Below are 144179 nucleotides of genomic sequence, written 5' to 3'. Positions count from 1 at the left end.
GTCGGGACTAAGAATAGGAAGTGAGAATAATTTCCCATAGGCCATCAAAAGACTACGGTAGAGGGTAACACATTTGGACTGCTCTCCCTTGACTTGAATTTGAAGTGGAGAACTCAAGAGAAGTTTTGTGTCTGATTGTTGACCTACTCGGCCATTCCCATGGTAATAAGTCCATAAAATGCAAGGATCAGATATTTCAGTTAAATACCCTTGGAGAAATTTGCCCCTGTGCAGAGGCAATCTGGAGGAGATGTAGTGTATGTGTGCACACATGTACACACTGGGTCCTCCCTCTCAGCGCACATCACAGAGAAGGAGCTACCACATTTGACTTTCTAGCAGCTCATGCTTTAATCCTGGGAGATCCCTGATTCAATCCATGGTATGTCCGCCAAGAAAGCAACCATCACATCAGGAGAAAGCTTAGCCACCATGACAGGCCTTCTGAAGACCTCACAAAAACCTAATCATTGTGGAAAGCATACATCTCTGGTGAACCTTCTACCCTTATTCATCAGGACCATCCCTACCAGAGATAAATGCCATGGGAGAAAAAAAAGATACAGGTGAAGTGGTGAATGGAAAGATTCATCTAGCTCTGTTCCTGGGATACAATTCATTAACCATTTACAGAGAAAAAAGACTCTAGCGTTTGTAGCTAAGAAGGCTAATGGCATATTGGGCTGCATTAGGAGGAGCATTGCCAGCAGATCTAGGGAAGGGATTATTCCCCTTTATTTGGCACTAGTGAGGCCACATCTGGAGTAGTGTGTCCAATTCTGGGTGCCTCATTACAGAAAGGAGGTGGATGCATTGGAGAGAGTCCAGTGGAGGGCAACAAAAATGACTAAGGGGCTGGAGTACATGATTTATGAGGAGAGGCTGAAGAATTTGTGCTTATTTAGTCTGCAGAAGAGAAGAATGACGGGGGATTTGATAGCAGCCTTCAACTATATGCAGGGTCGGGTGTGAGTGTGGTGAGAGAATTCCAAAAAGGGATGGAGAGAGGCTGTTCTCAGTGGGGACAGATGACAGAACCAGGAGCAATGGTCTCAAGTTGCAGTGGGGGAGGTCTAAGTTGGATATTAGGAAAAACTTTCCCGAGGAGGGTGGGGAAGCACTGGGATGGGTTCCCTAGGGAGGTGGTGGAATCTCCATCCCTGGAGGTTTTAAAGTCCTAGCTTTACAAAGCCCTGGCTGGGTTGATTGAGTTGGGGTTGGTCCTGCTTTTAGCAGGGAGTTGGACTCAATGACCTCCTGAGGTCTCTTCCAACCCTAGGATTCTAGTGGTCCATATTTTTAAATCCCCATGACCTTTAACTCTGAGAAACAATAAGAGGAAAAACATGAACCCAGACAATTTCATTACTACTGCACAGGGGAAAGAAATGGGTTCCTTTAACATACGAGAAAAAGATTGTTACCTTCTCCAAGAAATGCCCATTTTCCTTTCAGTTCTCTAGCTGTTATGAATTATATGCAGCAGACCAGTTATTGTTGCTCTTGTGCTTTTTTGAGTGCTTCATCTGTTATTGTTGCTCAAGCAATTGCATGAAATACCATTTTGATTTCATCTTTGCAGAATCTGGTTTTAATGCCATGGGCCTCCACTATTAAAACATCCCTGAGGTAGTGATGATGCATTTTCCACCCATCTCTCAAAATACTCCATACTTGCCAATCTTTAAGAAATGGAGACAAAAGTGAGGTAAAATGAGTTACCAGTGGCCACACAGTAAGTGAGTTAATAAAAAAAACAATCAAGTGTATGGACATAGTCTAATCACCAGACCACATCATCATATAAGTCCATTATACCCATAAAATAGGAAATATAAATCCCTATGGACCACACTGTGGATTGGCAGACAGATCGGTAGTGTAGCAAGATGGAGATCAGAAAATTCTGGTTTGGGCCCCATCTTTACATGTACCACGAGGAAGGCAAATGGAAATACTATCACAACTCTAGTGTCTACCCCACCCCTCTGAAAAAAAACCACGTTTCTTTTGTTCAGCTGTCGGCAAATAGCCCAACAACAATAAACCAAAGAATCTAACAAATACCCGAGCTCTTTTTAATATGGAAAAGTCACCCCCAGCGTCTCAAATAAAGTTTGAGATGAAGAAATCCCATGCATCTTGAAATTTATGACCATAATAATAAAAGCGCTGTTTACTTATACGCAGTTGAAAGTTCCCTTTGCTTCAAATCTGGCTCATTTCGCAGCAGGCGAGAGACCAACGCTGAAGTTTGGTTCAGAGAAAAATTGGGAAGAAACTCATAGATCTGAGTCAGCATTGCATGGCATGGCATGGGGGGGGGGGGGTGTGAAATACTCTACTGCGTTGAGGGCTAAAATGAATAATGAAAAAGTGGAGAACACAACTTACACACAGAGGAAACATGTCCCAATAGGCAGGGCATCAGTCTTATACTTGAAAGACGGAGGTAAGATCCTTTGCTCTGCTACCGACTTTCACTATGACCTTGGACAAATCATTCAGTCTGTATATCGTAAGTGAAAAATGGGAAGGAAAGGAAAGGAATGGGAAGGAAAAGCATTTCCTTTTATCTTCACAGCAACCTAGTAAGGTAAATACATTAAAGGTGGAGAAGCTACAGTAAGGGAGCCATATGAGGTCTGTAGCTATCTGAAAGACCAAATCGTTGCCAGATGAAAACTAGCATATTGCTAGTGGAGCTACTATAGCAGCTTAGGACCCTGCCAAAAATTTATGTTCTGAAAAGAACATAACTCAAGGCTGGGCAGGATGCGGCCCTGGGGCCAGATCCAGCCCACCTAACACTTTGATCTGGCCCACAGACTGCACCTGACCACTTTCTATTTATAGCCTGCAACCTGTGCCACCAAATTTCCTGCTTGGGTGGCAGGATCCTACTTTAATAGCTCACAGCCCCAGCAGAGAGAGGAGCCACGAGCCTTTTAAACCGTTGCTACAACAAGGGCTCCCAGCCATCAGCCCTGCCCTGCCGCCTTGCTTGGGAGACGCCTGGAGTTGCAGCGGCTGTTTAAAGGGCTCCCAGTCTGGTGCGACCTCACTGTGAGCCCTTTAAATAGCTGTAGCAACCCTGGGCAGCTGCCAGGCAACGCAGTAGCAGCTGGGCCAGGATCTGTGATCCCTTTCCTGTGTTTTTACTTCAAAAAGTCTCCAGCCCCAGATAGCTCTGGAGGAAGGCTAGTTCTCAGTCCCGCCCCTTCCGCCTGAAGCCCCACCCCTTATGGGGGTGGAGCCAGCCCATGACCATGTATCAAAATTCATTAAGTGTGAAAATTATTGCCCCCACCCCGCCACGGAGAGGGGGGGGATAGCTCAGTGAGCATTGGCCTGCTAAACCCAAGGTTGTGAATTCAATTCTTGAGGGGGAATAGTAATAGATATGTCGCCATGTTAGTCTGGTCTAGCTGAAACAAAAAACAGGACTATGTAGCACTTTAAAGACTAACAAGATGGCCTATTAGGTGATGAGCTTTCGAGGGCCAGTCCCACTTCCTTAGATCAAATTGTGGAAGAAAATTGGCACAACCATATATACCAAAGGATACAATAAAAAAAAAACACATATGAAAGGGACAAATCAAATTTCAGAACAGATGGAGGGGAGGTAAATGTTTCTGAGCTAATGATATTAGAGGTGATAATTGGGGAAGCTATCTTTGTAATGGGTAAGGTAATTAGCATCCTTGTTAAGACCTAGGTGTAAAGCGTCAAATTTAAGCACGAATGACAGTTCAGAGGATTCTCTTTCAAGTCTGGTGTTAAAAGGTCTTTGAAGCAGGATGCAGGTAATCAAGTTGTTGAGACAATGCCCAGGGGTGAAATTCACCCTGGGCAGAGGTCACCCATTCCAGTCCCACTGAAGGGGTCTATTGTGGAGGGGGAACTCTGCCTTAAGTGGTTGACATGCTTGTGCTGGCTGACTCTATGCAAGGAGGTGAATTTCACTCTATGCTGATTTCTCTAGAAGGGCAACTTTGTGTTTGTTCCCAAAAACGTTTCCGGTAGACCAAACTGCAATGAATGAACACAGATGACAGTTGTCTTGGCATAGGCCTCTTCCCAAATCTTGTCCCTTTTGGGGTGAATCTAGCTCCCCATGCAAATTGCACAAGAAGGGGCAGGCGCTAAACCCACACAAAGGGCAGACACCCCGCTGGAGTGTGAAGACAAGCCTAAGGGTGGCTTTGCGCCCAGCCCCACACTGGGGCTTTACCAAGGGGAATGGGAGGGCAGTGTGTATGGTTAGCAGCCACCTGCATAGATCCTTCAGTCCTCCCCACCCTGTGGAAAGGACAAAGGTTTCAGGAGCCAACAGGTGAGAGCAGCTACCCTGCAGCAGCTCCCCCTCACCCCAAAAAAGGACCCTTTTTGCAGGATCCTTGCAGTTCAGCTCCAGAGGGCAGGCACTGGCACATGGCCTTACATCATATTTATTTCGTTGGATGCTTCCTACGGTAGGAAGTGGAGTTCAGGTTCCCCTGGAAAGGTTCCACCCCATGTCTGGAGCTTCTCTTTAGCCCCATGCACCTCTTCCAGAACCAACTAGTGTGTGAGAGTATCTGCCTCAAAGACCAGAGTTTTTTCTTCCAAGAACAATGTATCTGGCTCCCTCCTGTGGAGGCCAAAGTTGCTCATCCCCCAACTGCCTCCGAATTACACAAGAGGACTAAAAGCCAGGCTGTGCCACAGCTGCGGTCTACTGTAATGGAAACTATGGGAGTGTTCTGCGTTTAATGCTCGCCAACAAAATCCTCCCTGAACGAAGAAGTTAGTAACAATGCCACAAAAGTTGTTACAAAGGAAGCATAGCAGTATGATGCACCAGAAACCTGCTACTCTGATCATTCTCAGCAGCATTGCTTAATACAGTAACTCCTAGGGTTTTAATTTTGCCCCTTTCCAGCATCCAAGTCCATATTATTGAGCATGGGTCAAATCCCAAAGTCTTTTCTCTCTTCCTACTGCTCACTCAGGCCAAATTCTTTTGGAAACAAACAGTTTTGCCTGGATAAGGCCTTCAGAATAGAGCCCTTTGTATATTTGATATGGATTAGGTCTAGTTAATTGGTTTTCCATTTTATTTTGTTAAATTTCCATTGCGAATATGCAATAACCCAGGGTGAAATTGGACAGTACAAGTGAAATGAACCCTGTAAACTCTGGAAAAGGGGAAAAAAACGGCTTTCAGTGGAACATCAGCAGCATAAAGCCCTTGGAGAGGCAGTATGCACAAAAAGGACATTTCACCCTTTAAACCGTTCCTTAATCCAGGAATAGTCCCATGGTGCTGCTTTACAGTGTAAAGCACTACTCAAAAGAAGTCCAGTGGGACAATGATGTGTGCAGAATGCCCTCCTCCCAGCCCTCAAAGAAAATATAGGAAAAATAGGTGAATGCAGCAGAGGCTTTTTTAAATAACTGGGAATTTGGTAACACATCTGATTTTTAACAGCGACCCTGTGACTTCTTCACAGACACTTAGCTGAGCCCTTGTCATTTACCTTCAAAAACATTGCCCATTCTCCCCAAATGGAACATATGGGAAAGCATCAGCATTGGACAAGCACTGATCCAAGAGGGACTTACTGGGGGTCTTTCAAAAGCAGCTAACTTATTGAAAGTCAATGGGAGTTCGGCACCTAACCAGCTCACACTCTTCTATCTGCAAACGTCCATCTCTCCCCACTCACTCCCCCACCCCATGCACGGACAGATACACACCCGCACCTACCTCTTTTGGTCATTAAAAAAGTTTCTGTAACTCATGGATTTGATGCTCACAGTTCTATGGGCCCGATCGTCCTCTCACTGAGCCAGATATTCAGCAGAGCTATGTCTACACTACGTCTTTTGTTGGAAGAGGCAATGCCAATGAAGCGCTGATTAGCATGTTCTCGTGCTTCATTTGCATAATCTATTCCGATCCATTTTTGCACAAAACCATGCAGTATGGATATGTTCGTTTTGCACAAAACCCCCTTTTTGAGCAAGATCCTTATGCATCTCTGGGGTTTTTGCGCAAAACTGACGTGCCCACACTGCATGTTTTTGCGCAAAACCAGATTGGAATAGATTATGCAAGTGAAGCATAAGAAAATGCTAATCAGCGCTTCATTTGCATTGCCTCTTCTGACAAAACACATAGTGTAGACATAATGTAAGTATAAGTCATTAGAGTGGAGTTACTCCTGATTTACACTAGTGCATGAGAGGAGTCAGGCTCTCCACATTCCATGTCTGCATACACAGATAGCTACAGGGTGGGTCTGATCTGTAGTAAGATAAGGTACAGAACCCAACATCTTTATTATTAAATGTTTGCTTACCTTTTGAAGAGGTGCATGGCGCTGTACAAGACACACAATACAGTCTTTGCCTGGAAGACTGGGTAGTAAGAAAGCCGGTCAAAATTTTCTACTCCAAACATTTGGGATAAAAAGAGCTTTTTTAGGGGAAACAAAAAATTGCCCTACTAAAAAGACCAAAAGCTACTAGGAACCTCCCCCCAAACCTAAAAAGCACCAAGTTTGGTACAGAGTTTCCTCCTCCTCCCCCCCTCTGAAAATTGGGAAAATATTCTCTCCCATTTTTCTGTTTTTTTCTCTCTCTTCCCCCCAGCCCAGAAAATCTCATTTGTTCACCACTTCTGGAAGTCTTGGATTTTAGCAGAGTTACCAGGGAGCAAGGTTCTAATCCAGAGGCTGATGAAATAAATAGAAATGATTTCTTTGACATGCCTCCACGAATGAGATCTGAAAGAGGCCCAGAATGCAGGCCAGAAGCAAGAAAGTCAAGGCTTTTTATTAAAAGTACATTTACTTAAACTGTTATATCTTCATTGTTGATTCCCTTCTTGTGGGCATGGTGGATGACCACATCTGTTCTGGAACACGTCCAAGTTAGAACATTAAAAGAAAAGTCAGCCTCAAGGAGGTTGCATGTCGTGTGGATTACCCTGCTCCAAACGCCTTATGGAGCTTAGCGAGTGTGGCGGATTAGAACATTGATTTCCACTTTCCAGCATGGCTGAAGTACATGGTGAAGCTACCTAGAGAGTAACGACAGAGAACAGAGCAGACTTTGTGCCAGGAGCAATTCAAAGCGCCCCAGGGAGGTAGAACAGGCTTTTTCAGATCGGGTTGGCATGGGCATCAACAAAGAACAGCGACAAACCCAGCTTAGCTCCAGCTGTGTGTAGGTTGCATAGTACAGAGGGGTCCTCTAATGGACACTGCCTGTCCTCTGCCTGCCAAAACAAACTCAGGCGTCTCTGATATGCTGGGTCAGACCCAAGAGTCTTTGAGGTGGATGGCTGAGTGCTGCGTTAGCTCCCTGTGTGAGCACCATTGTCAGACGTGTGCTCCTTTGGCCTCCGTGAGGGAGGCTGGCAAAACCTTGCTCCTTTACGGGTAGGGAAGGGGAGGAAGCCAGGCCTCTTCACTGACGAGCAATTAAGTGGGGGCAGGGCTCATACAGGGGGTTACACTGTATCTGAATTTGAATCTAAGCAGGCTCCACTGCATGAAATGATTTCCTGGAGCGCAGAGATGGCGAGGGTGGGGGAGAGGGGAGAAGATGCCTGATGGACAGTGCCAAAAGTTGGGACATCAGCTGAGGGGTGTCTGTCCAGGGAAGCTGAGCACTTGAGTGGGTTTAGTGACTCCAAAAAGAAAGCCCCAGGGACTTGGGCCGTATGCCTGGTTCTGCCACTATGGGGCTTCAGGTGCCTTATTTCACTTCTATGCCTCAGTCTCTCCTCCTGTAAAATGGAGGGGAAAAGCTTTTCTACTACAGGATGAGCCTCTGTAGTCTGGCACTCTCTGGTCCAGCACCATCTGTGATCTGGCATGATGTTAGTAGTCGGATGTCCACGTATCATGGGTGTGGCCAAGTTTCCCATGGTCCCATAACATTTGCTTACAGTCACCAGTCCTGGCTCTTAGTGTCTTCTGTGCCGTTATTTAGCTCTAATTTACCCCTAAAAGAGCCCAGTAAGCAGTGGAGGGGGGGGGGGGGGGGTAATGCTGCTAGACAATAATGACTTTCCGTGGTTTGGCAAATTCTCTGGCTTAGCACCAGTCAGGTCCTGAGGGTGCCAGACTAGAAAGGTTCAACCTGTAGGGTCATTGTGAGGCTAAATGAATCTGCTACAGGTATGACAGCAAGATTTAAAGAACTCTACTCATCATTTTAAAAATGCTTTGAGATCCTGTAAGGCATGGGTTCCCAAACTGGGGGGCATGCTCCCCTGTGGGGACATGAAGAAATTCCTGGGGGGTACAAGGTGACCAAGCCCCCCCCCCCCCCCCGCCTAAGTTTTGCTGCTATTTTTGTTTTTCAGCCCCGTCTGTTCCTTCTTTTTTTTTTTTGCTCAACAAGTTTTGCTGTTATTTGTGTGTGTGTGGGGGGGGGGGGGGGTGTGTGTGTGTAAGGGTTTCTCAAAAATCAAAAAGGGGGTGTGATGTAGAAAAATTTGGGAACCACTGCTCTAAGGAAATGTGCCAGAGAATGCCAACGTGTTATTCATTAGTCACCCGTTATTATTGTCCCATTACAACTCTCCCCCCCAACCTGTGACATGAAAAACCCATGAGATTAGGCTCCCACTGTGTGTCTTACTCAACAGTGGATTACTTCACCTTTTCTCTTTTGGCATCTCTTCAGGCAGGATTTGCATTGTACATCTCCCTGTTAGAATGCAACAGTGACAGCCTGTTCCCCCCAGCAGCAGCCTGTGCTGGCTCAGGACTGGAGGCTAATTCAAGTGACCTTTCCAGCTCAGATGCATGGGGTGGGGAAGGGATGTTAGCCACGTCTAACAGTGATGCAACAACGCAGTGCTTGGCCAGACGCGGGACAAATGAGTAATTCCCCAGTTCACCTAGGGAGCTATTTGCAGCCCGAGATTTCTGCTTTTCCTTTCAGTTGAAAAGATCTTTGGGAAGGGAGAGTTGAGCCTTTTAGGGAAAGACCCACCTGACTTACCTCTTACTGTTCTGCCCCCTTAATAGGGAAGCTAGGAGAAGACTGAACTTTGCCTGCCTGCAAAGCTGTGCAACTTCAGTACATAATGCACCAATGGCTTTCACTGAAGTTGTGTCTGCAAGTGAATTGGTCCAGGGTTTTGTACACATGCCAGCTAGCAATCATGCCCTCAAGGAACACTACTGGTCTGAGCCTCAGCTGGTTTAAATGGACTTCAGCGATGCAGAGGATCTGACCCTCTATATGTCCTAATTACCTGCTATAGGCAGGGGGAAGGAGAGTGGAGAACGCCTCCACTGCCGAACAGTATGCTAAGGTGCTGTCAAGCAGCCCTGTCCCAATTTAAACAGTCACAGAATCATAGAATACTAGAACTGGAAGGGACCTCGAGAGGTCATCAAGTCCCGTCCCCTGCATGACCAAGCAACCTTCTTGATCGTCCTTGAAAGGTGCCTGCTCTTAAATATCTCTAGTGATGAAGATTCCACAGTTCCCTAGGCAATTTATTCCAGTGCTTAACCACCCTGATAGTTAGGAAGTTTAGAATGGATGTTAGGAAAAACTACCTATCAGGACAGTTAAGCACTGGAATAAACTAACAGTAAGAGAACCAGCTGACCAAAAGGCCATGCTTTATGCCGTCCTCTGGTTGTGGGGCTGCAAGATAACAGCCCCCATGGGACGTTTTCCACACACTGGAGCCTGCCTGACATGTTCCAGCCATGCTGCCCTGTCCCAGGACCAGGGACACCTGGCCAGTTGGGTAAACTGACTTTCAGCTACCACAGTAGCTGCCGAGCGTACAAAATGGAGGCCAGGTGCTGAGGAATGGTATTGCATGTCATAGCACGGAGTCTAACCCCAAGACACAAATGCAGCTCCTGCAAGACTGTTGCCATGCGGGGCCAGATTCTTTCCACAATAATGCTGGTATACACCAATGTAACTACTGCAGTCAGGGCATTTACTCCAGGTTCATGCTGGTGTGGGAGCACAGTCAGGCTAAGACACAATAGAGAGCGCTCTTAAAGCTTTTATATAACATTTCTATGCTCTCCTTCTAGACTTTTTGGCTCCGGGAACATGCCTCCTAAAAAACCTTTGGACAAAAGGCCAGATTCTCCTTTTATTTAAACCACTGTGATTCAATTAACTCCATATCCCAGCATAACTAAGGATATGTCTACACTGCCACCCTAGTTCGAACTAGGGTGGCTAATGTAGGCATTCAAGCTTGCAAATGAAGCCTGGGATTTAAATATCCCAGGCTTCATTTGCATGTTTCCGGGCGGGCGCCATTTTTAAATGCCCGTAGTTCAAACTACCTGTTCGCGGCTACACGCAGCACAGACTAGGTAGTTCGAATTAAAGCTCCTAATTCGAACTAATGTTATTCCTCCTGCAAAGAGGTTTAATAGTAGTTTGAATTAGGAGCTTTAATTCAAACTACCTAGTCCGTGCCGCGTGTAGCCGCGGGCAGGTAGTTCGAACTACGGGCATTTAAAAATGGCGCCCGCCCGGGAACATGCAAATGAAGCCCGGGATATTTAAATCCTGAGCTTCATTTGCAAGTTCGAATGCCTACATTAGCCACCCTAGTTCAAACTAGGGTTGCAGTGTAGACATACCCTAAGAGACTGGCCCTGAGCTGCTCCTAATGTAACAGCTTCCATTCTTATTTGAGAAGTGTCTTTCAGCTTTAACAAATGGAGCTCATTCTTTGAATGCACCTCATAGTAGCGATCACTGGATGGCAGCAAAACACTAAGCTGGGATAGATCCTCCGAGGTGTAAATAGGTGCAGCTCTATTGACACCATGGGAGTCAAAATTGGCCCTTGAAATCAGTAGAAATGTGTAGATGGAGCCCAGTGTGGGCTCCATATTGATCATGGTCATTTGGTGTAGTGCTAAGCAGAAGTTGGGTGGAAAAGGACCTGGGGATTACAGTGGATGAGAAGCTGGAGATGAGTCAATAGGTTGCCCTTGTAGCCAAGGAGGCTAACAGCATACTGGAGAGCATTGCCAACAGACCTAGGGAAATGATTATTTCCCTTTATTCTCCACTGGTGAGGCCACATTTGGAGTATTGCATCCAATTCTGGGGGCCCCATTAGAGAAAGGATGAGGACACATTAGAGAGGGTCCAGCGGAGGGCAAGCAAAATGATTAGGGGGCTGGAGCACATGATTTAGGAGAGGCTGAGGGATTTGGGCTTATTTAGTCTGCAGAGCGAGGGGGGATTTGATAGCAGCCTTCAACTCCCTGAAGGGAGGTTCCAAAGAGGATGGAGAGAGGCTGTTCTCAGCAGTGACAGATGGCAGAACGAGGCGCAATGGTCTCAAGTTGCAATGGAGGAGGTCTAGATTGGATATTAAGAAAAACTATTTCCTTAGGAGGGTGGTGAATCTTGACAAAGCCCTGGCTGGGATGGTTTAGTTGGGATGGGTCCTGCTTTTAGCAGGGGGTTGGACTCGATGACCTCTTGAGGTCTCTTCCAACCCGAGGAATCTATGGTACCCCCATTAATGTTTCTAATTCATAACAAACACCTAAGCGGAGTACAGAGGGCCTAGTTTTTTTCCTGCCTTACATGATGCAAAACACCAGCATTTTATATATTATGTAAGCGGGGGAATGGTCCCGCTATTGTGGGGAACTTTCCTGGCTTCTATACCACCCTGGTGAAATGGACCAGCGAAAGGATCTGAGTCCCCGCTCCCACTTCCTTTACCCCACAGCCTCCCTGTTCCTGAGGGCTCCCCCTCCACTCTTTTGAGTAGCAGAGTCCTCGAAACCCCAACAAGGCTGGGCCCAGGTTTCCTGGGGCTTAATCCCCAACCTTGTAGTCACTAGGGGCAGGAGTTAGGGTGTCCCCACTCCAAGGTGCTCTCTTCACACTGCAGGCTTTCTTGGCCCAGTGATCTTTTCATAAGGTTCTAAGCAAAATACAATTTATTAAACATCAACTGATTAAAGAGAAAAGAATAAGAAAAAATGCAGAATGTAAGGACAGTTCACAGTATCTTCCTTTTAGGCCCCTTAGAGGCCCTGGATGTGCTGCAGGGGGGCTGCAGGCTGGACACGCTTGCTCTGGCAGTGACCACACAGCCTCAAGCTCTAAGTGGCCAGACCCCTCTCCCAGTCTGGCCTGCTGGGCCTCTTGGCTGGTGATATCTCCCTGCCCAGAGCCTCTCCCTGCACTTTGCTGGTCCCAGCTGCTCACCGCACCCAGCTGTAGGTTGTGCTGCCTAGTCAGTCTCCAGCTCCTTGCGTTGCTTCTCTGTCCCTTTTGGCTTCTCTGAGCACTGCCAGTCTGTTGCTCAACACAGGGTCTGTGCTCCTTGAGCTGTGTGTGCCTGGCTCTGTTGCTGCAAACTGCCTCTCCACACAGCTTGCACTCCTTGGGCTGTCTCTCAGCTCTCTCCTTGCTCAGAGAGACCCAGAACAAAACCCAGCTCACAGGGAGGACGGGGCCTGGCCTCTTGCTTTCCTCACTGGCCTGTCCAACCTGTCAATCAGGCTGAGCTGGAGAGTTGGCTGCTTTCCATTGTCTCTGGGGTCTGTCAGTCTCAGGGCCCTGATTTCTCATGGACCCTTCCCCTTTTGATACTGGGAGCTGGCAACCCAAAAACTCCCACAGAGTTTTAGTAAGGTGCTAACAGTCCCCTTACATTTAGCAATGGTTTGCTCTTGCTGTGCACCTCTGAGACCACACAAGCTTGCAGGGCAAGAAAGAAAGCAGCTAGCAGTCTTTTACATGCACTTGCATAGATGTATGTGACCAGGCAGGGTGCATTACCATACAAAGCCAAAAAACAAAAACAAAAAAACAACAAAAAATAAAAAACCCACAAAGCACCACCACACACAACGAAGGATGAGGTCGAAAAGGTTATCAATGGGTAAAGGCTTTGTCTCTGGAGTGAGATCTAAATTTTTAATACCTGCCTCTCAACAGACAATACTCTCCAAAAAAGAGCGGGTATTGTCTTATTGGAAGTGTTTTTATTGATCTATTCTACTCCTCTGTCAAGAGAGCAGGTAGAGCAAGTGTGACAGCAGGGCAAGCTTCTCCAACACATCACCCCACAATTCTCCCCATCTCTGACCCCCCGGGGGGTGTTTCAGTTGAGTCTCTGCACTCCCTTCTGAGGACCATCACCAGTGGCTACAATGAAGGGGGCTCTGTTGCAGTGGCCAGGAACTGGCTGAGGCCTTCCAAAGTCATTTCACAGAGGCCTTCCAGCAGCTGCCATGGTAACCACTTTTAGAATGCTGCCTGCTGGTCTGCGCTGCATGAGCACCACAATGGGAGATGCTCTGAACCGTATTAATGATCGGCTAAGCTGTCTGGTCCCCTGGCTTGTTTTGAAACAGTATCTAGTCCGTTATCTGTATTGGATAACTGTAAACGGCAACTCTCAGTCTCAAAAAACATTGGATACATTTAAACAGTAATAAAGCATGGATGAGATGACCATGGATTAGAGCAGGGCTACTCAACTTTGGAAGCCCCAAAGGCCACAATGATACTCACAGCACATGCTGAGGGCCGCAACTTAAGTGTGGTTGCATATACATGCAACTATATATGCAAATAGCTTCTTTCACACTGACAGGCGTGAATACAAAAATTAAGGCAAGACTATACAACACGCAGGCCCCATTTAAGTCCGTTCTGCTGATATTAATAAAATGCAATATTTACCCGATTTCTACCCATATTACAGCACTTTTAATGAGCAACGACAGTCCAGGAATTTAACTACTAAAATGCATGTCAACAGAAGACCATTATATTGACTACTTTTTTGTTTTGGCTTCACAACAGTCCAGGAATTTTACTACTAAAACATCAACACAAACTGCACCACGGGCTACAAACAAACAGGCTGCGTGTTGAGTAGCCCTGGATTAGAGGTTAAACGACATGATCTTAATGGTCTCTGTGGTCCTTAAAACTGTGACTAAAGAGATTATTGAATTTAACACAAAAATGAAAGGCGGCTGTACTGCATGTGGGTTACTCTGCTAGTGAATGGTATCCAACCGGTTTCAGCCCAATTGTTCTAGGCCCTGTACAAATATATAGTAAACTAGAAGACATACCTAGCATTGCTCAGGTCCTTAACTTAATTTTGGGGTTTTTTTTAGAAAAGAAAATGAAAATGTCCATGCGTCATTTGAAGCATTGCTCTGGGGTGACGTGGGGGATGAGAGGTTCAGTGTGCAGGCTGCCCTGGCGAGAGAAGACAACCCCAGCCCTCTCGCCACAGCAACTTGGGGGTAGGTGAGAAACTCCTCTCTATGGCTGCTGCAGCTCCAGCAGGCACAGCCAAGGGAGGGGGAATTTCCTTTACTGGGGCAGGTCCAGATTTGTCTGCCCCCTGCACTCCTCGGCCAGAGTGAGGAACACAGTAAACTGTGCACTTTCCCTTCGCTCCCTGAGGAAGGGGAACAGCCAGCAATGTTCCCATATGAATGGAGGGGAGGGCGGCTTCAGCTCCCCTGCTCTCCCTGAAAGGCACCAGGGGGTGAGAGACTCAGGGCTGGGGCAGTCCCGGATCGGGGGAGCACACCCCCAGCCAGCCCCTGTCTGGTGATTCTGTCTCTTTTCTGTATGATTTTATCAGAAGCAAGCCCATTCCAGGCACGCCCCATTGTCCTGGCACAACCACACTCTTACCTTGCTTGAAATTATGAGAAGAGAAAGCTGTATACTGAGTTTAGTGGTCCTAGCTCTTACCCTTTAGGAGGAGCTCTTGAAGAAACGGACAGACAAACTCTCCCAAATATACAGTAGATGATAGTGCTTACCTGAGACATATTCACTGTAGGCCCTGCACCTTATGCAGTCATATACACCCGTGCAGTGTGGTTGTGGTTCTGACCTAGTAGTTTCACACCTTCTTTGTTTCACTAGTGTAAGCAATGGCATCAGGAGCAGGGCAATGGTGATTCCAGACCATGGAGTGTAAGAGTCCTTGTCTGCACTAGACAGCTGTGCCACTAGCTGTACCAGCTTAGTTAAAGCAGTGGAAACCCATTAGTGTGGATGCAAATAGAATATTTTATACTAGTATAGATATTCCCATATTGGAAGGGAAATAAGCCATCTGCAAAGCATGGTAACTGCCTCCAAACCAGTGGGCTGTGTCTACACTGGCCCCTTTTCCGAAAGGGGCATGCTAATTTTAAACTTCGTAATAGGGAAATCCGTGGGGGATTTAAATATCCCCCGCGGGATTTAAATAAAGATGTCCGCCGCTTTTTTCCGGCTTGTAGAAAAGCTGGAAAAGAGCGTCTAGACTGGCCCGATCCTCCGGAATAAAACCTTCAGGTAGGAATAAGAGATCCTCCGGAAAAGGGCTTTATTCCGGAGGATCGGGCCAGTCTAGACGCTCTTTTCCGGCTTTTCTACAAGCCGGAAAAAAGCGGCGGACATCTTTATTTAAATCCCGCGGGGGATATTTAAATCCCCCGCGGATTTCCCTATTACGAAGTTTAAAATTAGCATGCCCCTTTCGGAAAAGGGGCCAGTGTAGACACAGCCGTGGTTGGATTGGTATAACAGTATTGGCCAAACAAGTTACTCAAGTAAACAACATTTATACAGAAACAAAAACTGTGTTTATACCAGGCCTAGAAGAATTATGTCCTGTTGTAACTTACTTGGCTCTCAAACTATTTTTCTATTTATTAAACTCACGGTCTGCTGATTTTGACAAGTTTAGTGTTTTGAGTTTATGTTAAATCAAACTATTTTGCCATATGGCATCAAGGAAGTAGCAAGACCAAGCAGGGGAGGACACAAAGGATGTTCTACACCTGCATACGAAACAATCATAAGAGTTTAAGTGCACATCCAAGTTGAACAGAAGAGACGATCTCTTGTTTATTTCCTTCCTTTGCCCACAGCTGCCGAGCCAAACATGAGTAATAAAATAATCTGCTCAAGTGTCCATTCTGTTACCTCTTTTCAAATGTGGGTTTACAGCTGTTTGGTTCACCTGCACAGCCGTGCTAAATGCTAACAGGTAGAAACAACCCTTCAAATTACGTGCCTGCACGCCCCTGGCTTTTCGTCACGGTCGAGAAATGCCAACAGACATGTTTATTGCAGTTTTTAACCTTCTCTGACGTGCAGTGGTTTTGAGGCTGTGTGTACTGTATAAGCAGAAAGGGCCCCGCTCCAAAGTTTACTGGAATCAGTGAGAGTCCACTGACTCCAATAGGCTTTGGATTAGATCCTAAACACATAGCTGTGCTAAAGTGCCAGAGCAAACCGGAACACTAAGAAATGTAGATGCTTTTTTAAGTGCCTATGACTTCCACCAGCAATAGCAGCAGGTAAATACAGCTTGTGCAGTTCGTGCTATTTTAAGTGTCAAAGGCTCTGCCACAAATTGTGCAATTTCAAGAGGAAACTATTTGACAGTCAGAGATATATTCTCAGGTGTATAAGTTTTAAGCCAGGGGTGGGGAACCTGTTCTGGTTTGGGGGCTGCTGATCCACAGAAAAAGATCAGTCAGGGGCCACATATAAGGGAGAAGCAAAACCAAAAAACCTTCACTGATGTGGCCCCCTCAGGGGGGCGGGGAGAGAGGAGGGAGCTGGAGCACCAGGACAGGGTCCCCAATGCTGTGGGGGGGAAGGAGAAAATCCTGGGCTTTGTGGGGCTGGATCCAGGCAGACCAGGGGCCGCATCCGGGCCCCAGGCCTTAAGTTTCCCACCCCCTGCTTTAAGCCTTGCATAACACTGAGAGTATGTCTACACTGTAGAGTTTTTCCGGAAAAAACTTCACTTACATCCACACTGCAATCGCGTTCTTTCGAAAAAAAGGGAGTTTTCTGACATTGATAAACCTCTTTCTACGAGGAAGAAGCCTTCTTAGGAAAAAGGCGTGTGTGGATGGGGACAAGGGAGTTCTTTCGAAAGAAGAGGAAAGAGGAAAAAGCACAGGTGCCCTAGTGGCCACTTTGTCCATAGTAATCACAGCTTAAATGCGAGATAGCGGCCATTCAGTGAGGACGCTGTCTTTCAAAAAAGCAGATCGCTTTTTGGGAGAAGATTTTTTGGAAGATCTCTCCTGGAAAAAGCTTCTTCTGAAAGAAGCCTGCAGTCCAGACAGCCTGAGTTATATGCGATCACCAACTTTCTAGCTAGCATTGGCTGCTGACCAGTGGTACAAAAGAGAAAAACGAATTAATGAGGTCTCCAGTGAGGATACATGCTGCTATACCAGGATACCAGGGACTGGGGGTTACCATATTTGAACTCTCAAAAAAGAGGACACTCTTGAGAGCAGTGTAGCTGTATCAGTATCTGCCAACTCACTGGCTGTGTCCAGACTGGCAAGATTTTCCGGAAAATCATCAGTGCTTTTCCGGAAAAACTATGCTGCTCCCGTTTGGGCAAAAGTCTTTTTCCGAAAGTACTGTTTTCCGCAAAAAAGCCCCGATTGTGAAAATGGTGATCAGGGCTTTTTTGCGGAAAACCGCAACTAGATTGGCCACGGACACTTTTCCGCAAAAAGTGCTTTTTCGGAAAAGCGTCCTGCCAATCTAGACGTGCTTTTCCGAAAATGCTTTTAACGGAAAACTTTTCCGTTAAAAGCATTTTCGGAAATTCATGCCAGTGTAGACGTAGCCACTGTGTATTAATGTGTTATATAGAGTATAGTATAGTATAGTATAGTATAGTATAGTATAGTATAGTATAGTATAGTATAGTATAGTATAGTATAGTATATAGGATAACATTAATATAATGTGAGTTGGTAGATACTGATACAGCTACACTCATCTCAGGAGTGTCCTCTTTTTTGAAAGTTCAAATACAGTAACCCTAAGGGAGCTGCTTGAATCGAGTCACTGAGAAATTATTAGGAATATAACCAGTGGGGCCGACAGCCTCGCTAAGCCCCTGAGTAAGAGGGGGTGCCACACTTCAAGAAGGGGCGGGGTTCCAGCCAGAAGGGGCGGGGCATGAGCTAAGCAGCCCCAGCACACCACACCTCCCCCAGATATCCCTCAGTGTTGCCCGTATATAGCATACTATGCAGAGCTCCATCAGCGATTTAAAGGGTCCGGGGCTCCAGCCGCTTCCAGGCCTTGTATTGTTGGGCCCCGCCACAGTTGCCCTTTTGCCCCACCCCGTCAGTGAGCCTGAGTATAAAAGGTGATTTAAGTTGAATTTACTCTGTGCAGAGGTTTGGGTAAAGGCCAACACACCATATAAGAGTCACTCAAAAAGGTACCGCATATCTGCAGACCTGATGCCCACGGGTGATTTTTCACCATGTAGAGGTACCCACTCAGTCCTAAATGCTCATGCAGCATCAGATCCTCAGTGGGTATAATTCCATTACCTTGAGGGAGTTTTCCTCATATGGATTCAGTTTAGTATGAAGCTTGTCTAGTCATTTAGACTTCTGTAAAAGGGGTGTTTCAAGAGGTTACTTTTCTGTTCTCACTGAATGAAACTTTTATTAGTCCTTCTCTAGATATTTCAATAGCAAGGTAATTTGGGGATGACTACTGTATTTGCAGTGTAATTTCCAGCATGGCTGGGTCTCAGAAAAAACTCTTAACTCCAAAGCACAGGGCACTGCGATTTGAGGAGAGTGGGAGGAAGAAGAATGTTATGAACTAGAAAAAATTCTCTGGCTCATACCCTTAAAAGGAGACCCACCGACTAGAAGGTGACAAGATAGTCCTGCTAGCATGTTTACACCTACAAGCGGCCAGAGCAAAAGGCCTGTTTTGAAAACTTGTTTCAAAATCTCAAGTTTGTCAGTAAAGTTTCCACAATTTCCTGATGACACATTCAAAGGAAATATAATTAAATCAGCCTCTTTTTGTGGTACTTCACTACTTCTGCTTCCAGTCCCATACCAAAACATTCCTTAAGTTCTGAAGAAATAATCCAGTTTGGTTTTCTTGCTGGCTGAGACAATCTGCATATCACTAGCAAGTGTATATAATGATTTCAACCACATTCATAGAACCCCACTGGGAGCTCATTTTCAGCTGATTATTCACTACAAACCCCAAATCTTTTTCAGAGTCACCGAATTCCAGGTTAGAGTCTCCCAGACTGTTAAGTATGGCCTACCTGCTTTGTTCACATTTAGCCATATCAAAACTCATGGTTTGCTTGTGGCAAGATGACTCTAAATCAGTGATCTGCCCTCTTCATTGTTTACTACTCAATTTTGGGGTCATCATTTTGGGTCATCTGCAGACTCTTCATGATGACCCAAATCCTCAAATCCTGACAATTCTTATGTGTGAAGAGGTCCAAAATCAGAACCAACATTTGCAAATGGATCCTATTCCCATGACGAGTCAGCCTTCAGGACATTTCACTCAGTTCAAATCATGGAGCTCTAACTGTAATACATATAAAACAAGCATGCTTTTTGCCAATTGCAAGTGCCAGTTTTTTCCTTAACCTCCAACCCGACCGTACATGATGAATTCACACCCAATTCCCATTGGTTAGTGTTCACACCACATTAGACTCCGAGACTGCAGTACAGGCGTCTGCTGTGGTGCATCTAAATTAATGTTAAGGGACCCACATTATATTGCAGCAGTTATGGGACTTTTGATTTGAGTGCAGAATCAGCCCCATTAACTGTATCTTTATAACATTCCACTTGCCAGGGTTATTGTACAAGTGTGCAATCAGATTGAGCAGGGCTTCTGGGTGTGGATAATAATAAATCAAGTCTATTTCGTACATAGTGCTCTTCACCAGTAGATCTCACAGTCTTTTAAAGTAATCCTTGGCAGGCCTCAGAGGGTACGTCTAGACTACAGGCTTTTGTCAACAGAGGCTTTGTTGACAGATACTATTGACAAAGCTTTTGTCAACAAAGAGCATCTAGACTATATCCAGTTCTGTCAACAAAGCAAGCCGCTTTGACGACATGACAGTATAGACGCAAAGGACAGTGTAGATGCAATAACGCCTTCTGTCGACAGAACTCTGTCAACAAAAGGCGTTATTCCTCGTAGAATGAGGTTTACAAAACTGCTGAGTTCTGTTGACATTATGTCGACAGAACTCGGCAGTAGTGCAGATGCAGGTATAGTTTTGTCGACAAAAGTCCACTTTTGTCGACAAAACCCTATAGTCTAGACACACCCAGGAGGTGTGAACTATCATCCTCCCCATTTACAAAGGAGGAACGGAGACACAAAAGTGACTTGCCCAAGATCACACAGGATGTCCAGAACAAGGAAACAAACGCACCGCTCCCAAAGCCTAGGGCAGTGAGCCATCCTGCATGGAGCAAAGGCAGAGCAATGGTGGGTCTGGAGAGCCACAGTTACTCTGATCCTTTCTAATCTTTCCCTGCGCCATAGTAGTACCATATTAGGGATGCGTTAGCCATTGGGTCCCATATCCCTCAGCATCCATGGAACAGTGACACAGTTACTGCCTAGGATTGGATACAGATGCCTTCTCCTTGCTGCTCTTGTACTTCTCTGCAGATGTACTCAGACTGGATAGCAGAGTAAAGGTTTGGCTCCTAGGTCCTGATTCAGCTGTGTGCTTTTAAGCGTAGGCTTAACTTTATGGAACCTATTTATCTAGAACCTGGACACCTTAAACTCCATTCATCTGAAGAAGTGGGTTGTGCCCACTAAAGCTCATGATACCATCTGCATGTTTTGTTAGTCTGTAAGGTGCTGCAGGACTATTTGTTGTTTTTTAAGTTTTATGGACTTGGTGCTTCTCAGTGGAGCTATTCATGTATTTGATAAGCGCATTCCAACATGTTCTGCTGGATCTGGGCCAAAGTGCATAAAAATAAAAACAATAATCCGCCTCTCCGCTGCGGTTGGAGATCTTTAGGGAAACTGCAGGTTGAGGTATTTTGTACTGTCCCTTTCCCATGTGAAACCCAAAAGCGCGGCAGGGAGTGGAGACCGCCACTGTGAAAGTGAGTTGCTTCAAACCTCAAAAGTCACTCGGCTCAGAGTGACGGTCCAAGTGGCTTTTTGTCTTACCAGAACTTATTCACTTGTCTCTAAAAATGATGACACAAATTCTGCTCACAGAGCCCAAAATGGCTTTCTCAGAAGTAAAAGGGAGGGGTACTACTGATTTAAATATGGACAGGAAATGTCCCTTGACTACTAAGATTTTTAACTCGCTCATCCGGTTTAGAAGAAATACTTCTCAAAAACCCTGGAAACAGCAAATCCCTCCTGCACATCCTTTCTTTTATTTTCAGCAGTCAAAAGGACTTTTTTCTCAGCTTTGTTGAATTGCTGTGAGTAAAACTTCCTCCTTGTGAGTGTTTGGATGATGTAAGTACAGAATTATTTGCCTAGCAATAGCTATGTGGTATTAGTCAGTGGTGCAAGAGCTGCCGGAAGGAAACAAAATTACTCAGAGATCTTACAATTTTACAGTCTTATTTTACAATCATATTTCTCCCAATACCTAGACAATGAAGCAGTAATTCAGCTCTCTTTCCATCATCATTTCTATAACTGTAAAAACAACAAGCTCCTCAGTCAAAAGAATGGCACCTTAGAGACTAACAAATATATCATGAGCTTTTGTAGGTAAAACTATCTGATGAAGTGGGTTTGACCCATGAAAGGTCACGATATAATAAAATATATTTGCTCTAAGGTGCCACAGGACTGCTCATTGTCTTTTAAAGTTGCAGACTAACATGGCTATCCCCCGAGATTTTTTATAACTGTGTTACTCAACATAAAAGATCCTTTACCGATAACTTACATTTTTTTCTAGGGACAGTTGTAGGCTAGGGTAATTAGTCAAGAATTTTAGAGGACTTAGAACCCCACTTCTTAGTCTCAGATGTGATTTAGACACTGAAGAGCTTAAGGCTCAAATGAGAAGTTTATAAGAGTAAAATTTTCTTAATTACTCAAGTGACTTGGAAGACTCTAAATTACTGCCGAAAATGAACCCAGCTCCTAAGTCTCTTTTGAAAACTTTCTCCTTAATCATTACTGCTGTAATGTTCTAAAGAGCTTTGGTTAGTTATCCAAATCCCATTGCATTTCCATAGGAGCTGGAACCCAGCTTCCTGCACACACCTTAAAAAATTCTAGTTTGAAAGTTGTAGGCAGGTGACAAGGAGACAAAATAGCTTATTCTATTCCTGACCCTTGTTATGCCTCTCACTTCATTCTCTCAGTTTTGTAACATGTACCCTTGCAATAGCAATATTTGCCCAGTGAAAGCAACTACTCACCACAGACAGACACATCCCCTCCTGGCTGGGTGTGGCACAGCAGCATCTTCTCTTTTGGGACCCCCTGCCAAGAATCACTTCTCTCTCTCAACAGTCTGCTTCTTTCCACAACTCAGCTTTCTGTCCAGCTCACTTTTAGTCCTTCTCAGTGTGCAGCGGCAGTCAAAAAAGCAAACAGAATGTTAGGAATAATATAAAAAGGGGTAGAGAATAAGACAGAAAAAATCTTATTGCCTCTATATAACACCATGGTGCGCCCACATCTTGAATACTGTGTATAGATATGGTCACCTCATCTCAAAAAAGATATGTTGGCATTGGAAAAGGTTCAGAAAGGGGCAACAAAAACGATTAGGGGTTTGGAACGGGTCCCATATGAAGAGAAATTAAAAAGACTTGGACTTTTCATCTGAGAGAAGAAGAGACTAAGGGGAAATATGATAGAGGTCTATAAAACCATGACTGATGTGGAAAAAGTGAATAAGAAAAAGTTATTTGCTTATTCCCACAATATAAGAACTAGGGGTCACCAAATGAAATTAATAGGCAGCAGGTATAAAGCAAACAAAAGTAAGTTTTTCTTCACTCAGTGCACAGTCAACCTGTGGAACTCCTTGCCAGAGGATGTGGTGAAGGCTAGGACTTTAACAAGGTTCAAAAAAGAGCTAGATAGATTCACAGAGGTTAGGTCCATCAATGGCTGTTAGCCAGGATGGGTAGGAAAGGTGTCCCTAGCCTCTGTTTCTCTGGAGGTGGGTGACAGTGGAGGGATCACGTGAGGATTACCTGTTGTGTTCCTTCTCTCTGGGTACTCTGGTATTGGCCACTGCTGGAAGACAGGATATTGGGCTGGATGACCCAGTCTGGCCATTCTTATGTTCTTCTTTCAGGGCCACACGCCAATATTCTGACACAGCATGCTAGAGCTTCAGCCCACATTGTTGGCTTTGGGGGCCCTTCAGCCATTGACACTGGCGTCTTCACACCATCATCCTAGGTGGGCCAATGAGGGAACCCAGGCCCACCTTCTACTTTAGATGCCAGGCTAATAAATGTGTTAGTGTCTAAGGCCTCAATGTTGTTTACAGTTAGGTCTTTGGGTAGGCCGTAGCCAAGCCTGCCTTCCTTCACAGGACTAATGCAAACGGCCTAATCCCTCTTGCCACCAAATACGGAGTGAGCTGGGCTTTTCCTCCAGGCTAGGGCCTGATAACACACAAAGGTGCCACAGGGTTGGGCCCACAGGCTCTCATTAACTTGGCCGGTGTAGGCGCTGCATGTCCCATCACCCTCCCCCTTCGTTAAGTGCTCTCAGACCTCGGTTGATTGGTCTCAGACGGGCATTTATTGCACCATTGCCTCAGAGCGCTCAGCTCGAGCATATCCATAGTGAAATAAGGACACTAATACTGGCCTAGCCCTTTTCATCTGTGATTCTCAAATAAAGAGAGGCACCAAATAAAGAAAGGAGATGGGGTGCGTCTAGACTGGCAAGATTTTGCGCAAAAAAAACTTGCCAGCTGTCTACACTGGCCGCTTGAATTTGCACAAGAGCACTGACTTTGTAATGTACAAAAGCAGTGCTTCTTGCGTAAATACTTTGACGCTCCCGCTCAGGGATAAGCCCTCTTGTGCAAGAATACTTGTGCAAGAGGGCCAGTGTAGACAGGCACCTTCATTTTTTGCGCAAGAAAGCCCGATGGCTACAATGGCCATCGGAACTTTCTTGCGCAAAAACGCGTCTATACTGGGCACGGATGCTTTTGCGCAAAAGCATCCGTGCCAATCTAGATGCTCTTTTGCGGAAATACTTTTAACGGAAAAACTTTTCCGTTAAAAGTATTTCCGCAAAATCATGCCAGTCTAGATGCAGCCAATGTGTTTTTAAAAGTAGTAACAGGAACAGAGAACAGAGGAGCTGAGATGTTGTTACAAGGAAAAATACCGCAGCCACTGAGTTACACCAGCTGAGATTCGGCAATAGGCTCTACAGAGCTTACAGAAGAGCTGTAAACTTCCATTCCGTGTCAGAGAGCCTGCCAGGTTTGGGGATTCAGCCCTGTCCTGTCAAAGCCCTGAGCCCCGGCATGTGTGCCTCACAGGGTTGAAACCCTAAGATCCCCCCTCCCACTTGGCAGAAGGTGCCACCCCATCACCACGCTGCAAGAGATTGTGAACTCCCCCCCACACACACATACACATACACATACACACTCTGGTAGGTGGAGGTGGCTTGCAAGCCACAATTTGGCCACCGTGTTATATGTCATGACGGGAACTCTTTTTTGGCTCTTTATAAATAAAAGAAAAACATTCACCCTCTTGGTCTTTCTACAGAAGACTGTAGAGCTTTCTTAACTCAGAAGAGAAGAACGTTTTCTCTCTGGACACACACAGGCACAGACAGACGCACAGGCACAGACAGACACACACACGTATGAGTGTAGCCCAGTGGTCACCAACCAGTAGATCAGGATCTACCGGTAGATCTTAGAGCCCCGACAGGTGACCCTGACTGGTTTGGCCAGGAAGCTCTCAAGTGCTGGCACTTCAGTTGCCCCTCCCCCCTACTCTCATGCTGCTCCTGCATTCTGCCTTGGAGCGGCCCCTCTGGGAGCTGCCTGCTTGCTGTGCAGCGTGTGAGAGGGAGAAGGGGGGGGGGACACGCTGATGTCAGGGTGCCCCTCCTCCTCCCACTCCTGTACCCTGTCTCCACACAGAGAGAAGGGGACGGAGGGAGCTTGGCAGTGCAAATCTCTGTCACTCTCACACACTGTGGCTTCGTCTAGACTGGCCACAAATTCCGGAAAAGGGATGCAAATCAGGTAAGTCAGCATAGGGAAATCCGTGGGGGATTTAAATATCCCCCGCGGATTTAAATAAACATGTCCGCCGCTTTTTTTCCGGCTTGGGGAAAAGCCGGAAAAAAAGCGTCTAGACTGGCGTGATCCTCCGGAATAAAGCCCTTTTCCGGAGGATCTCTTATTCCCGACCCAACACACACCTGGGGGGTTGTTGTTACTTCTTTTACTGCCTGCAAAGTGGGAAACTTTTGGGTTTTGACTGGTCTGTGCACTTCATAAGTTTCATTTCTCATTTACGCTTACATGTCATTCTTTGAGTAGGGAGTTCTGAAATGCCGAAGCTGTCGTGTCTGGAGTCATTATCCCCGTCGTGATTGCTGCTCCCGGAAGTGGCTGGCAGGTCCCTGCAGCCCCTGAGAGAGGCAGAGCAGGGGGTCTCCACGTGCTGTCCTGGCCTGCACACAACTCTCCTGCAGCTCCCATTGCTCAGCAATGGGGAACCGTGGCCAGTAGAAGCTGTGGGCTCAGTGCTGTAGATGAGGGGCAGCTCATGGCACCATGGAGCCATTGCTGTATATGCCGGCGATTTTCAGGAGTGGTGCAGGGCCAAGGCAGGAGTGAGCCACCTTAAACCCACTGCTCCACCACCTGGAAGCCATCTCAGTTAAACGGTGCCTAGTCAGAGCCTGCTTCCTGAACCCGTCCCAGCCCCGAACCTCCTCCTGCACCCAACCGCTTGCCCAGACGTGAGTCCCCCTGCACCCAAGCTCCTTCCCAGAGCTTGCACCCTGACACCCCTCCTCGACCCCAATCCTCCACCCCCAGGCAAGCCCGGAGCCCCTCTCACACCCCTTGGCCCCAGACCAGAGCCTGCACCCCAACCCCGTATCCAGCCTGGTGAAAGCGAGTAAGGATGGGGAAGGAATAGGTATGGAGTGAGCAGGGTGAGGCTTCAGAGACGGGGTGGGAAGGAAATGGGGCAAGGGGATTTGGGTCTGAGATAGATCTTACATTGCACTTAAATGGAAAAAGTGAACTTGTGCTTAAAAAGGTTGGAAACCCCTGGTGTAGCCATAGGGGGCTGACTCTCCTTTATACTAAGGTTATGTCTAGATTGCTGAGAAAAGTCGGAAAAAGATTGCGAACCGCAATTTTTCCACTTTTTTTTCTGAAAGAGGTTCTTTCAGAGGCTCTGAAACTCCCTTTCAGAACATCCCTTATTCTTCTCACTGAGAGGAATACAAGGATGCCAAAAAAATGCATCCACTTTTTCGGACAGTGTTCCTTGGACACATCCAGTATCCCAGAAAAGCTCTGCGGTCCAGACATAGCCTAAGTCCTCTTTAGTCGAAATTGGCAATGTTTCCTCTCCATTGTGACCTCAATATTTCCTTGTTGTTGTTTGTTATATTGCATATCCAGCCCAAAGAAGACGGCATCCCTGCAAGATGTGAACTTTGAAACACAAAGGAGTGTTGTGATCATAGGACAAAACATATGACTGAGACCTCTTGACTTCAGATTTTACCCAGACGGCAGTGTGAGTCAGCATATTAAAACAAACCGTAAAGATGTAAGATAAACCAGACGTTTGGTTATATGTCCTCATAAAACCTGTTTCCTCAAGCTTTTGAATTAAGAAACAAATACAAAGTCAGTGCATGCTTTTAAAAATGCTGTTCCCACGGGTCAGTTTGATTGCAGCTAAAGATGGGACCCTAGATCCAAACAGCCCAAGACTTGAAAATTGTTATCCAGTTCTGCATGCCTCCACCTGCCCATATTGGTATAATGGTCCCCAAATGTGTGTGCAAATGTGTGTGCATGCATATACATGTTACCTAGACCAATCTAGACTTCTTAAAAAATAAGCTTAAGAACAAAGTGCATTAGAAAGGGAACAGTTTGATTGGGTAGAGCTGAGAGCTGTCATTTGCAACTCCTGGGTTCTTAACTTGGCTCTGCCACTGACTGACAACATGACCTTAGGCATGTCATCAAACTTCTCAGGGGTCTGTTCCGCTGGGGTCTGTTCTGGGACCAGTTCTGTTCAATATCTTCATCAACTATTTAGATATTGGCATAGACAGCATGCTTATTAAGTTTGCAGATGATACCAAGCTGGGAGGGGCTGCAACTTCTTTGGAAGATAGGGTCATAATTCAAAATGATCTGGACAAATTGGAGGAATGGTCTGAGGTAAACAGGATGAAGTTTAATAAAGACAAATGTAAAGTGCTCCACTTAGGAAGGAACAATCAGTTTCACACATACAGAATGGGAAGTGACTGTCTAGAAAAGAGTACTGCAGAAAGGAATCTAGGGGTCATAGTGGACCACAAGCTAAATATGAGCCAACAGTGTGACACTGTTTCAAAAAAAGCAAACATGATTCTGGGATGCAGTAACAGGAGCGTTGTGAGCAAGACACAAGAAGTCGTTCTTCCACTCTACTTTGTGCTGATTAGGCCTCAATTGGAGTATTGTGTCCAGTGCTGGGCAGCACATTTCAAAGAAAGATGTGGAGAAATTGGAGAAGGTCCAGAGAAGAGCAACAAGAATAATTAAAGGTCTAGAGAACATGACCTGTGAAGGAAGACTGAAAGAACTGGGCTTGTTTAGTTTGGAAAGGAGAAGACAGAGAAGGGACATGATAGCAGTTTTCAGGTATCTAAAAGTGTGTCACAGGAGGAGGGAGAAAAATTGTTCTCCTTGGCTTCTGAGGATAGCACAAGAAGCAATGGGCTTAAACTGCAGCAAGGGAGGTTTAGGTTGGACATTAGGAAAAACTTCCTAACTATCAGGGTGGTTAACACTGGAATAAGTTGCCTAGGGGGGTTGTGGAATCTCCATCTCTGGAGATATTTAAGAGCAGATGACATAGACATCTCTCAGGGATAGTCTAGATCAGGGGTGTCCAAACTTTTTTCAAAGAGGGCCAGATTTGATAAAGTGAACATGCGTGAGGGCCAACCATTTTGCCTGACATTCTTTGAACCATTAAAATTAAATGCAAATTAACTATTTTATGCAAAGTTTATTGCAAACGGCATACTTTTCATTTCGGCACATGGATGACAAATCTAAACAGGTGTTAAATCACTCTGCCTTTCATATCTGAAGGCCAGATGAAAAAAAAAATCCAGGAAGCTGAAATATATGTCAGGAACATTGTAAAGTACATTACATATTATTAGTAATAAAGGTTGTCTGTCAACTTTTAAGTTCAAAAAATATGAACAGGAACATAACACCCAGTATACATGTTGTGTCCAAATATATTTATAACTGATTTAGACCAACTGACATTAACTGAGATTTTACAATGTATTCATCTCAATACATATGGATTCATTGGGGGCCATAAAAGATAGATATTGCCAAATTACCTGGGGGGCCGTATTAAACCGGAACACGGGCCGCAATTGGCCCGCGGGCCGGACTTTGGACATGCCTGGTCTAGATGGTACTAGGTCCTGCCATGAGGGCAGGGGACTGGACTCAATGACCTCTCGAGGTCCCTTCCAGTTCTAGTGTTCTATGATTCTATGATTCTCATTTTGGCAACATATGGAAAAGCTATTAGTACATTTAATAGGGAAGATACCATCAGGTTTCTGAAGAGGTCTTCACTGCACAGATTACATGAGTTCTTACTCAAGGGTTGCTCCTAATCTGAATCTAGGCTTCACATATGCCATGCAGGCAAACCACTCAAGTATTTCCATAACTTTATGCAAATATGCTCAGATCCATTTGTCCTAATGGGACTATTCAATGTACTTAACATTAAGTAGGTGCTTCCATGCTTCTCTAGTTTAGGGCCATAATGTGGTTTTATATACATTATTCTGATGGGTTAATAAATTGTATCATCCCCTTGAGTTCTAATGCAGTAATATCATTTCCTGTTGAGATCTAAAAAGAGGGTTGGAAAAAACCCTCAGAGGATCTCATTCTGTATACTGTGCAACTTTTCCATAAGGACTATATGTCTAATTCTAATGTTATGGATTCTTTGGCCGTTCAAGAGCATAAATAATATTCTGCAATCAGCAAGGCAAATTTTTGCGTTTATTCATCCTCTTAAATAACTTTTGCTCTTATTTTCAGCTATGTTGCACTTGCGTGCACTAATATTGTGTAGATTGTCCCATGTCTGTTTTTCCAGTAAGTTTCATTGCTACTGGACAACCAGCTGAATATACTGCAGAATAAAAAGACATGCTTGGATTAGCGTTTGTCTTGGTGGTTTCCTTAATGCCCTGACTGTTGACTTCTTCTTGCCACCAAGGGCTGTTTGTTGGTCCAAGGGTGTTTGCGATGGAATATAATATTCTCAGGTGATTTTTCCATTCTAAGCCAGAACAAAGAGGGCAAGGAATTGAGAACCTCACTTCAGAGATGGTGGATATCTGATTTCTCCCTGCTACAGTTTGCCGACTAGTTTCTGCCTAAATATAAACACGGGCAAGGGGTTATTTCCCAATACAAGCCATGGGAAAGCCTTTGTTTAAATGTCACATCGCATAGTTATTAATTACATATATTAGACACAGATAGGATTTGACATGGTATATTATGGTCCCCTTTCTTTTAGGATTAGGACTGTCCCTTTAATGGCACTAGTGGCTTTTGCCAGAGCAGGGGATTAGACAAAACTAATCACTGAGAACATATACAAGTTAGCTTATATAAGGCTCCAACAATGGAGAGAGGGCCCCAGCAAGTTTTGAGAGTAAACTGAGAATATTTCATGGCCAGGATTGGAACAATGAGGCTGCACACAATGACATATGGCCCCTCCCAATTGCTATGAGCAGCTATCTCCAACAGCCAGAGATAGGACACTGAGCGGCAAGAGAGAATTCTGTTCCAGCGGCCTGGCTGATGGGTCTCACCGACAGGCTCAGGGTCTAACTTGTGACCACATTTGGGGTCCAGAAGGAATTTCCCCTGTCACAGAGGAGTGGGGAATCTCCAGGCCCTGTACCCCCCATCCGCAGCCAGATGTCAAATATGATGCTCAGCCGTTAAGCAGAACAGAAGGGTTATTCGTACACAGGGACACAGCGGAGCACAGACTTGTCCATACAGGAACCAGAAGCAGCCACTACAATTCATCTTGGGAAGAGGGGGGGCCCAGAGCCAGGGCCCCTCCCTGCATCCTAAGCCAGCCGCGACTCCCTCATATACTCAGCAACGAGACCCAGCCTGCAGGCAGCCCCACTTCCTGCTCTGTCCCCTTCCTGGGCCAAAGGTGTTATCTGGTTGCACCCTCCATCTAGGCTGAAGTTACAAGGCAGCCTGAACTATTGTGTCCATGCTGGGTTGGGGCAGCCTGGGGCAGCCTCCCGCTCAGTGCCCAGGGAAACTGAGGCACACACAGCATTACATCAAAACAGCACAGGACAGTGGAATTCATACAATATGACAAGTGAACAGAGCGAATGCAATCCCCACTTCGTCACCTCCAATCCCCAGGTCCGATTGGCAGAGATCTTGGAGGAGGTGGGGTCGCTTTCCTCTGCGATGTGGGGCATGGATCACTTGCTGGTTTGAATGACAGTAAATGGTGGATTGTCTGTAACCCAGAGTCTTCAGATAAAGATTTGAGGACTTCAGTAGCTCAGCTACAGGCCTATTGCAGGGATATGTGGGTGGGTGGGTGGGTGGGTGAGCTTTGGTGGCCTGTGATGTGCAGGAGGTCAGACTAGATGATCATGATGGATCCTTCTGGCCTTAAAGTCTGAATACTGAAGGTTTAGGATGGAAATCGAAATCACCTTCTCTGGGTAGGAATGTTCTATCGGGGTCTTGATTTAACCCAGATTGACATGGTTCCAGTAAACATCTCCAGCTGATGACTCCTTCCGTGAGGTTCTACCATCAGTAATACAAGCATACCCCATGACAGAGGTTGGGATTTTTAAAGGGGGCCAAAGTGAATTAGGTACCTGAATCCTATGAGAAATCAGTGGGAGCTAGGCTCCAAACCTGATTAGACTCCTTTGAAAATACCAGCCATAAACTGTACCAGGCTAGCGCCTATGTTTCCCTGAGCTCCCTGCCCTGTCTCTGGTCAACACAATTACTCCTGGCCTCTTTGAAATGTTCCTTCCTTTAAGGCAAATTAGGTGCAGTTGAATATAAATTCACTCCCAGGTAGGAACGCTGCTCTGAGCTACCTCTGAATCCTGCCTGGGAAATAGCTGCAGATTCCAAAACCTCAGCCCGTTGTCTGGATTGGTCTTGACTCCTCCTGGGAACTCTATTGGAGCTTGCAGGCAGAGTGAGCAGTGTCTGGGGGTCCCTCCAGAGGATACCAACAGCCCACCACATAGCTATTAAGAGCAAAAGCAAGGCTGAACATTCAATCAACCCCAGGCATAATTATCGTGAGAGCCAGATATCAACATCTTGGAGGTAGTATTGAAAATCTCAGCTTTCAGCCATGCACTGCAATATGCCTAGAACTCCGGACAGAGCATCTGTGAATTTTAAGAAATATAGAGACATGAGTGAATCAGGCACATGTTTCTCATACATTTGATCAAACATATTATGCAATGTGATGTAATGAAATGCAATGTAATTAATTACATTACATTACAATTAATGTAAATGAGGTGAACTTCAAGACCATGGGAATTATGGCCCCCATGTCAAAAAAGATATATTGGCACTGGAAAAGGTTTAGAAAAGGGCAACAGAAATGATTAGGGGTTTGGAACAAGTGCCATATGAGGAGAGATTAAAAAGACTGGGAATTTCAGCTTAGAAAAGAGGAAATTAAGAGGGGATATGATAGAAATCTATAAAATCATAACAGGTATGGAGAAAATGAATAAGGAAAAGTTATTTACTCATTCCCATAACATAAGAACTAGGGGTCATCAAAGGGAATTAATAGGTAGCAAGTTTAAAACAAAGAAGACGAAGTATTTCTTAACACAATGCACAGTCAACCTGTGGAACTCCTTGCAAGAGGATGTTGTGAAGAGCAAAACTTTAACAGAGTTCAAAAAATTACTAGATAAATTCATGGTCCATCAATACTTATTAGCCGGGATGGATAGGAATGGTGTCCGTAGCCTCTATTTGTCTGGAAATGGATGAATTGAGAGGGATCAGTTGATGATTCCCTGTTCTATTCACTCCCTCTGTGGCATCTGGCATTGGCCAGTGTAAGGAGACGCGATACTGGCCTAGGAGGACTGCAGGCTTCTTTCGGAAGAAGTTTTTCTGGAAGAGATCTTCCGAAAAAATCTTCCGAAAGAGAGCATCTACACAGCAAAAGTGCATCGAAAAAGTGATCTGATTTTTTGAAAGATAGCATCTGCGCTGAATGGATGCTATCTCGCATTTAAGCAGTGATTACTATGGACGGAGTGGCCACCAGGGCACCTGTGCTTTTTCTTCTTTCCTCTTCTTTCGAAAGAACTCCCTCTTCCCCATCCACACACGCCTTTTTCCAAAGGCTTCTTTCTTGTGGAAAGAGGTTTACCAATGTCAGAAACCCCCCTCTGTTCTTTCGATTTTTTCTCAAAATAACGCGATTGCAGTATGGACGTAAGTGAAGGATTTTTATTGGAAAAACTACTGTTTTTTAAAAAAAACCAAAAACTTTGCAGTGTAGATATACCCCCAATGTGGCCCTTCTTATGGCCTGCTTAAATATAAAGTGTGCATTTCTGAAGTGAGTGAATGAAAAGTGCCAAGATACCATGGTGATGGGCCTCATACGAGAGGATAGAATACAAAATAGGAATTGTGGGTGCTCATAGCTTGTCAGGTATTAAACCAAGAAGTTACACACTCTTGATCACCAACTCTCAGGCTATGTCTAGACTGCAAGCCTCTTTCGAAAGAGCCTCATTCGAAAAAGAGAGCGTCTAGACTGCACGTTGAACTTTCGAAAAAGCGGCTTGCTTTTTCGAAAGAAAGCATCCAGTGAGTCTGGATGCTCTCTTTCGAAGAAGCCCTATTTACATTCAAGAACGCCTTCTTTCGAAAGAGGAACTTTAGAAAGAAGGCGTTCTTCCTCGTAAATTGAGGTTTACCGCCATCGAAAGAAAAGCCGCGTTCTTTCGATTTAATTTCGAAAGAACGCGGCTTGAGTCTGGACGCAGGTGAAGTTTTTTCGAAAAAAGGCTACTTTTTTCGAAAAAACCCCTGAGTCTGGACACAGCCTCTGGGACGATGAGGGGCACCAGATTAAGTATATGTAGCGAGAACAGCTTTTACTTACCTGTTTTATCACATGCAGTTTAAAAAAAAAGACTGAGAAAAACATCGAATAAGTTTGCTGCATTGCTAAGCAATGAGTAAAAGAAATGTTATACTGATTACATAGGGTAATAAAAGTTATTTATTTAATGGGGCGTATATAGTTACCCGTTGCACTTCATTAATACACAGTCTGGTGTTGAAATAGAAGTTTTGCTGACATGCCCATTCTGAGAACTTTTGAAAAATAGGGTGTCTTTACCTCAGCATAGATGTTTTAAATTAGATTTGTGTTTTGTTCTGGTAGCGACAGAAATCCCTCAGAAGGGTTTAGTTCTCTATGACACTTGTCTAAATGTATCACAAAATATTTTTTTTCCTGGAAATTTTATAAGAATTCTTTCTTGTGAAGTGTTTGGGGTTTTTTACATTACTTGATGACATCTGTTGACCTGGAAATACTGCAAAATCAACACATGTGCAGTGTGCTGGCACTTCTGTGCCCAGAACTGGCTAAAAGCAGGATGTTCAGAGTAGCATAAAAAGTTACCAAAAAAAAAAAAAAACCCGTTCCCTAAAGTTTTATGAATGTCAAAAAGAGGTTTGGCTTTGGATTCAGGTCCCAACAAAGGTTCCAAGACTGACGTGCTGTTCCCACATTTTTATGATTTTAAAAATATATATTTTATGTTAATTTTCCTAGGAATCAGATCGGAGCTCAAAAATATTCAGCAGATGTATTTTAAGAAGAGAGCTGTCAGCTTGAAAGTGCTCAGCTAAACTTACTAGAGAAACTGCTACACCCCAAAAATGCAGCAATTAGATAGGTTTACTTATGTATTTCATAATCCTTTTCTCACACATGCACACACAATTCCAATACCTGGCTGCTAGCAAAGTCAAAGTGCAAAGGTGTTCGAGACCTGAGCACAATCAGAGCTAGACATTAAAACAATCTTAGCTCCCCATTTGGCACCAAAACCAGTGGTCAGTTTTGCAAGTGTTCAGCATGGTAGGCACTGATCTCTTCTGAAATCCTGGTCCTGTCTAAATGGGAGCCACTGTGTGGTGAAAACTTGAAAAAAAATCTCACCTCCTGAGCTTTGAGAATCTAGTTCCTGGCAGGTGCAGAGGCCTGAAAAACTTCCCTGAGCTCTTTTCAAATCCCCTCTTCTCCCTCCAGATTAAGAGGGGTAAGATTTGAAGAGTGCCTCTGAGCTCAAAGTTATCCAGTAAATGGCAAAGCATGGAGACGAATTTGAGGAATAGCTGATATGTGCAGCAATGGAGGGTCATGCTTACCCATCGCTTGTCCAATCGGGAGTGTCATCTTGCTCATTCCTTCAGAGAGAAGCAAGCGGTCCCCGCCTTGTCACCCTGAGCACGGACCAGGCAATCTGATGAAAGACGTGAAAAAGTGTCAAGGAGCAAATGTACAGCTTGCAAAAGCCCTGTTGACTTCAGACTTAAGCAGGCCTGCTGACAGCGATTCCAAAAAATCAATGGGCGCAATCCGCCTGACATTTGGGCTGCGTAGTGCCCAGGCTGCCTGGTGCACCCGTGCCTGCGCGGATGGGCACGTTCTTCAAGCTCGGGCAGAACTTCCACATGCCTGCCAGGTAGCGTTGCCAACTGTCTAACCATGCAAACCCAAAGAGTCTTGCCCCACTCTGCCCTTTCCCCAAAGCCATGCCCCTGCTCATTCCACACCCCCCACTCCTCTATCACTCATGCCCCACACTCACTTTCATCAGGCTTGGGTAAGGGGGTTAGGATGCAGGAAATGGTGCAGAATGTGGGCTCTGGGAGAGAGTTTGGGTGTGGGGGAGGTGAGGGGTTGTCCTCTGTGATGGAGTTTGGGCACAGGGGGAGGTGTGGGGTACGGGCTCTGGGAGGGAGTTTGGGTATGGAAGAAGATGTGGTTGCGGAGCTAGGGCAGGGGACTAGGGTGCAGGAAGGGTGAGAGGGGCAGTGTTTACCTCAGGCAGTTCCCAAAAGCGACCTGCAAACCCCCGGGCAGTGGCTTCTAGGCGGAGGCTCCAGGGGATCTCCATGGACGGCTGCCCACAGGCACCACCCCCTCAGCTCCCATTGGCAGCAGTTCCCGGCCAATGGAAACTGCAGAGTAGTCACTCAGGGCAGAGGTACTACATGAAGAACCTTCTCCAGGGGCTGCAGTGAAGTGCAGGCTGGTTCCAGGAGTGATGCGAGGAGAAGGCAGGCACAAAGTCTGCCTTAGCCCCACTGCACTAGCAGCGAGGGTCCCTGGGCCCTTCAAAATCACCTGGGACTCTGGCCCAATGCCCGCTTTGTCTCCCGTCACCGTCCTGGACTGACAGACTGTAGGACGAGGTTATTATTAGTATCGGCATTAACTCTTCACTGACAATGTGTTAGCCCCACGCAAAGACAGAGGAACACACTGTCCTTGTCCAGGAACCCAGGTGATTTAAAATAAGTATCAATTATTAGCATTAATTGATATTTCAGCAGAACACAGTGGCCTTACTCCATTCCACATAGTGTTGTAAGAAACATTAGAAGACACGGTGCCTTTCTTGAAGAAACGCAAGGACACAGATATTATACAAGTTGCCGGCAAAGGACTAGCAGCCGTTTTCCATTACATTAGCACAATGCCAGAGATCTTGGGGGAAGTGAGCTGAGTGGAACAAGAATCTCGCAGGGTCTGCCATTGAGCGGTTGCTTAATATTAGCAAGTCTCTTTGTTTACATGCCTCTGCACAGCCTGTCAATAGGGTCGTAGGAGCCTTCACTTATATTTTTAATGTGCTAAGAGCCTCAGGGGAAAGACACTCTGCAGAACCGATGCTTTTAGAAAGTCAACACTTGACATCAGTTGCTAAACTAGAAGATGTCATGCTACAAGGAAATGCTGTCATCAGCCAGAACCACAGTATGATAACTGTTGGTCAGCACAGACTTCTTAATGATAAATGTGTACGCAATATGTTGTAAGGACATAAGAATGGGTCACAGCAAAGTTCCATGCAACCCAATATCCTGACTTCCAACAGTGGCCAATGCCAGGTACCCCAGAAGGAATAAACAGAACAGATCATCTGTGGCCTGCACTGTGCAGGGGGTCAGACTAGATGATCATAATGGTCCCTTCTGATCTTAAAATCTATGAGTCTATAAGTGATTCATCCTCTGTTGCCTACTCCCAGCTTCTGACAAACAAAGGACAGGGACACCATTCCTACCCATCCTGGCTAATAGCCATTGATGGACCTAACCTCCATGAATCTATCTAGCTCTTTTTTGAACCCTGTTAAAGTTCTAGCCTTCACTGAATCCTCTGGCAAGGAGTTCCACAAGTTAACTGTTCACTGAGTGAAGAAAAACTTCATTTTGTTTGTTTTAAACCTGCTGCCTATTAATTTCATTTGATGACCCCAAGTTCTTATATTATCCACATAAGTAAATAACTTTTCCTTATTCACTTTTTCCATATTAGTCATGATTTTATAGATCTCTATCATATCCTCCCTTAGTCTCCTCTTTTCTAAGCTGAAAAGTCCAAGTCTTTTTAATTTCTCTTCATATGGGACCCATTCCAAACCCCTGATCAGTTTTGTTGCCCTAATCTTTGGTTGCCATAATCTTGGCCTTCACAACATCCTCTGGCAAGGAGTTCCACAGGTTGATTGTGTGGCATGTGTGAAGAAATTCTGCCTTTTGTTTGTTTTAAAACTGCTGCCTATTAATTTCATTTGATGAACCTTAGCTTTGGTGTCATGAGGAGTAAATAATGAATGCATCTTTATTTACTTTCTCCACACCACTCATGGCTTTATAGACTTCTCTTGTGACCCTCTTTGGTCAACTCTTTTCCAAACTGAAATGTCTCAATCTTATTGATCTTGCTTCATGCAGAAACTGTTCCATACCCTAATCATTTTTGTTGCCGTTTTCTGAATCTTTTCCAATTCCAGTATGTCTTTTTTGAGAAGGAGGGACTGCAGCTGCATGCAGTTTTCAAGATGTGGGCGTACCATGGGTTTACAGTGGAGGCATTATGACATTTTCTCTCTCATTATCTAGCTCTTTCTTAAGGACTTCCAACATTCCGTTAGCTTTTTTGACTATCACTGCACACTAAGGGTGTGTCTAGACTGGCAAGATTTTGTGCAAAAGTACCCGCTTTTGCGCAAAAACTTGCCAGCTGTCTACACTGGCCATTTGAATTTGCGCAAGAGCACTGACTTTTTAATGTACAAAATCAGTGCTTCTTGCGCAAATACTTTCACGCTCCTGCTCGGGAAAAAGCCCTCTTGCGCAAGAATACTTGCGCAAGAGGGCCAGTGTAGACAGGGAAGAACTGTTTTGCGCAAAAAAGCCCCAATGGCAAAAATGGTGATCGGGGCTTTCTTGTCTAGACTGGCCACGGATGCTTTTGCACAAAAGCACATTTTGTGCAAAAGCATCTGTGCCAATCTAGATGCACTTTTGCGGAAATACTTTTAACAGAAAAACTTTTGCGTTAAAAGTATTTCCGCAAAATCATGCCAGTCTAGACGCAGCTTAAGTAGATGTTTTCAGAGAACTATTCTCTATGACAAGATCACTCTTGTGGCTAGGGATAGACTATCATTTTTTTTCAGAAGAAGATATGCAAATCATGCTCACATTTGCATATCTTCTTCCAATTCTTTTTGAGGAAGAGTTTTTTTTTTATATTTGGCCCCCGTAGACGGGGCCAAATGTCAGAAAAAACACCTCCTTTGCAAGACCCTGTAAACTTGGATTTCCAAGGAATAAGGGGTCTTGCGAAAGAGAGGGTTTTTCTGACATTTGGCCCCGTCAACATGGGGCCAAATATCGTAAAAACTTCTTCTGCAAAAAGAATCGGAAGAAGATATGCAAATGTGAGCACGATTTGCATATCTTCTTCTGAAAAAAATCTAGCAGTGTAGCTGTAGCCTGAGTGTTAACATCTAATTTAGGCCTTCAGATTTTATATGTTTAAATTATGTATATGTACAGTGTGGGTCTTCTGTTACACACATCACCTTTTTCTCCTGACTCTTAGGAATTTTTTGCCAAGATCTATGCTTTAAAAAAAAAAAAAGTTATGAGGTTTAAAAGAAACTACAACAGGAAAATGGGAATCAACCTTTCAAAATGTATTCAATTAATAAATCTACTGTGTTTCATAAAACAGGCTATCTTTCAATTGCCTTTCATCACTGGGTACGTTCGGAAGTTTAGTTTTTGCTTCATTTTCTTTCCTAGAATTCTACCTTTTGCAGGTAATAATTTTAAAGGCGCTTGTACTATTTTAAGTGCCTGAGACTGTTTGCATTGGCAGACCACAAATGTACTATTTCAACAGGATGGTCAAAAGCATCTCCCGTACAAATGTAATTTTAACGCCGCTTTGCTTTGCTGCCAATGAAAATGCACGTAGTGTCCAACAGTCAGAAGGAAGCCAGGACGATGGTAAATAACTTTCATCTGGATGACACAAATTAAAAAGCTGGCTTGGTTCCAGCGCTAAAAGGAAAATGAATGCCAGCCTGCGCAGTTTAGGGCGAGCTAACATTTACAGAACGAGGATGGACAGGCTGTGAAAAGGGCTTCTGGGCACCTGTCGTCTCTCCTGGGACACAGTTATGCAAAGTGAACACAAGTGTTGGTTTCTAATACTGCAACTTCCCTTTTTCGGATGGGGTAAGGTCATGTCAGAAAGTATTCCGCAATGAGGCGGCAGGCCGTTGCACCCACGAGCAGGAAAAAAAAAAGCACATAGCCGCAGCAATATTTGTGGACACCTTTGATTTGAGTTAAAATGGATTGAAGCACTAACAAAATATAATGGGGAAACTATTTGAGTCAGTCCCTGCGTTACTAAAATAAAGCAATGGTTTTGGGGTCCGATTTTCCGAGCCAGTGTGCAGCACAGAGGTGGCACAAAGCACCTTGCAGGACGTGGAGGTCTATGGGCCATTCGTCATCTACCAGGGTTCACTTCACTCCCATAATCCATGAGCACATGAGCACAGAGAGGAGGAGAGGGTAGGGCAGAGGCATTCCAGGGGCGGGCAAGAACAAGGAGGGGTTTGGCTCTGCTGTGCCTAATCCATTATTGGTGTTAATTAGGGCTGCCTCTCGGCTGACCTCAAGCCAGGGCTGGCCTCAATCTAGCGACCAGAGCAAGCTCCCAGTGGCTATGGTTGCCATATACTTTCACAAAAAATCTCAAACATGGCGGGGAAAAAAATTGGTTGAGTAAAAAAAAAAAAAGAAAAAGTCACTGTGACTTTAAATCTCCAGATGCGGCAGGAGAAGAATGTCCTCGCCAGTCTTCCATCTGAGAAAAACAGAATGTCTGGTTTTTTACATATCCGGTATTTTCTGGGTTTTTTTTTTACCAGACAGAGGCCACAAATACCGGACTGTACGGGCAAAAACCGGACACCTGGCAATCCTACCAGTTGCCTCCTATCTTGAGCTGATCAGTTAGAGCAGGGAACCTTTGCATTTATCGAGTGTCTTTCTAGGGATTTCCAGTCCCGGGGGCAGACAGACTCATTTTACTGCCAGTGAAACTGAAGCCCAAAGAGGGGAAGTGATTCACTCAAATTCACACAATGAGTCAGTGACCAGACTGAGGAGAGATCTCCCCATTCCCAGTGCCACTAAATCTTACTGGTTTAGATGGCTCCAGTGATATATCCATAAACTCCATGAGTCTAACTGCTAGGAAATGGGTCACAGTTTCACTTATGCTGAAAGCCATTAGCCAAACTATATAGAAATTCTGTTGTGTTAGGATATGTGCCAACTGATTAAAAGCCCCCCAAACCTTCTGCTGCATTCCATGCAAGTCATTCTACTGTCCTGACCTGACAACATGGGTCTTTGCCCATGAAAGTTTATGCCCAAATAAATCTGTTTGTCTTTAAAGTGCCACAGGGACTCCTCGTGGTTTGTGGCGATGCAGACTAACTTGGTAAACCTCTGATATTTCTGTTCAGGTGTCCGAGGGTGCATCTACATTGCAGTGTTTTTCCGGAAAAACAATACTTGCACCCACACTGCCATTGAGTTCTTTCAACAGAAAGTCGAAAGAACTGAGGGGGTTTTCTGATGGCTTTAAACCTCATTCAACAAGGAAGAAGCCTTTTTCCAAAAAAGCTTTTCATGTGCATGCGCTGCCCAACCACCGCCACTGGCGTGCAGCCCGGGGCCGCGCCTGGCCGGGAAGGGCACTGCAGGGGTTAACTGCGGAGGGAAGGGCACTGCGGAAGCTGGGCGCATGGCGCCTGATGGCAGCTATGCGAGATAGCGTCCAATCCATGTGGACGCTCTCTTTCGAAAAAGAACATTGCTTTTTCATTGCACTTTTGAAATAAGCTTTTCTGGAAGATCTCTTCAGAAAAAGCTTCTTCCGAAAGAAGCCTGCAGTCTAGACTGATTATATCAATTTTACTTCCCCAAAGACTGATCTCAGTTATCTCTGTGTAAACGGAAAGTATTTCGTGGGCAGAGGACTTACTCCTGATTTAAACCCATCTGACTGAGAAGAAAACCTAGCCTACAATGAACAAGGTGATGTTAGCATTGTAGGTAAGCAAAACTCCTATCCATGTCCTTATTTCAGTGACATGGCCTCATCCCAGAGCAGCTGAGCAACTAACAAACACGGAGGAATGTATCATCACAATCCCACTCACAGCTCAGGAAGGATTATTTTCCCCACTTGTAAAATGGGGAACCAGGGCCCCAAAGCCCAGATCCTCAAAGGCATTTCGGTGTCTGATTCCAAATGAGAGTTAGGCTTCTATGGAACTTTGAGGATCTCAATCAGGGGGAACTTTTTTCGGGTTGGGGGCTGCAGACTGCACAGGAAAGTATCAGGAGTGGGGCACATGCAAGTGAGAAGCAAAAAAGCAAAGCAAAACAAAACAAAACACCTCCCCATACCCGCAGTGATATGGCCCTAGACTGAAAAGGAGAAAGACGTGCCCCACAGTCCCCTCACACACCACAGCCTAAGGGGGCCCAGGCTAGAAGATTTTGTGTGTTTCAGCCCCGTGTAAGGATGGCGGGGGGCCTGGAGCACCAGCGCAGGCTCCCCAGTGCTGGAGGGGAGCCCCAAACTTCAGGGGCCAGGCAAGCCAGGGGCCACATCTGGCTCCTAGGCCTTAGGTTCCCACTCCTGATCTAAGTCCTTAGTGGCATGTGCACCCTCCATTTGGGAGGTTAGCTCTCTCTCTCTCACACACACACACACACACACACACACACACACACACACACACACGCCTGCCACACACACACACACACACACACACACACACACGCCTGCCACACACACACACACACACACACACACACACACACACGCCTGCCAGCACCTGGAACAGTCAAGAGAAGCCCTGAGCCTTGATTTCAAGTTGCACAAAGGAGGTCTGAGCCCTGACATGGCTTGGCTCCAGGGTGGAGGCAGAAAGCATTAGCCTTCCCCCGCCTCCATTACCCACTGCCCATGTCTGGGTCACTGTTTCAGGCTGTACCAAGGTCTCATAGGGAGTCTGTGGCAGAGAGAGGAATGGAGTTTAGATCTCCTAACCCAGCACCATAACAGCAATACCACCAGTGTCTCCTCTAAGATGGGCACTTATGCAGCCGCTCAGGAAAGATTCCAAGGTCGCCCAGCAGATTAGCAGAGAGCCGACAGCTAGACTTTTGTTTCTACTAGTGGTGCACATCTTCCCGTGCTTGGTGCACATAAAATTATTTCACACATGGATGGAAAAAATCCACCCATGTATAAAAAAGATTAGAGGGAACATTGACTATCACCCTTTATATAACATGCAGATGTAATGTGTTATATAATGTTACAATGAATGCTGTGGTAGGAAAGCTAGTATTATTGTTGCTCAAACACTCCAAAGCCAAGTTGTTGTCAGGTGAAAAGATAGATTACTTGAGAATGCCACATTGAGCTACATGGCCTTTGAATTTGTAAGGATTTAGTTTCTTTTATAGTTTGCTCCTAGGCTGCTGTTTACAGAATAAGACATCTTGGTGAATTCTGCTATCTCACTGTTTGTCCAGTGACACAAAAGGTGAGGCTTTCTGGAAACAAGAATTTTGAAGAAAATGAAAATATACTGCTTTTTCTCTGTGGAGGTTATAGCTTGATGCATATGCTAACCATTCTAGAGATAATTCCTCTTACTATATATTGATTTGCAGTATTTTTTTAAACTTAAGAGCAAATTAATTTAAAAATAAAACATGACTTACAATCAGTAAAGTTGTTCTTCAACACTGTAGTGCCAAGAATGATTCCTCCCTCAATAATCCAAATTTTCAAAGCGGGCTGTGAATTTTGCATACATACTTGTGCATGCATTTATTTACAAATGCAAATATCTAATTCAGTGTAAATATTCCCAAAAGCACAATTGTCATTTAAGAGGATAAGGGTCTGTTTACATAATGACAATTCAGGAAAATTAATCCAAATTCACTCATGGTGTGATTTTTAAGTGGATTAGTTTGACTTCATTAAACCCTGTGTGAATGCTCTTATTCAGAATTAAAGTGACCTTAGTTTGGATTAACTTAATTACTTAAGGCCATCTAATTTCTCAATAAGAGCACCTACACAGAGATTGAATGCAATGTAACTAACCCACTTTAAAATATAAATCCAGAGCATCCCTGTTTAGACAAGCCTTTAGCCCTGCTGACTTTCAGTGGTACATTAGGTGCATTAGAAAATATTTTGGCATCTAAGGGTATGTCTACACTGCAGAGCTATTTGAGGGAAATCACAAGTATCTTGAAATAGCTATTCTGTGTCTATTGAAGCAGACTGTTACTTTGAAATAGATTTCGAAATAAAGGGCGGCTTATTTCAGGTAACCCTCGTTCCATGAGGCTTAAGGGGAATTTCGGAATAGCGAGTTATTTTAAAATCACGAAATAATCTATTTTGAAATACACACGAAATAAACTATGTAATTTGTAGACACACCCTAAGTGACTGAAGTAGTTTTGAAATTTTACCAACAATCATTTGCATATGCAGAGTCTGTTATTTATAGCTGCAGCATACCAGTGTATGCAGAAATAGGCATTCAAATACAAACGAAATTGTAAAATGTGCATAGTCATAGAAGCCATGTTCAGACTCCTTGGAAAATTTGCTTTATCACAATAGAGCCTCACATAATATAAAGTAGCACCCACTTATAAAGTAGAACCAAATCCTGCTTCTCTCTGTTATTGAATTTGATGGCAGTTTAGCCCAAATAAGGATTGCAGGAATTGATCGATGGTGAAGCAGGACTAGTGACTCTTCATTTGCACTACAATGCACAATTAGCTGCAACATTTAGCTCCAGTTACAGTGAAGCACTGCTTGGCATGCAAATGTATTGTGAAAATAAAACCAGAAACATTAGATGCTTTTGAATTTAGGTACCATGATAGTGAGAACAGATTCTTTACATTTAGATTAGTCTTTGCATTTACGTAACTTCATTAATCTCAGTGGAGTGACTTGTGATTTGCTGAAGTAAGAGAAGATGGACCATGTTCGAGTGTACAGCCCACGTATGGATGTTATGTTAGCTTGTAACGAGACAGGTCTAATGAACATAAGGCTGAAGTAGACACTCACCCATAGATTTTTTTTTTTTTTTTACCAAGAAGGTCCTCCTGCATTCCTACAGAGGTCACTTTTAAAGAAGTAATAACCAGTAAAGGTGGGTTCTGATTTCAAGACTGGACTATAATATCTACCATTCTCTAAGCATCAATCTGCATAGCTAGAAAAAATGTAATGACTTTGTGAGTCAGAGAGCTTGATAATCGTTTCATAACTGTTTTGTTAGGTCTCTTGCCCAGATCTGGTTCTGATTTCTAAGAAATAAACAAAAGAATGTTCCATCCAAGGCTGCTTTTTAATGTGCAGTAGTAGGGATTCCAGGAATGATACGTTCATATTCCTCATGCCTGAATTAGTAACTACCGCTCTGGCTGCACTGAGCATAAAAAAGTGACAGAGGCTCAGGATGCGGCAGTGAGGGGCAATCTAGACGAGTGATTGTTGTAACCAAGGGTTAGAGCAGTTTTGCTCACTGCATTTGCGTACCTAGAATTTTCGGAGTGTGCCAACGGAACTGTAGAAGCAGTTTGATTGGCTGCAGAGGGAGCACATGGCCCTCACAGTCAGTATTGTGTTCAATCAATGCGCATCTCACTTCACGTGCCCTTGTTTTAGGGCATGTCACTGTGGGCAAAAAGCAGCAGAATCTGGCAACCCTGTGTGTGGGCAACGGTAAATGTCTCACAGGCCACATATACAACCTCAATGGGTCACATGCAGTTTGCCTACTACTGGTATAAGATATTTTCCACAGCAAACCTCAAAATAGGGTTTAAGTTAAACGTATGCAGACTTTGGTACTATCTTGAGACTTTGGTACTGCCTCTGTGCATTGGAGTGCTTTTTACCATCACCCCTACACTTAGCAGGGGAAATAATATTAATTAGAACAGTCAGAAATATGGAATTTTCCTTTTGTTGGAAATCTCAGCATGTCAAAATCACTCTTCAATCTGCACCAGAACAAACATTCAATTTTTTTCACCAAGTTGAAAAATTTCAAAATGTTTTGAGCTGGATTTTTGTTTTTACTTTTCCAGTCAAAACAAAATGATACAACATTTCAAAACCAAATTTTTTGTGTCTCTTTTCCCTATGGCAATATGGACAAAAATTAGAAATGGACATTTTCTGATGGAAAATTTCAGTCTTGACAGAACCACATTTTCATAGGGCAAAGCAAATTTTGACCAGCTTTACAAGTAACATTCCCTTGTATTTTCTAATTTATCAGAATGAGACCAAACTTGCCTCTCCAGTACAGGTCATGTGGAGGGATAAGGAAGTGCTAGAATCAAAGCTCAAATGCTTGTACATGTGTGGCTGGCAGGTGCCTTTTAGATCACCTATTACCATGCCAGTGATCTAAATGGCTGCATAGAGCACATGAATAATAAAATTTAGAGTGGGCGTATTTGTGGGCCATATTTTGGTCTCAATAAAATCAAAGTAACTGTGAATAAAGTTAACTCTTCTGCCTTGCAGTTGGAGCTCCGGAGTAGGACTCAGGAAAAATGGGTTCTAGCTCCTGACTTTGCCACTGGCCTGCTCAATGACCTCGAGAAAAGTCATTGCCTCTCCCCGTGCCTCAGTTTCCCCATCTGTGAAATGGGGATGTACTTTGTAAAGTAGCTTAGGATCAACTGATGAGAAGTTCTATATGATAGTTAGATATTATTCTTAATAGATTTACTGGGTCCGTTTCTAATTCACAATAAGGCAGTGTAAAAGGAATTCAGTTGTATTCTCACCCATTTTACATAGTTTAAATGAAAATAAGGCCCATTCTGGATTAAACTGGTATACCTGAGAGTTTGGCCCCTGCATAGCTGATCCACCAGGGAAAAGTGGATGTAGAGTTTTATTATCCACTATTACATTCATTTTGCAAACATGCAACGAAGTAGAAAACCAGGTCAACAGCACTCAATTTATTGGACCAAATCTAGAAATGGAGGCTGTTTTCTTCCATTCAATTAAGTCTCGTCCTGTACCCAGCAGTGCCCAATGCGTGATGCTTCAGAGAGAGGCTAAAGGCAAAATGGCCGTAGTTAATTATGGAATGTAGGACTTTGAAGGGTGGAAAATTCTTTCCTGTATCCTATGGCTAAGAAGCCAATCATTTACCAGATAACACCTTTCTGTAACCTCCAGATATGGGGTTGGGGGAGGGTAGAGCACACAATGGAACTGTTGTATTTTCTGTCATCTGTGACTTAGGTGTGGTAGGAGTCAGAAGCAGGAAGTTGTAGTCACAGGAAACCAAAGGGCCAAATTCTCATGTCACCTACCCAGGGGATAAAACCAGAATGACTCTCCCAAAGTTATTAGTGGGCTTGATTCTTCACTGTTTTGTATCTTTGGAAGACACTTACATGTATGCAAAGTAGAGTGACCAGATAGCAAGTGTGAAAAATTGTGAGGGGGTGGGGGGGGGGGGGGGGAGCAAGATGCACCCATAGAAGACAAAGCCATGAATATTGGGACCATCCCTGTTAAATCAGGACATTTGGTCCCCCTCCTGCCAAGAGAGTACATTCTTGGTTGAAGAACTTGAAGGCTGTGTCTACACTGGCAAGTTATTCCAGAAAATCAGCCGCTTTTCCAGAAAAACTTGCCAGCTGTCTACACTGGCCGCTTGAATTTCTGGAAAAGCACTGATGATCTAATGTAAAATCATCAGTGCTTTTCCGGAAAAACTATGCTGCTCCCGTTCGGGCAAAAGTCTTTTTCCGGAAAACTGTTCTGGAAAAGGGCCAGTGTAGACAGCTGAGATTTGTTTTCCGCAAGAAAGCCCCGATCGCAAAAATGACGATCGGGGCGTTTTTGCAGAAAAGCGCGTCTAGATTGGCCACGGTCGCTTTTCCGCAAAAAGTGCTTGTCCGGAAAAGCATCCTGCCAATCTAGACGCGCTTTTCCGAAAATGCTTTTAACGGAAAAGTTTTCCGTTAAAAGCATTTCCAGAAAATCATGCCAGTGTAGACGTAGCCGAAGTGTTTTCCCGAATCAGGGCCCTCATGTGGAAAGTCAAGCTCCCTTTGACTTTAGTGATAGCAGGACTGGACCTATAGGAAGTATCCAGTAAAAAGTTTATACGAACTGGACGTGAGAAACAATCAGAACCCATGGCAGAAGGGTCATCCAGATACGATTATCTCTGCTTCCCCTCTTGGCAAATAAATAATTGAAGACAAAGGGGTTATGCCAAACTTTTCCCAGTGAGATAAAGCCACAAATTAAAATTAAGGACCATGTTGTGACCCAGTTTGCAGGGCATGAGACAGTTGGAGGTGTGCTGCGGAGAAAAACAGAGTTCAAAATGGCCACCCTTAAAGGGGCAGGTGACTTTTTTTTTTCTTTTGCTCAACAAAAAATCCCTGGTGTTCCTCATAAAAACAAGGGTTGTTTGGTGTTCCTTAGTCTTAAAAAGTTTAAGAAACACCTGGACTAAAGGGATGTAAGTAAACGCCTCCTGTTCCCCTCCCCCCAATTACTAACCACACAAGGATTTAAAGTGTGGACATTGCATTCCACAAGTGGGATGGAATGCACTGGCTAGCATGGCTGCATGTGGGGCAGAGGGAGGAGACTACAGTCTAGGTCAAGTCCAGCAGTAGAGTGCCTCCTAGGTGAAGCCTGGGAAGGCCAGGATGTAGGCCGTGACTCTGAGTCACTCTTGCTTCCTTCTGTGCTCTGAGGCCAGCACACATACTTGCGGCTGCTGTGCAAAGCCACAGCTCAGCCTTCATGTGAGAAAATAACTTTAAAGAAGGAGGAAGGAACGTCTTCTCAAAGTGATTGACGACCACAAGGCCTGTTCCTCCGTGGCTTTGTCTTACCCTTTACTTGGTGTGGGGATGAAACATTGTATACGTTGCAGGGGGGGCAAAGGACCCAAGATTGCAGGCAGTGGGAAACCAGGCCGCAATGAAGACACATTCTTGGGAGAAGTTAGTGTTTCTTTAATTCCCCCTTCACTTGTGTCTCCTCTTGCAACATGGGCTTTATCAGTTTTATTCCTCTTATGCAGTGATGAGTAGGAAGGAAGAGATAAGCAAAATACAGTAGAAATACATCACAGAATTGAGCAACAAGCTACAATAACAGAATCATAGATTCATAGGGCTAGGGTGGGAAGAGACCTCAGGAGTTCATCAAGTCCAACCCTCTGCCCAAAGCAGAACCAACCCAACTAAATACATTAATGCAGGGGGCTGGGCTTGATGGTCCTTTCCAGTTCTAGTACAGCCAGTCCCCAAGTCATGAACGGGTTACGGACCAAACACTTGGCCGTAACTCGAAATGTTCGTAAGTCAGACCCCTTGAGTTACATTGCAACCACGCTATTCGTAAGCGCAGGTCGCGTTTGTAACTCGAGAACTGCCTTTATGACCGCTTAATGGGAGGTTTGGTCGTAAATGCGAACAGTTCGTAAATCGACCGTTCGTAACTCGGGGACTGGCTGTATTCTATGAACGTATGATTCCTTTAAAATAAAAGGGGGAAGGGAGGAATAGAGGAAGGGATCTAGGGCAGAGTTTTCATCATCATCTACTTATATTATGAATATGCTGCTCTACAAGACAAAGTGTGACATGGCCCCGCCCCCAAAGCGTCTGTGATCTAAGGCCCTTCCTTAGGCTATAAATGGACATGAGTGGGAAGTGAGGGGAGTCGGTACGACACAGTAGGGATTCTGCACCTGGTGGGATTCGATCTTAAAACAAGTGAGACCCCACAGGGTAATTATGGCAAACGTAAGGAGGCCAGCCGAAGGGAAAGACGGCTTTGTGGAAGAAGAGGGTTTTAAGGAGGTTTTTAAGGGACCAAGTCAAAGTCTTTTGAAGGCATTAGTAATACTTCCACTGACTTTCCTGGGCTACAGAGTAGCTGTAGAGAAGGAAGGTGAGGTGGTGGGATGACAAGCAGCAGCAATATGTTGGGGGGAAGGTTAGAAAGTAGCTGAAAATAGAGAAAAGGAGCAAACATGGAGGAGAGGAGTAGTAATGTAAAAGCTTAATGGCTTTGTTTATATCTCAAAAAGAATTGCACATGGCCTGTGTGTGAGCTGGGAGACGAGGAGACGGCAGCGGGAAGATGGGCATTATTATTTCATCTAAATCTCTTTGCCCATCACCACCGGCATGGGGGGAATGTTTTGCGATGGCAACTGGGTCTCAAATGTCACATCGGAGCCCCTCACTGAAAATGTGCCAGTTAACTTACTATTGGCTGAGGGCTAGAACCTCTCTGCCCCCACCCCATGCTTTAGGATATTGGCTTATGAATATAAATATGCAAAAGGAGGAGGAAGAAAACTTGTTCATCTTGGCCTCTGAGGATAGAACAAGAAGCAATGGGCTTAAACTGCAGCAAGGGAGGTTTAGGTTGGACATTAGGAAAAAGTTCCTCACTGTCAGGGTGGTTAAATACTGGAATAAATTGCCCAGGGAGGTTGTGGAATCTCCATCTGTGGAGATAGTTAAGAGTAGGTTAGATAAATGTCTATCAGGGATGGTCTAGACCAGGGGTCTCCAAACTTTTCAGCCCGAGGGCCGCATTAACTATCAAACAGCAGTTCGGGGGCCGACTACACACTTGAGGTCCAAATAAAAAACAATCAAAACATGGATGTTGTTTTTAATTATTTATTTAATATTATTTTATTCAGTTATTATTTAATAACACATTCATACACTACACATGAACACCTGTATTAGTGTGAATGGTGAAATTGTTTCCTGGATGCCAAAATAGCAGACATTTCTGGCTTTAGATTTGTTGTCCCTAACATCAACAGTGACCTGAGATTATCATCGGACAAGTTTGTTCTCAAATTGTTCTTCACGTATTTCATTCTTGAAAATGTTTGTTCACACAGGTATGTTGTTCCAAAGATTGAAAGGTACCTTGATGCAAAAGTTTTGACATTAGGAAAGTCTTCCTTGGGCAAAAACTGGTAAAACCCCACCAGTCCTATTTTGAACTTGTCCCTAAGGAGGTCATTTGCTTGCAACTCAATGACTTCCAGCTGCAGTTCATCTGGGCAACTGGCCACATCTGCTTCAAATGGGTTTTGAAACAATCTCACTTCTTCTGCCTTTGAATCCAAAAAGGTCTCCACGGGCCGGATGAGAGGGCCTCGCGGGCCGCATCCGGCCCCCGGGCCGTAGTTTGGAGACCCCTGGTCTAGACAATACTTGGTCCTGCCATGAGGGCAGGGGACTGGACTCAATGACCTCTCGAGGTACCTTCCAGTCCTAGTATTCTATGATAACTCACAGATGCATTAGACAACATATCTCATGCAGCCTATTAATTTTAATGTTATCTGCTGGACCTGTATATATATTTTTTAAATGGAGATTGCCTATTTCCCAGAACTGGAAGGACTTTGAAAGGTCATTGAGTCTAGTCCCCTGCCTTCACAGCAGGACCAAGTACCATTCCCAACAAATGCTTGCCCCAAATGGCCTCCAAATCCCTAAATGGCTTCTGCAAGGATTGAACTCATAACCCTGGGTTTAGCAGGCCAACGCTCAAACCACTCAGCTATCCCTTTCCCCCCAAGATATTCCTCTTATCTTGGTACAGGATCATTCTTGTACATGAAGTTAGAAATATGAAGTATGAGACTGTTTATAGATTTAAATGTGCTAATGAGAGTCATTACTGATTGTGACGTAGTGGGGGTACCTGGCTGGTTTCTATGCTGCTGGCTCTGGGGTAACCCCCACTGGCTGCCGTGGGTATCACGACCCAGCAAAACAGGATGAGTCACTATGCAAACCAGAATGGCCAGACACCCCCCATGGAGAGGAACAAAGGAAGGTGGAATGCTGCCCTGGCTGGGGGGCAGGGCTGGACGAGGGTTGGTTAGTTCCTGTCTGGAAAGCAGGGGAGAAGGAGCTGGGGAGGGGGGCTGGGACTCCCCTATCTCAAGGGGAGCACTGAGGCCTCTTAGCCCCAGTTCCTGTAACCAGATTACATCTGTGCTATGCTGTATCCTGGAGGAGCAATAAACCACCCTCAATTCCACTGGCTGGTGGAGTCTGTTTGTGCCATTTCGGGGTACAGGAGACGGGGGACCCCCAACGTGCTGTCACACTGATGCACCTCCTCTCTTCTCCCACTCCTCCTCACCAGAGGCCTTAACGACTGGGTGATCAACTTCACAACTCCTAAACAGCCTTATTTGTCCTAAAGCTTCAGAGGGGTAGCTGAGTTAGTCTGTAAGGCTACGTCTACACTGGCCCCTTTTCCGAAAGGGGCATGCTAATTTTCAACTTCAAAGTAGGAATAAGAGATCCTCCGGAATAGGGCTTTATTCCGGAGGATCGGGTCAGTCTAGATGCTCTTTTCTGGCTTTTCTACAAGCCGGAAAAAAGTGGCGGACATCTTTATTTAAATCCCGCGGGGAATATTTAAATCCCCCGCGGATTTCCCTATTACGAAGTTGAAAATTAGCATGCCCCTTTCGGAAAAGGGGCCAGTGTAGACGCAGCCTAACAGGAAAAAAACTTAAAAAACAGCAAAAAGTCTAGTAGCACTTTAAAGACTAACAAAACATGTGGATGGGATCATGAGCTTTTGAGGGCACAACCCACTTCTTCAGACGACTGGAGTGTTGGAAGTCTAGATCCAAGAATAAAACGTGGGAGAAAGGCCAATTCTCACTAACAGACAACCCCCTAACCTGAAACAAATTCTTTCCGGTAACCACTCAACACAGTTACATCATAAGCATCCAGGAACCCACCCCGGCAATCAACCCTGGTGCCACACAACTACACAAGTGTTTTCATCACTGGACCCGAACACATCAGCCACCAAATCAGAGGCTCATTTAACTGCATATCGACTAATGTGATCTATGCCTTCAAATGCCAGCAACGCCCCACTGCCATATATATCGGCCAAACTGGACAGTCCCTACGGGAGATAATTAATAGACACAAATCAGATATCTGAAAAGGCAACACACAGAAACCTGTTGGCGAACATTTCAATCTTCCTGGACACTCATTAATGGATCTCCAAGTCACTGTTTTGTTTCAGACCAATTCCACAAGCCAAATACACAGAGAAGGATTGGAGCTTAACTTCATTCACAAGTTTAATTCTTATGCTAATGGTTTGAATCGTGATATCGGATGGCTCACACATTATCAACCAAGCAACCAATGAAGGAACAAGCCATACGTCTGAATTGTTCAGATGAAGTGGGGTTTCTTTGAGTGGAGGCAAACAAGTACAACCGTATTCATACCAGCTGAGGCTATGGCCCAGTACATTTATTACTTTAACTGTATTGTTTTAAACAAAAAATGTTCTCAGACTTCTATGCATATCTATAATGAAAACAAACAAATGCTTGGTTCATCGATAGCATTCTTCAGCCACAGATCTAAAAATGTTTGAAAGGAGGTTGGTCTCATTAAGTCCATTTTACAGAGAGAAAATCAAGGCCCAGAGGGTGGAAGTGGCTTGTACCAGGCACCCAGCAGGCCAGGGGCAGTACATTCCAGATCTCCTGCATGCCAACTCAACGGTCTGTCCAGTAAGGAACATGGTCTTTATTTACAGAGATACAGATTAAATATTTATATTTCTCACTTGCATAAGCCCTCTCAAATATCTTACCTCAACCAGACACCTTACAAACATGAATTAAACCATGCCACCACTCTGTGAGGCTTGCAGCTGTTAAAACAGGCACTACGTATGTGCACACGCCCTTCGCAATGAGGCCTCCTGAGGTCCCTGTGTTGATCACTCTTGCACGGTGTGGAGCAACAACAGCTGGGTACACCTCTTGCTTTATGTGGAGATAGTTCTCTTGCAGAAAGCAAACATTCTGGGTCCCCAGGCTAGAGGGCCCCTAAGTACTTACCTCCAAAGAGCATTCCTGTCTCAGGGTGTTGCATTATGACTTTGTCCCAATGCGGTTTCGTTCCTTACAGGCCTATTGCAAGAGGCTGGACCTTAATGGAGATGGGAGGGAACCATCCGCTCTGGCAGTGGTTCTTAAAGTGTGGTCCACGGACCACTAGTGGTCCATGGTCATCTTGCGGGTGGGCTGGGGGCTTGGAGCTCACACCCCCTGCAGCGGGGGTCTGTGCTGGTACTCCAGCCCCCTCCTCCCCCCGCTTCCCTCCCATGAGGTTGGAGTGCCAGCACTTTCTGGCTTCCCACTGCAGGAGAGGGGCAGGGAGCCTTACAGGTCGGATCTGGCTTGCAGAGGAAGGAGGCATCTCTGTGTGCTACTGCTCTCCTCCCCCCCAGCTGGGGGAATGGCAGTGCAGGAAACCACTCACCTGGAGGCTTTCTCTGCTGCTCCCATTGGCTGGAATCACAGCCAATGGGAGCAGCAGAAGATGGTGCCTGAGAGTGGCAGGAGGCACAGAGCCAGAGAAGTGCTCCCCCTTCCCCTTACATGCCCAGACCCTGCATCCCCCATCCCCTTTACACACTGCCTCCCACTGAGACCACTCATGCTCCTGCACCCACCTAGATCCACCCACCCCGCTCATGCACCCAAACTCCCAGTCAGATCCCCCATCCCCTGCCTGCTCCTGCTCCCGCTCCCAACCTCCCAGCCAGACGCACCCCCCAGCCTGCTCACGGTCAGACCCTCCCTCTCCAGGGGCATAGCGAGGGGAGCACAAGGGGGAGGGGCAGCTGCCCCCTGGGTGCAATGCTAGGGCAAATGCAGGGAGAAAGGCACGAGGTCTGGGACCACCTGGCCCCACTGCAGCAGCTGCGGCCACGTCAGACCCGCCCACACAGTTCTTCCTGTGCTCACCCTAGCATGGCACTTGGAGGCAACTGCCCCCCCGCCTCCTCCCTCTCTACACCCCTCTCCCTCTCAGCCCACTCCTGCACCCAACTTCCCAGTCAGACCCCTCACCCTAGCTTGCTCCTGCACCCTTCCTCCCAGCAAGGCTCTGCACCCGTATTGTCATCAGGGTGGTTGGCTGGTGGTCCACGGAAAGGTCTGCATTGAGCAGGGTGGGCCACGGGCCAAAACGTTTGAAAACCACTGCACGAGCAAAATACCGTCTGAAATTAGACAGGTCACATCAGCAGACACACATTGAATTGGAGGTTATCGTTGGCATCAACAATAGCATAAGAATACAATTGCAACTTGCCCGAATGCCTGGGTTCTATTCTTTGAATATAGGAGGGGCATAGACCTAGTCACCAGTGCTGGGGACTAGAAATCAGGATTCCTAGGATCTGTTTCATGTTCTGCTGCTGTGAGGCCCTTCCCTCAATGAAATACCTCAGTATTGGCCACTAGGAAATGGACACACTTCCCAGGGCTGAGGGGAGGCTTAATTAATGGTTTTTTAACCTCTATGAAAGAGGAACAAAGATATGGTGTAAAAATATTACACTTCAACTCTGCGAGGCCTCAATTCTGGGCCAAAGTTTTGGGTTCATGCAGCACTCACTTGAAGCCAGTGGATTTCTTTGTAAGCCACAGTGTTTGCAGTACCACAGGGTTTCCCAAACTTTTTCAGCTGCAGAGCTGCTACAGGGCCCTGGAAATGTGGCACACCCTTCAAATATAATAATTTTTAATTCTACAGGAATCCAAATAAATAGACAAAGGTTTGGAATTCCATTTTGTTTCTTGTCTATTTCTTATATATTTGTTTCCCTAAGAAAACTAACAGAAAATTTGTAACAAAATAATCGGGTCATGTACTTGTCATTCATATTTTCTCCCTGGATCCATCCGGTTGAGCCCAGGGCGCCATAGAGCACACTTGGGAAACCCTGCACTAACAGATCCCAAAGCAGGATCGGGGCCCAGAAGGGACATCTGACCCGTATGATCTCCTGGGAGGAAGCATTTTACATTTGTGACACTTTGTACAACAATGCTGTCACTGTGCCAAAGCTTGGGCTAGATTCTCTACAGCCTGCAAATTATGTTGTCACTTACACCCAGCGCAAAGTGAACGCAAGTATGGGTAAGTAATGGTGTCCCCAGCCTCTGTTTGTCAGAGGGTGGAGATGGATGGCAGGAGAGAGATCGCTTGATCATTACCTGTTCGATTCACTCCCTCTGGGGCATCTGGCATTGGCCACTGTCAGCAGACGGGATACTGGGCTGAATGGACCTTTGGTCTGACACAGTATGGCCGTTCTTATGTTCTTATGTCATGTTCTTATGTTCAAGGCGATTGCAAAATGGTACCATTTCAAGGTGGGAGAATTTTACACCCACCATGAAAAAGTATTAACTTAGTGAAATGACACTGTAAGGTGCCAGGCAACAGAGAATCAGGTCTTAGTCTTGGAATCAGTTTTTGTTAAATTACTATCCTCCATTGACAGACTCAGGCCAGGTCGACACTGGAGGAGAAAATTGATGTAAGATACGCAATTCCAACTTCAATGGTTGTGTAGCTGGAGTCGACATACCTTCTGAGATAGCCCCACAGTGGGAGGCCGACGGGAGAAATGCTCCCATCAACTTTCCTTATTTCTTGCGACTGCAAGGAGTACCATGGTCGACGGGAACACCATTAGCATTCGATTAAGTGGGTCTTTACTAGACCTGCTAAACTGAGCACCAGACAATCGACCTCTGCAGCATACATCTCCGCAGCAGCGAAGACAAGCCCTTACATCTTGCAATCAGCTTTGGCCGGGTCTTCCTAATCTTTGTGAATCTAGACTCTGTTAATGAAAGCTTAGCACATTGAGACTCACAGTCTTGATTGACAGACAGACAGACAAACCACTAACTCTCACTGCGTCTGTAGATTAAATAAATGTTACCAAACTGAAAAAACACAAAGATTAATATCTAAGATGCTTTAAGACAGACACTTACATATATATTTAAATACCTAATTAGGCTTGTTCTTCACGCGAAAGGTTTACTGGTGTAACTACTTTGGTTAGGAGATTAAATTTTTACCAATATAGTTATAGCAGGGAAAATAGCAAGTGTGGATACAGTTATCGACTACATATATATGAGAGAGTTTGTCTGTCTGTGAGCGAGCAAGCGAGTCTGTCTGTTCATCCATCTGTTTGTTCACAAACTTCTCCTAAATGGCAAGAGGTAGACCCACCAGATTTGGTATGCCACTTCCTCTTACCATAACCTAAAGCAAGGCAAGTGTTTGCTTGTGGGGAGGGGGGGAGGACAGGGAGGGAGAGCTGAAGCTCCCCAATGCATATGGGGATGCATAAAACCATATAGAAAAGAGACAACCATCAGGCAGGTGAAAAAGGCTGGCTGGGGGCATAACCCCATCCGGGACTGCCCCAGCCCTGATCCTTCCACCCCCCAGGCACCATATAGGGAGGATGGGAGGAGCTGCAACTCCCCCGCTGCCACATTTGTATGGGAACATTGCTGGCTGTTCCCCTTTGTCAGGGAGTGAGGGGAAAGTGCCCAGTTTGCTCCATCCCTTAATCCCAAAGCAGGGGGCAAACAAATATAGACCTGCCCAACCGGGGGACATGCACCCTTCCCCCAGCTGTGCCTGCTGCAGCAGTGAGAGAGGGCTGGGGTAGTCCCCTCTCCCTAGGGCAGCCTGCATACTGAGCCCCTCATCCTCAGCCCCACCCCAGAGCAATGATTGACATGAAGAAAAAAATGATATGAGTGAAGGACTCGAGCAATGCGGAGTGAGTCTTCTAGTGCTGTGTGGAGATGACTTGTAGGAAATGGACATGTCTTGAAGCTAACCTGGGGAGTTTGCACTGCTGTAGCTGCACTGGTATAGTTAAAGCAGTACAACTTTCTAGTGTAGACACATTCTCAGTGGCAGGGACTTAACTTTGGTTTTTCCCTTGTAGAAGTTTGACTTTGGGGCTCATTGTCTCTTTCCTGAATTCCATCTTCACTTCCCAATATTCCAAACCCTCTGTAGTTATGAATCTACCTCATCAGCCCAAACCGAACAGCACTCATGCAGGGGAAGGGACATGGGTTTATAAAATGGAAATGGTTCACAGATGGGGGCATTGCTTTCCCCTTTAGGGGACATCTAGACTACAGGCTTTTGTCGACAGAGGCTTTGTTGACTGATACTGTTGACAAAGCTTCTGTCGACAAAGAGCGTCTAGACTACATCCAGTTCTGTCGACAAAGCAATCCGCTTTGTCGATATGAGAGCATAGACGCAAAGGACAGTGTAGATGCAATAAAAAAAGGAGTTATTCCTCGCAGAATGAGTTTACTCCCGTTGACAAAACTGCCAAGTGCTGTTGACAGAACTCGGCAGTAGGGTAGATGCAGATATAGTTTTGTCGACAAAAGTGGCCTTTTGTCGACAAAACCCTGTAGTCTAGACACACCCTTATTTATTGCTCAGCACCCTCCCCTTCCTCACAAGTGAAATGTTAATCCGCACAGACTGAAACCGACATAGATGAAAAGGTGATTCAGTCAGGACCTGAAATCATGGTGGTGCTGAAATCCTCCAGAAATCGGTGGTGTATCTTTAACTCTCCATGGAAGTACAAGGTGGTCAACATTTCACAGCCTCTTACTTCTCCCTGTATTTACACATGCAGGCATGACAAAAGGAAAGTCCCCTGCCTTACAAGCAGCCCTGTCTATTTTCCATGAAATCAAACAAAAACAGTTTTAGAAAACTCCAATCCTTTTGGTGATGGGCAATCCGTTCTGCGAAATCATTTGAAAAAAAGCAGTCCCTACATATCACAATTCAACACCCGTGAACTGGCAGCGACTTCCGCATGCAGTGGTATTGTTGTAACTTGAAAATTGTGCAACACCTTCGGCAAACACTTCCTCATGTAAGAACAAGAATAAAGCAGAAGGACTCATTTGCTCTCTTTCACTGAAGAAGGCAGGGTAAGACATAGTGGGGGGAAATTAGAGGCCAGTGTTTCAGAAAGCAAGGAGATAGATTTCCAGTCTCATCTGAAATGATTAAAGTACTTCTTATTTCTACATTTTTGCTCCTTTCTCGGCACCAAGGTAAGTTTTTTGCCCCTTTTATCAAGTCAATGCCAAGTACAGTGGCAGATACATTTCTATAGCTTTTGTGAGCTTGTAATTATTAACAGGTAGGGCTGATAGGGAATACCCATGACTGTATTTGTTGTATTCATGTGAAATTAAGTCAGTGCTGACAAGCCGGTTGCTGAATATAGGGAATTTGGGTTTTGTTTTACTAAAGTTAAAAATTAATCAATGTGATTCTTGAGAAGGAGAGATTAGCAAAGAAAATATGTAACTGATTGAATAAACTCAACTCAGACTGGCTCAAACCTTGTTCCAAGAAAGTGAAGAAGCAGTTTTTCAACAACTTGTGCAAGATTTATCCAACTTGTATACTTGGTAGCATTTACAACATAGTGATAGCAAAAGAACTAATTTTATTGGCAATAAATGAACAGGTGTTTTCTACCTTGCAACTGAAATAGAATGATACACCCATAACATTTATGCGGCATCAGAATAATAATACTTTAAGATCGTCTACAATATGATCAAGTAATTATCCCTTAATATTAAATCCCTTCAATATTAAAGTCTATTTATTTCAGCATATTCTACATGATATGCCATACATTAGTTTTTTATGGGTATTCTTGCTTGCTTGCTCTTTGAATCACCCAGGAGCTGATTTTCGGAACATAGCAGGCACAAACATACATAGATTTGCACATTCACGTGACAGTCCTCTGGACGTCTTCAATGCACTTATATATTGGGTTCAGAATTAAATGGATTTGTGTATGGAATTATAAGTATTTGTGTGTGAAGAGTTCTGAAAACCTTCCTTTTGAGATTTTATGTATCTTTTCATATGTAAAACTGGTAGTATTAGTTCCTGATTTAAGACGGTTCAGAAATTGCAGTATTTATTTATACCTATTGCTAATTTTGTACCTGTTGTAACAGATCCAGAACACACCTTTTTGCTCAGAAAAAAACAAACCAAACCCTACTGAGTTACAATAATGCCTCAAGCAAAACATGATGGCTCCGTATATGCACTCTGAAAAACTGCACTAGGAACACTGTAAGACACAGTGCAAAATATAACTGCTTACTTAACACAGCCAGAATCTTGTAGTTGAGAATTCTCATATGGGATACATACCGGCTACGTCTACACTGGCCCCTTTTCTGGAAGGGGCATGTTAATTTCAGAAGCCGTAATAGGGAAATCCGCGGGGGATTTAAATATCCCCCGCGGCATTTAAATAAAAATGTCCGCCGCTTTTTTCCGGCTTTTAAAAAAGCTGGAAAAGAGCGTCTACACTGGCCCCGATCCTCCGGAAAAAGCGCACTTCAAATAAGATCCTCCGGAAAAGGGCACTTTTTCCGGAGGATCGGGGCCAGTGTAGACGCTCTTTTCTGGCTTTTTTAAAAGCCGGAAAAAAAGCGGCGGATATTTTTATTTAAATGCCGTGGGGGATATTTAAATCCCCCGCAGATTTCCCTATTACGGCTTCTGAAATTAACATGCCCCTTCCGGAAAAGGGGCCAGTGTAGACGTAGCCACCATGTTTACAAAAACAAATGTGTTTATCAATAAGTCTTGTCTTGATTAGAGCAAAAGTTAGATCAGGCTATCTTGTGAAACCCAGCCTAATTATAGAGCAAATGAAGCCGTAATTTTACTTGCTAAAATCATGCTCAAGGTGTTACCGTGAATCTGTAATAGGAAGTGCAGGTTTGGTTCAACAACCAGCCCATTCTCACTGATTAGTGCTCACTCCCAAAAATAGACTAAAGGGACCCATTGATTTCACTGAAACTATTTACATAAGGGAGTATTCTCACACAGGGTAGCTGCAAAATCAAACTCAGCTCTTTTGAAAATGGATCTGTAAGTGTCATGATGGGAGATGCTGTGTCCTGAGCACTTAGGAAAACCTGGCCTTTAGTTATGTGATTAAAGGAGGAGCTGATCTATTTTTGAAATTCTGGTCCCAAATGTAGGTGCTGAACCCTTGAAAATTTGTCCCTTAGTGTTTCCTGTAAGCTGAGAGTTTGGGTAGCCATGCAGGAGAGATTTAGGTGCTGTCCAACTGATTAGCAGAGCACCCACAGAACCCAAAACTGGCAACATATGTTTCTACTAGTGGTGCGCATCCACACCTGCCTCAGTACACATACAATTTATTCTGCACATTGATGGAAACATTAGAGAGAGCATTGCCTTAGGATAAAATTCACCCCCTGGAGCAAGATTAAAGGGGGCGTATGCAGTCCATAGACCTTGTGATAGCTCATGGGATTTTCAGGGACTCTGAGCACCTTCAATGCAAGTCACATGTACAGAGCATCTCTGAAAATCAGGTCACAATATACTGATGTTTTTCACATGCACAAATTGAAAAACTCTTCTAATTCCCCTTAATAAGCTCCTTGCTTCCCCACAGTACTTCTCCCAGGTTATATCCACACTGCCACCCTAGTTTGAACTAGGGTGGCTAATGTAGGCATTCAAACTTGCCAATGAAGCCCGGGATTTAAATATCCTGGGCTTCATTTGCATGTTCCTGGGCGCTGCCATTTTTAAATGCCCCATGGTTTGAACTACCTATCCGCGGCTACACGCGGCACGGACTAGGTAGTTCGAATTAAAGCTCCTTATTCGAACTACCGTTATTCCTCCTGCAAGGAGGTTTAATGGTAGTTCTAATGAGGAGCTTTAATTCGAACTACCTAGTTCATGCCGCGTGTAGCCAAGGGCAGGTAGTTCAAACTATGGGGCATTTAAAAATGGCTACGCCCAGGAACATGCTAATGAAGCCCAGGATATTTAAATCCTGGACTTCATTTGCAAGTTTGAATGCCTACATTAGCCACCCTAGTTTGAACTAGGGTGGCAGTGTAGACATACCCCTATATACTCCCATATACAGTGTAGACCTACTCCCATATACTTCATGGGATCGGCTCTCTTCAATGTCTTCATCAAGAATTTAGATACAGGCAGTCCCCGGGTTACATGGATCCGACTTACATTGGATCCCTACTTACAAACGGGGTGAGGCAACCCCGGCACTAGCTGCTTCCCCCCAGCAGACCAGGGAGACGCAGAGCGGCTTTTCTCAGCAGACACCTCAGCTTGAGAATAAAGGACTGAGGGAAGTGAGGTGTGGGAGAAAAAAACTGAGCTCTGGAGAAATGTTTGGCTAGAGTTTCCCCTACAATATGTACCAGTTCCGACTTACATACAAATTCAACTTAAGAACAAACCTACAGTCCCTTTCTTGTACGTAACCCGGGGACTGCCTGTATTGGCATTGAAAGTCCGCTTATTAAGTTTGCAGATGATACCATGCTGGGAGGGGTTGCAACTGCTCTGGGTCATAATTCAAAATGATCTGGACAAATTGGAGGAATGGTCTGAGGTAAACAGGATGAAGTTTAATAAGGACAAATGCAAAGTGCTCCACTTAGGAAGGAACCAATCAGTTTCATGCATACAGAATGGAAAGCGACTGTCTAGGAAGGAGTACGGCAGAAAGGGATCTAGGGATCATAGTGGACCACAAGCTAAATATGAGTCAACAGTGTGATGCTGTTGCAAAAAAAGCAAACATGATTCTGGGATGCATTAACAGGTGTGTTGTGAGCAAGACAAGAGAAGTCATTCTTCCGCTCTACTCTGCACTGATTAGGCCTCTGTTGGAGTATTGCGTCCAGTTCTGGACACCGCATTTCAAGAAAGATGTGGAGAAATTGGAGAGGGTCTAGAGAAGAGCAACAAGAATGATTAAAGGTCTAGAGAACATGTCCTATGAAGGAAGGCTGAAAGAACTGGGTTTGTTTAGTTTGGAAAAGAGAAAATTGAGGGGGGACATGATAGCTGTTTTCAGGTATCTAAAAGGGTGTCATAAGGAGGAGGGAGAAAACTTGTTCATCTTGGCCTGTGAGGATAGAACAAGAAGCAATGGGCTTAAACTGCAGCAAGGGAGGTTTAGGTTGGACATTAGGAAAAAGTTCCTCACTGTTAGGGTGGTTAAATACTGGAATAAATTGCCCAGGGAGGTTGTGGAATCTCCATCTGTGGAGATATTTAAGAGCAGGTTAGATAAATGTCTATCAGGGATGGTCTAGACAGTATTTGGTCCTGCCATGAGGGCAGGGGACTGGACTCGATGACCTCTCGAGGTCCCTTCCAGTCCTAGTATTCTATGATTCTATGATTCATTAGTACACAGACAGACAGACAATGTACTCGTGTACATAAGGGGAGATGGAAAAAGGCCATTTGGGTCATTTAAGACGTCTCCCCTGCCACATCGTTTATGTACAAGTATGTTCCCTGTCTCCAGCGTATTTTCCAGTGCTTTGCCTAGTCCATTCAAGATGCTGCCCGCTACAGCTAATCAAAACTTTCACTGAAATAGAAACTTTCCACAAGAATATGACAATCACAACTCAATTTCATTTTTTTTTAAATGAAGCACGATGACCTTTTCAGAACAAAGCAATTTCGAATGTATGCATTGGAATGCCCTTTCATTTCAAAACACAATTTATTTTATAGTCTAAATTAAGAGATTGCATTACATTTTTAAAAGTCTCAGAGGAGTCGCTGTTTTCATCTGTATCTGCAAAAACAACGAGGAGTCCTGCGGCACCTTAAAGACTAAGGGTATATCTACACTACAGGGTTATCTCGAAATATCATATATCTTAGGGTGTGTCTAAACTACATGGCTCCATCGATGGAGCCATGTAGATTAGGCTGATCGGCAAAGGGAAATGAAGCCATGATTTAAATAATCATGGCTTCATTTTAAATTTAAAAAGCTGATCAGCTGTTTGTCGGCTCAGCGCGCTAGTCTGGATGCTCCCGCGCCAACCTAAAAGCCCTTTATCGACCTCCCTGTTATGCCTCGTAGGATGAGGTTTACCGGGGAGGTCGATAAAGGGCTTTCATGTTGGCAGGGGAGCGTTCAGACTAGCACACTGAGCCGAGAAACAGCTGATCAGCTGTTTGTCGGCTCAGCGCAGCAGCCATTTAAATTTAAATGAAGCCGCGATTATTTAAATAGCAGCTTCATTTCCCTTTGCCAAACAAACAAATCTACATGGTTCCGTTCATGGAGTCATGTAGTTTAGACATACCCGTAATAGCTTATTTTGAAATAATGCATCTACACACAAAATGCATTTCAAAATAGCATTTTGCTCTTTCAAAATAGTGCGTCCACACTGAGTAGACTCGGAATCGCATTTAAGGCTGGCCAGGACCAGGTCCAGCAGGGCATCAGGTCAGGGGTTACTTTGTGTGGCTGCTGCCTGAGGCTATCTGAGGCCTGTGCTTGAATGGACCCCCCCCCCGGACAGCCGGTTCTCAGGTTTCCCTGCTTACTTGCTTACCTCGATGAGGGACAGTAAAGCATTTTGTTTCTGCATGCTCTGGTTGCCCTCACTTGGGACACCACAGCACTATGCAACATGGGCACCTGCCCCTGGGCACTCTGGTGCTTCTCGTGGATGCGTTGCTGCAAGCCTGGCTACACTTTCTGCAGGCTGCCTTCTGGGAGATCCATCGGGGAGCTGTCCATATCCAGGAGGCCCTGCGGGAGAGCTTCCACCCTGAGGAGCACTAAGAGCCTCCCTGGTCTGCCCCACTGGGGCCTCGTGCCTCATTCCTCCCTCACATCCTTCCACTTACCCCTCCCCAACCCCCCTTCCTGATGTCAAATAAAATACCCGTATTTTCATGAACACAAATGCTCTTTATTTAACAAAAACTGGGGGATGGGAGGGAGGAATGAAACTCTGGTGAGACTGAGGAAAGGAAGTGGGAGAAGGGAGAAGAGAGGGTGGGAGGGGAGGGAGAAACCTGGGAGGAGGGAGCTGGAAAGGCGAAGCAAGGGGAATAACAGGGAGGGGAAGCTCAGGACTCAGGGGTGGGGGGTCTCACTGGATCACCTTGATTTTCATGCAAAACTGCTCCTGGGTTCTCATGTGGCCTTTGGTGGCCAGGCTGGCACTATCCTGCCATAGACAGCTATGTTCTTCTGTCTAGTGCGGAGATCATGGACGTTGGGGGCATCCCCCCCAAACCTGAATGAAGTCCATGATCTCCAACCTGGACCAGGAAGGCGCCTGCCTTCTCCGGGCCTTGGCAGGCTCCTGGGAGCTGGCAGACTGCTCCTGGGGAGCAGTGGAGGGCTGGCTGCCAGTGGCTTGCTGGCTCATGGGTCAGGGGCAGTGACTGCTGGCTCTGGGCTGGCAAGCTTGGAGCTGGCACAGACACTGTGGTCAGAGTCAATCCCTTTAAGGGCTTTGGGGAGGAGGGAGGGAGAGGAGTGCTCTTGGTTGAGGCTGGAGTGGCCACCAGGGCACCCTGGGAAGGCTGGAGGCCCCCTCTTTTGATATAAGTGTCTACAGAGCACTTATTTTGAAATAACTATTTTGAATTTGGCGTTATTCCTCATGGAATGAGGTTTACCAAATTCGAAATAAGTGCTCTGCTATTTCGAATTAATTTCAAAATAGCGGGTTGGCTGTGTAGATGCGAGTAAAGTTATTTCGAAATAATGGCTGTTATTTTGAAATAACTTCGTTGTGTAGACATACCCTAACAGATTAGTCTTTAAGGTGCTACAGTCCTCTTTGTTATTTTAAAAAATCAAATCAGAACAAAACATTTCAACTTTAACAACATGGCAGGTGGTGACTGAACCAAAACAACCCCTCCCCCAAATCACTTTGTGGGAAATTTTGAACTTTTGTTGTTTTTCATTTCAATTTGGACCCAGAAGCTACAGACATGCATTTTAGTCCCGTATATTCTAATGCTTACCCACTCTAGTGATCCAAATGAAGATGCTTCCATGCTCCAGACAGGAATATCAAGAGCTTGCATCTCATATCACTGGTCGTGATCTGTCTAAAACAAGAGAGTGGCTGTTGTTCAGTACATCACTTATATGACCTCTGCTACCTCAAAGCTTGTTGAAAGGGAGATCAGGATACGTAGACATAATATAGGCGTAACAGATTCACAGCAGCCACTTGGGATAGGAGTAGACTCATGTATATTGCCACATATGTGTCTAGTAATGACCAAGGTCATAAAGGAATCAGTAGCAGTCCCAGAACAATCAAATTCTTCCTAAAGGAGCCATCTTAAGTCTTGCGTACACTAATCCTTTCCTCGGTTGATCTACCCTATGCAACTTCAGCTATGCAAATATGAGACAGTCATGCAAGACGGTATCAAAAGCCACTAAAGTCAAAAGCTATTCCACATCTACTGCTTCCTCCATCCTCAAGCTTGTTACCCTGCCAAAGAAAGTTATCAGATTGGTCTGACATGATTTGTTCTTGACAAATCCATGCTGACTTTTATTTTATGCCTTATTATCTTCTATATGTTTGCTGATTTATTGCTTAATTATTTGCTGTTATCTTTCCGGGTACAGAAGTTAAGTAGACTGGTGTGTAATTCACCCCTTTGTCCTTATTTCTCTTTTTTTTTTGGTAGCTTGGCACTACATTGGCCCTGCCCTTTTCCTGCATGTAATACATGTAATGTACTAAAAGATCACGGGGTTACCCAGGAAAGGCCTGGTGGAAAAATATTTAGAGTGAACACACATTAGCTGGCACTGGTATATAAAAGGCACATGGATGCCACATACCTGTGCAGCTTGACCAGCAATTATATTTTTTTCCTTCCCCCACCCCACCCCCCCACACACTCAGAAATAATCACAAATTACTCTGGCAACCAGCATTCCCTCCAAGCCTGTGTGACCATCTAGGAGAGATTCCAATGAAACGCAGCTAATTAGCAGACCACCCATAGGTAGGTTTGTGTTTCTACTGGTGGTGCACATTCACACAGGCCTCAGTGCATATAAAATTTATTCTGCACATGGATAGAAAAAATCCGCATAGGATGGAAAAGATTAGAGGGAGCATTGCAGTTAACGTGAAATCAATCAGATTTTTCAAAAAGACTCGGGTGCCTCGAGACAGATGTGCTGCCCCATTCTTTCTTCTGTGCGCTGCTCCGAGGTGTGAGTTTGTGGAGGGTAACAGAGGGATCTAGAAGCAAGATCACATCTAGCCAGACCTACAGGCTTAGCTAATAATTGGACTGGGTTCCCACAGCCAAATCCACAACGCACATCTGGAATGCAATCTGCTCCCCTTGCACTGGGCTCAGCATCATACCTAACAGGGGCAATTGGAGCCCCGAGAGGGGACAGAAGGCCCACGCTGAGATAAAAGCACTGACAACATGGCCAGGACCAGACAGCCCAAGAGGAGCATGAGAAGGAATGAGGAGGGGCTCTGCATAGGGAAGGTACAATTGCAGCCCTTGGGCAATGTTCTCTGTACGATGAGCATTTGGGCTGCCACCCAGGAGAGATTCCAATGCCTCCCAGCTGATTAGCAGAGCACCCACATCTGGCAGCACGTGTTTCAATCGGTGGTGCACATCTGTATGGGTGCAACTAGACTACATTCCTCTTTCGAAAGCAGAATGCAAATGAAGAAAATCGAAAATGCAAATGAAGCGCAGATTTACAAATCTCACGCTTCATTTGCATAATCGCATCCGATTGCTTTTTCGAAAAAGGTTTCTTTTTTTAAAAAAAAGCAGACTAGACGCAGTTCTTTCGAAACAAAACCCCGTTTTTGAAAGAACCCTTATTCCTGAAATAATGAGGTTTACAGGGTTCTTTCGAAAAAGGGTTTGTTTTTTTTCAAAAGAACCTCGTCTAGACTGTTTTTGTCCAAAAAAGCAATTGGATGCAATTATGCAAATGAAGCGCGAGATTTGTAAATCTGCGCCTCATTTGCATTTTCAATTTCCTTCAATTACATTCCTCTTTCGAAAGAGGAATGTAGTCTAGACGCACCCCATGTGTCTTGGTGCACATGAGAAAATTAATTCCGCATGCAGATGGAAAAATTAGAGGGAATATTGCCCCTGGGCCCACCTCAGCTATGGCTGAAACCACCCATTTTGCTGAAATCCACCCAAAAAGAGCCATGGTCCTTCTCTCATCCGCTCCTCAACCAGTGAGGATAGCCAGATGCTCTGCAGGGGAAGGCAAGAGGAGAAGGATAGCTTGCTGCACCCTCCTTCATACAGTCCCCATCCATACCTGCTCACCCGCCCCTCTGACAGCCCCATGCCCTTACCCCAAAGAACTAACCCTCCTAGAGCTACCACTGAGCTGATGCAGTCTGAAATGCCCCCTGGGTAAGTGCCTATCCAGGTACAATCTGACCCTTCATGAGAACGGCAGCTCTCCCATGTACGGGAGGCAGTGGCCAGGTATTGCAAAATGTGCACAGGCTGATGTGTTGACTAACAATGAGGCTCACTGATGACTTAACTGGTGTTCTTGTATTCTGGCAAGAGCTGTTAGCTGTGTGCACATCTGTTCACAGCTGTCAGCCTGTCATTACCCAAGTTTCATAGCCTCAGGGTCTTTTTGCATGTAATTCACCCCAGGCTTGGATATCGCCAGGGCTTTTGTGTGATTCTGTAGAAAAAATGAATACCCTCAAGAGGTGTTAACTAATGAAAGATTTGCCCCACCCAATGGCCATACTAATACATATGCTTTGAATATTCATAGTCTACAGACTGACACTTGGAATACGCAAGTGTTACCCACGTACCTCATATGATTCACTGTTCCATGCAGTGGCACCAGACCACAGCCACAGATAAGATCAAGAGACCTCTACAACCCAGGCTGCGTGCCAGCTGGCTTTATAGCTCTAGCTGTAGAGGCTCCTATACTAAGGTCCTAGGTTCAAATCTGCCTGGTGGTGGTTACACAAATACCTGAAATGATTCCTCCCCCCCCCCCCCCATAACAATTCTCTTTGAAAGGTTTCTGACTTTGGCATAAAAAGACTCCCATATTTGGTTTTTCAGTGAAAATCCATTTTTCCCCCTCCAAAACATAACTTTTTTTTGGCAAAATCTACTCTTGTGACAAGCCATTTTCCCTAGAAAAAGATATTTTAATGGGAATTTTTCAACTTGCTCTAATGAGGAGGAGCAGAACAAAATGGCTAGATCATATGCCCAGAGATCTGGCCTCTTGGGTTTTTCTTTCAGCTCTGCCACTCACTTGGCTGTATTTTGGTTAGTCTCAAACATCCCGCAGGTCCACTTGTTGTTTTTCGAGTTACAGACTAATATGGCTGCTCCTCTGAGATTTTTTTTCCCACTGATTGTTCAGCCTTGTGCAACTTACTCTTTCTACACCTAAGTTTACCCACCTGTAAAATAGGGCTAATACTCATATCTGTCTTGCAACCTGCGCTCTGCATTTTGTGTACCTTTTTCCGATTTTTTTTCGAAAGAGGTTTTTCTGAAATTTGGCCCATCTACACTGGGCCAAATTTCGAAAAATCCCCCTTTCAGAAGATTCCTTCTTTCTCGTAGAAAGAGCGTGTTTGCTCTTCCGCAAAAAAAAAAAAAAAAAAAAAAGGCACAAAAGCAAATGCATTCCCTGGACATGGAAGAGTTTTTCCGGGGTACTGGAGGTATCCCGAAAACCCCCCGCAGTCTAGACGTACCCTAGATTTTAACTGTACCATACCTGTAGAGTTAAAGTTAAAATCTTGCACCATAGTTGAGTTTAATTGCCATACAGAAGGAATTCTGTGTTCATTTGTACAGCTTTCTGTAACAGAGTCTGCAAATCATTAATTCTTCAGAATCATCTTACCTGATCGGCAGCAGTTACAAAACAGGTGAATGCAAAAGTAGAGGCGACATCTTGAAAATCTAGTCCAGCATGTTGGTCCACAAATCAAACAGTGCTAGACTAGAATTGTATGAATTGCAGGACAATTACGCAAAACAATGCAGCCTTTAGACACTGTGGAATTTTAAAAAACGAAAAAAACCCATTTGTTTTGACAAACCTTTTTGTTTCCCCCAGGGACTGCACAAAGGGAATTACTTGGGGTGAAGGACTACGAAGTGGTATATCCACAGAGACTACACGTATTGCATAAAAGAGATGCAGCAGGAAACCACAATCCCAGCAATGGGGTAATAAAGGGCGCATTTTTTTATTTGTTTGCATGACAATGGGATAGTTCTGCCTTGGGTCAGAATGTACTTAACTTTCAAGATAAGGTAGATCCAGATACCAGCTCATACTAATGGAAGAGAATAACCAGGCTGCTGAGTCCTTCCCCTGCAAGGGCAGGCCCTGACAGACACACAGAGAAGTAGGTGGCAAAGTGTAAGTGTCCGTCTCCTAGCTCAGCGGTGGGCAATAATTTTTGATGGGGGGGCAACTCCATGAATTTGCTATGAAGTTAAGGGCCGTATTCTTCCATGCTCTTAATGAAGGATGTGTGGCATCTGGGTTGGAGGTTGGGTGCAGAAGGGAGCTCAGGGTAGGGACGGGGTGCAGGGTCTGGGAGGGGATCTGGGTGAAAGAGAGGATTCTGACCTGGAGAAGAAGTATAGGAGAGGGGGCATGGTTTTGGAGGGGGTTGTGACCTGGTGCTGGGGTACAGGATGGGGTGCAGGGGCTTGGGTTGTGACCTAGGACAGGAAGGGGTTGTGCCCTGGGGCAGAGTTTCAGGAGAGAGTGCAGGGGGTTGGGTTGGGTTGTGCCTGGGGGCAGGGGATTGGAGTGTAGGACCTGGGAGGGATATGGGTGCAAGAGTGAGGGTGCAGAGGGTTTGGGTTGTGACGTGGGGCAGGGGTTCGGAACGGGAGCAGAGGGTTGGGGAAAAGGAGGAGTGGAGGTACCAGAGGAAAGCTCTAGCCAGGAGGAACTTACCAGCATCCCAGCCGGACTCTCAGGCAGGCTCCCTGCATTCCGCACTCCCACATGTCACTCAACGTGTCTGGCTGCGAGGACCATGTGCTCTCCACACGCTACACGCCTCGGAATGTGGGTGTGTGCTTCACACCCGGGCAGCTCCCATTGGCTGGTTTCTGGAAACTGGGCAATGGGAACTGGGAGATTGTGCTGGTCCTGGGGGGACGGGGGGGGCAGCATATGAAGCCTCCCCCCAGGGGCTCATGGCACTCAGAGAAGCACACAGTCCCTGACGCTGGCTGATCTGAGTGTCATGTGGAGGCTCGGAAGGAAGGGAGGTTGCCTGAGGCCCCTGCTGGTTGGCCGGACCCGGCAGTTTGGTGGGCCGGATCCGGCCCCTAGCCCTAGCACAGCTCATAAGCATATGTTTATTGACAGTGTAAACAAACTCATTAGTCAGCATGAATAGCTCAAAAGTACAGTTCAGTGGATAGTGGAAAACAGCTGAGTAGACCAACCTAGCATTCCAGAGTGCTGAGATTTTAGCTCCATCTCCAAATCTACCTGTCCGGAGGTGGAAGAAACTTGTGGTTAGGGTTCTGGACAGATTCCTAATCCTAGATCTGCCATCAACCTTCAGGCAGATGCTGAGTAAGTCATTTAAGTTCTCTGGTTCTCTCTTTCTCCATCTGTAAAATGGGTCAGTGACCGAGACTGTCCTTTATAAAGTACTTTGAGACCTCGGGTTAAAGGCTCCAAGAAAGGGCAGCATAAGCACATGCTTAATGTTAAGCACTTTCATAATTACCACTACGTAGGCACTGCACAAACAGTGAGTAGTAGACAGTCTCTTCCTCGACACGTTTGCAATCTAATAGACCAGACTGACAAAGGGTAGGATACAGCACACTACTGGGTTCAGTTAAGGCAATTCAAATGCTTGAAGTTAAAAACATGCTTGAATGAATAGGGATAGGATTATTCACATGCTTAAAATTAATCATAGTCTTAAGAGTTTTCAAAACTCGGTCTTAAGTGAAGCATTGTCCCCTACCAAAGTCAGCAGAGATGTACAGGTACCTTTGAGAGCAGACGTTAGATTTTAGAGCTCCATTTATTAAAGTAATTTAAAAACTGATTCAGGTTGAACCTCTCTAGTATGGCGCCCTCAGAACCTGACAGGTGCCGAATTAGAGAATTTGCCGGATTATAAGAAGTCAATATTGTCTAGCAACATTACCGAGGTAAATTAGAGCTAAATAACAGCTGAGTACGCTGGTGGCTATAAAACAACTTTATGGGACAGCAGGAAACTTGGCCACACCCACGATAAGTGGACATCTGGCTAACTCAAATCATGCTGGACCACAGATGTTGCCGGATCACAGAGTGCCATACTAGAGAGACTAGTGCCAGACTAGAGAGGTTCAGCCTGCATTTATTTTATAACGACCAGAGGGTTTATTGGCATGGGGAAGTTGGCATCTCAAGACCAGTAAGGCTGCTACTTATTATAACCATCATGATAATATTCCAATATTTGCAGGCGAAATATGATGACAGCATGCAATATGAAATTAAAGTCAATGGAGAGAAAGTGATACTTCATCTAGAAAAAAATAAGTAAGTTCAATCACTTTTCCTTTCTTATAATGTGCTCATTCTGTCGCCCAGATCACTAGAAAGAAGGTGCATAGGATAAAGTTTTCAGAAGCAAATGGGACTTAGGCCCCAAAGACAGAGCAGTATTGGAAGTTTTAAGATCATACTGGTGGCAGCAGAATAAAACCTGAATAGAACAGAACAGATCAGAATGGAACCAGTGGTGCTTGGGTGACACAACCCCGAAACAGATACAAGCCACTGCTAGAATTATAAAGACAAGAAGATATGCCACCCATAGAACGTAGCTGCTGCTGCATTCTGTTGGACTCTAAAACCTTGGTTGCAGCAAACATGACTTGTGATTTAATGGACAGCAAGTCACTTCCCTGATTTGTGCCTCAGTTTTTCCTGTGTGTAAACTGGAGAGAATAACACTGACTTACTTTCAGGGACGTTTTTCAGGTATCTAAAAGGGTGTCATGAGGAGGAGGGAGAAAACTTGTTCATCTTGGCCTCTGAGGATAGAACAAGAAGCAATGGGCTTAAACTGCAGCAAAGGAGGTTTAGGTTGGACGTTAGGAAAAAGTTCCTAACTGTCAGGGTAGTCAAACACTGGAATAAATTGCCCAGGGAGGTTGTGGAATCCCCATCTCTGGAGATATTTAAGAGTAGGTTAGATAAATGTCTATCGGGGATGGTCTAGACAGTATTTGGTCCTGCCATGAGGGCAGGGGACTGGACTCGATGACCTCTCGAGGTCCCTTCCAGTCCCAGTATTCTATGATTCTATGTTCTTATCAGCCTCTTGTAACTTGAACAATCCAATTCACTATTTTTCCTCTCTTTTTTCTTTCCCCCACTCTCTTCCCCCTTGCCTTCTTTTATTTATTCTTGGATCTGGACTTCTAATACTCCAGTCATCTGAAGAAGTAGATTGTGCCTATGAAAGCGCATACCATCTACATGTTTTGTTAGTGTTTAAGGGGCTGCTAGACTATTTGTTGTTTTTTAATTTTTTTCAGTTACAGACTAACTCGGCTATCTCTCTGAAGCTTCTAGGGATGTTGTGTGTTTGAATTTTTAAAGAATCCTGAGATTCTCAGAAGGAAGAAATTACAAAAACGATAGATAGATAGATAGATAGATAGATAGATAGATAGATAGATAGATAGATAGATAGATAGATAGATAGATAGATAGATAGATAGATAGATAGATAGGGTAGCACTGGTTAGTTGGTTACCCTCTGACAACTACAGCTACTGTTACTGCCCATTTATAAGTCATACCTACCTCTACTGCTATCTTTGTTCTCTGGCTCTTACCCATTTATCTAAGTTAACCTTTTGTTTATTGTCTGACTCCTAGATTATTGTGAGTCAGGGACTGTCTGTGTGTTATGTTTGTTCTGTGTCTAATGCAGTGGAGCTTTGATTCCTGTTTAGGGGGTGCATGTTCTCTCAGAATGGAAAAATATAAGAAGAGTAATCTGAAGAAACAATCCTGAGGCTATGTCTAGACTGCATCCCTCTGTCGGCAGAGGGATGCAGATTAGGCAGGTCGACATTGCAAATGAAGCGGGGATTTAAATATCCTGTGCTTAATTTGCATAAAAATGGCTGCTTTTCGGCTGACTTAGCACTGTGTCAGCAAAAAGCGGCAGTCTAGAGGAGAATCTGTCGAGAAAGAAAGCCTTTTTCAACAGATCCCTTATGCCTCCTACAAGGAGAGTTACAGGATCTGTCGAAAAAGGCTTTCTTTCTTGAGAGAGCCCCCTCTAGACTGCCGCTTTTTGCCAACAAAGTGCTGAGACTGCAAAAAAGGCAGCCATTTTTTATGCACATTAAATCCCCACTTCATTTGCAATGTCGACCTGCCTAATCTGCATCCCTCTGCCGACAGAGGGATGCAGGCTAGACATACCCTGATAGTTTACAAGTGATCAGACTTCTAAATTGTGAATTAATATTGCTGGTCCTGGATTTGAATAATATTTCACACAGTATCGGGTACACTAATGGCGTGTGTATTGGGTCAGTATCGGGTACACACCCTATTAGTGTACTCCATACTGAATGAAAAATGAAAAGAGGAAAAAAACATCTGGGACTGGGTGCTTAGTCTATACATATAATGTATGCAAGGCACATACAGAAGAGGCTATAAAACAAAGTATACAATAAACACTACTGGACCGTACACAGCAAACATGAAATAACATGTGCTCATTATTTTGCATTGGCTAAGTGTGTCTTTTGAGTTCTTCATGTCTGACATCATGTCAATTTGGGTCCATTTTAAGTGGTGTGTTTTTAAAGGTTGTATAAATGTGTTTTACAATGGCAAATGGTTTATATCCACAAACAAATAGAAATGATAAATAAATGTTAGGCCCTGCTTTAACCTAATCAAAATATCTGAAGGCAGCAGAGGGAAAAGAATTGGGAAGCCTTGTATCTGGTAGGTTCCTTTCTTTAAAAATATGGTGGCCCTTTGAAATTGCTCACCGAGATTTGGAACATCGAATATAAGCGGAGGTGACTTCAGTGGGTCCACTCTGGTGCTTTGGTGGACTAGGACCAGACTGCTCGGAAAACTGCAAAATTGAGGCATTGGTGACCAATGTGCAGGCGAGCAAGTCAGAATGCAGAATGAATGCAGTGTGGTCAGTGGGTGCTGATTTAAGAGAATGTATTCCAGCGATCTCATGCTCACATATTTAGTTTCTGAGGGGTAGCGGTGTTAGTCTGTATCTGCAAAAACAACAAGGAGCCTCTGGCACCTTAAGGCACATCTACACAGCAAGCCGTTATTCTGAAATAATTTCAAGATGGCAGACTGCTTACTCTGACTTCTATAACCCTCATTTCACAAGGAGTAAGGGAAGTCAGAGGGAGAGTGTTCTTTCTTCGACTTCCTGCTGTGTTGTCAGCACCAAAAGCTGAATTAAGCTATTTTGACTTCAGCTACGCAATTGACATGTTGAAGTTGCGTAGCTTAATTCAACTTTTGCCCTGCAGTGTAGATGTGCCCTTAGAGACTAACAGGTGTATTTGGGCATAACCTTTTGTGGGTAAGAACCATGTTGTCAGATGCATGGAGTGGAAATCACAGATGTAGGGAGTTGATGGGGAGGTGTGAATAACAAGAGAGTGAAAAATGCCTTTCTAGAGAGAGAACCATTCTAAATCCTTATTCAGTCCTAATTTGATCATGTTAAATTTGCAAATGAATTGCAGCTCTGCTGTTTCTCTTTGTAATCTGGTTTTGAAGTTTTTTGGTAAAAGGATGGCTACTTTTACATCTGGTAGGCCAAGTCTACATTAGACCCAGAAGGTTGGGTTAAGGTACACAACTCCAGCTACGTAAAATACATAGCTGGAGTTGGCTTACCTTAACCCGAGCTTGGGGACATCTTCACAGTAGGAAGCTGATGGGAGCAAATACTCCCATCAGCCTCCTTTACTCCTTGTGACTATGAGGAGTACTGGCACTGACGGGTACCATCCTCAGCATTCGATTTAGTGGGTCTGTGATGTAGTGGAGGGACGGTCCACTCGCTGGTCGCTATGCTTGGGATGTCGGCTGTGGATGACCCCTACTGGTCTCTGTCTGTAAGCACTGCCCAGCGGGGGGTCGCCCTGAGGGCTCCCATGTCACATCGACAGTGACCCAACCGGAGTTGGGAAGGAGTTGGGACAAAGGAAGGGGGTGGTTTGGGAAGAGTCAGTCTTGACTAAAGAAATGTGAAGAGAGGAGACTAAGCAGAGTGCTGGGAGTTGAGGGGCCTATGCACCCCTGCCCAAGGGGGTTGGGGCTGCCAGCCCCTGACTCCTTATGTACACACCACGTCTATGCTGTGCTGTATGCTGAAGAAACAATAAACCCGTATTCTATTAGCTGGCGGAGTCACATCTTGCTGCTACGGGAGTGCAGGATCGGGGGTACCCGACGCGCTGTCAGAGAGTCTTAACTAGATCTGCTAAATTGAATGCTAGAAGATTGATCTCCAGCACATCAGTGGAGTTGTGGCCTTAGTCAGTGTCCAGGGAGGTTAAAGTGTTCTCCTGCTGGTTGTTGTGTGTTGCCTTTCTTGATGCCTGATTTGTGTCTATCCTTTGATGCGGAAACTGTCCAGTTTGGCCAATATACACGGCAGAGGTGTTTGACTATTTTTGCATCTACATCTTTTGCATACATACATCTTTCTAAATACAGATACATTAAGAGGGGGAAAACAATCACCCTTAACTGCAAACCAAGTACTGTATGGATTTTTCCACGGGTTAAAGTTTGACAAAGTTATGAATAACTGCAAACAGAGGGTAATAATCCAAAGCATTGATTAGTCCCTAAATGTATGTGTGTCTGTACATAGGTGGGCCTGATCTTTCATTGCTCTGCATGTTAGTCAAAGTAGGTGTAAAGGACTATTGCATCAAAATAACAGGATTTCACACTCACTTTCTTTGGACTCTTACAAATTACTGCCCAAGATGTAACCCAAGAAAGAATCAGCCCCACAACTGTAGTTAAAAAATTGTATGGTCGTATACTATCAGGAAGTTATTTTATATTAATACAAGAAATGGACATGAGTTTTACTTTAGAAATCCCCCTTTGTTTGGATAAGGATTGTGAAGACGCCTAATTGTCCAGCAGCCTCGTTTCTCTAGTCTTTTGATACTAAAAATATCACTGTGCTTGCTAGTGTTTCCAAAATGATTTGAACCTCATTACATAGTTACTCCGTCCCTTGATTACGCCAGCAGAATTATTAGCTTGAATAACAGTTCCATTGTATTCTTTCCAGGGATCTGTTTGCCAAGGATTACTCTGAAACTCATTACTCACATGATGGTCGAGAAGTGACCACAAGCCCTGAGGTCAAGGTAACACATGAAGGCTCTTCTGCACATGTATAATCACGTGGCATTCAATGTGGGATTCGCAAGTATGTGAACAACAGCACAATCCCCTCGTTAATGGAAGATTTAGGTCCAGATCCTAAGCTTATATAAATTGGTAGAGGGTCACTGGCCTGGATGATTGAGCGGGTGTTTCTGACCTCAATGAGATTACACCACTTAAGAATCTGAACCATAGTTTTCTTTGCAAAAAAGAAAACATTTTGCATGTCGATAGCTGATGAATACCCTCTCACCCCGGCTGACCAGCTGGAATTCCCAATGGGCCCTTTTGAGACTAAGTATCTATGGCTTGATACCACATAACTTTGCTCCTTTTGTGAAACTTTCATTATTCATTTTAAGAGCGTTATCTCAGGGAGATCATGAAATGAGATAAACACACCTACACTAACTCTGCCTCCCACCCACACAGTAGCTGTATTAATGTATTACAGGTTATACCAGCTGGCTTCTTTAGACCATGACAAATGAGTTACTCAGTTATAAGCACAAAGGCAGTCACTGTATAAGTTCTTTTTTTAATTAACTATGTTTGTGGGTCTTGACCCAGTGAACTACAAAAAAGCTCCTAATTTAAGGCTTTGTTCATTGTATGCATTTTAGCAATTACAATTTGAAATGCAAAAATAAATATTCTTTGTCTGGAGAAGGCAAAAGAAACAATAGAAAAGTGGCTCAGTAAAATCTGTGTAAGGACTTCAGGATTTCTCTTACAATTACAGAAGCTATTCCTCATTGTTCTGTTTCTTTCTCTCACCAAATGAAAGCTTGCATTTGGTTAAAGATTATTCCAAACACGGCCTGCCAAACAGACAACTCTATCTGACACGCTGTATGACTGAGGAACTCCAGCTTTGCTGACACTTCTTAGTGGTCAAACATTTTTTCAGCTTAATTTGCATCAGCATGAGGCCTGCAGCAATTGTTCATTATTTTCTCAAATAATGTTCCTTTCGTCAATGTTTCTTTCATTGTAAAGAAGCTGACGTATGATGATGAGTGGGTGCTAAATGGTAATGTGAAACCCAACATCCGCAATCAATAAAAGAAGTATACTCAGATGGGGGTTTAAATGCTGTTTTCTAAGCCCCAATTCAAGAAAGTAGTCAGCGTAACATTTTCAAAAGCACCCATTGTAGAGTTGCCAGGTGTCCGGTATTGAACTGGACAGTCCGGTATTTTCACCTCCTGTCTGGTAAAAAAATTCAGAAAATACCAGACACCTAAAATGTCCTGTACTTTCTGATTTTTTCCCAGCCAGGAGGAGAAAATCCCAAGCTGTCCAGCTCAATACAGAGGCAGCCTGGTGACCCTAGTGCTGTCAGGCCTGGTGCAGGGAGGCAAGGTGGCAGGTGGCCGTCAGCAGACTGTTAGGGCCAAAAAGCCTCACCGCACAGTTTTTAAAGGGGCCACGGTGGGTTTTTTTCTGCTTAACAACTCACAGGGTCCTTTTTTGTTGTTGTTGTTGTTGTTGTTGTTGTTGGGTATTTTTTCTGAAACCATCTGGCAACCCTACACCCATGTGAGGTAGTCATTCCATTGAACCCACTCGGCACCCCTGGAATTTAGATCCCTAAATCACTTGGGCCTCCTTTAAAAGGTTATCCTCAAGCATATGTTAACTTTTAACCATATTCTTAGCTTCAACAGGACTTCACAGGACTTAATCATGTTAAAACTAAGCATATAATTAAGTGCTTTGCTTCACTGAGCTCACAGTGAAAGAATATAATTTGGCCCACTAATTCTGCAAAGTATTTAAGCCTGTGCTTAACTTTAAGTATAAGAGTAATCCTAGCCCTGATTCCACATTTAAGCTCATGCTTAACTTGGAGAGCATGGGAAACACATGTTTAAAATTAAAGGCAGAAAAAAAGATTTTGCTGAATAAGGGCAATTAGAGGGCAAATTAGAAGGCAGCTGTAAACCACTGGAAGATCCTTCCATGGAGGAGAAAGCCCACACTGCTTTGACTTGCCAAAATTAGGGTACCTTTGTGCCAACAGACCAACAGAGAGCTGCTATACCTGGGAATTGTCACCTTCTATAAGTCATAATTTCCCTTTGGAAATGTAGACAATTACAGTAAACTTCCAATAATCCGGCACCTTTAGGACCCCGGGGGTGCCGGATTATCAGATATGCCGGACTATCAGAAGGGGGGGGCTATGAGGGGTCTGGGGTGGAGTGGGGGGGATGCGCCCCTCAGCGCTGCGGGACCAACCCGGCAGCACCCCAGCTGCTCTGCCCCAGGCGTCCCCAAGTCAGCCGCTGCTGAAACTGACCAGCGGCTGACTCCGGGAAGCCCGGGGCAGAGCAATCCAATGGTCCGGCACTCCTGATGGTCCGGCACCATCTGGAACCCGGAAGCGCTCCGGGCAGCCGGACAATTGGAGCTGCTCTGCCCCCGGCTTCCCTGAGTCAGCCACTGGTCAGTTTCAGCAGTGGCTGAATCGGGGAAGGTGGGGGCAGAGCAGCTCCAATTGTCTGGCTGCCCAGAGCACTTCCGGGTTCCAGATAGTGCCGGACCATCAGGAGTGCCAGACCATTGAATACCGGACCATTGGAGTTTTACTGTAACATGATTTTAGAGCAATTACCCATTTCCTTTCTGACCAGAACATTGTTACTCAGATTCTACTATGTATTTAAGAGAGTTTGCTTGTTTGTTTGTCTGTTCAAGAATTCTTCCTGAATGGCCAGAGCTAGGAACACCACATTCAGTAGACAGCTTCCTCTTACCATAACTCAAAGCAATGGAAGGGTCTGGTTGTTCCCGGAAAATGGGATGTGCCTTGAATAGGATTGCGTCTCAAAATATCATACAGAAAAGAGACAGACTCACCAGGGAGGTGAAAGAGGCTGGCTGGGACTGCGCCCACCTGCCATTCAAGACTACCCCAGCCTTGAGTCTCCAAATTCCCAGGAGCCTGTTAGGGAGGGTGTGGGAGGTTGAATTCCACCAGTTCCCTCTGGGTATGTCTACACTACCCTCCTAATTCAAAATAGGAGGGTAATGTAGGCATACCGCAATTGCAAATGAAGTCCATGATTTGAATTTCCCAGGCCTCATTTGCATAAAGCCGGCCGGCGCCATTTTTAAATGCCGGCAGTTCGAACCCCGTGCCACGCGGCTACACGCGGCACGGAGTAGCTAGTTCAGATTAGGCTTCCTAATCCGAACTAGCTGTACTCCTCGTGGAATGAGGAGTACAGCTAGTTCGGATTAGGAAGCCTAATCTGAACTAGCTACTCCGTGCCGCGTGTAGCACGGGGTTCGAACTGCCGGCATTTAAAAATGGCGCCGGACGGCTTTATGCAAATTAAGCCCGGGAAATTCAAATCCCGGGCTTCATTTGCAATTGCAGTATGCCTACATTACCCTCCTATTTCGAATTAGGAGGGTAGTGTAGACATACCCTCAGAGTCATACAGGGATGTTGCTGGCTGTTTCCTTTTATCATGGAGCGAGGGGGAAGCGCACAGTTTGCTGCATTCCTCACTCTGGCTGAGAAGCACAGGGGGAACACGAACCTGGACCTGCCCCAGCCAGGAGACATACATCCCTCCCCCCGCTGTGCCCACTGGAGCTTCAGTGGCCATGGAGAGGCACTTCTCACCTGGCCCAAAACTGCTGTGGTAAGAGAGAGCTGGGGTTGTCCTTTCTCCCCAGGGCCAGCCTGCATCCTGAACCCCTCATCCCCAGCCCTGCCCCAGTGCAATGATTTTAAATGAAGCCTGGACAATTTCATTTTATGTTCATATATATATGCTCACAAATATATATATATATATTGAGTTAAGGATCTGCCAGATAAATCTTCTAGTTGGATATAAAACAAAAGTGACAATATTCTGAGACAAATGATCATCTCTCCATGGGACACAGCCTCAGATCACGTAATAGAACATAATGCTACTGATAAGCCAGCTCAGACCAGCTGACCACCTGGCCCAATGTGACAACTGATCATTGTTTCCTAACAGGACCACTGTTTTTACGACGGTCACATCCAAAACGATAATGACTCAGAAGCAAGCATCAGTGCCTGCCGTGGTTTGAAGTAAGATTGTTGCTAATGGTCTTCCTAGTGTAATGATACAAGACTTGTTGTTCGCTTGACATTTATTGACAGCCCCAATTGCATCCAGTGTGATGAATTAGCAAGATCTTAAAAGTTTAGCTCTATAAGGGCAAAATCAAAGTGAAAATGGGCATGGGTAGTTATCCTATATATCTACTTCTGAGGTAAACTGTTTATAAAGAAAAGGGAAAGGAATAAGCAAAACGCAGCAATTATATGGAGGAAATGCAGTTGCATATTTTCACTCTCGTTCTAATACTAAAGAGGAAACTAAAGGAACCCCCCCTACGTGATGAAGGAAGTTATGTTAACAATTTGGCCAGAGGTGCCAAATCTTCTCATTCAATCTGAACCCGTGCTTGTGTTAGGTGGAACTGTGAGACCCAATCTTTTGCAAAAGGCAATCCATTTAAAAAATCTGTCCTTTATAACCATTAAAGATTCCATTGCATCTTTTGATAGGCTGGGAACATTAGCATCAGGGCTGGTCAAACAATTTTTAAAGAAACTGCGCTGGCAGAAAATGGAGTTTCATCCATATAGAAATTTTCTGGGGGAAAAGATGACTTTCTAATCAGCAGAGTTCTGTCAGCAATATCTCGACAGAATGTTTTCCTTCAGTTTAACACACTGACACGAAAACATTCTAATTTCAGAATGTGAGCACATTTTGTTTTCATCGCCAATGTCAAAACAAAACAATTTGACATTTCCAATTTAAAATGATTCAGAACTTTTCATTTTTATATTTTAACTTTTCTTCTTGGTTTAGAAAGAAAACAAATGTCTGAATACCAACATTGCCCATCAAACCAAAAGTCCATTTCTCAGTCAGATCTCATGGGTACAAAAATCATGAACAAAATTCTGCTCAAACTTAGGGTGTGTCTAGACTACAGAGTTTTGTCGACAAAAGTGGACTTTTGTCGACAAAACTATACCTGCGTCTACACTACCGCTGAGTTCTGTCGACATAACGTCGACAGAACTCAGCAATTTTGTCGACGCTGGTAAACCTCATTTTACGAGGCATAACGCCTTTTGTCAACAGAGTTCAGTCGACAGAAGGTGTTATTGCATGTAAACTGTCCTTGCGTCTACACTGCCATGTCGACAAAGCAGCTTGCTTTGTCGACAGAACTGAATGTAGTGTAGACGCTCTTTGTCGACAGAAGCTTTGTCGACAGTATCTGTCGACAAAACTTCTGTCGACAAAACTCTGTAGCCTAGACGTACCCTTAATTCCAGTTTGAGTAATTTTACGTCTCTAGTCTAATTTCCCCTGGAATTTCAGGTTCTGGTGGCATTCTTTACTTCCAATTTTAAGCTGTTGTGTATTGTATCTGAGAGCTATTAAAATTCTACTGTGTACCATTACAGTAGGTGTACAAATGTGAGTTATTATTCTGAGAAAATCCATTGAGTTCTCAAAGACCCTTCATTCTAATCTGAAGGTTTTAAAACAATGTTTCACAGAGGATATTTCAAGAGGCGTGGTCAAAGATACCTCATCCAACCCATGAAGCTCACAGACAGTGAGGAACATGCAGTTTTTAAATACGAAAACCTGGAAAATGTGGAAGTCCCAAAAACTTGTGGCGTGACCAACACTACCTGGGAATTGGAAGATCCTATCAAAAAGTCCTCTAGATCAAGCACCAGTCTAGAAGTGAGTACTGAGCTGATGATGAGTGAAATCCCTATGAACATTTCTAAGAATCAGTTTTTTTTGTGATTCTGGCATAAAGGGGTGTATTGCAGCATGATTTGAAAATTAATAATCCTATCGAGAAGTATAATGTGAGACAGGATATTAGGTATAATTAGGGAGTCATTTGAAATAGAGGCAATCTGTGTTTCATGTTCTGTATGCTGGTTAACTTCATGAGGGAATTCTTTGCTCATAAAACTAAATAGGTCCTTCATTAAAGCAACTATTTATAGAGATTCTTCAACCTGGACTAGCATTCCAGCCGTGTGCACACAGACCGACTCCTGATACTTGCTCCGAACTCCAATCTGTGTTCCTCCCTCCAAGTTCCATGCAGGTTGCTACACTGTATATATTGTTGGTTTTAGTTGGGACCCATAGCTTAGAAAGGGAGGAAAACATGATGGCTGTGCCTAGACTGGCAAGATTTTCCACAAAAGCAGGTGCTTTTGTGGAAAATCTTGCCAGCTGTCTACATTGGCCGCTTGAATTTCCACAAGAACACTGACGATCTCATGTAAGAAATCAGTGCTTCTTGCAGAAATACTATGCTGCTCCCGTTCGGGCAAAAGCCCTCTTGTGCAAAGGCCAGTGTAGACAACACGGTATTGTTTTGTGCAAAAAAGCCCCGATCACAAAAATGGCAATCGGGGCTTTCTTGCGCAAAACCGTGTCTAGATTGGCAAGGACGCTTTTCCGCAAAAAGCGCTTTTGCGGAAAAGCATCCGTGCCAATCTAGACGCTCTTTTCCGCAAATGCTTTTAATAGAAAACTTTTCCGTTAAAAGCATTTGCGGAAAATCATTCCAATCTAGACGTAGCCGATCTGTTTTGAGTTAATTTGGTTTTCAATCAATACAGGTAAAATCCTAAAGTCAGTCTCAGCAAAATGGGCCTGATCTTCAGTCACAACTCAAACATCAGAATCAGTCCCTATTCATGAAAAATCTGCACATACACCCCAATTACAGGTGAAGCACCCCCAATTTAACATGCAAATATTGCACCTGCAAATACACACTTTGCCCATGGAAATTGCCCACTTTACACGTACACTTTGTGGGCATTTTGAAAATTTGGCTCCTTACAGGTATACATTTTTAATGTATGAAATTGCATGTATAAAATGTGACTCAAGCTGCTGAACTCTGTACACAGCTGGAGGCAACTCAATTTATCTTTCATTTATAGTTGCAAAAGCATTGTGCAATGTTAATTAATGTAGCAGCAGGCAGCTTTAAACACAAATAAAGGCAAATTCTGCCTGCAGGTACAGGCATAGAATTGACAGTGGAGAATCAATGAATCGAGTAGTTTACCCACTATAGACCTGAATATCATTGGTCGATAGGAGCTGCACATTGATCTAAGGTCAAAAGTTAGTTAATTTCAATTTTTTAAAAAAGAACTATGGGCCAGATTTACAAAGATTTTTAGGCTTAGTTAATGGGAGTTAGGTGCCAAACAATATCAATGAGAATTGGGTACTCAGCTGACTTAGGCTACATTTACACTACTGTCCCGATTAATGCTCTGAGATCAATTCACTGGCGGTCAATATAATGGGTCTAATTAAGACCTGCCAAATCGACTGCAGATCACTCTCTTGTCAACCCTGTTACGCTACCCTGGATGAAAAGTGGAAGGAAAGTCTTAAGGAAGAGGAAGGGAAACTCTTACATCAATTCCCCACAGTGTAGTGCCCACAGAAATCCGATTTAGAGTGTGTCTTCTCCAGCCGCGTTATTCACATAGCTGGATTTGCATAGCTTAAGTCAACTTTGTCTTGTAGGGTCGATGTAGCCCAAAAACGCTTTTGTAAATTCTGCTAGGTCCCTGTCTGCATCTTTAGGCACCTTTGAAAATCTGGCCCTTAGTGTCTCGACTGTAAACTGGGAATGGCAGCATTTCACTTTCAGGAACTTTGAGAAAACATGCGATTATAAAATAGTCTTTTTGAATCTACAGTGGGTGGATTGGAACAGGTCATAACCATGTTTTGCAAAATGTTTTTCATAGAAACAAGAGTACCTGAAAGCAAGGAAGTACGTCGAAATCTACATAGTTGTAGACAACGCTGTGGTGAGTACCCAGACAAACATTTTTCATTTTACCTCTAAAACAGTCACTCTGGATTAGATTTTCCAAAGCCTTCCACACGGGCTTTGCTGTACTCCCATTGTGGTAAACGGAAATACGATCCTTGATGTCCAGGAAGGGCGAAGTTAAGCCATCTCTGAGCAAGGAAGAGCTTGTCCTAGGAAGATTTGAACTGGACAATGGACAGTAAAATAAATGTCTCAAGGAAGACCGATTGGCCTTTTGGAGGGCAAAAATGTATGTGTATGGCCTGGTTCTCTGTGGCCCTGCAGCTAGCGTGAGATCCTTATCCACATGCCATATCTAGTTGCACCACCTAAGAGTACTATGGCACTTAAAATCCCCAGTTCTGGCTATGGGCAGGTTCCCCTAGAGCAGGCACTGAGGAAGGCTGTAAGCCCCACTGTTTATGGGCCAGGGCAAGTTTGTAAAGCTGCTTTCTGAAGAGCCTCCATTAGCCCTGGCATAGGGGGTGTGCTGGGGCAGGGCTGTAGGCATGGGTAGTGGGTGAAGGTAGGGCTGGGGGAGGCAAGCCCCAGCCTTCCTGGTCCAAGACCATGGGCGCGTAGGTCAAGAACACTCAGCTTCCAGTATGCAAATAGGCATTCTGGGGGGCGGAGAATGGGCAGAGCCAGGATACCAGGCATTCGGGAGCAGACAGGATCAGCAAAGCTCAAAGGTGACTTAGCCACCGTAATCCTCTCCATCCCCCTGCCTGCCGTTCTGTGTTGTGCCTCTAAGAGGCTCAAGGCAGGGTACCACTTGAGCCAGCTGGTAAGAGGAGTAGGTTGTCACCCTCTATGAGGACCAGCCACATGACACACTTTGACCCTGAGCCCCCAAGCTGCTCCACACAAGGAAATCTCTGTGCCCATGTGGAACCCCGATTTACTTTGGTGGGACTCTCTGGAAGGCCAGAGAGCCACATATGCAGAGCAGTGTGCAAGGTCAACTCATTAGCCTATATGCTGCCTGACCGCAATCGCTTCCCAGCCCCACCCCTTCTGCCTGAGACCCGCCCATTCCAGGGCACAGAACAGGACTCCCCTGTCTTTCCCAGGGGCCTGGAAAGGTTTATTGACTAGGGCAGATTTGCAGATTTAAAAAGTTGATTTTGAGTATGGAGCATAATAATCAAGCAGTTACACAACCCTCTGTGTAGGTAAAATATGATTATGGTAAAAGGGGCGTGATCCTGCAAACACTTACATCTGCACTAAACATTAAGCACAAGAGTAGTCTCAGTTGCAACCAATGGGCTTAATCTTAAGCAATCTGTGTTTGCAGGATCAGGCCCCCAGCTGATCCTATTTCTCATCTACACATTCACGCTCATCTCCTCTAAAATCCACTGGACCCAGTCCTCTGAAGTTAACAGAGCTGCTGCCTTGCAGACGAATGTGTTTCCATTATCTAAACCAGAAAAGAGCCGGAAAGGTGAATCATCTTGGCACAAAATATAATGAACAAAAACTGAACCCATTTTATTTAAAATCATTGTTTTTTCCCTATCAGCATATTTTCTAAGAAAAGGACTCTATTTGGTGATGTGAAAGTTCTATCATATGACCCAGTTTTTGGGGGAAGTTTACTCAGCCTGAAATATTTGCCAACGGCAGAAACTTGACATCAACCCAGGAGCAATCTCTTTTAAACTCATTTCCATTAAACCTGCTATTAACATTTTTTTTTTTAAGATTCTAAGGGCCTCCTTCTCATTTGTACTAAGACCTCTTTACACCACAGTGGAAAGAGGCTTTCGAGTGACTGGAACTGTATTTTACACCTATTCTAAGGCTCCTTCTTCTGCCAGACCAATGCAAAGGGGCTTTAATGTTAACCAAACCCTAAAAGGACAGGAATAAACTCAGATCTGTAGGAGTTTAGGCTACTTCATTGCCCTTCTAACATGCCACAAATCTGATTCTTCCTCACTTATGTAAATTAGGATTAAACCAACTGAAATCAGTGGAGTTACCCTAGTAAAAAATGGATTTCACTTGTGATCAGAATCAGGGCCTGTGAGGGTACCTTCTGTGTTAGCACACAAAGCACTACCAGATGTTAAGCCCATCCAAAGCTTGTTGAAATCAAGGAAAGTCTTTTCACTGACTTTGGATCAGACCTCACAGTTATTATGAGAGGTAATCCCAAATGATTTCATATTAATAAACACATGGGCTGCATCTAGACTGGCAAGTTTTTCCACAAAAGTAGCTGCTTTTGCGGAAAAACTTGCCAGCTGTCTACACCGGCTGCTTGAATTTCCACAAGAACACTGACGATCTCATCTAAGATTGTCAGTGTTCTTGCGGAAATACTATGCTGCTCCCGTTTGGGCAAAAGCCCTCTTGCACAAAAAAGCCCCGATGGCGAAAATGGCGATCAGGACTTTCTTGCGCAAAACCGTGTCTAGATTGGCATGGACGCTTTTCCACAAAAAGTGCATTTGCGGAAAAGCGTCCGTGCCAATCTAGATGCTCTTTTCCACAAATGCTTTTAACGGAAAAACTTTTCCGTTAAAAGCATTTGCGGAAAATCATGCCAGTCTAGATGTAGCCTTACAGGAATGCTACACTTGATAGTAAGTGTTTGCAGGCCCCTTAGGGTAAGCCCGCCCGACCCCGAGACTTGACAAGTCTAAGCTGTAGTTCCAGCCACAAAGTCCACACTGCTATATTTAGCATACTAGCTCAAACTCCACTAGCATTAGTTCATTTGTCTGGGCTGGGAGAGTCAGGCCGGGTCTATGCTGGCAGAGAAAATACGCAACTCCAGATATGTGAATTGTGTAGCTGGAGTCAATGTATCTTGCATCAGTTTTCTTGGGCAACCCTACAGCGGGAGGTTGACAGGAGAAACACTCCTGTTAACTTCCCTTACTCCTCACGACAGCAAGGAGTATCATGGTCAATGGGGGGTGCTCTCAGCATGCAATTTAACAGGTCTTTACTAGACCTGCTAAATCAAACCTCAGAAGATTGATTGCCGGTACGTCGATCCTTCGGTAAGTGGAGACGTGACCTCACTCTAGCTGCAGTGTAGACAGACCATTATACATTTTCACAGTAAATATCCTAGTCACTTGGCGCCGTGATTTAAAAGTCAAAAGGCCTAATCCATAGCAGATACAACTCAGCATTGATTTCAATGCTGAAGTTCTGGCTTAATATCGAGAACAGTCAGTATCAGCCAAAGAAAACCAAAAATGGGGGACAGGATTTGAGGCCGAGTTCTTGACCTTTTGGTTCCCAACCTACCGTATTGCACTTGCAATAACGAAGGTGTAGCAGGCAGCAGTACCGATAGTGCTATATGTGGTTGTGAGTAGAAAAGAGACAAATACGGGAGCAGAGGGGTGGTAATTAAGGATGTAAGCGACTAGTCGACTACCCGGTAAGTTGAGTAAGAACTTAACTAGTCTCTTCCCCCTCCCCTTGTTGCCTCTACTCTGCTACATGCTCATGCCGCTGCCCCCTGCTTCCTCTGCCCCCCACGGAGACGGTGCTGGTTTCCCTCAGCACCGGCTTGTTCTCTATCAGAGAGAGGCAGCAAGTGGGGGAGTACACGCCAGTGCTGGGGGGAACTAGCTTAAAAGCTGGTTCCGCCCAGAACCCTCTCCGTGGGGGACAGGAGAAGCAGGGGGCAGCGGCATGAGTGGATATTGAAACAGTCCCGCTTGCGCCAGTCCCACTCCTGCTCCTCTCCCTTTGGAATGTACAACAGATGCTTGCAAAGGATGAGGCGCACGGGGGAACCTGTGCTGGCAGGGACTGCTTTGCTCCCGCTGGCGTGGGTTCCCGCTGGCTCTTTCCCTTTCAAATATAGAAGAGCCGCAGGCGTCTCTTGTACATTTCAAAGGGAGAGGGGCAGTGGGATAGTAAGCGCCCCCCTTATCGACTAATCAAGTAGTCAATGGGAATTCCACTGACGACTTGATTACCTGATTAATCAAAATTTAACATCCCTAGTGGCAATAAGATTGAGGTCTGTAAAATTATGAATTGGGTGAAAAAGTATATAGAGAAATGTTATTTACCCTTTCACATAATACTAAAACTAGGGGTCATCTGATTAAATGCTGAGTAAGTTTAATAAAAACAAGAGGAAGCACTTTGTCCACACAATGCATTGTTATCCTGCGGAACTCACCGCCATGGGATGTTGTGATGGCCAAAAGTAGAACTGGGTTTAACAAAGAATTGGATAAATTCATGGAGGAAAGATCCCTCCATGGCTGTTAGCCAACATGATGAGAGATGCAACCTCAGGCTCAAAACCTGGCTGCCAGAAACTGGGAGTGGAAAACAGCAGGGGATTCATAATTGCCCTGTTTGTACATGCTCACTGAAACTCTCCTACATGCCAGGGTTAGAGACAGGAGATGAACCATGATCTGATTCAGTATGGCAGTTCTTCTGTTCTTACCACCACTAGCTGCTCTCAAATAGCTATTCACTTCTCAACGATAAATGGGTGAAATTCACTGCTGTGGAGACCGGCAATACTATTTTCTGGTACAGTTTTATCTGAGATGCTTCAGGTCTTTTCCACCAATGCCTGTCTTTTCCACCCTTATCCAGTTACTGAAGCTTTCATATTTATTTTTGCAGTACAGGAAGTACAACCACAACATGACGAATATAAGAACACGAGTATATGAAATAATCAATTACATCAACGTGGTAAGCTCTGTTATTGTTATGTAAAAATGCTACTGGATTGATTACATTGTACAGTCTTAGAAATTTTCTGCAGTTACACCTGGAAAAGAATGAAGAGAATTGGACCTGCTGGCATTTACAAAAGAGTGACTAAACAAGAAATAAAGGACCAAAAAGATGGAAAAAATAAAATAAGAATCGGCACCTTCACATCTATAAAAGCAACAGAACCACGAGATCAAATTAATCAATTTTCCTCAAAGGCCACAATGGTTCGGATGAAAACAAGTATAGCCACTGAGTCTAATTTTCTCCTTCTGTATACTTTGCACAGTTTATTTACACGAATGCAAATGGGTTATGAAAGGCTGCAAAATCAACATGGGGGGTTACTCCAACTTTGCACTCAAGCAAATTACTACACAGGGTCAAGTTAGTGGCAAATCGTGCTTGAGTAAAAGATAAAATCAGAATTAACTTTACAAAGGTCATTTTTTAAAAGTAAAAGCGTCTCTCAAAGCCTTCCCAATTTCCATCAATTTTTTCAAAGAAAATCTTCCTTAAGAGGAATCTCTATGCCAAGTTTCTTAGGCCTGGTCTACACTAGACCAGGCTGGATGGCTTATGGTATGCCATCCGGCTATTGAAAATAAGTACCTGGATTTGGCTTACATTAAGCTGAGCTACCACAACAACTACAAGTTTGGAAGGCTGGCAGGAGAACATCCTCCCATCAGCTTAGAATCATAGAATCTTAGGGCTGGAAGAGACCTCAGAAGGTCATCAAGTCCAGCCCCCTGCCCAAAGCAGGACCAATCCCAACTAAATCATCCCAGCCAGGGCTTTGTCAAGCAGGGACTTAAAAACCTCTAAGGATGGAGACTCCACCACCTCTCTAAGGAACCCATCCCAGTGCTTCCCCGTCCTCCTAGAGAAATAGAAGAGCAACCTGCGGAGGGTCGATCTTTTCCGTAGTGTAGACTCACCCTAAGTTATTATAAAGTTCGGCTCCAATCCTCAAAATGCTTTTGAAAGTGCTTAACTTTTAAGCAGGTGGTAGTTCCATTGAACTCCATGTGCCTGATGCTCATTTACAGTAATGCTTCGTTATATTGCTCTTATAGCAATGGTGGCAAATGGCAGCCCAAGAGATATTTTATTTACCATTGCCCACGTGCAGGGTTGCAAATTTCCTCTGGTTTTCTGTGTGTAGATTTTGTTCCTACCTGTATTACTAAAGGGACACACACCTCAAGCAAGGGGTACGTCATGTGAGGCGTGTGTCTGATTGCTCACAACACTGACTGTGAGAACCGTGTGCTCCTTCTGCATCCAAAGTGCTGCTATGGTCCAGTTGGAAAATTGCCATGACAATTTCAAAATGTGACAAATCTTGAAAGTTTCTTCAGCTATTCAAAAGCGGGTGGGAAGGAATTAAAAAATGTTATTATTTCTGATTGGTTTAAAGTTTCAAACTTCACTGGAATCTCAGAATTCAGAAAAGTTCATCTAGTTTTAGAAATGGCCAAATGTTACATGATTAAATAATCACTCATTATCAGAGCTAGTTCCCTTTATACAGAATTATAAGTGACTTACTTCCTCTGGCCACAATGTCTCCTTCCTGCAGGTTTATAAAGCCATAAACGTTCACGTGGCTTTGATTGGTCTAGAAGTCTGGACATCTGGGGATCCGTTCATTGTGAGCTCTTCAGCAGGCACCACATTAGACAAATTCTCAGAGTGGCGTCAGTCGAATCTGCTGAAGCGAAAGACGAACGACAACGCTCAGTTACTCACGTATGCATCATATCCTTTCCCATTTATATTTCCAAATACGCCAGAAGAATTTTTACCCAGAAACTTGTTTACAAAGATAACCAGAGATGCAGTCTTTAAGGATTTGAGCTACACTGCACTGTAGCTCAAAATAAGATACTTAATTTGAGCTATGCAAATTGCGAATCTTATTTTGATCTTATTTCAAAATGGCTTATTTCGTACTTTGGCGCTGTCTACACAGTGCCAAATTTCAAAATAAAGCGCTATTCTGAAACATCCCTTACTCCTCGTGGAATGAGGTTTACAGGGACATTCAAATAGTGAGCCCGAAATAACCGGTCTCCTTTTAAGACATGGGATAGCTATTTTGGGATACTCCGGTATCCCAAAATAGCGTTGCAATGTAGATGTAGCCTAAGAGTCCTAGGCTGTGTCTAGACTGGCAAGTTTTTCAGCAAAATCATCTGATTTTGTGGAAAAACTTGCCAGCTGTCTACACTGGCCATTTGAATTTCCGCAAGAACACTGACGATCTCATGTAAAATCATCAGTGTTCTTGTGGAAATACTGTGCTGCTCCCGTTCGGGCAAAAGCCCTCTTGCGCAAATCATTTGCACAAGAGAGCCAGTGTAAACAGCACAGTACTGTTTTCCGAAAAAAAGCCCCGATCGCGAAAATGGCGATCAGGGCTTTTTTGCGGAAAACCGCATCTAGATTGGCCATGGACGCTTTTCCACAAAAAGTGCTTTTGATGATGGGCCTGAAATACAGAGCTCAGAGGCAGATTCTAATCTGAATCCAAACTTGCCTAATTGTATAGTCAGTGGAACTTAAGCACATACCTGGAGTTAAAAATGTCCTGAAGGGGTTTGCTAAATCAGGATTAATTTAATCATATGCGTAAAGGCTTTGATAAATCTAGTCCTGAAGAGAAGGGTGTAAATTACTTAAAATGCTTAAAATTGAACCTGTGCTTAAGTGCTTTATAAAACTGGGGCTATTATAAAGATATCTTTAAGCTGCAAAATTGGAATTTGTATACAAAATTCAGGATTATTCAGATACAGTGTCCAATGTGCGATCACAAGGGAGATATTCGAAAGTTCCATATAAGGGATAGGTGCTTAAATCCCACTGAAGGCCAATGGGAGTAGGGGTCCTAACTGATACTTGTGCTCTTGAAAGTCTTTCCCATCTTGTACTGGTCCTAAGGGGACTGTGCCTAAGGCAACCTGCCAGTCAATAAATAAAACCATCAGCACCATCATCAGGTTTGCACCCTTGTGACAGACCATAGAATCATAGGACACTAGAACTGAAAGGGATCTTGAGAGGTCATCGAGTCCAGTCTCCTCCCCTCACGGCAGGACCAAGCACCAGCTACATCACCCCTAATAGATGTCTATCTAACCTGCTCTTAAATATCTCCACTGATGGAGATTCCACAACCTCCGTAGGCAAATTATTCCAGTGTTTAACCACCCTGAAACTTAGGAAGTTTTTCCTAATGTCCAACCTAAACCTCCCTTGCTGCAGTTTAAGCCCATTGCTTCTTGTCCTGTCCTCAAAGTTAAGATCACTGGGATTCATGCTGTGTCTCTTTGCTTCCTTACAGAGGGATTGACCTGGAAGGCCCAACAGTAGGACTGGCCTTTGTGGGAACCATGTGCAGTGTTACTCATTCGTCAGGCATTATTCAGGTCTGGTTGGTTTTTTCACAGTTGGGTTACGTGTCACCAGCACGCAATGGCCACTGGATTTTTTAAACAGCAGCATGATTTGGAGTACATTTCCTTGGTGCACCAGGCTGGAGAAAAACATACAGAACGGTTTATTTATTTATATACACTAATATAAGGGAATCCAAGGGACAGCAGAATGGGGATAAATGATGGAATCCGAATGCCCCAAATTGTAGTGAGCATCTTAAATTAAGGATGTTAAATATCGACTAATTGATTTATCGAATAGTCAATGCATTTTGCATTGACTATTTGATTAGTTGATAGGGCGCTTCTGCCTTTGATGTGTAGCAACAGCCCAAGGGAGGAGTCCCCAGCTGGCCCCGGGCTTAAAGTGGCGTTGTCGCTTTGAAATACCGCCTGCTCTTCCTCCCTCTTGCTGATAGAGTCAGCAAGGGGGGAGGGGAAGTGACTAGTCGACTCGTCTTCACATCCCTATATTAAATTAGAGACGGTTGAGCTTGTCTGAAAAAAAAAGTGTTAGATATGGACACAAACCAGAAGATTAGATGCAAAACCTCTCTGGACACGGGGAAGTTCCCTGCTGGACTCAATCGTCACTGACCGAGTCACATCGCTAAAACCACGTGCTGCTTTGAAAAGCAGCTGAGATTTGGATGTGAAACCAGACACACCACACTTTAAAACCCATGGGGGGAGGAGCAGGAGGCAGCACCACGTACTGCATTGTCAGGTGGGGATTTTGGAAGAACGCAGGGCACCTCGACTTTTGTGCCATTCTATTATCAATCATTGCTTGTTTATTTAGATTTTCCACCCAAAAGTACCTCCTTCCCAAAGAGAGAATCATCCAGAGTTCTGGTAGCCCTTGGCATACATTTAAAAGCATACCACTGGAGAGCAAAAATAAGAATCATCCCTATCGACCGTCATTTTCTTTACCCTGACCACTTCTCTCCTCCCCACATCATTTAATAATGTGCAAACATATTACAGTGTTCGTTAGACGTGACAAATCAAGGGGAAAAGGCTGGGAACTTCCAAGTTTAAAAGATTTAAGTGCCCAATTCCCGTTACAATTCAATAAAAATGGCTGCTTACTTCTCTTAAGCTTGATATATGCTAAGAAGTTATATCAAGTATATCAAGGTCATTTTGGGATGTGATTCCCTCTCCCTCCATAAAGGTATAACAGAGAAAACCCTAGTCTGAATACAGTAATATTGGTATGAAACTGCCCTTATTTTACTATTCTTCACTTCCTGATCTGGAATAAGCACTTTTATACCATTTTAACTGTGTCCACACTGAAGGGAGGTGAAGATTTTCACTGCTAAAACTGTACTGGTATACTCTTAGGGTACGTCTAGACTACATGCCTCTGTCGCCAGAGGCATGTAGATTAGGCTACCAGACATAGTAAAATGAAGCGGAGATTTAAATAATCGCCGCTTCATTTAAATTTACATGTCTGCCGCGCTGAGCCGACAAACAGCTGATCAGCTGTTTGTCGGCTCAGCGCGGCAGACATGTAAATTTAAATGAAGCGGTGATTATTTAAATCGCCGCTTCATTTTACTATGTCTGGTAGCCTAATCTACATGCCTCTGGCGACAGAGGCATGTAGTCTAGACGTACCCTTAGAGTCTTTTGAAAATCCCAATCTAGAGAGATAGATGGAGAGAGAATTTTGAGCAAAGTAATATTGTTGCTTTCTAATTAAGATGCAATTAATTAAACTAAAAAAACCCTTTTCCTGGTTTAAACAAACTAAAATGGCCAGTTCTGTATTTGGGGAGATTTATTCCAAGATTCCTGTTTTTTAGCCATGTCATTTCTCTTATCCTATGCTCTGTTCCAAACCTGCTTGCAGAAATAACAAGCAATTCTGTTGTTCTCCTCGCTGCAGGACCATCATCCCAATTCTATTTCAATTGGAGCGACCATGGCCCACGAGATGGGGCACAACTTTGGTATGAACCATGACACTAACTTCTGCAAATGCAGTTCTGCATCGTGCATCATGGCGGCACAACTCAGGTGAGGCATCTGCAAAAAGGAAACCACATAGTCTACGATTGCTTTGCGAGGCAGCTCCGGTCCGGCATGAGCATGCTCTGCCCTTGATGCCAATAGGAGTCTTTCCGTTTTCTTCCTTTTGGATAAGGCTCAGAGCGTACCATTGATACCAGGCTGTGGACTGTGCCAGAAACACTTGCAATAACTAGCACATGTGAAACGATGAATGCAGAAAGCATGCTGTTTCATATCCTGAAACTCTTGCTCGTAACTTAAGTGGATTTCTCATGTCGAATGACATCTGCACTTCTTACCAGCCTCTCTAATAAGCAGCCAATAGAAAGCATCACTGAAGTGTCCAGTACAATTTCATTTAACCTTTACTTAGCCACCTACCTCTCCTACACAGCAAGCAGGAATCAGAGTTCCCACCCAGGCTTGAGTAAGACAAGCGTCCCTTCACACTCAGGAAGAAGGTTCACTTCCTGCTGTTCGCGCTTAGTTGCAAAATTGCTCTGTTCTCAGCATTTGCTTAATGTGGGTTTGCTGCACTTCTGCCAGGGATCCCATTCATACTCTGCTCATCCAGGGCCCGAGGAAGTAAAAAGATTCGCATTGACTGAGATAGGTTTTTGATCCTCGCTTGACTCCTCTAGAAATTTGGGTTTCATTCTGCAAAAGCCTCCCGCTCCCTGAAGAGAGGTTCCAAAGAGGACGGAGAGAGGCAGAACAAGGAACAATGGTCTCATGTTACAGTGGGGGAGGTCTAGGTTGGATATTAGGAAAAACTATTTCACTAAGAGGCTGGTGAAGCACTGGGATGGGTTCCCTTGGGAGGTGGTGGAATCTCCATCCCTAGAGGTTTTTAAGTCTCGGCTGGCTGGGTTGATTTAGTTGGGATTGGTCCTGCCTTGGGCAGGGGGCTGGACTTGATGACCTCCTGAGGTCTCTTCCAGCTCTATGATTCTAGGAATTGTGTCACTGTTGTTCCTCTTACAATCTCATGTCCTCTCTTCCCTTTTATGAGCTATTATTTTCCTCTGCCTTTTGCAAAGCGCTAAAAGAGTGGTTGAAGTTATACAATTTGTTTAACACTTCCCGCTTCCCCTGAAACTTTAGATCATGTGTTGAAACTCCAGTAGGAGGAGAACTTCCTGAAGCTCAAAGAATTCAACTGTGATTTGAGACTTTAGGACGCTGGTTGTTATCACTGATTAGTACTGTTGCCACAGGATTGTAGTAGGGAAAATCAAATATCTCATAAGGAGAGATACAATGCATCTAACACAGCAGGGCTAAACTCGAAATAAGCTAAACAACTTGAGCTATGCTAATTGTGTAGCTAAAGTCGAAATAGCTTATTTCGATGTTTGGCACTGTCCACAAGGCACTTATTTCGAGACAGAGCACTCTTCCCCCAACTTCCCTTACTCCTCAATGAGGCTGTGTCTACATTGGCCCCCTATTACGGAATAGGCATGCAAATGTAGCACTTTGGAAGAGGCAAATCCACGGGGGATTTAAATATCCCCCGCGGCATTTGCATTTTCATGGCTGCCGCTTTTTTCTGGCTTGGAGATAAGCCGGAGAAAAGCGTCCAGACTGGCGCAATCCTCCGGAATAATGCCCTATTCCGGAGGATCTCTTATTCCTACTTGCAAAGCGCTGAAAGTAGGAATAAGAGATCCTCCGGAATAGGGCTTTATTCTGGAGTATCGCGCCAGTCTGGACGCTTTTCTCCGGCTTATCTCCAAGCCGGAAAAAAGCGGCGGCCATGAAAATGCAAATGCCGCGGGGGATATTTAAATCCCCCGCGGATTTGCCTCTTCCAAAGTGCTACATTTGCATGCCTATTCCGTAATAGGGGCCAATGTAGACGTAGCCCGAGTGTTACAGGAGTTGGAGTACGCAGTCCTTTGGCTCAACATTATTTCAATATTATGTTAAAATAACTGCTTGTGTGTAGATGAGGATTATGTTATTTTGGAATAACATCAGTTATTCTGATAACTGATGTTATTCCAAAATTACACTGCTTTGTAGACATAGCCATAGTAACCAATCTCACACTTGTCTTATAAGGCCAGGAATTTCTGATCTAAGATGATGATCTTTCCATGTTCTCAGTGTCTCCAAAAAAGTTATGTTTTTTTTTTTAATTTTTCACCCTCAAAATATTTGTAAATGTTTAGAAATTAAACTTCTCAGGTTCTTAAAGAATATTTGGTGAAAACGACTATTAGCTTGTGTGCCTGTGTGCGCGCGTGAGTAATCAACTAAAATGGAAACCATGTTGATTCCTTTATGCAGCTACAATACCCCCAAGGATTTTAGCACATGCAGTCTACAGGAATTTCAGAAATACATTTTGGACCGAACGCCAGCATGCATCACCAATATCCCTTCCCCAACAGACATAATAGCAACCCCCGTGTGCGGAAACAACTTTGTAGAGAAGGGAGAAGAATGCGATTGTGGAACTCCTGAGGTAACGATAAATAGTTGTGAAAAAAATACTCATCAAGAGATAGAAACCCGAGATTGTCCAGAGGTCTTGGGAGACAACTGCAACTTTCCATTTCTTGAGGGTGCAGAAATCTTGAGCTACAGAGACGGTAGTCACTGTGTAGTCATTTACCCCAGCGTGACATACTGCTCTGAGTCAGACCTTCCAGGTTCCAGGTTTTGTGGGACTATCCCACTTTAGCCACAACCCTCCAGCCTCCCTTCCTGGACTTGGCCCCTGCTACGGCTGTAGGCATTATGACGGACTCCCCCTCCGCCTTCTTCTCCCTGGCAACCTCTCCCCTTCCCTACTCTCTCCTTCTCTCCTCACTCTCAGCTTTGTCCTGCCATGGGCCATTCACAAGCCCCCTCTTCCACAAGCCAAGCTTGTGCTCATATCACTGAAGCCAAGGCCAGCTTGCCCTGCTGGACAGGAGCTGCCTCTTCTGGGTGGGTGTGGGGCACATATGCAGCTGCCCCTGACATCACCCCCCCGGGGGCAGAACCTGTCCCATTTTAGCCCGTGGGAATGCTGGGAGGTATGCGGTTTGGTAGCATGTTTTCTCTATGTTGCAATGACCCCTGGGGGAAGGCCCCTTTCCACAGCCAGGGTTATCAGAAGGGGCCGTTATGCAATTAAGAATCAGCCCCTTGGTCATCAAGCCTGAGAAGCGGAGGACCTGTGCAGGAGGAGGTACCAGACTTTCAAAGGGGGAGCTTCAGTTCGCATGGCCCCTCGGGAGCTCAGCACTTAACCCTCATCTGATCCACTAAGCGGGCGTTCCGGCTTGTGGAGCTTCACCTACATCGGCAGCATCACTGGAGAATCAAGGCCAACTCAAATGCGCATCAGCCCCAATGCTCTTTGCTGTCTCATGCCCCAAATTAGCGTCCGCCAGAGTATGCTTCCCAGGGAATAGCCATTCCGACACCATGAGCCATGCCATACAAGGCCACAGAAACAACCTCCCAGTTAGCGTGGAAACTTATTTCTAAGAACACCACAGTCCCGGACGGTTGTCAGAGCAGAAAGTGTGTGTGTGCAGGGGGGACAGCAGAGCTCTATGGGGCCAATAAACGTGAGGGGCCCCAGGGCAAGGTGGAGGATGAAAGGTGCAGGGCCTCAGGCAGAAGGAGTGGGGCAGGGACTAGCCACCCCAAGGCAGCCCTCAGGCCCCTTAGACGGGCCTGGCAGAAGACAGAGTTGTGGCTGAACTGAGCTGTAAGCTGATTCAAGTACCAAAAAGAGGGAGAAAAAAGATTCCCCTTAACCTCTTACGATAGGGCAAGATGCACTGGGCTTAGATTGCAGCAAGGGAGGTTTAGTTTGGACATTAAGAAAAACTTCCTAAGTTTCAGGGTGGTTAAATACCGGAATCAATTGCCTAGGGCGGGTGTGGAATCTCTATCCCGGGAGATAATTAAGCGCAGGTTAGATAAACACCTGTCAGGGATGATGTAGGTGGTGCTTGGTCCTGCCATGTGGGCAGGGGACTGGACACGATGCCTTCCTGTTCTAGAATTCTGCGGTTCTATTATTCACTTAGAATAAGGAAGAGTTCTATGTGATCTGGGCCTTAACAAAAATCAGCAGTTCCCTGGAGCACGTGGTTCTGTAATTTTATAATCAAGCAGGCTTCCTCATCACGCACAGTCCCACTTAGTACGATTCGTATCAGTTTCCTTTACCGTAAAGCCATTTTAGATACGTGTTGTACAACTGCACCTCACTCTCGCTCTCTTTAAGCGAAGTACACGCTGTCCTATGAAAAATGGGCTCCCGGGGGAAAAATAATAAAAGAAAACACAGAGCACTGTACCGTACCAACAATTTTCTCGGTGATTGTTTTCCAGGAATGCACAAATGTCTGCTGCGAAGCTGCGACGTGCAAGCTGAAGCCGAATGCGAAATGTGGATTTGGAGAGTGCTGTGAAAACTGCCAAGTAAGACCCTCTCTGCTAGTTAAAAAGCAAATTGCGTATCTTAGGCATATTTTAGAGTGCAGTGTAGACATAGCCTTAGATTTAATCTTGAATACATTTAGCGGAGTCCAATCCATATCAATCTTTATCTCTAATAATAATGATTTGGCAGAGTATACAATATAAAAGCCATTAAAGCTTAATACATTAAGACTTAAATGCTTGGAATGTTATATATATATATATATATATATATATATATAAAATATTTTTTCCAGGCTTCTTTAAAACTGCTGTAGCTCCTTACATCAGGATATTATAGAATCTCATTGAAAATAATAGCAGTCAGCAAATACCTAATTTGCACCAAACCTCAACTAATCCTCTCTCTGGGAATTATATTAGGTCTTATATAAGCAATGTCACACAGCACTTACAGATCAGTCACTAGACACATCTTGGGGCTAGCACCGGTGGGTTTATGGGAGTGCCGCCAATGTTCTTGATTAGCAGGCTCAGTGAAAGGGCCATTACATAGTCATTATATATGCAGAAGTCCCACTGATTTCTGTGGGAATTGGAAGTTTGACTAGTTTCATGAGGGAAGCATGCGTGGAAAGCCTGCCCCACTGGTTCTGAGTGGCCCAGTTTGCAGAGATACCAGAAACTCTGGCCAGGTCTACACGAAAAGGGAACACCGAATCAAGATATACAATGAACATAGCTGAGGTTGACTAACTGGAGTTAGCGTACCTTGTTTTGAGTTTCCCTGCTGTCCCCACAGTGGGAGGACAATGGCTTCCCTGACATCTTGCACAAGCAGGAGTACCAGATGCTGATGGGGGCACCATCTGAATTCAATTTAGTGAGTCTTAACTAGACTTGCTAAATCGAACTCCGGAAGATCGATTGCAACAGCGTCGTCTTCCATTTAGTGAAGACATGGTCTCAGGGTTTGATCTTAATGGGTAGCATGAATGGTCAGGCCATTAGAGGCTTTTAAGTCCTATTCAGTGCTGGGATAAGTCCACTACCGAGCACTTTCAGCAGTGGGCGGGAATAGCATGCCTGAACCTGCTCTTCTCTCTCTGCTACAGCTTAAAAAAGCTGGGACAGTTTGCCGAGCGAAAAAGCATGACTGTGACATACCCGAGCTGTGCACTGGCTGGTCCCACGAGTGCCCAGTGGATCGATTCCGAGTCAATGGATACCCCTGCCAAGATGATCAGGGTTACTGTTACATGGGGAAATGCCCCACCCGAGAGAGCCAGTGTGTTGCTCTTTGGGGACCAGGTGAGTGAGGCTGTCAGTTAAAAAAATCTGATTGTTTAAGGTGTGTGGGAGGGCATTTGGGACAGATTTTTGCCTGCTGTATGGCACTCTGTCAAGTGCATTTTGAGCAGTGGAGACAGTATGTCAGTTATACAGGTGCAATCCTAGAACCGGACTGTATTTAATATATAACCCATTTTATCATCAGGATTAACTGGTTTTGAGAGGTATCTACTTACCACTTTCCCAGCATTGACAAAAATGTATATGGGGGGGGGGAGGGGCGGACAACTTTAAGAGTTTCTTCCATTAGAGAACATGCTTAATCTCTTTTTCCTATTGTCACATTCATTTAGAAAACAAAGCCCACAGAAGCTTTGTTCTATTAATCTGTTAATGCTTGCTTTAAAAAGAATGGAGCGCTAGAGAGTGTAGTATAACTAGCATCTCTTTTCTGTCTAAGACCAAATCTATCCTAGGGGACAAAGTCGAACTAAGATACACAACTGCAGCAACGTGAATAGTGTAGCTGGAGTCAATGTACACTAGTTTGAATTTCTGTGGCATCCCCACTGTAGGAGGTTGGGTCAATGGGAAAAACTCCTCTGTCGACTTCCCTTACTCTTTGCATCCCGGTAAAGAACTGGCATTGACAGGAGTGCGATCAGCAGTTGATTTAGTGGGTCCTTACTAGACCCACTAAATCAACCCCTGAGAAAGTGATCTCCATAGTGTTGCTCTCCTGGCAAGTGGTGACAAAGTCTTAGTGCCTTAGCTTTTTTTTGTTGGCACTTGCAGTATACAAGACATGTCATTTTTCTTGATCCCTATCAGCAGGTTAAATGGTTGGCGGTGGTCAGGCTTCAGACTAGTAGGATGCGAATTGCAGTGTGCATTAGCGTGCTCTGGTGTGATGCACTGTAATTGCCCCACATACACATTTCCAGTGCAAACAAAAACATCCAGGATTGCAAACTAGGTATCTTTTAGTTCACCCCACCTGTGTTCTTGCAGGGGAGCTACAGCACAACATGCTAGTCAAATTGTGGAGCCATGTAGATAAATACCAAAGACACCTTGATGTGGAGTAACAGGGAGTTAGTGCAGAGTAGTTGCTGGACTTGAAGTTCATACTTGAGCTTAATCCACATTAACTTTGTAGAGAAACCCTCACTAGTTTATCACACATCTCCCTCCCCCGCCCCCCCCCCCCCCCAAAAAGGAAGAAAGCTTTCAAGACTTCATTAACTTGGGGTCTGGTTGTTGTACGTTAGTTTGTGTGTAATCTACTATTTTTACGTCATCTCTGCATCTGCTGATCCCTACCAGTTTCGTTAGCTCAGTACCACATTTCAGACATTTTTCAGTATGCCATTTCTTGGGAAAGAGGAAGTCAGAAAGTAATTCCTCTTTTGCAAAATGTGGGAAAAAAGATTTACATGACAAACTGAGGAAATATCTCCGTTTCCACACTGCTGTGATGATCGGCACGTTTCTTTTTTACTTCATAATAATTATATTTTTATGGCTCGATAGGGCCATTAGAGAAATGGGAGAGCAAACAAGATGCAACTATCCCTTGCTTGTCAATGACAAATTATAAACTAGGTTCCTACTAGGCCTTGTCTCCACTTACTGGGAGATTGACACTGCAGAAATCAATCTCCTGGGGATTGATTTAGTGGGTCTGGTAAAGACCTGCTAAATCTATCACTGATTGCACTCCCATTGGCTCTAGTTCTCCACTGGGTTGCGAGGACTAAGGGAAGTCAACAGAAGAGTTTCTCATGTCGACTCTCCTGTCGACCTTCTACAGTGGGGACTCAAACTAATCTTCAGATCCTACGTGTGTTGTGCTTGATGTCTTAACACCCAGCTCAGAAGCTCCAGCTGTTCTCACTATTTATTACTTCCATCGCACCTAGTAACTCCAATCTGCAAGGCAGTGAACAAACATGTAGTAATGGATAGTCCTTGTGCCAAAGAGCTTACAGTATAAATAGGCAATGAAAACAAAGGGGGAGCAGAGGTAGAGAGAGATGAATGGGCAAGCTCTAGCCACACAGAGGATCAGTGGCAAACTGAGAAAGAACCCAAGACCTCTTAACTTATACTCCAGCGCCCTATTCACTGCGTCATGCTCACCTCAAACATCAGGCAGCAAAGGCGTATCTGCAAGTTTTCCCCTCATTTATAGCCAGGGAGCCCCAGGTTTAGATACAGCAAGGCCAACAGCACCATGCAGCCTGGGGTGAGGTACAGTAGGGGCCAGCTCTGCTTCCCTGGAGGGGTCAGGCCCTGGGAAGAAGGGTATGGCCAAGGCACCCAGCCCTCAGCATCCCCCAGACTGCAGCTAACCCCTCACCAGCCCTCAGAGCCATGCAAAGCAGCACTCTGGTACTCCGACGATGATTCAGACGCACCCAGGGCTTCAGCCACCGCCTCAGTAGCAGCACTATGAGCCAGGAGCTCTGGGCCCCTTTGAATTGCCGGGCCCCAGGGCAACTGCCCCCTTTGCCCTCCGGGCCTGTTTATATAGAGACTGGATCCTCAATTATGGGCAAGGAGCACACATGGGTTGAGGGTGGGGCAGAGAAGGGAAGGACAAAAGTTTGCTTCGAGCTCATTAAATTTGGTCAACTGGGAGCTAGCCTGGTCTTCTAGGGTAATCTAGAGGCACCTGAAGTTACATCTTGGGCTCTAGGGCAGTGTTTCCCAACCAGGGTTCTGCGGAACCCTGTGGTTCCGCAGACCATCATCAGGGGTTCCACGAGAAATCGTGGAATAAATAAATATTTTTTTTCATACCATGAACGCTGATGTATATAACAGCTCTTTACAAAAAATGTTCTTGACTATAATTTAGCAGTAACTGAATTGCGCTCCCCGCTGTCAACTTTTTCTGGACAAGCAAACGTTTTCATAGGCAGGCGTTCCTCGGAATATGAACAATTATTTTAGGGGTTCCTCCATGGGAAAAAGGTTGGGAATCACTGCTCTAGGGAGTCAAAATGACAGCTGGGGATTGGTGTATCACAGCCATGCCTTCCAGCTGTACACAACCCCTGACCATAGCTCCCATAAAAGGTGCATGCCTGCGAGGCCGTGCACAATGAAGTCTTCTCCAACCAACGTCCTCTGGAGAGCTGCGCAGCAGGCGGCTGCTCCAGTGGGCAGTGCTGGCTCAGATGGTGTGGTGAGGGAGTCGCATGGGTGGGAGGGCTGGGACCTTCGATGGCTGCATGGCAGAGGCAGGGGGGAAGGCCTGCTCTGGTAGCCAGAGCTGCCATATGGCAGGGGAGTTCGGGGCCTTTTCTGGTGGCTTGCACCTGGAACAGGACCTGCCGCATGGATGGGTGGGCGGGGGTCTGTTCCAGCAGCGCATGACAGGGGATGGAGGAAGGTTTCTGTTCTGGTGGCCAAGAGAGAGAGAGAGAGAGAGAGAGAGAGAGAGCGAGCGAGCGAGCGAGCGTGCGTGCGTGTGAATAAATTGGGTGCCACAGTGGCACACATCCAAACCGCACACATGACCTCAATATTGGTGCACAAGCCAAAACTCACTCTGCTCATGGTTGGAAAATCTTAGCAGGAACCCTGACCCAACTATCTTTTGTCCATCTCCCCTGTTATGCTTATAAGAAGCACACGGAATGGCTGTTTATTAAAAACACAGCATGAAAAGCAGCACATGTATTGACACACACATACTCAAGACCTGCAGATGAGTGAGAACATCCAGCCTTTCATGACTCAAGCGAATCTTATTGGCCAAGTCAGTGTGAACATGGAGAGAGGAGTCGGTGCTTATGAATCATGATTTGAGGCTCTTCTGAGGGTTGGCTTGCAGGACCACACCCAGACACTTACGGCAAGAACACTCCATCTTCTACTTGTAAGATCCCATGTGAGCTGATGGGTTTTGCAGTGACATGCTACAGTCCTTGATAAGTAAATCTTGTGGGGTTTTCCTTGGGGAGTATCTGTCTGTCTCCAGAGCTTCTCTATTCTGCTAATTCATTCAGCCTTGGGCACCAGGGATGGTCTCTCCAAGGGTGTATCTAGACTACATGGCTCCGTCGACGGAGCCATGTAGATTAAGGTTGTAGGCAAAGGGAAATGAAGCGGCAATTTAAATAATTGCCGCTTCATTTAAATTTAAATGGCTGCCGCACTGAGCCGATCAGCTGTTTGTTGGCACAGCGTTGTAGTCTGGACACTCCGCGGTCAACATCAAAGCCCTTTGTCGACCGCCCCGTTATTCCTCGTGGGATGAGGTTTACCGGGGCGGTCGACAAAGGGCTTTGATGTCGACCGTGGAGCGTCCAGACTACAGCGATGTGCCGACAAACAGCTGATCGGCACAGCGCGGCAGCCATTTACATTTAAATAAAGCGGTGATTATTTAAATCGCCACTTCATTTCCCTATGCCCAGTAAACAAATCTACATGGCTCCGTCAATGGAGCCATGGAGTCTAGACATGCCCTAAGTCTCCCAAGTCTTTTTGACCATCTGAACCTTCCTGGTGAGACGCTTCACCCATTCTCCACTCACACCAAACAATGGATGGAGCATTCCAGACAAAGGCTGGCAGAGTTACTAGAAGGCACAACTTAGTTTGCAATGCAGACATTGGCTAATTCTGAGAAAGAGGGTGAAAGTCAGGCATGCAGAACTGATCAGCAAATCATTATACATCATACTTATATTCTTAAACCAATACTAAAATATTGCATTGTGGCTACACCTCCTCCCTTTGTGTCTCGGCTATTCCTACATAGCTCTGACAGCATCGAGTATATCCTGGATGCTAGTGCCTTGCACGATTCATTTGAGTGAGGTGCCCCTGCACCTCAGATTAAATCCATACATTATGTGATGGCAACAGAACGGATTGTTTCCTCTGCTGGTGATGCCTTCAGTTTTCTGCCAGCAGAGGAACTGGCTTGTGCTGTATTATTTTCCCATGTTCTTCACAGCTTTTCTGTCTTGTTTGCCCCCCTCCCCAGGTTCAACAGTAGCTCCAGACTCGTGCTATGCGGTGAACCAGAACGGAGTTTACTACGGACACTGCAGAAAGGGAAATGGCACCTTTATCCCCTGTGCAAAAAAGTAAGTGAAAAAGTACTTACCGCATTGAAGTCTGTGGGATTCTAGGCAACCGAGGGAACTCGTGTCCATCCGAAGAGGTGGAAACTAGGCCAACTCCTTCCTAGCAGCTCTTTCTTTCAGCTCTTCTCAATCTAGGTGTGGCAGCAAAGCAGGGTCGTTTCTGATAAAAAGAGAGAGACGCTCAGTTTCTAAATACAATTCTGATGCAGGCAACGAGAGCTGGGTAAACTAGAATGTTCTTGGTCAGGGAGGGACTTTTGACTAAGGAAGAATGAACCTGAGGAGAATCAAGGGCTGGGTCTACTTAAACGAAGCATTCAGTCCTGCAAAATATCGCAAGCCTCCTCCATGCCCCCACTGAAGTCGGAGAGTTGAGCAGTAGGGCTCGTGTCTACGCAAAGCGAGATAACATGGGTGATCATTCAAATGTTCATTGCTAATCTGTTTGGGTGCATCTACACAGCACCCGAAACTCGAAATAAGATGCACAATTTGTGCTACACAATGTGCATAGCTTATTTCAAGTCTATTTCGAAATAGCTTATTTCATCGTTTGGCGCAGTCTACACAGCACCAAATTTCTAAATAAAGCGCTATTTTGAACATCCTTTATCCCTCATAGAACGAGGTTTACAGGGATGGCGAAATAGCGCCTCGGCTATATTTCGAAATAGCGGATGCGTTCCAAAGACGCGGGGTAGCTATTTCGGGATACCTCTGGTATCCCGAAATAACTTTGCTGTGTAGACGTACCCTCAGTGCGCACAGGGCTTTGGTGTGTGGTGGAGACAACATCCAGGAAGCTTGCTATGCTCCGGTGTTATTATAGAAGAGCGGCTCTCAAACTTTAGCAAGCCAAGAACCTCCATTTTGGTACAATTTTGGGGAGGACTCCTAAGATGGCTTCTCATTGTCCCCACTCAGCCCCTCTCCTGAGGATGCCCCATTCCTGCTCCTCCCTTGCCCTCCCAACACCTCATGCTGTCCTGCAGCATGCACGAGGCACTGGGAGGGAGGAAGAGGAGTTCATCGGTGGGACCAGTGGTCCCAGACATGACTCTCAGAGCCCTTGGAGGTCTTAGTTTGAAAACTGCTGTTCTAGAAGTTAAGGTCTCGTTTTCCTCCCAGAGATATAAAGTGCGGGAAGTTATTCTGTACCGGTGGCTCACGCATGCCTACAGATGGAAACCTACTGTCCTTTGACTCCTGCAAAGGCAGTTTTCCAAACAACAACAACAATGAAGACACAGGCATGGTGGCGACAGGAACGAAATGTGGCGATGAAATGGTTAGTGGAAGAAATTTTTATTCCCCAGTCATTTCTCTGCAGTGCCGTTTGTTAGCTGTTTCTTGTTTATACCACCACGCTCCAGCAAGACAAGGAGGGCTTTGAAAAGTTAGAGTCAAGGTGACTCTAAACTGTGTCAGTTTTGGTTTCCTACCACCTCACACTCTTTTCTGTCTCTTATTCCTGTGCTGAGCGTAATGTGCTACTTTCCGATTGGCCTGCATTTTGCAGTCTGCCCTGCTATAAAATTGCTAATGGAGCATCAGGCATGTGGAGTCTGAAGTGTCTAAAGCGCATGAGTATGTGTAACGGGGTCACCGACGCGTCCCCCGTTTGGTTCCTGCACTGCCTCAGTTTTAAAAGCGTGGTGCCTACTCAGCCCTCTGGCTGAGTCGCACAGCCTCATGCGCCACCCCTTCTGGGCTCTGCCTCTCCCAGGGGCCCATCCCCGTGCCCTCTGTAGAGTGTCTCTCTGAGTCCAGTCTTTCAGTCTGTTTCCCCACTTGGTAGGAGAGTGGTGCTTCCAGGAATTCTTCTCGTAAAGACAGTGTCCTACACAGCTCCCCACTCTGAGCTACCCTTGGTTCTGCCAGCCAGCCCCCTCGACCTTCTCCCTGCCAGGTCTGGACTGCAACTAAACTGCCTCTAGTCCTGCAGCTTCTGATATAGTCCCTCCTGGCTCTTGATTGGCTTGTTCCTCCACAGCCACTCTAGCCTCCTGGAGGACTTCTCTATGGCCCTTTTGGCCTCCTGGAGGACTTCTCTATGGCCCTTTTGGCCTGTTACTGGTGCAGCATACTCCCATATACTCAGGTCTCCACACTATCCAAATCCCTCCCCGACCCCAGGATGCCTATGTGCAACACCCTCCCTCCCAGAGGTATCTCGAAATAGCTACCCTGTGTCTAAGGAATGTGTCTGCCATTTCGAAATAACGGACATGATATTTTGCCATCCTTGTAAACCTTGTTCCATGAGGCATAAGGGAGGTCTCGAAATAGCACTCGGTGCCATGTAGACGTGCCAACTTTCAAAATAGACTATTTCGAAATAAAATCAAAATAAGATATGCAATTTGCGTAACGCAAACCGTGTATCTTATTTCGATTTTAGAGTGCAGTGTAGACATAGCCACAGTCATGACGTTGTGAAGCAGTTTACCAGCTCTAAGAATCCCTTCTTGGTAGTCACTTGTGCACTTTGAATTTCAGGTGTGTAGCCGAGGACAATGTGTTGAGATCGAGAGCGCCTACAAGTCGACAAACTGTTCCACCAAGTGCAAAGGACATGCTGTAAGATTTGAGTTCCTGGTGCCAAGGAAGCTCTTGTGTGTGAACCGCAGCCTAGTTTAGATGTTACAGCATGAGTCGTGGGATTTTTTTTTTTTTTTTAAGTCCAGGAGGTTGGGTGATCAAGTGAAAGAATCCAGACAAAAGAACTCTGAAACTTCCTTTGGTTTCACACATAACCCAATAGTCCATCACTAACTTTGCACAGCATGGTGGTTTTCAACCAAGAGTCTGGGGTCCCAGGAAGGAGAGGTGCATGGTTTCAGGGAATGTGCCAAACCAGGCCGGTGTAATACTTTCTAGAGTCTAGGACAGACAGCTAAAGCCGTGCTGCACAGCAACGGACCCTGGGACCATGGGTCTGAAGTAGGGAAGTTGCTTAATCAGTTAACCGGTTAAGCCTTAAGTTTAACCAGCTAATCAATTTAAGTGGGAACCCACTCCTCCCCTCCCTGGCATGCAGGGGTCTGGCAGCAGAGGCCAGCAGCTCAGCAGTGGGGGACTGGCTTCTGCTCCCACCCCTTAATGCACAGAGTGACCAGCTTCTGCTCCTGTCTCCCGGTTAATCGGTACCCAGTAAGCATCATTCAGAAAGATTCCCACCGAGTTTAATGGGTTTTCAATCAGGCCCCAAATACTTATGTATAATGGTCCAAATACAGTTCTCATACTAGTATAAGTCTGGATTAATATTAGCCAATGGTATTAACAGGCTTGGTGATGGGAGGCAGGCAAAGGGGGACAACTTCCTGGGGCCCGGTAATTCAGCCCTCCCCGCCCGCTACCCTGGCCCTTTAAATCTCCATTGGGGTGCTGCACTGGGCACAGTCCTGAGAGCTGCCTAGAGAGGAGAGGATTGTGGTGTGACAAGCACCAGGCAGTGCTGAGGGCTTGCTCCAGCCCCACCCCTTTCATGTGAAGCCCCGCCCCTTCTGTGTGAAGCCCCGCCCCTTCCAGGAGCGCAGTGCCCTCCCCTCCTACTTTGCCCAGGGGCTTGGCAAGTCTCTTGACCCCATTGGGCATTAAGATGGCTTCTTCACCCTCTCGGCCCGAATTTCAAACCTGAGCGCAGACCCCTGGTTTCTTAGGTGTGCGACCATGAACTGCAATGCCAGTGTGAGGAAGGATGGGCGCCACCCGACTGTGACAGCGCGACAACCGTTACACGTGAGTTGGTTGTGAGGCGCATGAGAAGGTGGGATACTGGTCAGAATATAAACCGTGGGCCAGCCAGAGCTGGGGTGAGCCGCATGGCTCCACTGACATCAGCAAAACAGCAACACTGATTTGCCCCAGCTGAGGTAATGGCCCTGAGGGCTTATCTACCCTTAAAGTACTGCAGCGGCGCAGGCGCAGGTGCAGCACTTTAGCTGGCGGGGGAGAGGGAGGAAGTGGGCTGTCCCATCAGCATGAGCAATCGACCTCCCCACGAGAGAGTAGCTAGATTGAGGGGAGAATTTAGCACTGCTGACACCAGTTTGGTCAGTTTAACCACTGCAATCAGGGCTGTGGATTTTCATATCCCTGAGCAATGCGGTTCTACCAGCCTGAGTGCCTAATGCAGACCAGGCCTAAGGTCAGGTCAACACTAGACCCAGCAGTTTGGCTTAAGGCAGGCAACTCCAACTCTGTAGAATACACAGCTGGAGTCGGCTTATGGTAAACCGAGCTTGGTAGTGTCCCCAGAGCAGGAGGCTGACAGAAGCAAATGCTCCCATTGGCTTCTCTTACTTCTGGCAAGAACAGGAGTCCCAGACACCAGCAGGGGCACCCTCTGAGTTTGATTTAGTGAGTCTTAACCAGACTCGTTAAATAGAACTCCGGAAGAGCGGCAGCGTTGATCTTGCGCAGAGTAAAGATGTGCCCTAAGTAAAGAAAGCATCTTCTTTTCCTACATATCTGCTCTCTGCAGGTCTGTCATAGCTACTTGAGTGATTAAAAACAAAGCTGTTACTGCTGATAGTCCTAAAGAATTGACACATTGCGGGGGGGGGGGGGAAGATAGGGGGCAGGGAGGGGTGAAAAGAAGCTTTGTCTTCACTGCTTAAAAACGTGGTTTTTTACACCTGTAAAATCCTGGTAGTTTTTAACACAAAATACCCAGGGAAAGACAACTCTAAACTACTTCCCAATGGTAAAACTCCCCTAATTTTACCTCACAGCAAAACTACAGTATGTTAACTCCATTAGCACTTTAGCACAGATAGCCAACATGTTAGTTACCCCGTGGTAGAAACATACTTTTTTAGCAGTAAAGACAAAGCCCCGGTTTCACTCCTGCCTTCCAGTATCTACAACAGAATAAAAAGCTAAATTAAATCCAGAAGGGGGTCACATTCTGAACTAATGTAAGCAGCTGCCAACCCACTGTGGTGGGTTAGAAGAAAACCTCCTACGCCAATTCTGAATTTGGTCCAGAGTCCCACCCGGGTGCTGTGAGGATTAGTGAGTATGTGCTTTTAAGACAGAAAAAGCACCCACAATGTTGAATTTTATCAGTAAGGCCCTCGCCTGCCCCCCTCCTCAACTTTTGTTATTGAATGGGGAACGTGTTGAGTTCATTCTGTGCTAGATTGAGCTTGAAGGCTCTACTCTGAGTACTGACAATCTGAGGAAATGCACTGAGGAAAGGCTCCAAATCACTATTTCTCTGGACCTCCAACTTTCATCGGTTGGGAGAAATAGACTGCATCAGCCCATTATACAATACAACATTCCCCTCCGCCTGGCAATCCACTAGCTGACACAATGCCCTGACGTACTTCCCTCAGCTTTCTGCCCATATCCCTTGTGATTATCAACGAGACATGCAACTCGTGTTCTCCCCTTACACGCACAGACCCAGGATTCAGGGAGACATGGCATTACACAGAAGAATGGAGTGGAGTCTTTCTCCCCCATGTGGCCACTTATGACTGGGACACAATTCAGCTTTAAGAAACTCCTTACCAGAGGGAAATTATGAGGCTCTGTCTACAAGCCTCTGCTACCTCTCGGGCCTGGTCTACACTAGACCCGGCAACTCAGCTTAACGTACGCAACTCCAGCAGGAGTTAGCTTCCCTTAAGCTGAGCTTGGTGGCGCCTCCATAGTGGGAGGCTGATGGGAACAATGCTCCTGTCGGCTTCCCTTACTCCTGGCAAAAGGAGGAGTACCGGACACCCACAGAGGCACCCTCTGAGTTTGATTTAGCGAGTCTCAACTAGACTTGCTAAATCGAACTCTGGAAGATCGATTATGGCAGCAGTGACATAGACAAGGCCTCGGTGTGTTTTTTTTTAATTCTTGGATCTGGACGTCTAATACTCCATTATCTGAAGAAGTGCGTTGTGCCCACGGAAGCTCATGATACCATCTACATGCTTTGTTAATCGTTAAGGTGCTACTAGACTATTGGGTTTTTTAAAGTTTTTCCAGTTATAGACTAAGGGTACGTCTAGACTACTGCGTTTTGTCGACAGAAGTTTTGTCGACAGATACTGTCGACAAAACTTCCGTCGACAAAGAGCGTCCAGACACATTGAGTTCTGTCGACAAAGCAAGCTGCTTTGTCGACAGAACTCCGTAGTCTGGATGCAATGTTACAGGCAATAACACCTTCTGTCGACAGAGTTCTGTCGACAGAAGGTGTTATGCCTCGTAAAATGAGGTATACCAGCGTCGACAAAACTGCTGAGTTCTGTCGACGTTATGTCAACAGAACTCAGCGGTAGTGTAGACGCTGGTATAGTTTTGTCGACAAAAGTCCACTTTTGTCGACAAAACTAGGTAGTCTAGACACACCCTAAGTCGGCTACCCCTCCGAAGCTCAGTGTTGAGAAACACTCACGTGTTGCAATATATCTTCCCTGCAGATTTTGCCATCATTGCTGGTGTGCTAGCTGCCCTAGCGGCCATTGTGATCGTTGTGGCTTTATTCATCTATTACCGAAACACGAAGAAGAAGCAAAGTCACAGGTACAATGTTTTTACGTTTGGAATAAAGGAATAAAGGCTGAAGTTTTCCAATAGGAGGTTGGCTCCTAGCTCCCACCGGCTTCTATGAACTGTGCGAGAAGAATGTGAGATGTCAGCCCTGAGCCCCGAAATTGACATGGAGTCCCCCCCTCCCATAACTAGTTAATGTCTAGGCATTGCTCTTACAGAGCAGTTTATTTTCTTTAAGTGCTAATGAAACAATCGCAAGTCTGCTATTAAACTCCGCACGTGGAAAGATTTCCAGGGAATATTGCCGGTTTTAAGACAGTCGAGATAACATGTGCTAATTGTACGTTATATGGAATATCTTTGTAGTAGCCAGAACAGAAGCGTATCCGGAGAGACAAATCTAGGCTTCTCTGGGCATGACCAGAAGAGAAGACAGAACGGTGCACCCAGGCAACCTAGAAAAGAGGTAAGTCTCTGGCCATCTGACTGAATTAAAGACTGTTTGGTGCAACACATATATTCTCCCATCATTCTAACAGAGTGGCTGCAATATCAAAACTTACCTGCATTTACTTAATAAAGATCCCAAGTCCACAGAATCATCTAGGGCTGCGGCTCTCAACTGATGGTCCATGGACCACTGATGGTCCATGGTGACTTTTTCGGTGGTCCACAGGAACATTGTCCAAAGTCACACGGCGTGACTTCTATAGAGAAATTTTGGGCCAGCGTGACTGGGAGTTGCCCAAATCTGTCAGCACACGCAGTCTCAAAAAGGAGGTGGTCCACAAAATTTTTTTGATTGGCCTGGTGGTCCTTGGACTGAAATGAGTTGAGAACCACTGATCTAGGGTGTGTCTACACAGTAAAGTTATTCTGAAATAACCATGTTAATGTCTACACGGCCATTCCATTATTTCAAAATAATTTTGAAATAATGGACGGCATATTCCAACTTCTGTAAACCTCATTCTATGAGGAATAATGCCTCTTCTGAAAGAGCTATTTCAAAATAAGGTGTGTGTAGATGTTCCACTTCTGCTATTTCGAAATAGCCCCTCACCCAGGGCCATTCTAAGTTATTCCTCCTGGGGCTCTAAATCGAGATAGCACATGTACATTAGGGAAGCCTGCCTTGGACTAATTTTGAGGCTTCCCTGCAGTGTAGACATGCATTTAGAAAAAAGCTATTTTGGAATAACTATTCCGGAATAGCTTATTCTGAAATAAGTGTGCAGTGTAGACGTAGCCTAGTGATTAGACTACTGTGCCTCTTGGGTTCCTCTCCTAGCTCTGATAGGGTGAAGCATGGATTAGTGGGCAGATCAGTTGGCTTCAAGTCTAATTTCTGTATTTTGTCAGTCTGGAGTGGGTGTTAAAAGCAAAGCCAAGAAACAAGACAAAGATTTTAAACTTGGGCTCACATCAAGTTTCATCTTGTTTCCCATTTCCAGATCAACGACACAGGATTCCTTCTTCCCAACCCTCCGCCGCAGGCAAGCAAGCCGCAAGTCTGTGTTGTACGTACATCTGGAAAACGTTTTCTTCTTTAAAATCAATTTCAGTTTTGATAAGGCTGAACACAGTATTCAAAGAGCTGCTGTGGTCGGCCACAATTGGGGGCTGATCCCAAATCCATTGAAAGTCAGTAGACATTGGATTAGGGGCCTCAGTATGTTCTTTTAGGGCTAACAGAGGGCATGGCTACTCTAGGGAGTTATTTTGAAATAACAAGGCAAGGGTCCACACTACCAAGCCTGTTATTTTGAAATAAAGGGCATGTTATTTCAAAATAATAACTCCTACTTGTGAAGAGGAATAGCGCTATTTTAAAATTGTTACTTTCGGAGTTATTATTTTGAAATAACTTATTTAGTACAACTGCAATCAAGCAGATTTGAAGATAGGACCTCTGGAACTTAGGGTAAGAGCTTCGACTACTTGAGCTATAAAGCCAGCTGGTTTTCAGCTTATGCGGTAGTGCTCTCTTATCTCTCACGGTAAGCGGTCTAAGGGCTCAGCTAGACTACGGGCAAGATTTGAAAGAGGATATGCAAATTCCTTAGGAATTTGCATACCTTCTTCTGATTTCACTTTCAAAAGCAGAGTTTTCAAAAGTGAAAGTAGTCAAGACACCTTTTTTTGGGCAAACTTCCCCTTTCTTGAAAAGCCGCATAAACCTCTTTTTTTTTTTTTTTTTTGAGGAAAAGCAACTTTTTGAAAAGGGGAGGAGCTTGCCGAAAAAATGCATCTTGACTACTTTCACTTTCAAAAGTGGCTTTGCCGGCAGTGTCTATGCAAATGAAGCACAGGTTAGCATATTGCTGTGCTTCATTTGTATAATTAATTCAAGCCATTTTTGTGTAAAAACAAGCCATGTGGACAGAGGTTTTTTGCGCAAACCCCCCTGCCCGTTTTTTTTCTGGGAAAGGCAGAAAGGATCTTGCACAAAATGGGGGGTTTTGTGCAAAAAAACCCTGTCCACATGGCTTGTTTTCGTGCAAAAACCCCTTATGCAAAAATGGCTTGAATAAATTATGCAAATGAAGCATGGCAATATGCTAATATATGCTTCATTTGCAAAACCTTGGTGTGTGGGTTACATTAGAAATAACTCCCTAATGCAGATACACCCATAGATGATTAGAAAGAGGAAGAATGAAGTCCACACTTGCTATGTAGAATATATTCATATCCAAACAAACACATTTCTTGCAAAATAGACACTGGCAACTCATCCAGGGATTATCAATCCCGGTCTAGCAAAGCACTCAAGTACTTATTTAGCCAATCATTTCATTATTTGCTTATTCAAGGAGACTATTCATATGCTCAAAGTTAAGCACATGCCTTAAGGGCTTACTTGCAACTGACAGACAATAATTCAATAGCTGCCCAACAGTGCAAAATTGTGAACTCCTATTTGGCCTTTTATTGTTAGCAGCAGTGGATGTAAAAACAGAAGTAGGTGATACATGCCCAAGAAAAGGTGAAAATGCTCTCAGCCGTTTAGTGTTTCTCTCATTTTGCTAAAGAATGGAACCCCCCTTTCTCAGGAGAGTTTGCCAGGCTTTCACAGAAAAACAGATCCTTTCCAAATTCAGAATCTATCAATGAAATCTTGAAATTTTGATGCAAAAATAGATACACGTTTAATTAAATGGGCGTGAAATCACTCGAAACAAACAAAATATTCCTTGTGCAAAAATTGCTCTTAGTTTTGCTTAGCTCCAATATACTTAAATAGATTTAGGAGATTTTTTTGCTCCTTGATGATAGGTGTCCAACTCCCATTAATGCTAAGTGGAGCATAACATCATTTTCACATATTTCAATATGCTACTGATCCATAATCTACTATGTATTTTAGAGAGTTTGTCTATTTGTCTGTATGTTTGATCAAGAACTCCTCCAAAATGGTAAGAACTAGGACCACCAAATTTGGTACACAGCTTCCTCTTAAAGCAACGTAAGAGTTTGGTTGTGCCAGGAAAATGGAATGTGCCTGGAATGGGATTGCTTCTCATAAAACCAAAAAGAAAAAAGAGACAGAGTCCCCAAAGCAAGTACAGTCATCACCCTTGACATAACTGAGTGAATATTGAAAGACTGAATCAAGATGAGCCAGAAAAATAGGATGAACCTGCAATAGGATTGCTTCATAATAAACCTTACAGAAGAGAGATAAAATGCAGAAATTTGACAAACCTTGTGTTTGGACCTGCATCTGTGGTACATCTTAAAAAGCTTGACACAATGGAAAGATTTCCCTTTGTGTCCTAGGCAAGTCCTTTAGATAGATTGAATATGCAAAGGCAGACCATTTAAACAAGACTTTTGTAAATATTGAGAAAGATGAGCATTGAGTCTGATTCCACAAAATTCTGAGTGCCCCCATCATCTACTCATGGGCATGCATCATCAGACCATCGGTGAGGTGTCCTTCAGGACTAGTCCTGTTGTGATCAGAAATGGGCCCAGGAAAATGGCCTAGATTTAAACAATCCCTGAAGCTTTTAGAAATTTGCCCCCACTCTCCCCAACCCAAATATCTGTGTTTCAGGTACATCTCTAGTAGCAACCTCTGAGCCAGAGCAAAATAAACTTGGCACTATAATGGTTAGAGTTCACAGAATGTTTAAGGCTGCAAGAAGAGAATGCTTATTGGATTGGATTTATCTTGCATTTATAAAACACACTTCTCCCATCTTCAGGTGCATATTCATCAGTTATAAAGCAATTAAAACGCAAATGGTTAAATCATAGACTCATAGAACACTAGAACTGGAAGGGACCTTGAGAGGTCTTCAAGTCCAGTCCCCTCCCCTCACGACAGGACCAAGCACCATCTAGATTATCCCTGACAGAAGTTTATCCAACCTGCTCTTAAATATCTCCAGTGATAGAGATTCCACAACCTCTCTGGGCAATTTATTCCAGTATTTAACCACCCTGGCAGTTAAGAAGTATTTCCTAATGCCCAACTTAAACCTCCCTTGCTGCAATTTAAGCCCATTGCTTCTTGTCCTAGCCTCAGAGGTTAAGGAGAATAATTTGTCTCCCTTCCTTGCAGCACCCTATTAGGTACCTGAAAGCTCCTATCATGTCTCCTCTCAGTCTTCTCTTTTCCAAACTAAACAAACCCAGTTCTTTCAGTCTTCCCTCATAGCTCATGTTCTCTAGACCTTTAATCATTTTAGTTGCTCTACTCTGGACCTTTTCCTATTTCTCCACATCTTTCTTGAAATGTGGCACCCAGAACTAGACACAATACCCCAGTGGAGGCCTAATCAGCATTGCTAGCTCCAAAGGATTGAATAGAAAAGTCCTTCCTCAATTTGGACAAAAAGTCCAACTTCAATTTGCCACACCATCCCCTCAGGTAAAAGCCTGGGGGAACAAATAGGTTTTATCAGTCCTGTCCTGGAGACTGAATATGACAATTTGTGCTATATTCAGCTGTTTGCTAGTGATAGTTTATCACAGGGTTACTCAACTTTGGAAACCCTGGGAACCACAACGATACTCACAGCACATGCTGAGCGCCGCAACTTAAGTGTAGTTGCATATACATGCAAATATATATGCAAATATATGCAAATAGATTCTTTCACACTGACAGGCATGAATACAAAGATTGAGGCGAGACTACACAACATGCAGGTCCCATTTAAGTCAGTTCTGCTGATATTAAGAGAATGCGATATTTACCCAATTTCCACCCATATGACAGCACTTTCAATGAGTGAGGATAGTCCATGATTTTAACTACTAAAACATGTATCAACCCAAACCGCATCATAAACCCAAACTGCATCACTAGGCTGCAAACAAACGGGCTGCGGGCCGCATGTTGAGTAGCCCTGGTTTTAGCATATTGTCTGCCATATAATTGGAAGCTGCCTTTTAGGTCTGCAACACTCACATTTTAATTTATTATTACTCCCTAGAACATCCCAGAGGAGAGATCCAATGGCAGACCAGCCCTCTACCAAACTGTAAAAACGGTAAGGACCTGATGAGTGGAATTAAAGTGGAATCCTGCTTCCACTGAAATCCATGACAAAACTCCCATTGACTTCAGCACCGAAGGCTGGGACAATTCTGAATCAGGGGCAACAGTCTTCACATGCCCCTCTTTCTCTCGCACACACAGAAACTCTCTCCCGGTAACATACTGATTATTTTCTCCTTTTTCAGCCGATTGTAAAGCCCAGCATTCCACCACCTCCAGTTCCTACCGCCAAACCCGCCTTTCCTCCCGCCCCGGGCAAGTCCGTAAGTAGACTCTCATCAACTTTTCTCTTTTCTCATGTGTCTTATCTCACCAAGATACCCGTGGGATGGGATCTGGATGCAGTGGACACCAGCCAGCCAAGTTTCCAGTTTTAGGGTTAAAACTAAGAAGCTGGTGAGATTGTTCTGTCTGTGACGGTGAAGCACCTTTCACAATGGGGCCCTGATCCGTGACGGGGAGTGCTAGTGATACAAACAATAAATAGCCTATGTCCCATTTTTGCAGTGATCCTATGTCTGGAGGGTTGTCACTAAAATTGCCTTAGACCAGTGGTCACCCACCAGTCGATCAGGATCTACCGGTAGATCTTGGAGCCCCGACAGGTGACCCTGACTGGTTTGGCCAGGAAGCTCTCAAGTGCTGGCACGTCAGTTGCCCCTCCCCGCTACTCTCATGCTGCTCCTGCCTTCGGCCTTGGAGCGGCCCCTCTGGGAGCTGCCTGCTTGCTGTGCAGCATGTGGGAGGGAGAAGGGGGGGGACACGCTGATGTCAGGGTGCCCCTCCTCCTCCCACTCCTGTACCCTGTCTCCACACAGAGAGAAGGGGACGGAGGGAGCTTGGCAGTGCAAATCTCTGTCACTCTCACACACTGTGTCTGTCATTCTCACAAACACGCACTGTCCTGCCCTCTCATCTCCCGACCCAACACACATGTGGGGGGTTGTTGTTACTTCTTTTACTGCCTGCAAAGTGGGAAACTTTTAGTTTTTGACTAGTCTGTCCATTTCATAATTTTCATTTCTCACTTACGCTTACATGTCATTCTTTGAGTAGGGAGTTCTGAAATGCCAAAGCTGTCGTGGCTGGAGTCATTATCCCCGTCGTGATTGCTGCTCCTGGAAGTGGCTGGCAGGTCCCTGCAGCCCCTGAGAGAGGCAGAGCAGGGGGTCTCCACGTGCTGTCCTGGCCTGCACACAACTCTCCTGCAGCTCCCATTGCTCAGCAATGGGGAACCGTGGCCGGTAGAAGCTGTGGGCTCAGTGCTGTAGATGAGGGGCAGCACATGGCACCATGGAGCCATTGCTGTACGTGCCGGCGGCTTTCAGGAGTGCAGGGCCAAGGAAGGAGTGAGCCACCTTAAACCCACTGCTCCCCCACCTGGAAGCCATCTCAGTTAAACGGTGCCCAGCTAGAGTCTGCTTCCTGAACCCCTGTCCCAGCCCCGAACCTCCTCCTGCACCCAACCGCTTGCCCAGACGTGAGTCCCCCTGCACCCAAGCTCCTTCCCAGGGCTTGCACCCTGACACTCCTCCTCGACCCCAATCCTCCACCCCCAGGCAAGCCCGGAGCCCCTCTCACACTCTGAACCCCTTGGCCTGAGACCAGAGCCTGCACCCCAACCCCCTATCCAGCCTGGTGAAAGCGAGTGAGGATGAGGAAGGAATGGGGAAGGAGTGAGCAGGGTGAGGCTTCAGAGACAGGGTGGGAAGGAAGCGGGGCAAGGGGATTTAGGTCTGAGATAGATCTTACATTGCACTTAAATGGAAAAAGTGATCTTGTGCTTAAAAAGGTTGGAGACCCCTGCCTTAGACTTACGGAAAGGGCAGTACCAGGAGAGTAGGTCATTGATAATTTATAAATAAAAATTAAGGAGGAAACAGTTTTAAAGACAGTGAGCCTGCTTCGCATTTACACTAAGGCCATGTCACGCTGGTACAAAGGCACCGTTGGTATAAATGAGAAAAGGCCAGAAAATTTGCCCCAAAAGCAAAATACCCAACCAAACCATCACTGAAAGTCTGGGTTTCACCGGGCTTGATCCTGTAGTAGTCCTTACTTAGGCTATCGGTTGAATGTCTCTAGTCCAGCACTCCTGGGACCTGATCGGTGTCAAACCAGAGAATTTGCCAGACCATGGTAGGTCACTATTGTCTAGCAGCATTACCGACCATTCCACTGCTTGCTGGGCTCATTTAGGGCTACATTAGAGCTAAATAACACAGAACACGGAGAACCTGGACTGGTGGCTGTAAACAAACTTTATGGGATGGCGGGAAACTTGGCCACACCTAAGCTAAGTGAACCTCTGGCTAACTCAAATCATGCCAGACCACGCATGTCGCTGGCCCACAGAGTGCCAGACTAGAGAGGTTGAACCCATAGTAGCAATGCTACCACCAGTCAGTGCTACTGCTGCCATGAGCGAGGATTTTCCATTAAGGATTTGATTCAGCAAAGCACAAGCATGCATTTAAATGCAAGCCTATATCCCACTGACTTCCAATAGGACTGAAGTATGTGCTTAAAGTTCAGCATGTGCTTAACTGCTATTCAGAATAGAGATTCTTTCCTCAGTCTTTGCCCCAAGCATGTGTCTGACTTTATGCAGCTGAGTAGCCCGGTTGAAGACCCTGTTCTGAATACAGATGAATTTACATCCTGTGCATAATGTTAAGCATGTACGTGAGTGCTTTCCAGAATCAAGATCTGTATGTCTCTCTGTTTATATTTGCTCTGTGTATAGGGGAAAGACGTTAGGACTATCAGCTTACTCACTGTCTTTTTGTCTCTGACAATGTCTTTATAAATATGGGGGACAACCCCCACAGCAGCTCAGCCCTGTAATCACTTCAATACAAAGGCATAACCCAACTTTATTTTTGTCACAGGTAGCAGAGACAAAGTCCACTCCTTCCCCAGTTCCTAAGGGCAGACCTCCACCTCCACCACAGGTAATCCCAGTGCACGATGCACATGCTATTTCAAATATGACTGAATGCTGTCATCAGTACGGCTGTGTCAACCCGATGAGTTCCTCTACTCCGTCAATGATGTTAAACTTCCGGCTGCGTGTGTACATATGTACCTGCACTCCCCTATCTAACATGTTAGCCATGTGCAATGAGTTACCATGACAGACTCTGAGAGAGGCCCCAGAGACCACAAATCAGACAAGGATCGAAAGCACCTGAGTATGTTTATTGCCAAGAGACATACAATAATAGTTGTCAGCAAACATATTGACCGCTGCACCACTACACCTTATGAACCCCAAGACAATGGGCTAACACCCAACTAAACGCTCTGGAACATAGTGCCCCCACCATGGTCAGTTGATGACCACCTTTTGGGGGTATACTTGTATACATAGGTACAAACAAATTACACATCACTCCTGACATTAGCCAGTTATCACCCCTTACCTCACAGAGGGGGGGTTCCATTACTATCTGTCATGCTGTCAATTTAGACCTGGTCCTGAACCTGGATTGGTATGTATGTTGTTTGTGGGGTGTGTGCTGGTACCAAGATGTTTCTTAAGGAGCTATTTTGTTACAACCCCTCTGGAATGGGCTCACAGCCTGTGCCTGGTATCTCTTAGGTCTGAATGTTTCTGTAATATCAGCCCTGATCTTGCCAATTTCTGTGAGCAAGGCCTGCCTCTCGCTCACAGCTTCACTCTACTTAATGTTAGCAAAGTCTTGACCATTGCTGTCTAGGCCTCAGGCCTCATACCTGGTCTGTGATACGTGGGCTTATGTTTCAGACCCTCATCTTACTACAAATGCAAGACTGAGATTGAGATCAATCTTAACACAGTTCTGCCAACTCATGAGTTCGCTGTGTGCCCCATGATTCTTGGAGTTTGTTTCACAAGGTCCTGGCTCCTGGAGCCACGTTACAGCCTCAGAAACGGAGGCCAGGTCTATACAAGGAAATTATTTCAAAATTACTAAATTCGACTTAAGAACTCCCGATTTAACAAATTCAAACCTGTGTGTTCTCACTATGGGCAGGGCTCGACAAATAATGTAATCTACTTGCCTGTGGTTAGTAGATTACGACCTGGAAGAGCTGGCACTGAACGATCTGTGCATGCACAGAGCGCAGAACTGCATGGCTGGCGAGCGGGGCTTGCTGCTGCTTGGCGAGCCCTGACTACAGAGAAGAATCAAAATGAATCTGAGGCAGGCTCCAGTAATGTGGATGTGTTACCTCAGACTGAGAGCCCCAGGAAGCACTCTGGGGAGCTGCAGGAGGCCTCCTGGAGGTCAATTAGCTTGAAATAGCAACACCAGAGTGTCCACACTAACGTTATTTCGGATTCACAAGTTTGGAATGCGCATTATTCCTGATAACAAGCTGGAGTACAGAGTTCGAATTCCACTGTCTGTTATTCCAGAATAATGGACTTGGTTGTGTGGACGCACCACTTTTTACTAATTCAAAGGTGGGGGCATTATTTGGGTCTAAGGCCCTAGTGTAGACCAGAGCTAAGAGTCATGTTACAATCTAAGAAACTTCCAAATACAGTAAACTTCCGATAATCTGGCACCTTTAGGACCCAGGGGGTGCCGGATTATCAAATATTCCGGACTATCGGAAGGGGGGGCTATGAGGGGTCTGGGGTGGGGTGGATGCCACCCCAGACACCTCATAGCCCCTCCTTCTGGTCAGTTTCAGCAGCGGCTGAATCGGGGACGCCTGCAGCAGAGCAGCTGGAGTGCTGCCGGGTTGGTCCGGTAGCGCCGACCCTTGGCGCTGCGAGACCAACCTGGCAGCACCCCAGCTGCTCTTGGGGACGCCTGGGGCAGAGCAGCTGGGGTGCTGCTGGGTTGGTCCGGCAGCGCTGCTCCTCGGCAGCACCCCAGCTGCTCTGTCCCAGATGTCCCCAAGTCAGCCGCTGCTGAAACTGATAAGCGGCTGATTCCAGGAAGCCAGGGAAGAGCTGCTCTGCCTCGGGCTTCCTGGAGTCAGCCGCTGGTCAGTTTCAGCAGCGGCTGAATCGGGGACAGCTGGGGTGCTGCTGGGTTGGTCCCGCAGCCCCGAGGGGCAGCACTCCAGCTCCTCTGCCCCCGGCTTCCCCGATTCAGCCGCTGAGGTCAGTTTTAGCAGCGGCTGAATCGGGGAAGCTGGGGGCAGAGCAGCTCCAATGGTCTGGCTGCCCGGAGAACTTCTGGGTTCCTGATGGTGCCGGACCATCAGGAGTGCCAGACCATCAGATGCCGGACCATCGGAGTTTTACTGTAGTAAGTTTTTAGTGTTCCTGGCTATGGAGAAAAGATAGACATGATTCCTTACAGCAGGGCTACTTGACTTTGGAATCCCCGGGGGCCACTCACAGCACATACAAATGCTACTCACAGCACATACCGAGGGTTGCAACGTAAGTGTAGTTGCATGTACATGCAAATATATATGCAAATATATGCAAATAGCTTTGTTAACACAGATGGGTATGAATACAAAGATTAAGGAAAGACTATACAACATGCAAGCCCCTATTAAAACAGTTGTGCTGATATTAATAAAACACAATATTTACCTGATTTCCACCCATATGACAGCACTTTTAATGAACAATGACAGTCCAGGAATTTAACTATTAAAATGCATATAAACTGAAGTCCATTATATTGACTGCTATTTTGTTTTGGCTCCCACCTGTGAGCCGCAAACAAATGTTGAGTAGCCCTACCTTACAGGCTCAAAGCTTGAAGGCAAATAAAGAGAATCCAGTCTTGTTAGTTTGGGGCAGGAGAGGTAGAGTGGCACACAGCCAGGATTTTTGGACACACGGTGCTGTCAACACTATTAGATGCACAGTCTGGTAGGTGGTATTTAAAATGCTTTTACTTTCTCATTTTCTTCTTCTGTTTGCATTACAGTGCAGGGTAGGAACCCTAGGATAAAAACACAGCATTCCAGCAGCAGTCCTCTGCATGCCATCTAGACTCCAACCCCACAGAGAGTTATCCTGGGTGCTTGGCTTTTAGCACCTGACTAGTTTCAGCACGTGAACAAGCTGTTGTAAAACTGGTGCATGCAAAAGATGTTCATGGTGTAGAAGGGTGGGCTAGATTTCAGTTACCGTTGCTCGGGCTAAGTAGTACTTTACTCCACGGCTGTGTCTACATTGGCACCCTTTTCTGGAAAAGGGATGCTAATGAAACACTTTGGAATTGCAAATGCCGCGGGGATTTAAATTTTCCCTGCGGCATTTGCATGAACAAAATCAGGAATAAGGGATCTTCCAGAAAAGGCTTTATTTTCCGAAAGAGCCTTGTCTAGACTGGCGCTTTTTTCTGGAAAAGCCCCGAGCCGGAAAAAAGCAGCAGCCATGTTCATGCAAATGCCGCGGGGAAAATTTAAATCCCCGCGGCATTTGCAATTCCAAAGTGTCTCATTAGCATCCCTTTTCCGGAAAAGGGCGCCAATTTAGACACAGCCTTCATGTGATTCATCAATGGGACCATGCTCAGAGCAAGGTGTCATTCAGCATGACAAAGGCTACGTTTACACTACGAGTTTTTTTGGCAAAAAATATGCTAATGAGGGACCATTTGCATGAGTCACAATCTCATTTGCATATTTTCTGCAGGTCCATTTTTGCGCTAGGGTTTTTGCGCAAAAACAAACAGTGTGGATGTTTTCTTTTTGTGCAAAACCCTTTTTTCTGCAAGATCCGTGTGGAAAAAGGGGTATCTGTACAAAAAGAAAAAGTCCACACTGCTTGTTTTTGCACAAAAACTCCAGCTCAAAAACAGACCGACAGAAAATATGCAAATGAGATCACGACTCATGGAAATGAGTCCCTCATTAGCATATATTTTGCCGAGAAAACTTGTAGTGTAGACATAGCCTAAGAGTATTACATCTAGCTCTTCAGAGGGCTGCCGGAATACAGGATGATCAAACTGGTTGTACCTCACGTCTAGAATCTCTTGATGCCCAGTTGGTGTGATCCTCTCTACCAGCAACCCCCTTAAGACCTATAGCTGATACTCTTGGATGCTACAGAAAAAAAATCACTATGCAACCGATATTCTCGGATGCCACAGAAAACACTCACTATTCAGATCACCCCCATGTGTAATTGTGAACAGAAATTGTGGAAAATCTTGTGTCTGACCCTTGACTTGTTTCCTTTGTTTGTTTTTACTCAGGCTTTGAAGCCACCGGTTCAACCCAGAGTATGAAGCTACTGAAGAAGAATCGATCGAGAGTACTGAAAGTCTGAAAAACAGTTTCATCTCTGTTCATGTGCTGGTTCCTCCCTTTGCCAAGGAAATTTTGAGAGTCCCATTAACTTTTTTTTTTTAATGGACTGAAAATGCGTTTTTCAAGCTGTGTCATAGTTCTTTGATAATGACATCGGACTGCCATTCATGGCTTACCGTATGTAAGTTATTAAACCAGTGCAATATATGTATAATCTAAGATTTGGGGAAGTCTGGTGCAGTGGATCCTGTCTGTACATTACAAATTACATGTAAAGCCGAAGGACCACCCAAGTAGCTGGATCAATGGTTCAACATGGTGAACAACACCTGATGCTTTAAAAGGATGGGCAAAGCTGCCCATGGTAGAACAACATTCCTTCCTGACCCTTGGAGGAAATCTGCTTGTATCACTGAAGCATTAGACTGAATCTCCCTCTTCCGGGTCAGTTCAGTAGCTCTTGCGCTGACTGGCAACGCTTGAGATATGAGAAGTATTTTGGTCCTGAAAAATAATTTGGAGGGTACAGTACCCCCTTTATTCTCAACCACTTTCAAGGCCCCGCAGCGTGCTCATTCGAGCTGGGAAGATGGGCAAGCTGGCCAGAGACTGTATTAGACTCAACCAGCCAGCTGATTGAATCACAGTGCTCCTGGAGAACTTCAGATGCCATCAATGAACTCCAAGGACAGTGCAAAAAAAAATCCTTTTATTAATTTGTTTTCTTCACCACTTCATTCCAGGACTATCGCCTCCCTTCCAGCAGACACACACTGGTGTCTTCTTACATGTAAGATTACTCTTTGCACTCTGCTGTTTTATTGTAAGGTTGCTAATGAGCATAAGGCTGGGAACATTGATTTATTGCAGTAAGGCTGCTCTTGGATATGGGACTTTGCACACTGGTATGTTCTTATGGGTCGTTTATTAGTTCTGGGCTGCTGGCACTGCTGTTAATGATAGCGTTAGCCTGCTGGTACGGATACTCTTGGCATTGATATTGTTGACATTGTTCGCATCAGTATATTTACGGTGAAGCACAGGAGAATATGTGCCAAAGAAAAAAGACAAAAAGATGTTACAAAAATGAAAAAGGTGAAGTTTCTCCCCAAAGCATCCAGAATTTTAGAGAGGTTCCAGGGTGAGCCCGGTAAAGCAGAATGGTCCTTTTATTTTGAGAACGCGTTCAGATATGGTTCAGGAAGGCAGATTTCCATGCACTGGGGCACAAAAGTGTTGCTAAGGGAGATCGTCTCTTGGCTTCAGAACTGCCCAAGTGAAGTCATAATCTTAGCTAAGCCTCCATGGTAAACTTGGAATTACCTCCTAACTCAGAACCCTATTGGGGTATTGAGCGTTCTCTGTTTAGCCTGCAGTTTAAAATGAGCCATAGTTTCCGCTGGTATAAATGGCTGTTTAGATGTAGCGAAGTGGTGCCATTTTGTACCAGTTGAAATTCTAGCCGACAGTGGCTTATTTTGACAGTGAACAGCTATGCTTTTTTAAAAATGTCGCTAGAAGTATCGATCTGCCCCCCTTTGTCACTCCGACACAAACAATGTGAAAAATATCCATTTCTTCTCTTATGCTGTGATTTCAGGCTGTCAATCAAACACTGTATAAACGGTACAAGAAGAAGAACACTATGAAATGATAATGTTCTCTTACTTGCCTTAAAGGTTGTCTGTTTTGGGTGCACATTTTTTTAGATTCAATTTTTACTCTAAGAACATTCGTGCCTTCCACTTTGGGATAATTTCTTCTCTATTTGTATTTGGAGATGTATTTAATATAAGCAAATTTAAACATGGTGTATGAGGATTTAAAATGTTATTTTATTTTATTTACAAAGGTTTCTGTATTAAAATATTCTAGCAAAAGCAGAGTATTGGTTGTAGAATATCAACTTTTGCAAAGACAAACAAAAGATGAGTGAGCTAATTTATAAACCTGTCAATCCATGGGACTCCACTCTCCTCAAAGTGCCCAGTAAAGTTTTGTATTGATGCAATAGGATGGATTGCTTCTAGGATTACACTCATCATGGTAACTGAGCACTTTGAAATGAGTCAAGCAAATGCCCAATACTCAAGGAGTTACTTCTTCACTGGACCAATGTGCAAGAGAATAATGCATGTATGCAATAGTAGCATGTATGTCCATATTCACTATAGCATACACTCCTGCCTGTCATCTACTAGGTATTTGAGAGAGTTTGTCTGTCTGTGCAAGAACCCCTCCTAAATGGTAAGAGTTGGGCCTCCAAATTCAGTGAATTCCTTTTGTCATGTCTTAAAGCAGGGTGGGGAACCTACAGCTTGGGGTTCCCCCTCCCAGCATCAGGGAGCCAGCACTGGTACTCTACCCCTGCCAATCCTCCCACCCCCACCCCCACTGCAATCCTCTGGCAGGGCTAGAGCACCCTGCAGAGGGAGCCCAGAGCATCATGGGCTGGAGTCAGGCAAACCAGGGCAGACCTGCCACTCACTCTCCCCCTCCTCCTAACTAGGGAAATATCATTGCCTGGAGGCTTTTCCCCCACCACTCTGATTGGCCATAGTTGCAGCCAACAGGAGCAGTAGGGGGCGGTGCTTGGGGGTTGCGGCAGACATGGAGCCATGTGCATCCCCAGGAAGCTATGCCAGGTAAATGTTCCCCCCTTGCCCAGGATCCCCGGTGTTGGTTGTGGGGGGTTTTTTTTTTTTTTGCTTCTCTCTCTTGTGTGGCCCCATTTTAAAGCAAGGTCAGGGTTGCACCAGGAAAAAGGGAAGTGCCTGGAATAGGGCTGTGTCGCATAAAGCCATACAGAAAAGAGAGAGAATCACCAGGTAGGTGAAAGGGGCTGGGTGAAGGCAACCCCCTTTCCCACCTCAGATTTCTCCAGCCCCAAGCCCCTTACCCCCAGGCTCCCTTTAGGGAAGGCGGGGTGGGGATGATGTTCCACTCCACAGAGTTGTACAGGGACGTTGCTAACTGTTCCCCATTGACAGGGGAACACGCACAGTTTGCTGCATTCCTCACTTTGGCTGCGGCGCACAGGGGACAGACGAACCTGGACCTGTCCCAGCTGGGGGACATGTACCCCTCCCACTGCTGTGTCCCCTGGAGCTGCAGTGGCCATATTAACTCCCGAGTAGTTTTGTACAGCCCTTGTATTTTGTTATACAAACCTGACCTCTGCTGTTGAAAAGCCCCAACTGCAAACAGCCCAAATCAGAGCCTCTCTAAAGTCTAAACTAACCAGGGGGTTATCAGGAAGGCGAAAGCGCAAATGGAATTGCGACTGGCTAAGGATGTGAAGGATAACAAGAAAGGTTTCTACAGGCATGTTAACAAAAAGAAGGTGATCAGAGAGGGTGTGTGGCCCCTAATGGATGAAGGAGGTAACCTAGTGACAGATGATGTGGGGAAAGGTCGGCTCCTGGACTTCTGCGCCAAGTGACGCAAGATGGGATGAAGATGGACAGCCCGTGGTGGGTAAAGAACAGGTTAGGAACTATTTAGAAAAGCTAAACGTACATAAATCCATGGGTCCGGACTTAGTGCATCCGAGGGTACTGAGGGAGTTGGCAAATGTCATTGAGGAGCCTGTGGCTATTATCTTTGAAAAGTCGTGGAGATCAGGAGAAATCCCGGATGACTGGAAAAAGGCAAATGTAGTGCTCATCTTCAAAAAAGGGAAGAAGGATGATCCAGAAAACTATAGGCCGGTCAGTCTTACCTCGGTTCCTGGAAAAATCATGGAAGGGATCCTTAAGGAATCCATATTGAGGCACTTGGATGAGAGGAAAGTGATTAGGAATAGTCAGCATGGATTCACAAAGGGCAAGTCATGCCTGACCAATCTGATTAGCTTCTATGATGAGGTAACTGGCTCGGTGGACATGGGGAAGTCAGTGGATGTTATATATCTTGACTTTAGCAAGGCTTTTGATACGGTCTCCCACAATATTCTTGCCAGCAAGTTAAGGGATTGTGGATTGGATAAATGGACGGTAAGATGGATAGAAAGATGGCTAGAAGGTCAGGCCCAGCGGGTAGTGATCAATGGCTCGATGTAAGGATGGGGGTCGGTTTCTAGCGGAGTGCCCCAAGGTTCAGTTCTAGGACTGGTTTTGTTCAATATCTTTATTAATGATCTGGATGAGGGGATGGATTGCACCCTCAGCAAGTTTGCGGATGACACTAAGCTGGGGGGAGAGGTAGATACGCTTAAGGGCAGAGATAGGGTCCAGAGTGACTTAGACAAATTGGAGGACTGGGCCACAAGAAATCTGATGAGGTTCAACAAGGACAAGTGTAGAGTCCTGCACTGGGACGGAAGAATCCCAAGCATAGTTACAAGCTGGGGACCAACCGGTTAAGTAGTAGTTCTGCAGAAAAGGACCTGGGGGTTACAGTGGATGAGAACCTGGATAGGAGTCAACAGTGTGCCCTTGTAGCCAAGAAGGCTAATGGCATATTAGGTTGCATTAAGAGGAGCATTGCCAGCAGATCCAGCGATGTCATCATTCCCCTTTATTCGGCTTTGGTGAGGTCGCATCTGGAGTATTGTGTCCAGTTCTGGGCCCCCCACTACAAAAAGGATGTGGACGCATTGGAGAGGGTCCAGCGGAGGGCAACCAAAATGATTAGGGGGCTGGAGCATATGACTTATGAGGAGAGGCTAAGGGACTTGGGTCTGTTTAGTCTGCAGAAGAGAAGAGTGAGGGGGGATTTGATAGCAGCCTTCAACTTCCTGAAGGGAGGTTCCAAAGAGGATGGAGAGAGGCTGTTCTCAGTAGTGACAGATGGCAGAACAAGGAGCAATGGTCTCAAGTTGTGGTGGGAGAGGTCCAGGTTGGATATTAGGAAAAACTATTTCACTAGGAGGGTGGTGAAGCACTGGAATGGGTTACCTAGGGAAGTAGTGGAGTCTCCATCCCTAGAAGTGTTTAAGTCTCTGCTTGACAAAGCCCTGGCCGGGTTGATTTGGTTGGAATTGGTCCTGCCTAGAGCAGGGGGCTGGACTTGATGACCTTCTGAGGTCTCTTCCAGTTCTATGATTCTATGATACAGGACTAGGCCATACTTTCTGACATTTTCAGACATGAGCTAGCTCAGATCCCAAAGCAAGGAAGACGCAGCATCCTCAGTAATTACTCTTGTGGCTATGCCACACTTAAGGTCTGAGACCTCAGTTAGCTAAATTGACGATAGCTCAGGTACGAGCTGTAATCACATCCTATTAAGGCCTGGCCTGCGACAGCCTTGCCTAATGGTTGGAAGTGAGGGGGACCAAGCATAGCGGCCAGAACCCAACTCCAGAGCTACGTTACGAGGTCCAGAGAGCGCGCAGGATGGGGGAGGGACCCACAGTGAGATGGAGCCAAGAGCCAGAAGTCAGCGCTCGGAACCCGAGTATCAGCTGGAGCGGGAGCCAAGGACTGGGAGCTACAGAGCAGTTGTGGGAACTGGGATGGAGGCAGGAGCGAGGAGGGACCCAAAAAGCAGGAAGGAGAAGCAGAACCAGAAACATAGCCATGGGCAAGGAACACCAAGGGGCCAGGCTCATCAGCTTGAATCAGCTGAGTGCAGTGAACAGGGACTGCGTGAGATGCCCCCCTCTTTTCTTACATGAGACCTTGACAGAGGTGAAAGTGGGCCGGGACGGGCTGGGACGGCATGTAGGCAGGAAGCGGCCACTGGGACTGGCCCATGCACTGTTGATGTTAAAGCGCTGTCTCCCCACCCCCCATCAGTGTCCCTGATGGTAGGGTCTGACGAGGGAGGGGAATAGAGCAATAGGGGCAGCTGCCCTGGGGTCTAGTGGCTTAAAAGGCGCCAGAGTCTGGAGTGGGACTTCAACTTGCCACTGGAGTCCCTGGATTCCTGGCTGCCACCACCCCAGCTCCTGGCTGCTGTGTCAGGCATGAAGGGCTGGCTGGGGGAGTCTGGTACCAGGCCTGCCACTTTTGGAGACTCAGAGCTGACCTTGCACCCGGCTCAGGATGCCAGCTACCCCAGGTTGTGTTCTAGTAAGTCCCAGTACCCTCCCCCCATGCTATTTGCTCCCATCTGGGGTTTCAATTTGACTCTAGGAGCACATCAGCCATGTGCATAGTGCGCATGGGGCCAAGCCACCCTGTGTGTTCCCTGTAAGCTGAGTGCTTGGGTGGCTACTAGGGATGTAAGAGTTTATCCGATTAACCAGGATGCTTATCGGTTAAACTCCCAGCAAGCACCAGGAGCCCACAGGTCTGGCAGCCACTGGGAGCCCACAGTTCCAGTGTGTCAGGAGCCTGCAGCCCACAGTGTGCTTAACTGTGTAACCGACTGAATAACTCCATCTGTGTAACTCAATCAATTACATGGTTACTTTAAAAAAAAAAAAAAAACTTTACACTTCCATACTGGCCACCCAGGAGAGGTTCAAATGCCACCCAGCTGATTAGTAGAGCGCCCATAGCTGGCAGCAAGTTTTTCTACTAGTGGTGCGCATCTGCGCCTGCCTCAGTGCACATAACAAAACTTATTTCGCGCTTGCATGGAAAAAATAAGAAACTTTAGACTAAAAAGAGGTTAAAGAAAGAAAACAACGTTGAAATGGAAACCCGGAATAAATTTGAACTTATCTAAATAAAACCTTGTGATTGGCCTTATCCCCCAAAGTTTCCAATTTATCAAAATCTGCCATTTTTATTTGTTGTCCCATCTCAGAGATGTTCCGGAGACAGGAAAACATTTCCCATCCTCACTGCAGTTAACACGGGCCAGGTCAGCTTTCATAGAAGCAGGGGGATCAAATAAGGGGGATTGCTCACCCCTTCCACTACTGCAAACAAGAGGGAGAACTCCCACCCCAACCCATATCTCTGGCTTTGATAAGCACTCTCCCCCACAGTTCCCTCATCTCTTCCGCTGATGCTGTGAGAGTGCCCCCTACTGTTTGCTTTTATTGTAACTCCCCTGCACTCACCCTTCCAAAGCATGTGTAGAGCGATTTCCTGGGCTCAAGGGAAGGGAGACGCATAGTGAGAAAGGACCACTGCAGTTTGGACCCACTCACATTTTCTGATGTCTGCATACAGACTTTTTGGATCATTCGGCCTTATGGCATATGGGACATTGACCACAGGCAGGACTATTCTGGTCCGGGACTCTCTGGTCCAGCACTTGGGAGCAAGGGCTGGGTGTCCGGCAGTGGAGTGGCGGGTGGCTGGGAGTGGAGCCAGGCCGGCAGCCGGGATCAGGAGCACAGGTGGGGCCGGCAGCCAAGGCTGGGAGTGCGACTGGGGCTAGGGCCACGGCTAGTAGTACAACCCGGAACAGAGTCTGGGGGCCAGCAAGGGGGGGGGGCAGAATGGACTCCCCTGGTCAGGCAAACTCCCTCAAGTGGGACCAATCAGTTCCCGAGGTGCCAGACAAGGGAGGTCCAACTGGTCTGTGGGGGTGGGGAGCTAAGATGAATCCCGCCCTGACAATTTACTGGGAAAAAAATCATTTGACAACTCAGTCGGCGCCTGTGTGGTAGCCATTGTCTTAAATGAAACACAAATTGCCGAGCGTGGCATGTCCTTTGGCCTTGAGTGAGAGACTCAGATGCATTAACAGAGCTGCCCAGGAAGCGCCGGAAGAGAAGGGCAACATGAGACCCCCCCCCAGACATAGAGGCACCAGCCAGCAAATCAATGTGTGCAGCCCGTTTCCAAATAACGTAACACCCTAGAAATGCCGTGTGCAAGGATTTCCAGGGCCTTGCTTTCAAAAGCCCTATTGAGCTAAACGAAGGCTTTCACTTATTCCGCACCAGATCAGATTGGTAAAATATGCATCCCTTTTCTAGCTTGAAATCAAGTCTAGTCTTTATTCTTTGGCTCTCTCAACCCAGCCAGTAAATGTGTGTGCACCTGACAGCATGGCACACAGACTTATCTCGGGGCAAATAAAAGGCAAAAGGTCTCTGCCCCAGTGGGTGTGAATCAGAGCTGAGCAAGTAACTGACTTTTTTTAAAACTTCAGTGGCAGTTCTGGAAAGAAAATTCAGATCAAACGAAATCTGAAATTTTTCAGTGAATTGAAAAATCTGCTGCAGGGTGGTTCCAGAGATGTGCCGAACCCGCACAAGTGCCCTGAACACAAAAGGTTATAAAGCTGGGATAGGGAACCTAAGGCCAGGAGGCTGGATTGCCTGGAGTTGGCCCCCGAGATTCGGGGTTCCCCCCCAGTATTGGGGAGCCCATGCTGGTGCTCCCCAGCCCCCCGCTATTCACCCTTGGGGATGGAGCACACAAAATCTACTAGCCTAGGTTCTGATGTGTGAGGGGAATGTTGGGAGCATCTCTCTCCTTCACAAGCAGTGAGGAGTCCTGTGGCACCTTATAGACTAACTGAAGTGTTGGAGCATAAGCTGTCGTGGGCAAAGACCCACTTCGTCAGATGCAAGTTGCAGGACTCTTTGCCACTTTTGCAGATTCAGACTAACACGGCTACCCCTCTGATACTCTCTCCTTCACAGGCTACGTCTAGATGGCAGGCTTCTTTTGGAAGAAACCTTCGAAAAAACCCGTTCCGGAAGAGAGCGTCCACACACAAAAGCGCATCGAAAAAGCAATCTGCTTTTTCAAAAGATAGCATCCACACTGAACGGAGACTCTCTCGCATTTAAGCTGTGATTGCTATGGACGGAGTGGCCACCAGGGCACCTGTGCTTTTTTCTCTTTCCTCTTCTTCCGAAAGAACTCCCTCTTCCCCATCCACACATGCCTTTCTCCAAAAGAGCTCTTTCAGAAAAAGGCTTCTTTCTTATAGAAAGAGGATTACCAATGCTGGGAAAAACCCCTCTCTTCTTTCGATTTACATCCAGAAGAACGCGATTGCAGTGAGGACGCAACTCAGGTTGTGTCAGAAAAACGGCTGTTTTTCCGACAAAACTCTGCAGTGTAGACATACACTCAGTTGGGGGCCACGTTAGTGAGGATTTGGGGGTTGGTTTGTTTGTGTGTGTGTGTGTGTGTTTATGTGGCCCCTGATTCATTTTTCTGTGGGTCACTGTGTCTCCCTCCCTTATTACCAAGGGTTACTGAGAGAGGGGGAGAGAGACAAGAGAAGGGTATCCCAGAAGCACCAGCAGCTCAGGCAATTTTGTGAATGGCCAGTAATGTCTGTGTCAAATGTGTGAATAAACTGCGTGAAAAAAATACCAGTGTCCATGTCAGCCCATTGAAATCAATGGAGTTACTCCAGCTGACGGCAGCGGAAGATCCATATCCTAGTATCTGCTGTCCACTATGCAATATCCAACTGCACCGAGAGACTCACAAATTCAATGGGCCAGAGCCAGCTCTTGCAATTAACCTCAGCCATTAGCTACTTATCGTTAGAGGGCGAGGATGATGATCTTTAATCATCGGCTTATTGAAAGCTTCCCAAGTCTCGCATAATTGGATGCCTTTATTCTTCCTCTAGGCGACTGTGAAACTGAAGGCCCTGGTGAGGCACAAGGCTATCTGTAGAGCTGCCAGTAATTGCCCCGGCCACCGGGTTACTGTAGATCAATCTTCAGAAGATGGGTCTGGATACCAGCATGCTATAGTTGGCATTAGATCCATATATATTCTACATAATACATGACTCCAGCCTTCAAAGCATCTAGGGGGAAAAATGGAGGCTGGACTATTGATGAATGTGTCTATGGCAGCTGGCAAAAGAGCAGAAGTGATCTCCATGGGATTTGTCAATGTCTCTTTGCAAAGAAAGAGAAGGCCCCTGAATCATCTATTTCAAATACCAGGAGAAATCAAAGCCCATCTGGAGAAATGAGTTAGTGTCCAGTGGAGAGATTTGCCTCTATCCAGCCAAACATGAATCAGAAGCAATTATCCAACCTTCCTGCTCTCCAAGAAAAACCTTTGGAGTTTCAGATGAAAGGAGGAATGGATCCAAAATACCTTCCCTGCTTCATAAACCTAAAATTGACTCCTCTATTGACAAAGCAACTATTTAGCTAAGGCCAGGGGTGGGTTCATCACTGGGACTGCGTAGAGCACTTCCACACTAAGGAAAAATTGCCTAGGGAGGTTGTGGAATCTCCATCACTGGCGATTTTTAAGAGCAGATTAGACAGACACCTGCCAGAGATGATTTAGATGATGCTTGGTCCTGCCGAGAATGTAGGGGACTGGACTTGATGACCTCTCAAGGTTCCTTCCAGTTTTAGTGTTCTATTCTATTCTCCCACCAAAAGTGCAAACTATAAATCAAATCATAGCACGAGAAATGTACCTTAATTCCAATTTCTTACAGGCACAACTTTCATACAGGGGAGATTTTAGATTTATGAAGCAGAGGTAGTGAGGATCCAGGCCCCATGTCGTCTGAAACGCTACAGTGTTACCCGATAAAGGACCTAAGGAGAGAGAACTGTTCCCAGATGATCATATATGGTGATGGATGCATTATAGGGTAAATAAGTAGGCAGCGCTCTTTCCAGCAGAAAGCAACATAACATCAGAAGACTTCAAGGAGGGTATCTGCACTTCAGCATAGCCCAGGACTTAGAAGTGTTCGGAATTACCAGTCCCCTGTCTAAGCCCGAGATAGGGCTGATATAATTTTAATTTGTACTGTAGCTGGGATGGCAGAACAGAGGAAGGTTTTATCTTTGGATCTTTTGCTGCACGCAGGTGGAAAGTAACTCTTTTTTCCACACACTGGACCCAACTTGTTCTATCCTGCATGACATATCTTCCATGTTGGGCTTTAAAAATAATGCAGGGAAACGTGCCCCTCGCCCCAGTTTACCAACATCTTACATTATCGTGCTGTACTAATTAGCTAAACCTATTAACTACATCAGCTGATTCAGAGACTCTCTGGCCTGCAGGGCAGTGTTTGTTCAGATGAGGAGGCCTTGTAGCAGTTACAGACCTGAACCTTGCATCTGGAGGAAAATGGAGGCAGGATGCTCTGGTGAATAAAACACCAGCTGGGATGCAGCACATGTGGACTCAGTTTCAGGGTACACCCCAGACTGTGTATGTGAGCTCTGGCATATGGCTGTTAAATAGTTAATCGGAAAGCATAAGGCCCTTCCCAGGTAACTGGGTAGAGGCCAGCAATGCCGGGCAGACGGGACCCCAGAGCACCAGTGGCAGCACCTAGGTTAAAACGGTTAACCAGGTAAGTGCTACCGATTAACCATTTTAACATCGCTACTTTGGCAAGTCACTTAGGGCCAGATTTTTCTACAGCTTAGCACCCTCATTCAGGATCTGAATTCTCAGAAAAGCGTAGCACCAGATATGAACTTACTGTGTTGGTCTCTTTGGAAAATCCGCACCCCGACTGTGGGTGTTAAGCACTTTTGAAAACTTTAGCCATGCTCTCTCTATGATACAGCGCCTGTCTATAATGCTCCCTCCCTAAGAAAATAAAAACGGCCGTACTGGGTCAGACCAACAGTCCATCCAGCCCAGTATCCTGTCTGCTGACAGTGGCCAATACCAGATGCCCCAAAGGGAGGGAACAGAACAGGTAATCCTCATGTGACCCCCCCCCCCCCGTCATCCACCTCTAGAAAAACAGAGGCTAGGGACACCATTCTTACCCATCCTGGTTAATAGCCATTGATTGACTTATCCTCCACGTATCTATTTAGCTCTTTTTTGAACCCTGTTAAAGTTGTAGCCTTCACCGCATCCTCTGGCAAGGAGTTCCACAAGTTGACTATGTGCTGCATGAAGGAAAACTTCCTTTTGTTTGTTTTAAACCTGCTGCCTATTAATTTCATTTCCGCCCTGGCTGTTAAAACAAAGCTCTTTGGGGCAGGAACTCTCTCTTATTCTACTTGTACAGCAATAAGGCCTTGATGTTAGTTGTGACCTCTAAGTATGGCAGTAATGAATGCTAATTACATTCAATAGTGTTGCCACCGTACACCCTTGACATTTAAAAGAGCCCGCCTCTAACGTGTCAGAGTATCAAAAGCAGCGCGGCACCTAAATTGATCTTTGCTCTGTAACTACGTGAGAGTAACCACAAAAGCTGGAGGTGGGCAGCAAACACACTTACGCTCCACCAGGCACCACGCATGGCAGCGTGTTGCCCTAAAAAGGGAAACGCAGCGCGGCGGGACCCACGTCTGACTCATCTGACAATCACCAGATCTCCCGATGGCTGCAATTTGCTGTGAATTTTTCATGCCACAGTCAGCTGTGCACTGCAGGCCTGGATCAGAATGGAAAACAGCCCTGAAATATTAATGACATCTAGTAGAGGGCGGGCAGAACAGAGACACAGGAAATAACTGAGGACACACGGAGGCTGGGAAAAATGTCTCCCTTTTCGTCCAGAGGCAGCCGGGCCAGTCCTAATCAATTGGCAGCGCCAGGCAACTGCCAGGGAAAATTTGTGGAGCAAAAAAAAACAAAAAACAAACAAAAAAAAAAGGTTTGAATTGCCCCTTTAATTGCCGCATGTCCCGAGCAGGCTTCTGTCGGACTCTGTCAGCGGCCCCTTGAAAATAGTGGCCACGGGCGACCGCCTGGCTCACCTGCCCTTAAGACCAGCTCTAAGGGGCAGGCTAAACAACTGATTGTAACTAGGGTTGCCAATTTTGGGTGGACGTATTCCGGGAGGTTTCAACACCTGACACAAATCAGGTCAGGTGATAGGTTGAACCTCTATGATCTGGCATTGGACCACGGATGTTCCTGGACCAGAGAGCCTGCTGGCTGGGAGGCTGGTGGCTGGGAGCCCTTTTGGGGCTGGGAACATGGCCAGACCAGCAGCAGGGAGGCTGGTGGCTGGAAATTCTACCTGCTGTTGTCAGGAGCCCAGCTAGGTGGGTGGCAAGGAGGGATCAGTTAGGGGCTGGCAGGTGGTCCAGGAGCAGAACCAGACTGGGGGTCAGTGGCAGGAGGGTCAGAATTGACCTCCCCTGGTCTGGAAAACTCCCTCCTTTGGAACTGGCCCAGTCCTGAGGGCGCCAGACCAGGGAGGTCCAACCTGTACTTAAAGATTCATCTTTTAATTGCTGGAGTCTCCAGGACAATACTGGAGGGTTGGCAAACCTGGAATTCCCATACCTGGTCCTTGAAGCCTGGTTTGCAGAGGTGCTGAGCACCCCCTGCTCTGACTGAAGTCTAAGGGTGATGAAGGGGCTCAGCACATACGCCTCTAGGTGAGATCTCAAGTGGCACACCCTGAAAATTAAAATACCTTGATGATCAAGCCCTGTTAGTGCCTGCAATGAGCCAGATGCCTGAATTCAGCCAAGCTGTGCTTGTTACAGGAGATGGGACCCAGGGATGTTAATGTTTAACCATCTGACTGTTTAACTTAAATGATTAAACTCACCTGCTAGGACACCGTCAGCAGCCAGGAGCCTGCCAGCAGCAGGACCAGGGCTGGGAGCCCGCCAGCAGCTGCTAGAACTGTGAGGGGGCGGAGCCTGCAGTGAGGGGCGGCGACCCTTCCCTCCCTCCCGCTACATCCCCTAAAACATTTGCAACAGATAGACCATTGATCAGTTACACAGTTAGGGTACGTCTACATTGCGCACTTATTTCGCAATAAGCTATTCTGAAAGAAATACTCCAAAATAGCTTATTTCGAAATAGCGCGTCTGCACTACAGGGAAGCCTCAAAATTAGTCCGAAGCAGGCTCCCCAAATGTGGATATGCTACCTCAATTTAGAGCCCCAGGAAGCACTGGGGAGTCATTACTTTGAATGGCCCTAGGGAGGAGCGATTTCAAAATAGAAGCAGTGGAGCATCCACACGACTGCTGTTCCAAAATTGCTATTTCGAAAGAGGTGTAATTCCTCATAAAATCAGGTTTATAGGTGTCAGAATAAGCTGTCCGTTATTTCAAAATAAATTTGAAATAACGGATGGCTGTGTGGATGCTCACATTGTTATTTCAGAATAACAGCTGTTTTTCTATATTTTTTATATTTCTAATGGGACCCCACGTTTCTCCCCTGATCTGCAGCACTACCAAGGGCAGAATCATTTCCAGCAAAGACAGAGCCTGGTGCCAGGATGGTAGCGTGTTCATAATCCATATGTGTTACAGCTTTTATCCGTCGCTGCACTGGCGGGGTCTGAATCCCTCTGAGCCCAAAGCACCACACTGTCACTAGTACTGTCCAACCAGTTGTTCACACATTTAGCAGAGCTGGGGGAGCATTGCTGGAGTAAATTTTCTGGTTTACTTGGTTTTTTAATGTCAATTCACTGACAGTGTTTCTCAGGCCTATGCTAGAATTTTGGGACATGGAGGGAGAGACAGACCAAGAACGGTCTAGAGCCCAGTGGTTAAAATACTCACCTGGGATACTCATCCTTGCTACCATGGATGTAGAAGCTCTATACTCCAACATCCCACATGAAGACGGATTACAAGCAATTAGAAACACTATCCCAGAGGACACCACTGCCAATCTGATAGCAGACCTATGTAACTTTGTTCTCACCCACAATTATTTCCAGTCTGAGAACAACTTATACCTCCAGATCAGCGGCACAGACATGGGTACACGCATGGCCCCACAGTACGCTAATGTCTTTATGGCTGACTTAGAACAACGTTTCCTCAGCTCCCGTCCCCTCTTATCCCTTCTCTACTGACGCTACATCGATGACATCTTTATGATCTGGACTCATGGCCAAGAAATACTGGACATTCCACAGAGATTTTTGACAACCTACACCCCAGCATCAATCTCAGCCTGGACCATTCTACACGAGAGATCCATTTCCTGGACTCCACAGTACAAATCACCAATGGAAAATTAGATACCACTCTCTACAGAAAACCCACTGACTCATATACATGCCTCAGCTCGCATCCAGAACACACCATACGATCCATTTTCTATAGCCAAGCCCTTCGATACAACCGCATCTGCTCTAATCCCACTGACAGAGACCAGAAACTTCAGAATCTCCACCAAGCATTTATAAACCTCAACTACCCACTCGGAGAAATAAAAAAAAACAATTGAAAGAGCCAGACAAATACCTAGAAACCATCTACTTCAAGACAGACCCAAGAAAACCAACAATAGAACACCACTTGTCATCCCCTACAGCCCCCAACTTAAACCTGTCCAACACATTATCAATAAACTACAGCCTTTACTGGAACAGGATATTAAACTCCCAGAGGCTCTGGGAGACAGACCCATAGTCTCCTATAGACAACCACCTAACCTCAAGATGATTCTGACCAACAGCCACAGGACATACCACACTAATACCAACCCTGGAACTTTCCCTTGCAACAAACCCGGTTGCCAGCTTTGTCCACATATTCACTCTGCTGACACCACTATTGGACCTAACCAATTGAGTTATAAGATCAGGAACATATGTTCCTGCTCATCCAGAAATATAATTTATGCTATCATGTGCCGAAAATGTCCGTCTGCTATGTATATTGGACAAATGTCTCAGACACGTCACCAAAGAATCAATGCCCACAAAACAGATATTAGACAGGATCACAAAGAAAAAACAGTTTCTTGCCATTTCAACCAGAAAGGGCATTGTCTCAACAACTTGATTACCTGCATCCTGCTTCAAAGACATTTTAACACGAGACTTGAAAGAGAATCCTCTGAACTGTCATTCATGCTTAAATTTGACACTTTACACCTAGGTCTTAACAAAGACACTATTTATCTTACCCATTACAAAGATAGCTTCCCCAATTATCTCCTCTAATATCATTAGCTCACAGACATTTACCTTCCCCCCCCCCCATCCCCATTCTGTTCTGAAATTTGATTTGTCCTTTTCATATGTGTTCATTTTTTTGATTGTATCCCTTTGGTATATATGGTCATGCCAATTTTCTTCCACTATTTGATCTAAGGAAGTGGGTCTGGCCCATGAAAGCTCATCACCTAATAAACCATCTTGTTAGTCTTTAAAGTGCTACATAGTCCTGTTTTTTGTTTCAGCTAGACCAGACTAACACGGCTACATTTCTATCACTTGGGATGTATGAGACAAAGTCTCTGATTCAAATTGGGCAGAGAGAGGACTTATATCCGGGACACCTACGTCTCTGGTAAACAGCTTAGCCACCTTTTGGAGCAATTCCACTTGGCATAAACAATGAAATATTAACTGAGAGAGAGAGAGAGAGAGAGAGAGAGAGAGAGGACAGCGTGAGACTAATTCTATAACTTCCTGGTTACAGCAGCCCCCTGGGAGGTGGGAGATCCCCAGTTTTCATTGCTGCTCTGCCTGGCAGGGATAACCACTGGACTGTGGAGTCAGTCTCTCAAGCCCTTCTGCTGGAAATGTTTCACTTTGTATCAATAATCACTCATAACAAGGGTAGGGAACCTCAGGCCCAGAAGCCTGATGCGGCCCACGACTTGCCTGGATCCGCCCCCGAGACTCTTTTGATGCTTAAATAGGCCCTCCTCCTTGCCCTTAAATAGGACCCAATCTACAACCCTTGGGAGTCACCCCCTTGTCCTCGGTGGACTTTGGATCAGTCCCAAATATCATTACCTGGAAATGAGTGCAAGCTTTAATTTGTACCACCCTGGATTTCTTCTGCCTCTCTCAGCTTTTTGCACTTATTTCGCATTTACGTTGCCAGTTTCCTGCCTTACAAGGTTAGTTTCCTGCCTCACAAGGTTCGTGTTCGATCTAATTGGCACCTTTCTTAGGAATGCTGCAGTCAGGGAAATAGTGGCTGCTCATTATGTTAAACAAATGCAAACCAGCATGGATTTTTGTGAGGTCCAGAGTCCATCGACTGACTGAAAGATCCCCAAGGGAAAGTGTTAAATTCATAGGCATCATTCAAATAGCTGCAAAATATCCAGAAACGTATAAGAACGATATGGAGAGAACGGGGGCTTGTGATAGGGTGGACTAGGCCCCGATATCCCTGCTAGAGGCTTTTCTACACCCTGCCCAGCAACAGGGGCAGAAGAGAGGTCCTCCAAGCAGCATAGAGTGGCAGCCTCTGCTGAGGCCAATCAGAGTGCAGCAGGCTAATATAAAAGAAGCTGCTGGGGCAGGACCTGCCAGTTCCTTCCTGGAACTGGACCCAGGCAGACCGAAGGGCTGACTGGGAGAACAGCAGCTCTCCGGACAGCTCCAAGTGGGAGCTGGACTTCAGACCTGGTCAGAACCAGGTCCAGCGGCTGGAGTCTAGCCAGTAAGCCAATGGCAACCCTTTGCAGAACCCTGGACAGGGAGGATTTGACCATAAGGCCCAGGAGAAAGAGCTAGACAGAGCAACTTCCCAGGGAAGTGCCGGGAAGCAGGGCCGGCTTTAGGCCGATTCGCCCAATTCCCCCGAATCAGGCCTAAAAGGGCCCCGCGTCCTAAACCCGGAAGTGTGCTGACGTGCCGGGTACGCTGTGGGAGGGGGCATTGGCCCTGGAGGAGGAGCGCAGCGGCTTCTGTGCGCTGCGGGAGGGAGAGTCGGCCCCTGGGTTTGGCTGGAAGGCGGGAGGGACTGTGCCTTGTAGCTGGGGATTTAAAGGGGCTGGAGATTTAAAGAGGCTGCCGGGGCCCCATCGAAATGGTTTGAATTGGGCCCCACATTTCCTAAAGCCGGCTCTGCATGACAGCAACTGACCTCTTTGAGACACAGCAGGTAACTGCTACTTATAAGGTCTCTGGGCCGGGATCCAGAGGAGTGGGCAGGCCTGGGTCTCCCCCGCAACCTCCAGCAGCCACAACAGGGACTAAGAAGAAGCCTGGTCCCAGGCCACATACTGGACGCTTCCTCTCCCGCAAGACAGCCGGGTAGAGAAATTACAAGACTCCCTTCGGCCACCGAGGAGCACTCACAAGAGGGGCGGAGCCCTTTCTAGGGCTTTTAAAAAATCATTAAGAGCCAGTTGTCTCCTTAGTTCCAACAAGATAACTCTTAGGGCATGTCAACACTGGCGAGTTTTGGCACCAAAACCCTCTTCCGCGTTCCCACAGTGCCTAGCAACTGAAAGCGATGGGAGAACTAAAACTGTGGCCGTGCAAACCTGCTTTGGAGACTTTATTTTTGGTGACTTTTGCATGTCACCATTTTGTTGGTCACCAAAACTTCGCAGTGTAGACAAAGTCAGGTGCTGCTCATGGTGAGTACACGCCACATGATCTGGGCCATTGAGATTGTGCAAACTGTTTTGCTATTTTGCATGAGACAACAACAGAGATAAAGGGGCTGATAAGGAAAATCACCTCGAAGTTAAATGTCACCTTTCATCTAAATTAAGCCTTTTGACAGCTATGCGCCATAGGCTGTAGTTTACGACATTTACCAATAAAAATCGAATCCTTCCAAGCTTAATCACACAGTATTAACTGCTCGTTTTTACCCTGTTTCAGGTGTTTGTTGCCCCTGTAAGGGAATCTGCTTATTCCTTGTGAGCTATGCTACAAGCATGCCTTCTCCTACTGAACACTAGGCACTCATCAGATGTAGTTCTATATAGCAGTGTTTCAACCTTTTTTATAAAGTACCCCTTTTTCAAAAAAAAAAAAAAAATTGTAAGTACCCCCAGTACCTACAAGTTTGCAGACACACAATTTTTTTTCTACCATCGCAACACATTTGTTTAAACAACTTATTCATAGCCGGGCAGGCTATGAAATTTTTGGGTGTAAAAAGTACAAAAAATAATAAAGCGCTGTAAAACTTAAAACAAAAATTCAGTTTTCTCCACATTTCAGTTGTGTTGATGTACTGCCCAGAGGTACATACCCCTAAGGGTACTCATACCACTGGTTGAGAAGCACTGCTATGTAGCACAAGCAGCTAATCCATAAGAGCAGCCGTACTGGGCTAGCCCCAAAGCCCATCTAGCCCGGTATCCCGTCTTCCAACGGTGGCCCATGCCAGGTGCCCCAGAGGGAGTGAACAGAACAGGGAATCATCCAGTGATTCTTCTCCTGTTATTCATTCCCAGCTTCTTAAAAACAGAGGCTAGGGATACCATCCCTACCCATTCTGGCTAATAAAAATTGATGGACCTATCCTCCATTAATTTATCTAGCTCTTTTTTTTAACCCTGGTCTTTACCACATCCTCTGGCAAGGAGTTCCACAGGTTGACTGTGCACTGCATGAAGAAAAACTTCCTTTTGTTTGTTTTAAACCTGCTCCCTATTAGCAGGGCCAGAGATGGGCAAGGGTAGCAAATCTGGAGGAATTTTAAAAGCCCTTGACGTAGGAGGCAGGTGAGTGCTGCTAAGCCCATGTCACACTAGCTGAGGATTTGGCTCTTGGTTTTCAAAAAGTGATTGTGGAGCATACGTCTGCAGCAAGGGCTGTGGAATCTCCATCATTGGAGATATTTAAGAGCAGGTTAGACACCTGTCAGGGATGATTCTAGATGGTGCTTGGTCCTGCCATGAGGGCCGGGGATGGGTCTTGATGACCTCTCGAGGTCCCTTCCAGTTCTAATATTCTATGATTCTATGTAGCCTATTTTGTACCTGAGGAATCATGAGATACAGATACCTGCCAATCCAAGGTTGAATGGCTCTCATTGGGGAAGGGCACCTGGTACAAAATATGGGCCAGGATCAGGGTTTTGGAGTTTTAACCTCCCTAAGTTTGAAGCTGCTCAGAATGGGGGTTTTGGTTTGACCTGTCCCCTAATCAAGCTTTATGATGTGAGTTGATCCCCACAAGGGTGAGGAAAGAAAGCTCCACCGGTCTATATCAGCCCCTCCACCTCTGCCTTGGCACAGGCCGGAGAGTTGTCACAGTGCTGACGTAGTCAATTACCGCCAGAGGGAAGGATATCAGACTGAATGAACCAATCTGCTAAATCCCGCATTCTGTTGTAGCTCAT

At 45.4% G+C, this 144179-nt stretch overlaps 1 protein-coding gene across 1 annotated transcript; it reads left to right on the top strand.

The window, feature by feature from the left end:
- The first annotated feature begins 57751 nt into the window (after positions 1 to 57751).
- On the top strand, positions 57752 to 126248 carry LOC102456835 (zinc metalloproteinase-disintegrin-like NaMP). The gene is made up of 25 exons (XM_075911070.1): positions 57752 to 57933; positions 68871 to 68983; positions 71257 to 71333; positions 76129 to 76207; positions 80234 to 80310; positions 81808 to 82000; positions 84061 to 84123; positions 88755 to 88826; positions 90436 to 90605; positions 92203 to 92287; positions 94200 to 94330; positions 96620 to 96797; positions 98669 to 98758; positions 99835 to 100030; positions 105018 to 105120; positions 106249 to 106408; positions 107620 to 107700; positions 108786 to 108864; positions 111552 to 111654; positions 111991 to 112090; positions 113079 to 113144; positions 117075 to 117131; positions 117325 to 117402; positions 120031 to 120093; positions 124309 to 126248. The coding sequence occupies exons 1-25, from the start codon at positions 57882 to 57884 to the stop codon at positions 124339 to 124341; spliced, it is 2499 nt and encodes an 832-aa protein (XP_075767185.1). The 5' UTR covers positions 57752 to 57881; the 3' UTR covers positions 124342 to 126248.
- The last annotated feature ends 17931 nt before the right edge of the window (positions 126249 to 144179 follow it).

Source organism: Pelodiscus sinensis, chromosome 28 (assembly GCF_049634645.1).
Source record: "Pelodiscus sinensis isolate JC-2024 chromosome 28, ASM4963464v1, whole genome shotgun sequence".
In the NCBI taxonomy this organism is placed as follows: domain Eukaryota; kingdom Metazoa; phylum Chordata; order Testudines; family Trionychidae; genus Pelodiscus; species Pelodiscus sinensis.
This window is presented reverse-complemented; position numbering and strand designations above follow the sequence as displayed.

Excerpts from the sequence above, each read along its gene's own strand:
- LOC102456835 (XM_075911070.1), top strand. The coding sequence starts at position 57,882 with ATGATTAAAGTACTTCTTATTTCTACATTTTTGCTCCTTTCTCGGCAC. Across the intron at positions 108,865-111,551 it reads CAGCGCGACAACCGTTACAC|ATTTTGCCATCATTGCTGGT; the intron begins GTGAGTTGGTTG and ends TCTTCCCTGCAG. Across the intron at positions 113,145-117,074 it reads GCAAGCCGCAAGTCTGTGTT|AACATCCCAGAGGAGAGATC; the intron begins GTACGTACATCT and ends ATTACTCCCTAG.